The following is a 144179-nucleotide window of genomic DNA, read 5'->3' on the forward strand; positions in this document are numbered from 1 at the left end:
ATCTCCTCAGTCACTCTTCTTACGTCACCTCTGTTTCCAGGACCCCTAAAAAATGAGCTACTGCTGCCACTTCTCTCCCTCCCTTAGATGGTGGAAAACCAAAAGCTACCAATTCCATTGTCACAACTGGCAATGGCATATTTTCCTTTGAGTGGGGGCTGGAACATGGGAACAGGCTGCTCAGGGCCAGAAAGAAGCAAAAATTACTCTTTGGCTATATCCACTTTCGGTGTATAAAGTTGCATAATCTTGGGACATAGCTGAAGTCTTGGAATTGCTCTGCTTCTCCTGGTTTCCTGGTGGATAGACAATTCTCATGTTGTATGTGAGAGGTAAAGGTAGTCCCCTGACATTAAGTCCAGTCATGTCTGACTCTGGGGGTTGGTGCTCATCTCCATTTCTAAGCCGAAGAGCCGGCGTTGTGCGTAGACACCTCCAAGGTCATGTGGCCGGCATGACTGCATGGAGCGCCGTTACCTTTCCGCCAGAGTGGTACCTATTGATCTACTCACATTTGCATGTTTTCGAACTGCTAGGTTGGCAGAAGCTAGGACTGACAGCGGAAGCTCACGCCGCTCCACGGAATTGAACCTGCGACCTTTCGATCAACAAGCTCAGCAGCTCAGTGCTTTAATCCACTGCGCCACCGGGGGGCCCTGTATGTGAGAAGGATCCCCATATCTCCGCATTTTCAGCTAATTCTTAAGTAGACTGGTTCTCTAAGGACAATTTCACATATACTAAGAACTGGTAAAAGCAAAACATAGACAGGAGACCCATTTTCACATCTTTTCCTACTTCCAAGAGAGTAGATTCACATTATGAGGACTGGAGGGAAACAATTTGCCTTTTATATTTCACTTTGATGGAAAGGCTAGTAGGAGGAACTGTGCAGTAAACATTGTGATGAATTGTGCAATGTTGTTCAAATCACCACAGCCACAATAGTTAGACGAGCAGAACAGGATATCATTTTTCGTATTTACTTCCTGTCCTCTATGCAATTTTAGGAATTGTGGTATTATTTTCATTAGTTTGCTTAGGAACTTTGGGAGTTGTAAGCCAAAAAGTAATTTGTCCAAGTTCTAGTTCTGGTACTGGACAGCCCCCTGCTACTCATGTTCTGCTTCCTGAACTGGTCAATAACAAAATAGGGAGATTAATGTTTAAGCCTAACTTAAATACCCAAAAAGCACTGGATCCTGTCAGATCTTAGAAGTTAAGCAAGGTCAGTCCTTGTTTTGCACATGGATTGTAGACCAGCAATAAATACTGGATGCCCTGGGTTATTTTTCAGAAAAAAGGAACTGGCAAAACCACCTCTGGGGATTCCTTGCCTAAGAAAATTCTATGAAATGCACAGGCTGCCATATATCAACAGACAATTTGAAAGCACCTACAAGCAAAGAGCAATGTTTAAGGCCAGATTACAGTAAAATGTTTTAAATGTTGTTAACTTTATTTATAATCCACATTCCCCTCTCACAGAAAGCTGGAAGCTCTTTGAAAGGCAAGAACAGAAAGCACCTACTCTTTGGTGGATAAAAGGCAATCCACATTTGAGATTAAAATGGAATAGAATTAGGTGAGTTGCACAGAATGTCAAGATATTATAGAATAATATATAATGCTATCGTAAGTGTTATGCTGAGACACTGTTTAGTGCAGTTTGAAGAGAAGCAACTGAATTGACTAGTATACTATGTTGTTGTTACATGCTTTGAAATTGTTTCTGACTTATAGAGACCCTAAGGCAAACCTATCATCTGATGTTTTACAAGATTTGTTTGAAAGAGGTTTGCCTTTGTCGTCATTTGAGGCTGAGAAAGTGTGACCTCCCCTAGGGCACCCAGAGGATTTCCATGGCTTAGCACAGATTCAACCTCTGATTTCCAGATTCATTGCTCAAAATTAAAACTTTACACCACACCAACACCCACAAATTTAAACATTCATGTATTATTGCTCTGCTTACTCCTGTCTCTACTTACTTTTCTGTTTTCTCCTTCCCTTTTTCTGATATTTGATTTGAATGCTATTGGAAATTACATAACCTATTGGAAATAACCGCACCATAACATTATTGAAAAGGTAAAAATGATGTCATATCATGTTCGGCAAATGTGAATCTTCTTGAACATGTGGAGACCATCTTTTGAAAAACCACTAGTCAAGAAAAGCATGACCTTGTTAGAAGTCAACTCTTTCAACAAGTAATATTCATAGGCATTCATGTAAAGGCACACAGGTAACTCAGCTGTTAAACTGAAGAGCCATTGTGATGGCACGCTCAACCTTTGTGGAAAGCTATAGTGTCTGGCTTTACTCAGGGGCTATCTGTATACCTTCTGATAAGATTGAGATCCTTAACACACAGAGGCACTTTAGGCAAGGTGAAAAGATAACCAAATAAGTTTACTGAAAACAAGATGAATAAAGGGACTGATGGTATAAGAATAATGCTGACTGCAGGTGCTAAGGATGCCTTTTTTTAATTGCTTGGGCCTAGAGTGACCAGACAATACTCAAGCCTCTGTTCTGTAGCTCTGCTGCAGAAAAAGGAGAAATCCAGCAAAGGAGCTCTATACAGGCAAATGGAATAGACCAACTAAGGCCGGAATAAACCAATCAAGGCTGGCCTCTAGGGGGTATTTATGCCCCACCCAAAACTAATAGAAAGGAAGGTATCCACACTGTTGGGAAAACAGGAGGAACTGAAGCAGAGGAGAGGAAAAGGCAGAGCTAAGTCTTCACAACAATGTCTCTAAACTGCCAAGGATAAAGACATGGTACTACAAAAATACATTGGATTAACAGAGGATGGTAGTTTCTTTGAAGTTGCCCATCTACTCTCCCTTAAAAACCTCTTGTTTAACATATGCACCCAAGAGTCAAAACAAAGTAGTCTTCTTTAAAAATATTTCAGATTTATTAACAAACTTCTTGTATATATTCAACACACTAGTCCATAGTCCAGTGTCTTTAAGCATATAGATATAGTTCAAACAGTATAACTGTACTCACTGAAGTCTAAAAAGAGGCAAACTGCATTCACCTCCATTGAGGTCTAAGAGTGTACTGTATAACAAAAATGGAGACCTGTGTCTGAAACCACTCCGACAGCAAAAAGGTACAGTCAAACTGGAAACCAACATGTACAAACAATATAGGTTAACAATTATGCACTTTTACAAACAAACAGTGAAAGGCTTGGGGGGCTGCTATTTCCAACTCATGCACCTCAGAACTATTTAATTTACTGTGATGTCCACATTTATGACAGCAATCGTGGTGCTAATAGTATTCTTAATGGCAAGTCATTTCTGACTTATGGCAATTCTAAGACAAATCGGTTATGGGGTTTTCTTGTCCAGACTTATTCAGAAGTGGTTTATCTTTGCTTTCCTATAAGGTTGAGAGAATGTTACTTTCCCAAGGTTATCCACTGGGTTTACATGCCTCAACATGTCCTGGTAACCCTGAGATGTTGTCCAACACTCCAACCACTACACTATACTGACCAAGGGGGAAAAATGCAACTGAAATAATCTATCAGTTTGCCTGATTTAAGAAACAAGGCTGTTTATCACACTGCAATTAGTACTATTTCTGTTCAGTTAGAGTTCTCCAGCAACCCAGTTGCTGGAACCTTGTGGTGGATTCCCTGTGGAGAAGCCTGCTGGAAGCTCCTTGAACAGCAACAACAAAAGCAAGTTGCCTCCTATGTTCTTTGGTGCATAAAATATTTTCTATGCCCATGAGAAGAATTTGAAGCCTGATAATAAACCATTTTGTAAAAACCATAATGACAAAGAAATCAAAAGGGGGAAGAAAGGAGTTTTTGTATTCCTCCCACACTTATATGGCAAAATTAAACTAGCATTGAAGGAGAAAAGATGAAAAAAAGATTTACAACTTGTATCGTTACAAAAGAGGGAGCACCTAACCTTGAAAATAATGAGGGAATGCAAGATAGCTAAAGAAGGACAATCAAAGGTCAGCAGATGAGTGTTTAGTTTCAGAAGAGTTATCAGAGAAATTAATGATCACCATTTTCTCAAGTGTTTCAATATTTATTAATCTGAAACAGATTCCCCCAAAGTAGCAATTCCTACAAGTTTGGGAGACTTCCTAACAGTGCAGATCTCATATTGTTGATTAAAGTAAAATGAATGGAATTAAAACCCTCAAAATGACCTGAGCTGGACTTGTGAACTTTTACATTAAGGAATGTTAAGAAAGCTGAGAATGTGTTTGGAAAGCCGGAAGAGGAAAGAGAAAGAATTAGTCTGGTCCAGGAATATTGCCATGATGCCAGACCAAATAGATTTTACCTGAATGGTGCTACCTGTGCCCTTTTGCAACATTAGCCAATCCAGAATTGAAGTGTTAATTCAAAGAGAATTCAATCTAGTTCTCCCCCCCCCCCCCCCCCGCCCGCCCCCAACCAGTCACTCTACCCTATTCATCCATCTCACCCAGGGTTTTTATATTTTATTCTACCATTTGTAACTTGGCCCAGACCTCTGTGCACATTTTAATTTTCTTATTTCACTTCCTGTATTTGATTTTGTATTAACTTGTTTTGTTTACATTTCATTTGGTGTTATTATTTGCTGCATGTATTTTATTTTGAATTGTAATTGTTTGGGCTTGGCCTCATGTTAGCTGCTCTGAGTCCCCATTGGGTAGATGGTGGCAGGGTATAAATAAAAATTTTATTGTTGTTATTATTATTATTATTTATTCGAGGAACAACCACGTACGCCAAAATACACCCCATTTTTTTCTACAATGCATCCTATAGCAGGGGGAAAAATAGGAGCAAGAGTGTAGGAAATATCCATGTCACAGAGAAGTGGAAGTAACCTATGGGAAAATTGTGTTAATTGGAAGATTATTTTTAGAAATCATCTTTTGCTTTTAAACTCAGGTGTATAGTGGCACCATATGTGCCCATTCTTGTGCCTCAGTTTGAGTATCTTTTCTTGACCATTCAGTGTATTAATGAATCATACATGCACTAGTTACAAGATATTTTAACTTTTAAAAATAGGCATCAGACTTCCATTCACTCACAGAGAAAAATGTTCCTTGCATGGTCTTTCCAGTTATCTTCATGGGCATATCTGGGAGTCAGGACAATGTAAGATAGATGCATCCTAAAGTGCTATATGAGTCTGGACTTGTTTTCAAACAGAAAAAATATCACCCACATCATAAGCTTCAGTAGTTTTGAACAATTCCTCCCATGGAATGATATGCTTCACTTCTCTTCTGCTTGATATCAGTGTGAAAATATGAAAACTTAGGTAAGTAGCATCTTTTGTTTCCTGCCTGTCAGGCTTGAAAGGCAATAAAAATAGGGTTTGTGGAGAGTGTTTATTTGCAGGGGTGGGAAGGATAAGGAATTAGCTTTAGATCTGTAGTTTGTTGCATCTTTGAACAAGTTCCTTATGCAGGATCTTTCAAACCAAATTCAGGAGGGCTGCTATGATTTCTCTGAAGACAGAGGACTGTGGCATTTTGTAGAACAACTTCTGCCTTCCTGCTTGTCCTTCCCATTCCACCAGTGCTTTCTTCACAACTGAGGCCCTTTCCATACAGCTGTATAAAATCCACATTGAACTGGATTATATGACAGTGTGGACTCAGATAATCCAGTTCAAAGCAGATAGTGTGGATTGTTTCCCTTTATATTCTGGATTACACTGGCTTCAGGATTACACTGGTTTCAGTCCTAAAGATATACCTGGTTCATCCTGTGACTTTATGTTGACCATGGCAAATAACTATTTTTTTGTTGTTGTTGTGTCAGGAGTGACTTGAGAAACTGCAAGTCGCTTCTGGTGTGAGAGAACTGGCCGTCTGCAAGGATGTTGCCCAGGGGACACCCGGATGTTTTGATGTCTTACCATCCTTGTGGGAGGCTTCTCTCATGTCCCTGCATGAGGAGCTGGAGCTGATAGAGGGAGCTCATCCATGCTCTCGCTGGATTCGAACCTGTGACCTGTCGGTCTTCTATCCTTCCGGCACAGGGGTTTAACCAACTGCACCACTGGGGGCTCCAACTAAATGACACCCATTCTCTTTTCCATTTACAAAAGATGGGTGGACTTACTGTTACATGCTATGGGTCAGAAAAAAACAAGATATTACATGTTACTTAAATGAATAGCACAGTGAACAGATTTAAGGGCAATATTTAATAGATTGCCAGTGCAATTTTTCAGAAGAAAATGTGCTAAGCTCCATGCAAGGTGTAGCAAATTCCCTTCTGTTGCCTTCGTGGTATAGAGGGAAGCATCCTACACTCACTGACTTCAGCATCCAAAAGCAGCAGAGAGATTCTGCATGACCATGCTTGCCCGATTTTTGACAACTGGACAAAATAAATCTTACTGTAAACATACAGCGTGCTTTGTGTCTAACAACTAATTTGAAGGGTTTACATTGTGTATTGATAATAACAGTTTCCTCCCTGGTGCAGACGTGACAACAAGTTTCTAAAAAGCAGGAGTCATGTTCTTCTGGGTAGTGACTTTGAGTTTGAGCCTTCACTCTTCTACAGAACTGAAACTCTCAAGTGTCAAATTAGTATGCTGTACTAAAAGAGAAGAGACTGCCAAAGGCCGTTTGGCACCGAAAAACAGAAGGAAAACCAAGCTTACCACTAAATATGTGCTCCACAGGAAGCTGCCTGAACAATGATGGTTCCCTAATGAGCTCACTTGCATGAGACCTATGTTTGCAAACAAATGCTTGACAGGACTTCATATTTTCCTCTCATTCCTTGCATACCAGAATCCAACACACTTCCAACTAAGGCTCTATTTAAGAATCAGACTCACTTTCTCTGTGTCTCATAGTCTACTCCCCAAGCAAAAGCTTATCATCCGACTATAGAAGATTCTATATTAAGATCTTATTGATACAAAAGTTGTCTCCTGGCAACAAAGGGGTGTTTCCGGCGACTTGTCAGAAAAGGCACTTCAGGGAAGATGGAGCTGAAAAACAACTTTGCAACCACACTTGTGGTTTTTAATTTTGAATAGGTTTTAATGATTTTAACTGATTTTTAATACTGTTTATATTTAATTCTGTTTTAATGTTTGCCTATGTGTATATTTTAAATTGAATGTGTTTATGTTAAGCCACTTTGAGTCTCCTTCAATAGAGATAAAGCAGGGAATAATAATGATAATAAATAATAATAATAATCTATATAAATAAAAATGTAATGTTCGTTTGTGATACCATCAGAACTCAAAAACCACTGGTGGAATTGACACCAAATTTGGACACAAGAAACCTAACAACCCAATGTATGTCCTCCACTCAAAAATTGATTTTGTCATTTGGGAATTGTCATTGCTGGGATTTATAGTTTACCTACAATCAAAGAGCATTCTGAACTCCACCAATGATGGAATTGGGCCAAACTTAGCACACAGGGCTCCCATGACCAACAGAAAAAACTGGAAGGGTTTGGTGGACATTGACCTTGAGTTTGGGAATTGTAGTTCACCCACATCCAGAGAGCACTGTGGACTCAAACAATGATGGATCTGGACCAAACTTGGCACAAATATTCAATATGTCCAAATATGAACACAGATGGAGTTTAAGGGAAATAGACCTTGACATTTCAGAGTTGTAGTTGCTGGGATTTATAGTTCACCTACAATCAAAGAGCATTCTGAACTCCGCCAATGATGGAATTGAACCAAACATGGCATGCAGGACTTCCATGACCAACAGAACACACTGGAATGGTTTGGTGGGCATTGACCTTGAGTTTGGGAATTGTAGTTCATCTACATCCAGAGAGCACTGTGGAACACAGATGGAGTTTGGAGGAAATAGACCTTGACATTTATAGTTACTGGGATTTATAGTTCACTACAATTTAAGAGCATTCTGAAACCCACAAACAACAGAAATGGGGCAAACTGCCCACACAGAACCCCCATGACCAACAGAAAATACTTAAGGCCATCCAGTCCAACTCTCTTCACCAGGGCAAGAAAATGTAATCAGAGCCCTCCTGACAAAGAGCCGTCCAGTCATAAATATAGATAGATAGATATGATTCTCACACACACACACAGATATAGTATCATAGATTTGAAAGAGACCCTTAAAGAAGGACTGTGATATGTTGCATATTCCAGAGTAGGCAAACCAGACACTCTCCACATCAACACTGACAAAGAAACAACAAGAAATACTGTTTACTCACAAGCAGAAAGAAATTGCATATATTAGAAACCAACACTTTCTCATTACTTTATTTTCCAGATCACCATACTGGGCCACAGCAATGCGTGGCAGGGGACAGCTAGTAATAAATATAGCCCCCCCCCCTCCAATGGGGGTTCTCACAATGCTCAATTATAGTATTATGGTTCCACTTTAACTGACTTGTCTGCATCCTGGTGTTTGTAGTTTGGCACTAGAGCAGTTCTCTGTCTGAATACTGAAAATATTCCTCCCTAATCTGTCAATCCTAGAATTGCACAGGATTTTACCATGGCAGTTGAAATGGGATAATAGTGATACAATTGTATAGCCCCTTGAGTTCAATGTGTATCTAGTGGTGATGGTGGGAGGGGTGCTAAGTGGAGGAGTTGCTTCTGGCCTTCTTCTTTATTTCTATGTTAGGGGCTTTAAGTCATATTCTTACTAGATTTTAAAGAATGATTATAAATAAAAAATAAGAAGGCAAAATGAGGATGTAGATGTGTAGTATACAAACAAGGGACAGCATTAAAATGATAGACCCACAGGATAATAGAGTTGGAAGGACCTACCAGCTATTAGGACTTATGGAGTTGAAGTCCAAAACACCTGGAGAGCTGAAGTTTCCCCATGCCAGCTCTAGCCCACCCTCCTGCCATACAGCAATACACCACCAAAGCACTCTTGAAAGATACCCATCAACTTCTGTTTAAAGAAATCCAAAGAAGGAGGGTCTGTTGACCTATGATGAAATCATTTCCTTTGTTGAACAGCTCACAAAAAAGGGTCTTCCAAATGTTTCAATACGACTTAGATGAAGGGTTAGAAGGCAGGATCATCAAGCTTGCAGACGACACCAAATTGGGAGGGATAGCCAATACTCCAGAGGACAGGAGCAGGATTCAAAACAATCTTGACAGATTAGAGAGATGGGCCAAAACTAACAAAATGAAGTTCAACAGTGACAAATGCAAGATACTCCACTTAGATACTCCACTAAATAGGAAGTGAAAGAAATCTACCCCAGGAAGAGAAATTCACTCCTGAAAGTATTCTCATGGAGAAAAGGTGTCTCAGCTGAAGGTTTCTCTCCTATCCTTGTTTCCACAACAAGCCAAATGTTTCAAAATCTGATTATTGCAGAGACAGAAAGTTTCGTGAAATTTGGGCACAGGCAACAAAACAAACACCACATATATGTCTGGAGTTACACTGAAAAATGTATCTGCTCTGACATACATACAAATTCAAATTAGTAACAAACCTACAGAACCTATGTTGTTTGTAACTTGGGAACTGCCTGTATGCCATTTGGTCAGGCCTCTTGATGCTGCATAACAGTTTACAAGGAAGTAATTGTAAAACAAATGAATGACAAATTAATAAACGTACAGCCATAAAACCCTGTAATGTATGTTGACAGTTTGTCAGAATTTCCAGTGATGAGTGAATATATAAAAAAGGTGGACTGAGATAAAATACATTTATAATTGCAGAAATGCCAAACACTGTAAGCCTCTTGTGGTTCTTCTCAGCTGAAGGTAGCTGTCACTTCTGCAAATGAGGTAGAGAAAAGAATAGGACCATTTATTACAAGAATTACAAGTTCCTTTCCTTCTTACTTCATGTCATGCTGCATCCACCCTACTGGGAGCCTGCCTCCGCCCACAGGCTCCCAGTTACTTTGTATCCAACTTTTCCTTACCCAAGAGAAGCTCCTCAATGCAACGCCAACTGATTATATTACAATCATTATTGTGAGCACATGTGTGCATATATCATATATGTGTACATTTTGTGTGGACACAATGGGCTCTAGGGCTAAATGTATCCTTTCCAACCTTCAGCCCATCCAGACTTCTCAACTGTCCTTTTACTTGTCATTAAAAAGGGAATATTGCTTTTCCTAGAGGTTTCCAGGATTAGCAATTTACTTTTTAAATAGCTTATACTCCACCCTTCCCTGTTAAACTATTTAACTTTAATATGTATATTTATATCTAAACCAGAAGGAGCTCCAGCCACATTCAGATTTCTGAGTGAGGGCACTTTTATTGGTTCATGTGGCTCCAGAGGACCCTAGGGACAGAAGTTATAACATTATAACATTAATTAATTTAAAATGTTTATATTAGACCCTTCTCATCCCACAGCAGACTCAGGGTGGAGCACAATATACAGAAAAATTTAATGCTGGGACATAAACTATTAATATACATAAACATTAACATCAGTTATATCGACTTTAAAATCAACTGTTTAAAACCATCTCAGGACACGATTCTATTATTGCCTCATTGAACTGCCCAAAGGCTTGGTCACCATCCTTGTAAAGGACAGGAGGGAGGGGGCTTATCTAATATTGCCAGGAAGGGAGTTCCATAGCCGGGGGCAATCACTGAGAAGGCCCTGCCTCTCATCCCCACCAAAGGCACCTGTGACGGTGGCAGGACCGAAAGCAGGGACTCCCCAGAAGACTTTGTCTTTGTGGTAGTTCATAAAGGGGGATGTGTTTGGACAGGTAAACTGGGCCAGGGACGTTTAAGGCTTTATAGGCCAAAGCCAATACTTTGAATTGCGCCCAGTAGTAAACAGGCAGCCAGTGGAGCTGACATAACATGGGAGTTGTATGCTCCCTGTATACTGCCCCAGTTATTAACCTGGCTGCCTCCCATTGGACTATTTGAAGCTTCCGAATAATCTTCAAAGGCAACCCCACATAGAGTGCATTGTAGTAGTCTATCCTGGATGTAACGAGAGCATGGACCTCCGTGGCCACATCTGATTTCCCAAGGTACAGGCGCAGCTGGTGCACAAGTTTTAATTGTGCAAAAGCTCCCCTAGCCACCTCCGCAACCTGAGATTCCAGGCTCAGCAATGTGCCCTCCAGGAAGACTTCCAAGCTGTGAGCCTGTGTCTTCAAGGGGAGTGTTACCCCATCCAGCACATATACCCTGTTCAGCCTTGCAACTGACCAGGAGGACCTCTATCTTGTGTTCATTCAACTTCAATTTGTTCACCCTCATCCAGACCGTCACTGCAGCCAGGCACCGATTCACAACCTGGACAGCCTCCTTAGAAACCGGTGGAAAGGAGTATACCGCTGGCGTCGAATTCCAAAACTCCAAATGATCTCACCCAATGGCTTCATGTAGATGTTAAACAACATGGGAGACAATACTGAGCCCTGCGGAACCCCACAGGACAATGGCTGCGGGGCCGAGCAGGTTTCCCCCAAAAACACCTTCTGGATATGATCCTCCAGGTAGGACTGAAGCCACTGCAGAGGACTACCCCCAAGGCCCATCCTTGCAAGGTGACCCAGAAGGATACCATGGTCTATGATATTGAAGGCCGCTGAGAGGTCCAAGAGAAGCAACAGGGACACACTCCCCTGTCAAGCGCTCTGCAGAGATCATCCACTAAGGCGACCATGGCTGTCTCAATTCCATGACCCGGTCTGCGACGGATCCAGATAGTCAGTTTCGTCCAAGAACCCCTAGAGCTGCAAGGCAACCACACGTTCCAAGACTTTGCCCAAAAAGGGGAGGTTGGAGACTGGTCAAAAGTTGTTCAAAGCAGTGGAATCCAGTGAAGGTTTTTTCAACAGAGGTTTTATCACAGCTTCTTTTAAGTTCACTGGAATTTTGCCTTCCCAAAGGGAGGCATTAACCACCACCTTTACCCACTCTGCCAACCCCCACCCCCAGGCTTCCTTTATCAGCTAGGATAGACGGGTCCAGGATGCACGTGGTCACTCTCACCTCTCCAATAATCTTGTCAACATACACCTATACATATAGGCTGAGTGGACAGGGCAGGAGAAGTCCACTTCATCAAGATTTCAGTTGAAGGCAATGCTTTCCTAAAGTAGTTGTCCACAACAATAAAAACTGTCCCTTAGGGGAGCATTAAAAAAACTCCTATACCATCCTACTGGAATTCTAGATTATTAGAGAAGCCCACAAGTATCACCGAGGTATAATATGCTGGCTCTTTTACCAGTACTATGCTTGCCAATTTAGGCTCTTATTTTAGATTTCTCATGTTTTGTATTCTGCAGTGAAAATGTTGCAAAGAAACTTTTTAAACACTGTGACTTAATCCTATATAAACACAGCCATCCCACAAAAAGTCAATTACATCTCATGTTTTGCTCTGCCTTGGTACAGTACAGATCTGTATATATCTACTCAGAAGTAAGTCCCTTTGAATTTCAGTGGGGCTCACTCCCAGGGAAACCAGTACTGGACTACAATCTTAACCCCCCACAACTGCATTCCTTGTGTACTTCATGTTTTTCTTTGCCTTTGTGTGCAGACTCTCCATGGTTTTGTTTTCTCACCCTTCTACACACCTCCTCCTTGGTTCCTAAAACAGATTGGCTTCATAAAAAAAAGGCTGAGCCAATTTATTGATCAAAGTTGCACTGGTACAAAGCCAGATTAGCTCAAGCATTTTTTTTCCTCCAGGAGAAAAATGCACCAACGGTTTCCTCTTTCTTAGTTAATAATTCTGTTTCCCTGTTCTCACTTGCCTGAAGTATATGTAGGAGTCACAGGCTGGCAAGCTATGAGTTAACAAGGCAGCATGTGTTAAGTTGAGCTAAGTGAGTAATGCACCTAGTTAAAGTTTTCAATGCGGCTGCAATTTGGAGAGTGAGAAAAGGGGAAAGCAACACCAGGAGCAGTTATTCCGTGAGCTGAACTCGTTTTGAAGGGGTCATGAACACAAGGTCAGTGGTACTGCCAAAAATTAGTAGACTTTCTTCCTTTCTTCCTTTTCTTCACAGTTTCCTCCTTCAAATGGAAGCCATACTCTGCGAAAAGCTTTAGCACTTATAGCTTATGACTCTTCCCAGTAGTGTGTAACTTGTTCAGTGGCCGGCTAATGATTTGAAGTGTTATATAACGCAAGATTTTTCAAGGTTTAGGATATAGAAGGACAGGAGCACCATTTGGCAGAACTGATCTGAGTATGTTTTCCTGATTTTGAATACACAGGCACCTTGGTGTAATATGGGATGGTGCAGGTTTTCCGCAGGCCATGACTTGAATTCAGGATTAAGTATCTGTTTCACTTTAGCTTGCAAACTGTCGGAAAGGTGCTAAACAGGTTGAGTTGCTTTTAGGCAGTGGGAGGGTTTTCCCCCCTTCTTTTGGACGATCAAAGCAAGCTACAATACTGCCAGTCCCTGAAATCAAGAAATGCTGTCTGAACTTCCAGGTACGCCAAAGCAATGTTTGCCATCAAAGTGACTTGCAAATGAGAAAATATAGAAAATTCAGCAATGCTTTTTAAGATAATGCGAAACATTGTGGGTGGTTCTCAGAGAGTATGTGTAAGCGATGCCTGATTTAGAAAAGGAGAATAAAAAGGGTAGAGTGTGTTAAGCCATGTGTGTCAGTGGAACACCTTCTTTCTTTATCTGGTGTGCACATTTTACTGTTTTCACTGGATGTTTATTTTGGGGGGTGCATTGTTTTAAGGTAGAATGATCCTTCATCAGTACACCCATGGAAGATTGTATTGCTCTGGGAGAATCACATCATGGAAAAAATTAATTTCTCTTGTTTTTAATCTTTAGTCAATGAAACATGGGTCTTTCCTGACACTCATTAGGCAACAATTCTGCTCACTGGCATTTATTTGCAAATTATTATTTTTCTGCTAAATTTGGTTGTGTGGGGTTGTCAGGGAATACATGGTGCAAATTGGATCATGAAACATTGCTACAAAATGTAGGTGGCATACATTTCATAACACTGAAGTTGTCAGGTTCTGCAATTTCCCCCTCTCTCTTCTTTTTCTTCACACAGGATGTTGATTTTCAGATTCAAAAATTACATGAATCCACAAGGTTCATGGTGAAATATTCCTGAGCAACTGTCCTTTACTCCAATAAACATTATGTGGATTTTTCCAGCTCTCCATTTAACATTAAAATAATAGTGTAACAACTGCCCTAATATGGGCGATTTAGCTTTATTTGACATGTTGGAGTGCCCGTTGTGCTTGGGGAAGCTGGATATTTCAGCCAAGGTGCTCCCCTGCCAACACACTTTCTGCAAGCCTTGCCTCCAGAGAATCCTGAAATTACACAAGGAGTTGAGATGCCCAGAATGCCGAGCCCCTGTCCTCTGCAGAATCGAAGAGCTTCCTGCCAACTTGTTTTTGATCCGCTTATTGGATGAAATCAGACTTGGATCAAATGTCATGAAGTATGGCTCACTTCAAAGATATGGGACTCTCTCCTCTCCCTCTTCCCTCAGGAGAGTCCGGGGAGAGCCAAGAGCTTTGCAACTCCACCAATATGGGCTGACTTCCAATCCCAGGATCCCTATAGAAGGGGTAAGAATCTTCCCTTTCTCTTATCATTATCTCAGTTAGTAGATTTGTAGGCCATTTTTCATTGTAAGGGTGTTGGATAGATTCAGTTTATGCCAAAGCTGGTTGCCTTCCTTCTAAGCTACCGAGTTATCTTAACTGGATCTCTGCAGCAACTTCGTTTTTAGGTGTAAATTTATTCTGACTGGAACAATTTCAAGCTAAGAGCCTGGTTCCCATGTTTTCAAGGGATTGCTCTCTCCAGCTGAGCCTGAAATTGTACAGAGGCTTTTCAAAGTGACGTTAGAGTCCCTTCTATTTCCAGTCTTAGATTAAACCAGGGAATGGAAAAAATGTTTAGATGTGGGAGAGAAAAACAACTTTCACACCTGTCGAGGATACAGAAAGGTTTGATTTTTCACAGAACCTTTTTGAAAATAATGATTTATTCTGTCCTGTTACAACATGAGCATGGGGGAGGGGGAGTCTTTGATCCTTTTAAAGGGATGTGGCAGGATCTGAGTATGGATAAAAAGTAGGTCAGCTGTGCCCTAGATTCTCTTGTTCCTAGTCATACCAACACTTTTCTCTGGGGTCTTACACAGAAAGCTCCTAGCAAGTTCCACCCCCTCCACACATATTTGACTTTGCACATATTTTGGGGGATCAAGTGTGTTGATTTGGCTCTTGGCATAGGTGGAGGATTCAGTCTATAAGAGCGAAAGCCTCCGGGGTTTTATACCTTTGACTCTGAATGCTTCTTAATATGGTTTTGCAAAAGCATGACTTTGCAGGAAGCTCTTTGAAACTAATTATGCCTTATATAAGTATACTCCTAGGGAAAGCAGATGCATTTTTAGAGTTCTGATTCAGGTTTCCTTCATCGGTGGCTATTTGTTGTGAGACATCCCTGTAAAGAAAAAAGGCATTTGAAGGAAATCTCAGTTGTGAAAAAGACACCAGTAAGGATAGGTTTAGGCAAGCTTGTTCCTACTTAATTCTGTGTGGTATCATCTTTGATTGTAATTTGTTGGAGCAGCACCCTAGATAAACAGCCACAGCAAGTTGTAATTGGGGAAAACAACCCAGTGTCTTCCACACACACCCCATACTTGTCAAACTTGAAATTATCTGTAACCTAGATCAATCGCATACTAAGTGCCTATCACTAGAGTTTCACCCATCTTCTCATATCTACATTGGAATGATATCTGCAGCATTTGTTGTATAATTCTGTTTAATCATGATGTGTGGAATCTACCACATGGTGCTCCTGCACAAGTGCTAGTGATGTAATGTTCCAGTATTTGAAGGACAGGCTTTTCAAAAAAAAAAAGAAGTAGAGAAAAATGCAATATAACAAGTTTAACCTTCTATGTCATAGTTTCATTTTAACACACAAATATTTAGAACAGCTAAAGAACGTCATCACATAGTTGTTGTTGTTTGGTTACTAATCATTTTCGACTTATAGCACCCCTAAGGTGATCCTATCACAGGGTCTTCTTGGCAAAATTCATTCAAAGGAGGATAATATCATCCTGGTTCTCACCTTCATATTACCTGTAGAAACTTTTTAAAAAAATATTCCATTAACAGCTTTATTTGGGGTCAATTGTCTTAGGAGTAAATATAGCAATACAAAATGCCAGTCAGCAATGCAGGGCAGGAGTTGGTTCATCAGAACTCATGGTTTGCAAGATTTATTATTTATCTCTGATCAAAAATATGTGCCTGAAAATACCAGCAGTACACAAACCAAGATTAAAAAAGATGTTGCTGTTGTTGTTTTTGTGCTGGTGGTGGCGGCAATAGTGGTTTGGGAGTTTTGCTTGTACTAGCACTGGATGTGCAAGTACATTCCTGGGTGTTGGTCAAACCTCCTTAAAATAAACCAGGGCTTATTAAACTTTGCTACTCAGGGCCCCCTTTAGCCCACTAAATCTTACCCAACCATCGAGATATATCTGTATCTATATTTATATAATAAATATAAAAATCAAACATTTATTGATAATAAACTAGCATTTGCAAAGATTGATAAAGGTAAATGTAAAGGGTTCCCCTGACATTAAGTCCAGTCATGTTCAACTCTGGGAGGTGGTGCTTATCTCCATTTCTAAGCTGAAGAGCTGGCATTGTCCATAGACGCCTCTTAGTTCATGTGGCAGCATGACTGCATGGAGCACCGTTACCTTCGGATCTACTCACATTTGCACGTTTTCGAACTGCTAGGTTGGCAGAAGCTGGGCCTAACAGCAGGAACTCACCACACTCCCAGGAGCCAAACCACCAACCTTTTGGTCAGCAAGTTCAGCAGCTCAGCAGTTTAACCTGCTGCGGCATCAGGGGGTCCTTAGGTTTGATAAACAGGCTTATTTTTCTTTATATGAAGCTTAACTGAAGAATCTTCTGCAGAGTCCACTGCACAACAGTTTCTTGCAAATGTTTAAAACATCTATTAGGTGACATTCAGAAAACTTTTACTGTTGCCAAATTCTTGGGATCTCAACAATGAGCGTTATTTATTTCTCGTGTCAGGGCAGCCAGCCAATTATATTACATTTCTAACAGAACAAAGCAAACAAACAGAGAAAATACAAAATGTGTGAGTTTGGTAGTTGGTTAAATGTCCTTTGACCAGTATCTGGCCACTTGGAGTGCTTCTATTGTTGCTGCAAGAAGGTCCTCCATTGTGCGTGTGGCTGAGCTCAGGTTGCATTGCAGCAGGTGGTCAGTGGTTTGCTCCTCTCCATTTTTGGAGAGGAGCAACATTGAGCTAAGGAGACCCCATTTGAGGTTGGGACCCACAATTTAAGAAGCAGTTATATAAGCAGAAAAATAGTCTGCTCATTTGCAACTCTAGCTTTTTACACTCCTCTGTTAATGGCACAGGGTTCCAGCAGTGTTGGACTGCCTATAGGGTCTTCAGGTCACCAAAAAGGGTTGGTGCCACATGCTACCTATGGGCCACTTTCCCCACTCGTGGTATAATCTTCCAAGTACTACAATCCTTATGCACAGACAAAAAGGAGAGATGTGTAACTTCACCAGATGGGCTGATTTACCCTTCTCGCTCCACTTCTCTTTCACCATGGAGCCCTTCCCCAGACGCACACCAACATCCAGTGAGGCTCCATGGTGAAAGAGGAGAAGAAGCAGTGTGTGCAGTCACTGCGGCAACACGAGAAGCTTCCCGTGTTGCTTTAGGAGCAACGGGGGGAAGCCGGGAGGCAATGCTTTCCCCATGAGATGAGGGTTGGGGTAAGTCACATGATGCGGGGAGCAATGGGTTCTCCACGCCCCCGCCCCCATCAGCACCCCTCAGCCTATTGTGATAAGATCAGTAGAGTGAGAAGAGTAAAGTGAAGTATCATGAAATAGTAAGCACAACTTCTGTTGCTGTTTCTGGCAGGATTTGTAAGTGTCTGATATACTCTCAGGCAGTTTTAATGCAACGTTGATCATCATATTAGAGTACAGATTCAAACCAACCAAAAACATTTGTTTTACATTATATTTGGTCATAAACCATATCTTGCCAGAGTTTTGAGAGCTGAAAGAAACTTCTAAAAGCCAATTCACTAGTATCCCACAATTTTGGGGAGGGGGCTGTTCTTGTGAAATACTGAATCTGAATAAAATTCTCAAGTCTAATTTTGTAAAAGAATATAAACTCCCTTTACTTTTATGTTTATTTAAACTTATTTATGAGTAGCACCTGCAACTAATCTACAATTTTTTTGCACCGTACCAATGAGTGCAAAAGAAATTCAGGGACATTTTGTCAAGGTAGAATGGTTACACAGCTTGGGCATTTTAAAAGAGATATTGATTATGTGGGATTAATATGTGTTTTTGTTATGGAAAAGGCAGTGGAATATTGCTTGAAAATTACCTAGCCCAGTGTTTTCCCCACATTTTTATATATTTGATTTTTTTTTAAAAAAGACATTGACATGACAATTCTTTTAGTAATGACCAAAAATGCAGTAATATTTAGCAAACCTGGAAAACTGTCAGGTTGGGATTTATTATTAAACAAGAATAACTTATTTTTAAAATGTAGAAATGTAAGAATGATTTTCGAAATAAGACAAAATTCTATTTAGAGCTTATGAAACTGTATTTATGGATGAGGCATAATGGTATCAGTGTAAAAAGAGTTTAGATTACCACCACCACCCCATAATTTTCATAGTTACATCCTCCAACTGTACAAATGAAGAGGAGGAGGAGGAAAAAGAGGAGGAGATAATGACAGTATTCGAGGACTGCAGACTGGCTTTTAACTGTCTTCATTGTTTCTCTCCTGACACAGTGGAAAATGTGTGGCTTTCCAGATGTAATTGAATTGCAATCTCTATCAGCTTTAGTGAGGATAGTCAATAGTAAATGATGGGAGTCTAGCAGCATCTGGATGACCAGATGTTTTCCATCCTTGCTTTAATCCAGGCCTGCCCAACCCATGGCTCTCCAGGGGTTTTGGACTTCATCCCCCAGAATCCCTGACTATTGGACAAGCTGGCTAGGGAGCTGGAATTCCAAACATCTGGAGGCTCACAAGTTATCCAAACGTGCTTTAATCCCTCATTCAAATGCTGACTATCAGCAAGGGTTTGGGTAGCCCTCCTGCAGTCATTCTATGGATTACATGTTGGACAATTAAGCAGAGGTACTGAGCTGACAGCTGGAGGTCTCTTGGCTGGGTGGAAGGATGTATCGAAGTCAGAATTGAAGTTCTGAGAATAAACTCTACCTGGGTTGTGAGGTCCCAAAAAGCTACTGCCTTTGAACTGAAAGCAACTGGAGGACCAGGTCACTATATGTTGGTGGAAGGAAACTGAAAAGTCTGAGTACAGCTTATTTTGTGTTCCCAAAATGAAATGAAAAGCATTCGCGAAGCATCTCTCATTTTGAGAAGGGACACCCTAATAGGCAAAATAGGGTGACTTTCTGGGACAATTGCTGCACCCATTTTCTTTTCCCTATAGATTCCCCAAATATTTCTCTTTGGGTGAGAGATATATACACCACAAACCTGCCTTCTCTTTCCTCCCTAATTATGTTTCATTGCCAGTGCTGCAGGAAGATTTCAGTATCAAAGGTTATGTGTGTGCTTGAACCTTCAAGTTGTATGTTGATTTATGAATTTCATTGAATTTTCTTAGCAAGGAGTATTCAGAAGTAGCTTACCATTGCCTTCCTCTGAAATATAGCATAAAGCTATAGTAATGTGATCAATAGGTACCACTCCAGCAGGAAGGTAACAGTGCTGCATTCAATCATGCTAGCCACAAGACCTTGGAGGTGTCTATGGACAATGCTGGCTCTTTGGAGATGAGCACCAACCCCCAGAGTCAGATATGACTGGACTTAATGTCAAGGGAAAACCTTTACCTTTTTATAGTATTTCCTGGCAGTCTCACTTCAAGTACTAGCCAGGCCTGATCCTGCTTAGCTTCCCAGATTAGATGGGAAGATCTTTAGACTTGTGAAAAGTAATATGCCTTTTTATATCAATTGCTCGGGAAGACAAGATGGAAGGTACAATTACAATCAGGACTAGCCAACAGGCTTTTCATAGGCTACTGATTGCTCTTTGTTTTGTTTGATCTACCATGACTGTCCTTGTGTTCTTAGGATTCCAATGCTGGTCTAGCTAGCAGTGGCACAGGGAATGGGGAAGGGATGCCCTTTTGTCCTCGGGCAGCAACATGTCTCAAGCCACCTTAGCCTGTCTTCAGCTAATGGGATCATTGCCTCACCCTGCACTGTTCACTCAGAATCGAGCACGACAGTGCCACAGGGTTATTACTAACCCACAAATGGTAGTTATCTAATCCATTCTTTGCCCTCTCCCATAAAAACCTGTACAGACAACTTCCAAATGCTAAGATTATCTGATGAAAGTTCATCAAAGGTGTTCCACATGAAGGACATTTTAAAATCCTTTTTAGTCTGTTGGACTTTCTCAGTTTGTTTTAGACCACATCAAAGGTCATTACAGCCATCACTGCAGTTTTCAAGGAAACAGCTGTTAATCTGCTTCGGCATCTCAAGTCAAGGAGGAGGAATCTAGCAGTAAATTAAAACTACCAAATATATTCTAGTCCACTTCATCAAATGCAAGAGCTATCAGTGTTGTTTTGTATTTCTAAAAACAACTCCAAGACTTTGGCTGCTTAGAATGATTGTAGTATGTGTCTTCACTATATGGTTGGAAAGGTTTGATACTTTAACCATCATAGAGCCATTCCAAGGAATTCTGAGATCTGTAGTTTTTGCAAAGCATAGAGAATTCTCAACTGGAGATCTCCAGTGTAGCCTACTTCCCTGAACTTAGCACCCACAAGATTCTCATAATGCCCTTATGTTTAAATGATTAGATTGTTAAAAACTTAAAATTAAAAAATTACTATCAGAAAGTAATAATTCAAAATATATGTATTAATATTTGTGAATTCAAATAACCTGATCCAACAATTTAAAAAAAAAGGTATTATGACTCATGACAAAAGCATAATCTTTGTTCCAAGGAAACACTTTGCTGAAGTACTCTGCATGGTGCAAACTTAAATGGATCTCTACTACTAAGATGATGTTGTTTGAGGTTGCCACCTTGTTTTCTCTCCTTCCCTGATTCCCAGTCTTTAAAGGAGGCAGCTTCACCCAGCAAATCCTGCTTCCGTTCTGCCACGCCAAGATATATTTTATCAAGCACTTTCTTGGCACCATGTAGGGCCAACATATTCTTGCATCACTAAAACTGCTCCACACCCCAATCTGCAGATCCCAGCAGGCATCTCGCTTACAGGCTAGATCTGCAGGAATAGCTTTGCACAGAGCGATGCCAGGGAAATTGACCCTTTCACAGTTTTGGCAGTAGGGTGAAAAGTGAGGTACAATGGGACTGCATTCAATTTGCACATTCCTGATTTCTCAGAAAGACGCTCTCTGTGTAGAGTTCAGCTAACTGCTGTTTTGTTTTCAATATCAGGAAGTTTCCAAATTCTAGCAAACACCAGATTATTCCTGGTGAGCTAGAAAGCAATTGCTCTAATTCAAATCATATTATTGCAGTACATAAGTGCATTCTGAAATTCATTGTAAAAATAAAGCTGCAAAGGTACAAAGGGCAAGCAAGCAAATGGATGGCAATTTCCTGTTGCAGCAGTGGATAACTCAGAGATGTGTTCTTTCTTTTGCAAAGAACCATTTTTATGGACAAGGAACAGCAGAAAGTTATGGTCTGTTAAACCTAAATATAAAGTGCTGTACAATAAAATTATCTTATTTTAATTTCTGAATCAAAAGTAGCAACTGTGCTTCACCCCTTTCAGAGTTTATTTCTTCTTCTCAGATTTGTCACATAGGTGATTGTAACATTTGAGAGTCCAATGTAAATTAAATGACATTATATCGAACAGGTATTTTATAATGTCAGAGGGACAGGATAATATTATTCCAGATTATATGCAAATAAATGGGGCAGTGTTCTGGAAAAGGATGCTGAAAAATGGTTGCATACAAAGGCATTTTTCAGGGATACTAATAATTTTACTAAGAGAGAAGAGCAAAATGAGATGTATTTTGCACTTACAGATATAAAAGAGGAGTGACTTTCAAGATTAGTTATGGATCCATAACCTGTAACTGATTTGTATTCAGTAAGATTATGTAGGCTTACTCTAAGACTATTCAAATACTATCCCAGCCCACCTTAACAGCCAGGAGCTGGATCAGGTAAAAATTGTGGTGAAAAGAAGAGGATATTTTTACACACCCACACACACACACACACAGGCCCGTAGCCAGGATTTCGTTTCGGGGGGGGGGGGCTGAATTTTTTTCAGGGGGGGATTCTGGGGGGGGGGCTGAGTTTCGGGGGGGGGGGCTGAGTCTGAGTGAAAGAGGGTCTAGCCTAGCAAACCTTTTGTATCATTACCCCAATACCCTCGTGCATATGGGATATATTGAGTATGGTTATCAGATCATGATATGAATAAACATAACAGTTTAAATAATGCACCAGTAAGGCCTTTTTGTGAACCACCATGAGAATTTCAGAGGGGGGCTGAAGCCCCCCAAGCCCCCCCCCCCCCCCCCCCGGCTACATGCCTGCACACACATACTGATGAAAGAGGCTGCAACAATAGGAAGCAGAACCTCTGTGGTGAGTGGGAGTATGAGTAGAAAAGTCTTCTTTGCACTTTGATTTCCATCTGAACAGACCTGCCAGCTACCTGCCACCAGGGGGGAGTGTAGTCCATTGCTTGGCACACCATGCTACTTTGAAAGCCATATTTGAAAGCAATAACAGAGGTTTTATTCACTTGGCCAAATGGATGTCAGAACAGCACAATCATTAGAATAACTCACATAACATATAAAACAGTGCAAAACGTTTAATCCCCTTTGGTAGTCACTCAGACCTTATCCCTCCTCTGATTGGCTCAGGAATGGTGCCTCCTAGGATCTACCTTGTCATTGCTGAGACTTCTTCCTGATGTCCCAGATTGAGGCAGAGAGGAAAAGAGAACACCTGGGATTGCTGGGTTCAAAATTAAAGGTATGTTGTTGTGCCCACCTCTGAGGGGTGCAGGCTCCATTGTCCAGATTGGAACGAATGTGTATTTAGCACTAGTGGACTTTGGAAGCTTAGAATAATCTTTAATAAAGCTTGGGAAACCAGAAAGTGAATCAAGTGGAGAAACAAAATCCTTGATGAGTCCTGGGGGTTGCTAGCAATAAGTTTCTCAGCAAAAAGTCCACTGGAAGAATCTGTGTTGTTTCCCAAGACAGCCACATAGTCCAAAGTCACATAAGCACTACATAACATAAATTATGATATTTGATACCCCTGGGTTTAATGGATCTTGCACTGTTCCACTGTACAGTAGGGGTTCACTTGTAGAAACAGAATTGCAGCTGGCAGTTTGATTATGCAAAGTTTTGCAAGAGTGAAGAAGTTAGGAAAAAAGAAAGGAACACACACACACACAAATATTTATTTATTTATTTATTGCGGTTTCTTATACCCCGCTCTTCTCACCCGGGGGGACTCAGGGCGGCTTACACAAACAAGGCACAATTCGATGCCTGTATTACAAAAACATAACATCAAAAACATAACATCAATAACAACAATAATTATAACACTGATAACAATTAACGTAAACAATCAATATTATCGGCAGGAATAGCCATAAACCCGTAAAAACAATTAAAACAATAAAAGCAATACAAACCTCATTGCTGGTCAGCGTTTAACCGACTCATAGTTAGGTTCTACTTTCCACACATTGTTGGTCCTATCATTCTGGTTCCATGTCTAATTGTCAGGGTGCCCAAAGGCCTGGTCCCAGAGCCACGTCTTTACCTTCCTCCTGAAGGCAAGGAGGGAAGTTGAAGCCCTGATTTCCCCCGGGAATGAGTTCCACAGATGAGGGGCCACCACTGAGAAGGCCCTGCTCCTCGTCCCCACCAGCCTCACTTGTGATAGCGGTGGGGTCGTGAGCAGGGCCTCCCCAGATGATCTCAGATTCCGAGATGGGACGTAGAGGGAGATACATTCGGACAGATACGCTGGACCGGAACCGTAAAGGGTTTTGTAGGTCAAAACCAGCACCTTGAATTGTGCTCGGAACTGAATCGGAAGCCAGTGTAGCTGACATAACAGGGGGGTGGTGTGTTCCCTGTATGTCGCTCCAGTAAGCAGTCTAGCTGCCGCTCGTTGGACTACTTGGAGTTTCCGAACAGTCTTCAAGGGCAACCCCACGTAGAGTGCGTTGCAGTAGTCTATACGGGATGTGACAAGAGCGTGGACCACTGTGGCCAGATCAGACTTCCCGAGGTACGGGCGCAACTGGTGCACAAGTTTTAATTGCGCAAAAGCTCTCCCGGCCACCGCTGAGACCTGGGGTTCCAGGCTCAGCGATGAGTCCAGGATCACTCCCAAGCTGCGAACCTGCGACTTCAGGGGGAGTGTAACCCCATCCAGTACAGGCTGTAACCCTATACCCTGTTCGGCCTTACGACTGACCAGTAGGACCTCTGTCTTGTCTGGATTCAATTTCAATTTGTTAGCTCTCATCCAGTCCGACACAGCAGCTAAACACCGATTCAAGGTCTGGACAGCCTCCTTGGTGACAGGTGGAAAGGAGTGACAGATCTGAACATCATCCGCGTAGAGATAACATTTCAGTCCGAAACTCCGAATGATCTCCCCCAGCGGCTTCATGTAGATGTTAAACAACATTGGGGACAGAATTGATCCCTGAGGGACTCCACATGACAATGGCTGTGGAGCCGAACAGGTGTCACCCAGCAACACCTTCTGGGACCATCCCTCAAGAAAGGACCGGAGCCACTGCAAAGCAGTACCCCCAAGTCCCATCTCTGTGAGGCGTCCCAGAAGAATACCGTGATCGACGGTATCGAAGGCCGCTGAGAGGTCCAGCAGAACTAACAGGGACACACTCCCCCTGTCTAGCTCCCTGCGCAGATCATCTACCAAGGCGACCAAGGCTGTTTCCATTCCATGTCCCGGTCTAAAGCCAGACTGTGCCGGATCTAGATAATCAGTGTCTACCAGAAATCCCTGGAGTTGTGTTGCCACCACACGTTCCATGACTTTGCCCAAATAGGGGAGATTGGAAACTGGCCGATAGTTCTCTAATTGAGTGGGGTCCAGTGATGGTTTTTTCAACAGCGGTTTTATAACAGCCTGTTTTAGGCTCGCTGGAATTATGCCCTCCCGAAGGGAGGCATTAACCACCACTTTCACCCACTCTGCCAAACCCCCTCTGGCTTCCTTAATCAGCCAGGATGGACAGGGGTCTAGGATGCATGTGGTGGGTCGCACCTCCCCAAGGATCCTGTCCACATCCTCAAGCTGAACCAATTGAAATGAATCCAATAAAACCGGACAAGCAGATGCTCTCGTCACATCCTCAGAGACTGCATTTAAAGTGGCGTCGAATCCCGACCGAATCAGCGCAATTTTATCTGTGAAGAATCGAGCAAATGCTTCACAGCGAGCTCCCGAGCTGTCAGGGATCTCGCTTTCCGGCGGATTTAATAGACTCCTGACAACTCGAAAGAGCTCAGCTGGACGAATCTTCGCCGATGCAATACTGGCCGCATAGGATGTTTTTTGTGCTGCCACTATTGCCACACCATAGGACCTTGTGAAGGCATTCAGATGTGTTTGGGCTGATTTAGTGGGATTCTGGCGCCACACGCGCTCTAACCACCTCTTATTTCGCTTCATTGCTGCCAGCTCCTCAGTGAACCAAGGGGCATGGTTAGCCCGGCTACTCGAGAGGGGACGTTCCGGAGCGATTACATCGATTGCCCTGGTCATCCCAGAATTCCAGTGAGAGACCAAGGCGTCGATAGAATCACCAGTCAGGAAGGTGGGAAAATCCCCTAGAGCCGTCAGGAATCCATTAGGATCCATAAGTCTCCTGGGGCGGACCATTTTAATGGGTCCACCACCCCTGCGGAGGTTGGGTGGTACAGTAAGTCTAAACCTGATCAGGTAGTGGTCGGTCCATGGCAACGGAGCGATGGTTAGCTCCTCCACCCCAGCACTATCACCCCATCCCTGAGTAAAAACCAAATCCAATGTGTGACCGGCCGTATGGGTGGGACCAGATATTAATTGGGACAGGCCCATGGTTGCTATGGCGGCCATAAAGTCCTGAGCTGCACCTGAAAGGGTGGTCTCGGCATGGACGTTGAAATCCCCCAGGACTAAAAGTCGCTGGGAGTCCAACGCCATATCCGAGACCACATTTGCTAGCTCAGGTAGGGAGACTGTCGTGCAGCGGGGTGGTCGGTACACTAACAGAATCCCTATCCTGTCCCGGTCACCTAACCTAAAGCTGGCACATTCAAATGATGATGATTGTGGGATGGGGCGCCTGATCAAGGGGATAAAATCCTTATAGACCACTGCAACTCCTCCTCCCCGCCCTCCGGGTCTTGGCTGGTGCTGCACAGAATAGCCAGGTGGGCATAGTTGGGTGAGATTCACCCCTCCCCCCTCATCTAGCCAGGTCTCTGTTATACATGCTAGATCCGCTTGTTCTTCCTGAATTAGATCTCGAATAGTGGAGGTCTTTCCATTGACCGACCTGGCATTGAACAGCACCATCCTTAACCCAGAGGGACCACCTTCCAGGCATCTCAGCTGTATCTTGTCGGGAGAGTTTTTTGGGGTAGCCAATGCATTCTTATTATTTTCAGGCCAAATTGTTTTTTGAGTTGTACGTATAGGTGTTTCTTGGGGCAACAGGGTTAAAGGAATTTTATCTTTTTTATGTTATTTATCTTGAGGCTGTGGAGGTGGAGGTGAAGGAAAGATCAATCCTGAAGTGTTGGGAGTCACAGCCTAATCTTGGCTCCAGGGGTTTCCTCAGATTCAGACTAAGATATTAGAGATTCCTGGATGTTCAACCCTCCAACAGTTTCCCAAGCTCATATATTAAGTTTCTTTAGGTCTGGGTATATGTTTGTGGTCGCACTCCAGGTTTTGTGAATATATGTGAGCCTTCTTCCTTCTCTGTTTATTAATAAAGCATAAACCTGAATCAAGACATAGGAGAGGCTCTAAAATATTTTTTCCATGGAAACCTCTATAAGGGCTGTGGGGCCATTGTCTCCTTTGGATTGGCATTGTCTTTGACCTGAGGAGTTTCCTGACAAACCAATTTTAGGCTTTGTTAATGATAAGATTAATCCTCCCAGGAATGTTTGGGGCCAAGCTTGGCTTAGACCCAGCCAAGCTCTAAAAATATGTAACGTTATTATTAGGAAAATTGGGTCATTTTTTGATAACACTGAGAAGGAAGAGAGAAAGTTTCAGGAAACTTTACAGTGGCCTTACAAGTTCAGGAGGATTTGGTTCCAGATATGAAAAATTGCAAATGGTCATAACTCATGTTGTTAAATGGTGTCAACATAAACATGCTTCAGTGTGTCTGTGTTCACATCATTGCCGTGTAATAATAAGAGATGTGATGGTCTGTGGTCAGTTGAAATTGTAGATCAGGAGGGCCCACTGGACTTAGTTACACATACATATTTACATAAATATTTTACATAAATTTACATAAATATTTTACAATCTAAACAGAGTGCAACTGCACTTTCAGAGTTAATGCATTTTGACAGCAATTTAACTGCCATGGCACAATGCTGTACAATCCTGGTAATTGATAATTTGGTGAGGCACCAGAACTCTTTGGCAGAAAAGCCTAAAAACCCTCTACAACTCCCAAAAGCCCATAGTATTGAGCCATGGCAATCAAACAGCATTCATTCTACAATGTACAAGTACCCATAATCAGCATTTGAATTTAATCAAAAGTATTCCCAGTTAATTACTGTTGCTTCTATTCCCGCCCTCTTCCTTCTCCTCTTCCTTTTTTAGAATGGACCCAAGATTGACCAAAATATATGACAGAGAAAAAATTGCTCTTGGAATTCACCTTGCATACAAAACAATGTCGTAACTTGAAACCTCATTTTGATTGTTTTACCTGCACCATATGATCACGCACAGTCACTTATAGAGACACAGATTATTTATTAATTCATCATATTTTGCATGGGGATAGAAGGAGTTTTGTTGCACATAAAAATCAGGGCAAGTACCAAATGTTATCAATCTATTTGTCTATCGCTTAGACAGAGAAACAAAATCATTTAAAATAAGAAATTATTTTCCTGCAAATTGTAATGAACTTAGTTTCTTTAACCAAGATGAATAAGGTTTTTTGAAAGAGCAGAACACAGGAGAATTAAATAATTCAAAAAATTAAGCTTCCTGATCATTACATTCATTCTCCCTCCATGCAAAACACAGTAACATTTTAAGGAAGAACAGTGGTTTTGATCAAAAAGAAAGAAGGAGTATAGAAGGCAATACTAACACACTGTTTATTATAGGCATACGTAAATGTGATTAGATGTGAATCCCAGTTCTACACACAAATTGTTTCTGTGGATGTTGCAGTGTTCACTGTTAGTGAGATTTTTTTTTCTGGCCAGAATTCTACATCAGGAATTACAAAGAGTTATTTTGGGTTGTTAAAGAAGTGTTACATATATCAGGAAGTAGTGGATTAAACTGGGACAGTGCAAAAGTTTAAGCCTATTGGAATTCTAAAAGGATGTCAAAAAGTATTTGAGATACTGGAAATGCATCCTGTGCTGTACCTCTCACGTATGAATAAGGAAACAGCATCCCCTCATATGCTATCAGTGAGGCAGGTAACTCAAGATTAAAATACACTCGGTTCCAAAATTGCCAAATCCTTGTTTGTATGATTTTTTCTCTTCGAAGAACAGCTACTTGTTCTTTAAAAAAAAAAAAAGAATAAGGCACCAATGGGATTTGTCAATCTTGTTCTTCCAAAATTAGATTTCAGAACTGGTTGCCACAGATTCACTTGTGTTGGCATGTAACGCAGAGCACCAAGAGCTTTTGCGTATGAGAGAGAACATGCCATTCTTGACATGAGAGAGATTATACAGCCTCCCATCCTCTCACTCCTGGAAGCTGTGCATAGTACACAGTACATAGCTGATGCATACTGGGCCTTACTAATGCCCCCTTAATAAACCATTTTCTGTGACTTGACAAAAGCCAGAATATATTAAGCACCCAGAATGTATATGCAAGTAGGAAGTTATTTATATTTGTTACTTTTTATCCTTTTGGTTTATGATAACGTTTCAATCCCAACCAGTGTTGCATTAGTGTTGTTGCATTGGGGAGTCTCAGTGTTTTATTGAAGTCCTCCCCCATCCCCCAAAATTTATCAGTATTAGAAATGTGCATTTATTAAGTAAATCTGTCTCCTCATTTTGCTTAATGGTCTCCTTCCTATCCACCTTGTATCAATTTCTGCTCTCTGTCCTCCTGTATCCTTTATCTCCTACCTCAGATATTTCACAGATGAAAGCATAAAATGAGTCTTGCTGGGTCAGATCTAAGACCTATCTAGCCCAACATCCTGTTTTTCACAGTGGCAACCAAGATACCAAGAGATGGTCACAAGCAGATAAGAATAGTGATCAATGTTCAAGGAACACAAGCAGATAAGAATAGTGATCAATGTTCAAGGAACACTGTCTCTCTTCTTTTACCCCCAGTCCCTCCACACACAGTACATACAAAGCAGCCTTCCTTAGCCAGGGCTAGTGGGACCAGGTTAGGGAAGGATAATATATTAAGGTGTTGCCTATTTTCAAATGATTTAAAAGCCAAATACATGTGCCTTTGATTAAAGATATATCTTTAACTTTAGTAAATTTGACTGTATGATCAACTCCTGACAAAGATTTTTCACAGATTAATGTTTCACAATTCTCATTCCGATCACATTAAAGGCATCACTACACCTTGGTGTGTTAAATTCCAGTTAATGGATTCCTGCTGGTGAGAGAATACTGTTTTCACTGTCAGCCACATGTCAGAGTGATTCTTCTCCAAGTCTTACTTTAGTCTTTGAAGGGACTACTGAGTTGCTGGAGCTAGATTGTAGATAAGGTTCAGTACCTTGGATGGTTCCTTTAATGTCTGCAACTTTGAAGGGTTCTATACCTCAGATAACTCATTAAACAGCCCCTTACTATGCATGCAGATGCACACACAGGATATAGAACTCACCAGCCATCACTGTTTGGTCTGCCTGAGGACAACAGATTTATCTGAAGACAACCAAAGCAATTAAAGAAACATGCTTGTTCATTTCTTTGGCATGCTGTTAGGCATCCTAGGCACACACAGAGAGAGAGAAATGGAAGAACATTGCCAGAATGGGGACCAAAAACAACTTGCATAAGATTTGCAAGTTGCAAATTTATATGTATAGATGTTTATTTAGAACTATTTACTATAATTTAGAATCATTGAATCACTGAGTTGGAAGAAACCTCATGGACCATCTAGTCCAATCTCCTGCCAAGAAGCAGGAAAATCACCTTCAAAGCACCCCTGACAGATGGCCATCCAAGCTATGTTTAAAAACCTCCAAAGAAGGAGCCTCCACCACACTCCGGGGCAGAGATTGCCACTGTTGAACAGCTCTCAAGGTTAGGAAGTTCTTCCCAATGTTCAGGTGCAATCTCCTTTCCTGTAGTTTGGAGCCATTGTTCCACAACCTGGTCTTCTGGGGCAGCAGAAAACAAGTCTGCTCCCTCCTCCCTATGACTTCCACTCACATATTTACACATGGCCTTACTGAAATCCAGATACGCTATATCCATTGCATTTCCTGCATTTACCCAGCTTGTAACTTATCAAAAAAAGAGATCAGATTAGTCTGGCATTACTTGCTTTTGATAAATCCGTGTTGACTATTAGTGATCACTGCATTTGTTTCTAAGTGTTTGCAGACCACTTCCTTAACTATCTTTTCCAGATTCTTCCTAGTATCAACATGAGGCTGACTGGAAGGTAATTGTTTGGTTCGTCATTTTTTCTCTTCTGGAAGATAGGGACCACATTTGCCCTCCTTCAATCTGCTGGGGCTTGTCCCATTCTCCAAGAACTCTCAAAGATGATTGCCAGTGGTTCTGAAATAACTTCTGCTAGTTCCTTCAATACTCTTGGATGTAGTTGATCTGGCCCTGGGTACTTGAATTTGTGGCCAGGTATTCCTGGACGACTTGTTGCCCTACTTGGGGTTGGATTTCTCCTAATCCTTCGTTCACTCTATGTTGCTGAGGTTGAGGACGGCTTTCTTTTTGTGAGAAGACTGAGCCAAAGAAAGCATTAAGTAGTTCTGCCTTTTCCTTATCCCCTGTTAGCTTTACCCCATCTTCTCCTCATAGAGGCTCTATTGCCTCCTTGTTCTTTCTTTAAATAGAAATATAGTTGATCTCACCACAGTGGAGAAGACAGTCACCAGTTGATGTGTGCACTAGTAATTATTGGTGGGCAACCCTCCAGACTCCTACTGTTCCTTCTTTTGATTCTTTATCTGGAAAGTGGACTTAGACTGTACACACTTTCACAGTGATGATACCTCATAACAGGCATGTAACCGGGGGGGGGGGGCTTGAGGGGCTGGTGCATTATTTAAACTGTTATGTTTATTCATATCATGATCTGATCATCATACTTAATATATCCCATATGCATGGCGGTATTGGGGTAACGATACAAAAGGTTTGCTAGGGTAGACCCTCTTCCACTCAGACCTCCCCCAATCAAACTCAGCCCCCCCCCCCCAATTAAAATCCTGGCTACGGGCCTGCCTCATAAGGAGGGTTGTTCTTTGATAGCTCTTGAAGCAAAAGGGTGTCCTTTATAACTAACCTAAGCAACTCAATGGACAAAGATGGTATTGGGTTGTTGTAGGTTTTTTCGGGCTATATGGCTATGTTCTAGGGGCATTCTCTCCTGACGTTTCACCTGCATCTATGGCAAGCATCCTCAGAGGTAGTGAGGTCTGTTGGAACTAGGAAAATGGGTTTATATATCTGTGGAATGACCAGGGTGGGACAATGAACTCTTGTCTGCTGGAGCTATGTGTGAAGATGGTATTTCCTTCACCAGTCTTGAAGGAAAGTGAGAACAGCTTCTAGATTTTTGTCCTTCCTCTCTTATCTCTTTAGGAGACCTTATGCAACATTAAGTGCTGGGGAAATTCATGGACAAACAGGGCCCTGATCTCACTCCTCAGCAGGCTTTCTTTTAAAGAGACAGAGAACCAACCTATATGCATTTGCATGTGTTGTTCCTAATCAGACTGATCTCCACTGAATGTGTTACGTAGATATCAGAAGCAAGGCCGGTTCATGAGATGCTTCATGCTGATCCTTGCATGTTTCATGACACAAACAAGCATAATAATAGTTATTATTATTATTATTATTATTATTATTATTATTATTATTTTCAATTTTGCTAAAACACATAATCAAATAAAGGCATTCTGTGAAATACATATATTAAAAGGTATTTCTACAAAATACATATTAAAATACACAGAACAAGGATTAAATATAAGCTACAACTTTAAAATTTGTGATTACAACTGGCCTAGAGTGATGAATCTTATTTCCTTTCTGTCAAATGTATTTTTCTTAAGAACATCACTAGTAAATCTATACTCCTGATGGGGCAATGTCTCCATCATTTCCTTTGCCCTCCTTGCCATTATTTGCCAACCTTCATTGCCCCACTACTGCACATCCAATGGATAAATCCAATTGATATTTTGCCACATTATTGTACATATATATTGGTGACATACAACTAACTTGATAAATGCATTTCCCCCATTCTTCAGAATCAAATCAGTTGGTTTTTATTATGTGTCAATGTGCCTCCTAACATTTGTTTGTTTTTTCTATTTTCTCTGTAGCTGATTTAGCATGTTATTGCTGTGTACTGTAATTAAGCAGTAATTTGGTGAAATGTGAAGGTTTGACATGCTGGGGAGTAAAAAGTAATGTACTGAGGCACAATCATGCCATTAAGGAAGGCAATATCTGGTACTAAATTGTAGCACCAGCTTTGAACTGCACGTAAGAAGTCTGAGGGTTTTGTTTTGCTTTTTGAGCGAGGGGAAAAAATATCCTCTTCCTGGATCTCTAGAGAACCCCCAAGAGATTCACGGTGCCTTTCTCTTCCTGCTACTAGCTGCAGGAATAGAGCCAAATGCTTGGCTGGCTCCCCCTCATTGCTCTCCCATCCTTCCCTGGGCACAGCTATGAGGAAAGGCACTCAGCCAGGAAAGAACAAATTGGCTTAGGAAAGAAGACATAGCAGATGATAGTGCTAAATCCTTCTGTCCACCACGACTTAAAAAGTTGCATAAAATGTCAGTTACGCCTGTCTATGCCAATAACAGGTAACTAGCCAATTCGTTGTATGACACCTGCAACGTCTATTTAACTAACAACAGTATGTGCATGGCTAGAGGATGTGCCTTAGCCAAAGCTGAATTATAGGTTTCAGTTTCTTACAAGCAAGAATTCCACATTGCAGGAAGCCCTGAAAAGTTATCCAGCTCAATGCCTTATGCCATCATGTAGTAAAACAAATAATAAACAGATAGCCAATGTGGCAAAGAGCAGCAAAACTAATAATCGAATTCTATGAGTAATAATTCCAAGTAATAATTCAAAGTCAGACCTCCACATCCACTGGGGCTATGAGTGAAGGACCTGCATAAATTCGAGAGAACATTTCTCTGGGAATCTCTAAATCAGTGGTTCTCAACCTTGGGTCCCCAGATGTTTTTGGCCTTCAACTCTCAGAAATCCTAACAGCTGGTAAACTGGCTGGGATTTCTGGGAGTTGTAGGCCAAAAACATCTGGGCACCCCAGGTTGAGAACCACTGCTCTAGATCTTCTCCCATGACCCTGTGGTCAACTTCTTGTAGGTTGACTGTGGATTTCATTCAGTGGATAGAACCTAATGTTCTCTCTAATTTTCCAGTGTGACTCTATAGTCATAGAGTTGCACTTGAGGACCTAGGTATTCTTAGAACATTTTATCAAATTCACAAATAATCAAGTCCACAAAGGCAACCCCACAAATGTGGAGGGCCAACCGTAAAGAGAAAGGTTAAATGTATTGTCGAAGGCTTTCATGGTCGGAATCGCTGGGTTGTTGTAGGTTTTTTCGGGCTATGTGGCCATGGTCTAGAGGCATTCTGTCCTGACGTTTTGCCTGCATCTATGGCAAGCATCCTCAGAGGTAGTTAAAGTTCTGATTTAGGGGCTATTTATAAAATAATGTATTAATCCCTTTTTTTGACAAGACTCGCCAAAGCCTGAAACAACTACTGAAATGGTGCCCCTTCCCCATTTCAACAGAATAGCGGCGGTAGTTGAACCTGACCTCAACAATGATGACAGCATAACATTTTGAATTGGTCAACTAGAGCCCAGAGCTGATTTTCTAGCTCACACAGCCATATTTCCAATTAGAGAGTAAATGACAGGGGCTTGGAAAAAATAGTAGCTACTCTTCCCCATCCCCCCCCCCCCAAATAACCGCTACTCAAAATGGTCACATCATTCTGCTCAGTGACAGAACAATCCTGATAATAGTAGGCATTGACCTATAGTTATTTTTATATACATTTACTCTACCATGGGCATAGATTGGGGAACATCTTATTATACATATGGCTGGTCTTCTTATATGGGAATCAAGAATCAGATTTGTGAAGATAGCAGCTCCTTGGCTATGGCAATGATTAAATCAATTTCTAATATCTTTACAAAATAAAAGCCAAAAAAGTATTTTTCCACTAATATGTGCAACAAAGGTTGGGCTCACGTGACAGCCAGTATAAGCAGCAGAGCTGTGAGTTTTGGCCCAACAACATCTGGAGGGCTTTGTGAAAATATCTCCATGCTACAATCAGCTTTTCAAATGTAGATCTGCTCTCTGTGTAAGAGAGAGAATCACATTACAATGCAGTGTACCACAGTACAACAACTGTGCAATCACAAGGTACAGAAGGAGAACATGGGAGCACCATGTGTGGAAACAGTAAAATCTTAGGAGCAGGTTTCCCTGGTTTTACAATACAATATTATAACCCGCTTTATCTCCCCCCCCCCCCCCCACACGCACACACACACATGGGGACTCAAAGTGGCTTAACATAAAAGCATCAGCACAGGCATTTAAATATACCAATATACAAACATTAAAATAGTATTAATTATATATAGTATTTTTTAAATCCCAGTTAAAAATCATTAAAGCAAATTTAAAGTTAAAAACCACAGCATCTCCTGAACTGATCTTAAAAACCTTTATCTTTAAAAGCCTGTCTAAATAAAAAGGTTTATCCTGCTGCCGGAAGAACAGCATGGAGGGGGCCGCTCTGGCTTCCATGGGAAGAATGGAGTTCCAGAGTCGAGGGGCAACCACTGAGAAGGAAGGCCTGCTCTCTCATTCCCACCAATCAAGCTTGAGATGGAGGCAGGGCCTGAAGGTCTCTGGGCCCGGACAGGTCCATACAAGGGGATGCGGAGAGCCAAATAGCCTGGGCCTGAACTGTCTAGGACTTTAAAGGTAATAACTAGCACTTTGAATTGTGCCTAATAACAGACTGGGATCCAGTGGAGCTGCTGCAACAGGGGGGTTGTCTGCTCCCTGTAGCTAGCCCCCAATTAGCCACCTGAGGTTACAGATCTTTGGACCAGCTGAAGTTTTCATGCACTCTTCATAGGCAGCCGCACGTAGAGCGTGTTACACTAATCCAGACGGGATGTAACTAAGGCATGTATCACCATGGCCAGATTTGGTTCACTGTCTTTACTCTCATTCGTTCTTAAGGTAAAGCTCGGTGTGCATCACTGTGCTGTGGTGGCTAAAAAAAGCTCTGAATATAGAACTAGGTATAAAATTCAACTTTCAGAGAACCTGGGCCTTTCCTCTGGGTTTATACTTCTCTTAAAATGCTATATTTTCCATATTATCTCTCCCCTTGTCAACTACACCCAAGGAAACTATGTGATCCAGTGGGCTGCTTCATATGATCTCCTGAAAAATTGCACTTCACGTACACTGCTGAGGAAGCCTCAGTCAATCAGTTGCAATGTGTGCACTTATCAAGACACATTTCAAAACATCTACATTCAAACAAAAGTCAAGTTACACGCATACTTAAAATAAATTGAACAGAGACATTAGAGCACTTCCAGTAATAGCAAACTAATATTTCAAGTGTGGAACTCCCTTATGCCAGTATCTCTTCAAACAATGTCAATATGCTGTGTTTGAGTGTTTCTGGCACATGGGATCTGCATCAAAATATTGCAATGAGAAGTTCTTCTGCTCAAGATACTTTTTGTATGTGAAGGACAAGGCTTATATCCATGCATTGACAGTTTTTGTACAAGATTCTAATGCTTTTGAAGTATCTGGGAACCTTTTTACACTACAGTATTATAACATTCTGATATTTGTTGGAAAACAAACTCTGTCAAGTCCAACAAATCCCTCACTTGCCTTTTATTTTTATTGTCCAGAAGGTGGAAGACACAACAAAGTTATTTTGAATCTGATCCTAACCAACACAGAGGACCTGGTAAATGGAGTAGAAGTGGTGGGATCCTTAGGGTGACTGTGTTCTCCTGAAGTTGTGATACTGATTTTAGAAGCTTAGAGAAGTCAGACATGCATTCTAGCTTTTAGGAGAGCTGACTTCAGGAAACTTGGGGAAATACTGAGTGTGATCCCAAGGATATGAATGCTTAAAAAGAAGGGGTTAATGATGGATGGGAGTTACTGAGGGCACAAATGCAAAGAGTGCCAACAAGGAAAAAATGTAAGTCTAAATTAGGCATCCTCAAACTGCGGCCCTCCAGCTGTTTGGGTCTCCAACTCGCAGAAGCCCTAATGAGCTTGTTCAATTGTCAGGAATTCTGGGAGTTGAAGGCCCAAACAGCTGGAGGGCTGCAGTTTGAGGACGCCTGGTCTAAAGAAAACCCCTGCCCTCCCCTCACGCACCAATTTTAGTTTTCCCCCTCAAGATCAGATCAGGAGTAATTTCCTCTCATACAACATTGGATGTAAACTTTTCACTTTTAGCACCTGTATAAACTGGACCTAGGTATAGGCTGGTTGACACTAACATATCACTACCCATATATTCATGTTTATGTCTAGAAATATTAGTTAAAAATCAACCCAAAATACCCAAATTGACTTATTGATTAATTATACTTAAGTCTTTTCAGAAAGGAACCATCCCCTTCTCTGAGTAGAGTGGTGAATGGTAAGAGCCTAGTCCACCCTGGAGAACCTAAAAGAAGCACTAACTGCCTCTACTCTCTCTTTCATGGATTCTGCTTCCAGCCTTTTTCAGTGCCCAGGCAGGGAAATGAGGACAGTGCTCAGGGTTAGCTGACCCTGAGGCAGCATTGCTGCTTTCCTCTCTATGTTAGAATCCACAGTTTTGGCCCCCAAACCTACCCTTGACTTTTACATGAGTAAATACAATGCTTTGTATATCTCATTAACTATCCCATCAATGTCTGTAGCTTTTGCATTTAGTGTGAGATAAATCCAAGAAACACTAAAAACATTAATTAAGCCATGGGAAGATACAAATGCAAGGACTGGGCTTTATTCCCTACCTTCTGCCATAAGTGAAACTCTGCATTTCTCTTTTTCTTATGGAAAAAGAGCAAAGTTAAAGAAACTCCAAATGTCTACAGTTCTCAGAATATAATTATAAGAAGAGATTGAAATGATAAATTCACTTTTTGACAGTATTGTTCTGTCTGACAAGACTAAAGTTATCTTAACTGATAAAAAGCAACAAAAAATGAAATTACAATGAAACACTTCTCTACCCTAGAGATGTGGGCGTTTTGCAAGATGAACACACAAACCATGTAAATAATAACTTGCTTTCTCTGTCATCAGGGAATTGCAATATATGGGGGAATTTTCACTGGTGCTCGTGGCATCTCAAAGTGTAACAAATATATTACTGCAGAAGCCATTAGTCCACTTTATAAGATGCACAAAGTCATATCCTGGTGTATAGATGAAGGAGTGTTTATACGCCACTGACAGTAAAGAAGCATCCTTGCAAATTAGTTAACATGTAATTTTAAAAACAAATAGTCTGTGTGCCTATTCAAGTTGCAGGAAACAAACTGGCTATATCTTTGCTTCTTTTTTGTTAGATAGTTTCAGGGGAATACACATTAGTTTTCATGTCAATGCACACATCTGATGGACTTTGGCACAAAAACAAGAAAAAGCTGGAAATCCCATCCAGATCATGTTTTGAGCACTAGAGAGGGCTGGTAACCTCAAGCAACACATTAGTTTTAGATTTTTTTTTTAGGCTATCAGCTCCAGCTCCTCATGTGGGGACATGAGAGAAGCCTCCCACAAGGATGATAAAAACATCAAAATCATCCGGGCGTCTCCTGGGCAACGTCCTTGCAGACGGCCCATTCTCTCACACCAGAAGCTACTTGCAGTTTCTCAAGTCACTCCTGACACGACCAAAAAATATATATCTAATAACCATTATGCCTTAGTAATTGAATAAAATAAATTGATTATAATTAATTTTGGATTTGTAATTCCAAGTTCTGGTGAAACAATGATAATTGATAGAAGAGAATGGAGAACAAAATGAGACACTAGATTCACCTGAGTTCTGTTTGAAGAAGGACTTGACTTTACCATAATGTTTTGCATGCATAAGGCCACAGGTTCAATCCATAATATTCTGGCCAAAAAGTAACTAGATAAGAGGTCATAGGGACAACCTTTGCATGAAAACCTTCTGAGTTGTTTCCAGTTAGAATACTGGACTGAATAGAGTGACAAATGGTCTAACAGCCCAAAAAATTCGCCGCAACCGAGTCTATACTTAAATTGTATTGAAATGCTGTTCATGTAGGCTCCATTAAGTCTCCTTTTGGAGAGAAAAAGCAGGGTTTAAATAAACATAATAACAACAACAACCAGAAAACTTCTTTCTGTGTTTCTAATACAGTACAATCACCATGGATAGAAAATATGTACCCATGATTTCATTTATTCATGTTTAACAAAATATGACCTCTTTGAGTATATTTTATTTTTATTTTAGATCCTTCAGCTGCCCTCTATGCCATCCTTGAGCCAGAAGGCCATTGTACATATTATCCACTCTCTGTAAGATTCAGAACTTGGACTGGGGGGGTCTTCCCAGTTCAAACAAATCACAGGTCAACCCCTCTTGTAAAAGGGGCATGGTTTTTCAGTGAAGGTATGGGACATACCTACCAAACCCCCCTCATGAATTTCAAACCATACATAGTTACTCCAGTTTCTTCACCCTTATGGCCTCATCAGATGGGCTCCTTGGCCCATCCTATACCGCTTGTTCTCTCCTTTCAGGACAGAGCCCATTACACAATGGAGGATGATGAGCAATGTTTTTAGTGTGACGACTGACCATTATAGTTATTGATTGTAATTGCTGTTTGAATGTTTTACTGTAATATGTATTATGATGTTTTATTGATTGTATGTGATATTATGGTTGGAAACCGGTCTGAGTCCCTCAAGAGAGGTGAGAAGGCCGGTATACAAAACTTTTAAATAAATAAATAAATGCTTCTGGTTGGGTTCCATCCAGAAAAGGGAGAGCAAGTGGCGTATGCAACCACAGCAACATGGGAGCCCTTCCTGTGTTGCCTTACCAGCAATGGGGGGAAACACATGGCAACACTTCCCCCCATGTGATGGGTTCCCAGGTAAGTAGCGTGATGTAGGGCATGAAGCAACAGCTTCTCCATGCCTTCTGCCGGGAGCCCATGGATTTGCATGGTGAATCCATGGACCTTTGTGATGAGGTCCCTCAAGCCCATTCATACTACACAGCTATAGCACTATGATTTCCCTTTAACTTCTGTAGCAACATCCTGTAAAATCCGGGGGGGGGGGGTAGAATCCTCACCAAGTGTCCCACTGATGCTTCTGAACAATATGCAAATCCCAGGATTCCATAGAATATTGCCATGGCAGATAAAGGGCAATTATATTGTTGTAACTTTGTAGTGTGAAGGTGCCCCAAAGGTCTGCCCAACAACCACCCCAAACTATTTATTGTCCTAAAAGTCTTCACGGTCTTTTATAACAGGCACCATGCAAGCCTTTCAAGTATGTCCACTATGCAAAGTTCAGAGGAAGTGCCCTTTCCTTCCATCTATGTTCCTTGCATTCTTACTTGTGGAGAAGAATTTCACCTCTGTTTCGGTTTTGTAACAAAAAAAAATCAGCTTCAGATTAACTGCTGTTGTTGGAAAAATTGCTAGTTTTTCTGAGTAACAGACTTAGGGCCAAACAACACATTATGTGAAAGAATTCTGATTGCCTCCTGCAGCATTTTTCTGTTACCAAATCATAGAGTTCTACAGATTTGCCCATAGCGGAGTTGCCAATAGAATAGATGTTTTCCTTGTTTAAATCAGATAAAGAAGGCAGCTGCTGCTTGTATGGCAATAAAGGGAAAAATATGTACAACATATACTTATGTATAAGTTCATATTAGGTATAAGCCAAGAGGAGGTATCGGGGCCAAAATTATGGATATTGATTTGACCAGTGGATAAGAGGAAAGCCAGCTGCCTCTGGCTGCCATTGCTATTTTTCCACCTAGGCATTCAAAAAGGCCAGAAGCAGTGCCATGGTGGAGAGAGTAATTGGCGTGATAGTTTTTTACAGGTTTTCCAAGGAGTGCTTGCCTTTTGCCACTCTATGCAGGGAAAGAAATGTTGTTGGGTTTTTTTTGGTAAGAGTTAATGTACATTATTCAAACTGACCCATGGATTAATTTTTAATTAAATTTCTAGACTTATGTATAAGTCTGTAGTAGTTATATGGGAGAGCCCCCTGCTGGTGCAGTGAGCTAAACCACTGAGCTGCAGAACTTGCTGACCGAAAGGTCAGCGGTTCAGATCCAGAGAGCAGTGTGAGCTCCTGCTGTTAGCCCCAGCTTCTGCCAACCTAGCTGTTCGGAAACATGCAAATGTGTGTAAATCAATAGGTACCACTCCAGTAGGAAAGTAACAGCGCTACATGCAGTCATGCAGGCCACATGACCTTGGATGTGTCTATGGACAACACTGGCTCTTTGGCTTAGAAATGCAGACGAGCAAAATTCCCCAGAGTTGTACACGACTAGACGTAATGTCAGGGGAAACCTTTACCTTTACTTTTTTAGTTATATGGAGTAGGCTATATAAGCCTCCTCATCCTGGGACTAACAAACTTGAGAGGAGAATATTATCCAGTGGGAAATGTTAGACCCACTCCTCTAAAGCTACTGTTCCAATAAATCTGGACATTCTCCACCCCACAGGGAAATTCTACTTTATTCTGAAAAAGGCCCACCCTACAATTAGATGAGGAGGGTCTTTTCACTCTGTTTGATGGTTTCATATCCCACCAGGTGGGCCACAACAAGTTAAATCAACCATGCAGCTCATAACTCTTGATTCAAAATTTAAAAAGAACAATTCTCGTTAGAAAACATGTTTTAAACATAAGAGACAGGCACAATAAACCCATTTAAAGCTCCATCCGTGCTGTGATTACAATTCAGCTTCCATGGCAACATCGTCTAGAATGATGGGATTGGCCATTTAGAGAAAGGCCTAGAATTCCCATTCACAGAGATTCCCTGCTGACTCAGGACTTTATCACATGAAGCCAATATAGTGGAATTACAGCAGGATAAAAGCACCTTTGGGCAGAGAACTCAAATTTTTCATCTATTTGTCAGTAACAGAACCACTGAAAACTGTAGCCCAGCACACAGTAAACTCTCACTAGATTTAATTTCACATTTCTCTTGTTTCAGCTCCAGAAGTTCTTGGTAAATTAACCATCTTTCATTTTCTGTTGCTTCCTTCTATAAAAAAGCTTCTTGCATTGAGAACTATAAAGATAACGTAGGGCACAACTTCGCTTTATGTCTATTCCATATTCTTAACAAGACCCATTGCACAACATGATTATTAAAATCTACATTTGCTGTAATTTTATTGTATCATAAAATCCATGCCACCCAAACCTCAGGTCATGCCCTTCTACTTCCAATAATCTCTTATTATTCAGCCTGATCCAGTCTTTCAACCAAACCAAACAATGTGCAATCCCCCTTTGTGTTGTTATCCTGTAAAATGTTGACTCTTGGTTTCTTCCATTGCCATATACACTTTGGGAAATCCTTTTGCCATTTCTTAAATGGCATATCTTTAATCAAACACAGTATTGTCTGGGATAAAAACAACATTTTAGAGATATTTCTTTAGTTCATCTTCTCATCCAAAATCACGTCCAATTTTTTTGCCTCTTTTTTCATTTATTTGCTTTAATTCTGCTGTCATTTGAATTAGTGATTCTTCACATCAGGTCGCTTCTGAATTCCTACATCAAGTCCAGTTTTCTGTCAACTTTCATTGTTGACCTTTGCAATTTGATTTCAAGTCTTTCGATGCTTTTTGTTGACATGCCTGATTTTGAGGGCAACTTAAGTGATGCTTTTTCTCACTCACTCGCGTCTTGGATTTCATCCCAGTGTTCTTTATAAAAACAAAGCTCAGCAAATTCATTGTTGTTGTTGCTATTATTATTATTATTATTATTATTATTATTATTATTATTATGTGATTGCAATTATTTTTACCACCAGATGGCAATCTCATATCATAAATCTCCATGAAGCCCCTGGCTGAATCTACACTGCCATATAATGCAGTTTCATTGCACTTAACTAAATGGGTCTACACTGGTTATATAATGCAGTTCCAAATCCAGCCTCTGTTTCCAGCACTCAGATACAGACAGAGGTGATCTGAATGAAAGAGCTTTCCATGGTTTCTAGTTCACAACAGCATAACATTGTTCTTATTGGTCAAGTCCAATATGTTCTCACCCTGTCCAAAGAAATTTTTCTTGTCTGTTATGATGAATGTCCATTTCAATTTTCATTAAAAAGTCAAAATTTATTTAATTTTTGTGCTCAGTCTAAGATTCCTTTTTGAAGCTCAAATTCTGTAATTACTCTCTTTTAGTCATACACAGAACACCTGCTTCAAGTATTAATATCACCCATGGTCCAGAAAGTTTATCTTTTTTAATAATCCAATATTTATAATTCATGCATCTAATGTCTGTTAAAAGGAAATTGCTATTATGTCCCATTGATTTTATACTTTGTCCCATTGATTTTATACTTTGTTATGGTGTTGATTGTAATTTGGTGTACATTGGTAAGGTATTGAATTTTGCTACTATTTCTGTGTAGACCACTTTGCATTCCCCCAGGGGTGAGAAATGCAGTATATAAATACTGTAAATAAATTAATATTAATTATCAAGGTTGGGCAGGCTCTACCCCATGGTTTCTCCCTCCCCTTCTTTCCACTTGCCACCAAAATGACAATATTAATACCAGGTACTGTAGTTTCAGGCACTTGTGGGTGATCCCTAGGTTTTTCTTTAATGCAGAGAAATATTCCCACTGGTCAGCCTGTTCTGAAAGATCAGGTCTATATGCTAGAGGTATTCTTAGACCCAGCGCTGCTACTGGAAAGTGCTGTAACTACATCAAATGCTATTTGATCATTCTACTTACAGCAATACTTACTGAAAAACAAACACATACAAGCATATGACAAGATTTTTTTGTCAGTTACTAAGAGGCAGAAGGGAGAGAATGTTGCATATGTAGGTATGGAAAAATCTCTTGCCCAAGCATAATCTCATGAATTCAGATCATTAACAACGCTGTGGTGAATTATCAGCGAAGAAACTAGGGAAATCATCACTTGTTTGCTTCATTTGTGAGTTACCTTATAACTGAAGCAATCACAATGATTTACATGCTAAGACAAAGTAATAAAACCATAGGCATATCAATTCAATGGTTTCTTTCATTCAAAAAGAACCCCACTGTGAAAAAAAAAGATTGTAAATATTAGCCCTAGTGCATTCTGCTGGGTCCAAAAGTGGTAAATGCACAAACAAAATCCAAGCTGGGGTAGCCTTTTCTAGCTTGAAGAAAAACACATGTACGATAATTAAGTCTCTATTGCTCCTCAGTAAGATCCAAGCAAACATTGGAAACATTTTCTTTTCTCAGTTAGTAATGGCTGAACTCTCTCCATCACAAATCAGAATTGTCCCAATGTTTTTTAATCCACATTTTCTTTCATTTGGATTCCTCTTGGCATCATTCTGTTAAAGTTCAACAAGTACTTGGACATTTTGTTTCTCATTTTGAATTTCAAACTAATTAAAATGTAGTTCATTAGAAATTGTAAGAGACTGCCACCTTGCCCATCCAAACAGCTCTCTTTGTGTGAAGAACTAAGAGACAAACAAATATTTCTTTCTTTATGTGTGAAAAATAGGTGGGGAATAAAAATGTACTATTGATACCGCCCAGTTTCGGTTACCCAGGACCAAGAGCCCTGTTGTTGTTCATTCGTTCAGTCATTTCCGATCTTCGTGACTTCATGGACCAGCCCACGCCAGAGCTCCCTGTCAGTCGTCACCACCCCCAGCTCCTTCAAGGTCAATCCAGTCACTTCAAGGATACCATCCATCCATCTTGCCCTTGGTTGGCCCCTCTTCCTTTTTCCTTCTATTTTCCCCAGCATAATTGTCTTCTCTCAGCTTTCCTTTCTTCTCATGATGTGGCCAAAGTACTTCATCTTGGCCTCTACTATTCTTCCCTCCAATGAGCAGTCAAGCTTTATTTCTTGAAGTATGGACTGGTTGGATCTTCTCGCTGTCTAAGGCACTCTCAGCACTTTCCTCCAACACCACAGTTCAAAAGCATCTATCTTCCTTCGCTCAGCCTTCCCTAAGGTCCAGCTCTCACATCCGTAGGTGACTATGGGGAATACCATTGCTTTAACTATGCGGATCTTCTTTGCCAGTGTGATGTCTCGACTCTTCACTATTTTATCAAGATTGGAGCCCCCGGTGGCGGAGTGGGTAAAACCCCTGTGCCGGTAGGACTGAAGACCGACAGGTTGCAGGTTCAAATCCGGGGAGAGGTGGATGAGCTCCCTCTATCAGCTCCAGCTCCTCATGCAAGGACATGAGAGAAGCCTCCCACAAAGATGATGAAAACATCAAAAATCATCCGGGAGTCCCCTGGGCAATGTCCTTGCAGACAGCAAATTCTCTCACATCAGAAGCGATTTGCAGTTTCTCAAGTCACTCCTGATACGACCAAAAAAATAATAATCAAGATTGGTCATTGCTCTTCTCCCAAGAAGTAAGTGTCTCCTGATTTCCTGGCTGCAGTCTGCGTCTGCAGTAATCTTTGCACCTAGAAGTACAAAGTCTATCACTGCCTCCACGTTTTCTCCCTCTATTTCCCAGTTGTCAATCATTCTTGTTGCCATAATCTTGTTTTGTTTTTTTATGTTTAACTGCAACCCAGCTTTTGCGCTTTCTTCTTTCACCTTCATTAAAAGGCTCCTCAGCTCCTCCTTGCTTTTGGCCATCAAAGTGGTGTCATCTGCATATCTAAGGTTGTTAATGTTTCTTCCAGCAATTTTCACCCCAGCCTTGCATTCCTCAAGCCCCCCGCATCGCATGATGTGTTCTGCATACAAGTTGAATAGGTTGGGGAAGAGTATACAATCCTACCGCACGCCTTTCCCAATCTTGAACCAGTCTGTTGTTCCATGGTCAGTTCTTACTGTTGCTACTTGGTCCTTATACAGATTACTCAGGAGAGAGATAAGGTGATTTGGTATGCCCATACCAACAAGAACTTGCCACAATTTATTATGATCTACACAGTCAAAGGCTTTAGAATAGTCAATAAAACAGAAATAGATGTTTTTCTGAAACTCCCTGGCTTTCTCCATTATCCAGCGGATATTGGCAATTTGGTCTCTTGTTCCTCTGCCTTTTCTAAACCCAGCTTGAACATCTGGCAACTCTCGCTCCATGTATTGCTGGAGTCTTCCTTGCAGGATCTTGAGCATTACCTTACTGGCATGAGAAATAAGGGCCACTGTACGGAAGTTTGAGCAGTCTTTAGGATTTCCCTTTTTTGGTATGGGGATATAAGTTGATTTTTTCCAGTCTGATGGCCATTCTTGTATATTCTATATTTGCTGACATATGGCATGCATCACCTTGACAGCATCTTCTTTCAAGATTTTGAACAGTTCAACTGGGATCCCGTTGTCTCCTGCTGCCTTGTTGTTAGCAATGCTTCTTAAGGCCCATTCAACCTCACTCCTCAGGATGTCTGGTTCTAATTCACTCACCACACCGTCAAAACTATCTTCGATATTATTATCCTTCCTATACAGATCCTCTGTATAGTCTCGCCACCTTCTCTTGATCTCTTCAGCTTCTGTTAGGTCCCTGCCATCTTTGTTTCTTATCGTGCCAATTTTTGCCTGAAATTTACCTCCAATGTTTCTAATTTTCTGGAAGAGGTCTCTTGTCCTTCCTATTCTGTTGTCTTCTTCCACTTCCATGCACTGCTTGTTTAAAAATAGTTCCTTATTTCTTCTGGCTAACCTCTGGAATTGCATTTAATTGGGCATATCTCCCCTTATCACTGTTTCCTTTTGCTTTCCTCCTTTCTTGGGCTACTTCCAGCGTCTCAGCAGACAACCATTTTGCCTTCTTGGTTTTCTTTTTCTTTGGGACATACTTTGTTGCCGCCTCCTGAACAATGTCGCGAACTTCTGTCCATAGTTCTTCAGGGACTCTATTTATTAAATCTAGTGCTTTAAATCTGTTCTTCACTTCCACTGCATATTCGTTAGGAATGTTAGTGAGATCATATCGAACTGGTCTGTGTGTTTCTCCTGATTTCTTTTGTTTTATTCTAAATTGAGCAATAAGAAGTTTGTGATCTGAACTACAGTCAGCCCCAGGTCTTGTTTTCACCGACTGGATGGATGTCTGCCACTTTTGGCTGCAAAGGATATAGTCAATCTGATTTCGGTGCTGACCATCTGGTGAAGTCCATGTATAAAGCCGTCTTTTAGGCTGTTGGAAGACAGTGTTTGTTATACACAGGGAGTTTTCCTGGCAAAATTCTATCAGCCTGCGCCCTGCTTCATTTTGTTGTCCCAGACCATGCTTGCCTGTGATCCCAGTTGTCATTTGACTTCCCACCTTGGCATTCCAGTCTCCTGTAATGAAAATGATGTCTCTTTTTGGTGTATTATCCAGTAGGTGCTGCAGATCCTCATAGAACTGATCTACTTCTGTTTCTTCAGCAGCTGTGGTTGGGGCGCATATTTCGATTACTGTGATGTTGAAAGGCTTGCCTGTGATCCCAGTTGTCATTTGACTTCCCACTTTGGTATTCCAGTCTCCTGTAATGAAAATAATGTCTCTTTTTGGTGTATTATCCAGTAGGTGCTGCAGATCCTCATAGAACTGATCTACTTCTGTTTCTTCAGCAGCTGTGGTTGGGGCGTATATTTGGATTACCGTGATGTTGAAAGGCTTTCCTTGCACTCGAATAGAGATCATTCTGTCATTTTTGGGTTGTATCCAAGCATGGCTTTAGCAACTTTCTTATTAATTATGAAGGCTGCTCCATTTCTTCGGTGTTCCTCTTGTCCGCAGTAGTAGATCTGGTGGTCATCTGATGTGAAGTGGCCCATTCCGGTCCATTTCAGTTCTCTGACCCCCATAATGTCTATCTTTAGTCTTGACATCTCACCAATAACAACATCCAGTTGGCTCATAGATCTTACATTCCAGGTTCCTATGGTGTGCTGATCTTTAGAGCATTGGATTCGTCGTTCACCTCCAGCACCGTCAGCCGCTAGCCTTCCTTTCGGCTTTGAGCTAGCTGTGTCATCACATCTGGGGCTAGTTGAACTTATCCTCTGCTCCTCCCCAGTAGCATTTTTGCCATCTTCTGACCTGGGTGTCCTATCTTCCAATGGCATACCGACATCTCTCTGGTTGTACCAAGAGCCCTATCACACTACATTTTGTGTTCTGGGTGGCTCTCATCCAATAACCTTGGCAGAGTTCAATCAAACAAACATGGGATGAATCAAGACCAGATTCAGTTAAAAAGAGAATTAAAACTTTGAGAATGGCTAACAAAAGGGAAATACAGCACACAGCTAGGTAAACCCAAATCAAGGTCAATAAGTCCACTTAATGCTGAGAATACTACAAGGCCAGTTCAGAAGCAAGAACAAACCATAGCTAAGTTTGCAGTACAAATGTCAGATGCCATGAGTTCACTTAGAACAACATTTCAGAATTCACTAGTACAAACCATAGTCAGAATTCTAAAGTCAGACCAGGTAGACAGTGGTCAAAGCAAAGTCCAACTTGACTGAGTCAGATTAAGCCTTTCCAACTACCCAGCAGCAGCCAAGCTAAGCCAAACAATGCTGGCAATGACTCTTCATGCCCCAGACTTCCACAGGATAGCACCATGTCTAGAGAGTAAAGCCATTGATCTGTAATTGTCTAGTGTGAAAGGTATTTAAGGTGTTTTAAATTGGAACTTACAGTTTCAAGTAAATATTTTGCAGCACATTGAACAATTATTAATTATGTCCAGTTAGATCCTCACATTGCACCATGAGAATCAATACATATTTAGCAAGAGATTTTGATCTGGTCTATGGTATCACAGGTGTGTCCTTCTTAAAAAAAGTTTCTGCTTCAAGGATGTTTTGGGGTGTGTTGCAAAGATTGTCTCTCTTGGATCCTCAGGTGACAAGGAATTAGGAGATCAAAGAGTTTCTCCACATTTTAATATGCTTGAAAGTCAGAATTCAACAGCTGGAGAACCAGGATGGGCTGCTACTGCTTTTTGAGTGTGTAGTTAATGCAAAATTGAGGGTTGCTCAGCAGTCTGTACTGGCATAGAACTTGTTTTAAAATTAAGCAAATTCTACTTGGAGGTGTCCAAGTACAGTAGGAGAACAAGCATTTTAATTTGCATTGGGTTAGGGGTGTATGAAAAAGAGTGAAACAGAAAGTACAATGTTACAATGTCATCTAAAATGTAGAAAGAAAGACAGGAGGCATGTAAACAGCAAGTAAGATGCCTGCAAAATAAAAGGAACAAGTACTAAAGAACAAGTCAGCATAATTAATACTTGTCTACTTCACTGCCACAACAAGAGAGGATTTGCCCAAATTATAACGTGTCACAAAGAGGGAGCATCAATGACAAAGGGATGAGAAAGTCAAAGAAGCTTAGAATGCAGTTTACTTAGTAGGATTGATAGCCTTGCCTTCCCCAGGGATAAGTCAAGGTGGCAGGCTGAAGTTGAACAGATACAAGTTGTAGAAAGGCAAAGAGAAAAGCAAAAGACAGGAAAACAAAGTGAAACAATAATATAGGATTGGGAAATGTGCTGCCTGAAGATCAAATGTGGCCATCAAGTCTTCATTTGCAGCCTTCCAGTGCTCCTCAGTCTCCAACAACACACACATACTTCAGTTTTCTTTCATCGTCATAGCTTGCCACCAAATTAAGATAGCAAAACTCTAATGGACATAATAAATTGAAACCATGCCTCCAGTTGCAACCTTCCAGTGCTACTCAGTCTCCAACAATACACACACACACTTCAAATAGTTTCCTTTCATCATCATAGCTTGCCACAAATTAATATAGCAAAACCATAGTGGACACGATACACTGAAACCAAACCTCCATTTGCAGCCCCTCTGCTCCCACCTTTTCTCCCTGCATTTTTCTCCCTGTTTTCACACCAATGTGGTATCCTGATGAATTTTTGTGACACGTCAGCACTTCTGCAACAGCCAATTCCAGTGACCCAGTGAACTACTGAAAATGAAAGTAAAGTAAATTAGTCATTTTCTACCCCCAAGACTTCTTCAACCATGACAGCCAAAAAAACACCATCACATATTGCTTTTTTAAAAAACCCACAAAGAGTGTTTGACAGGGAAAATCAAACCATACTCACTCAACCCCAGCCTATTTCTCACCTTAAAGTAGTAAGTGCAAGGAATGGGTAAGAATTTTATGTGCTTTGTTTTTAAAACGAGGTTACCAAGATTTCAGAGTTTCATTCTTTCTTGTTAGAAACGTATTAATCTCCCACAGAGTCCTGCTGAGCATACATTTCATGATAAATCCAGATTTACTTGTGAGTAATCTATGAACTGATAGCCTCCAACAAACTAAGCAGCTGACACAAAATGTTTTATATAGGTGACAGCATAGGTTAAATGATCAAACCCTAATTCACAATATTTTTTGATGGAACACTATACAAAAATTCATAAACTGATAGGAGAACACTGCAATTTTCCTCAACTTGTCTGATGCTGATCTCAAAGGCATGATGATCTCAAAAAAGTCTTCAGAAGATGATTCAGTATTTCATTTGCTAAATTCATTGGCTAAATTCATTGGCTAAAGTACTTACAGGCAGCCAGATTTAGCACTGCATTTCCTGCTTAGTGGTTTTTGTTTCAAAAAGATAGGAACATGGCAGGAAATACAAGACATTTTTACCAGTGACATTAGGACACCTCCTCAAATTTGTTGAATAAGTCAGGATGATTGCCCAATAAAAACTAATCTGGAAGATACTTTGTGTTGAGATTCTTCTTTACCTTTCATAATGCTAGAAGTTGTAAGAAAGAAGACCCTACCATTTGCAGTGTAAGTTGTTTGTGGTAGAAGTAATGGATTTCTGCTTGCTACTCCTAAACTCCTTGATAATTCTTTTTTGGAGGATACACAGCACATCTTCAACACTCTAAATGGCCTACTATGTTGAGTTTGGTGGAAGACACTATTTTATTGCCAGTTCTGAAGCAAGATTCACTTGCCACTCCAACCAATCTCTACACATGGAATAAAAAGCAGAGGGACAACAATCTTAAAAGAAATTAAAGAAAGTATTATTTCACTTTGCATGGCATTTTTTTCATGTCAGGAGCGACTTGAGAAACTGCATGGCATGTAGTTAATGTATAGGGTTCAGTCAATGCACAGGAACTGGTATGGCCACTAATTTAAAATACACCAGATTCAACAACTCCTTGGATGAGAAGCACTGATATTTTTTGTACTAAATTCAGGGAACATACCATGGGGGAGGTTATGGGTCCTAGAAGCATCTTGTCTGCATCAGGAAACAAGATGACAGAAAAACTGAGTGAAAGATGCCTAACCTTTTCCCTGCTCATTGTTTCCTTTTAACTCTCACCATCATCAGCCAGCCTTCCTCTCCTATCTTCTTTCTGTGCCCAGCTATTTAAACTTGTTTTTAAAATCCAAGGATGGTAGCTTGTCTGCTCCAACTTATACTTATCCTGATGCCACTTTTCTTTAAAGAACCCACTACAAGAGTTTTGATACACACAATTTATTTATTTAAAACATTTATATACCACCCTTCTCACCCCGAAGGGGACTCAGGGCAGAGCATAGCATATATACGGCAAACATTCAATACTGGGACAAGAATTCATTATATGCAAACATAAACATTAAAAACATTTATCTCAATATTAAAATACACTGTTAAAACCATCTTGGTCATCTGAATCCAATCTAATTGGCCTGATAAAGTTTCTTAATGTTGCTTTATTAACGCACAATGCAGCAGCAAATTGCAAAACTTTTGTTGACATTGAAGAGGATAAGGTGCCAGTGTACTAACAAAGAAAATTGAATTCAGACTTCCCAAGAAGTTGAAACCTTTCTTTTCTTCCATCCATCATTTGCTCAGTTTCTGCTGCATAGTTTTTACATAACTTTCCATACTAGAACTGTACGAAGAAATGAAATGGAACAACTATTCCACGGAAAACAGCAGAAAACACTAGCAAGAATTTGTCAAAATAAGATCTGAGAGAAGATGATTGACTGAAACAAAGGTGCAAAAGAAGCTGTCCTTGACCTACAACTGTCCCTCTGATGCTCCCTTATGGTCAAAACTGAATGAATCCCACACACCTATATCCACAGCCCAACTAGTTAGCTGGACTAACCATGTCATTCTTGGGCACTAAGATATGTTTGAATATACATATGTGTGTGACCTCAACATCCCAACAGAAATGAGATATGGCTTAATATGATTTAATACAGCTAAGGATTTGACAACTGGGATAAGTTGTTTGGCACAATCTTCCATAATAGTTAAAATAGAAATACATTTCTAGTTGTTTCATGTAAGAAATAGCATTTTGTTATCCTATGGAGTTTTATATGATGCTTGAATAGAATTTTAAAGATCTGTCTTTTTTGTAAAAAAAAAAAAAAAGCAGTTGTCATTTAACCTGTCTCAAACACTATCAGTATCATTCTCTTCATTCCTGAGGTTTAGTCTGTGAATGCTGTTGCATATATGGTTAATAGTTTATGTAGCACTCACCACACACAAACAAAAGGTGTCTGTAGATTTGGGGAAAGCTCCAAAGTTATACAATACAAATATTGCTTAGGGAGCAAAAACTATTGGAGAGGAAGTAATCCTAGAAAAATCCCTGTTAGGGCCTTACATACTCAGCAGGAATTTAAATCTTTGTCTCTTTTTTGCACATGAAACTGAGAGATCACAAATTTTGTTTCTTTGCCTACAAGATGTGTTGGTGAAGTGTTTTGAGTGTTACACTAATACTTTGGAGACGAGTGTTTGGATTCTTGCTCAGTCATGGAAACGCAATTGATGGCCTTGTGTCAATCACATTCTTTTAGCCAGAGGAAAGCAAAGACAAACCTCCTCCAAACAAATCTTGCCAAGAAAAATCCATGTTAGGTTCACCTAAGAGTTCCCATAATTCAGAAACAACTTGAAGGCACAAAACAACAACACATGTTGACAAAAGCAATTTTTGTACCATTTTGTACAAATCTACAATAGCCAGCCACCATAGCTGATTGTGCAAAACAGCATTTTACAGCAGTCATCCCATTTTTTTCTGTGCTTGCTATGGTTTTTTATGCTTTGTTTTGGAAAGTGGTAAGGTAGGTGTTTTATGCAGATACACTTTGTGAAGCAATGACAGAAACCTCTAGAAAAGCCTCATTCATGCTATATAGTTATAGCACTTTGATCTGACTTTAACAGCCAGAATCCTGGATATTTATAATTTTAGAAAGTTCTTAAAATTGCCTGGCAGAGAATTCTAAATATTCCTCAAATTACAAACCCCAGATTCCATAGAAGCCATAGTAGTTAAAGTCATATTGAAGCAGTATAATTGCATAAAAGACTCTAGCTTGCTCTCATGCTGGTGGCAAGAATTCTTGTGGAGACTGATTATTTCCCAGCAGGCTCTTGATGGAGGCTGGCAGACTATTGGCAGCCTCTCTTGCTGTGAAATGACAACTTTTATGAATATTCTTCATGTTCCTTGTGCTCAGTGGTCAGTGCTTAGGGGTGCTGAGGGAGACAGGAAATGAGTTAAGGGGGAATGGGATATAGTGGATCCAACCCTGACTAGAAACACTCCACAACTTGTTTCAGGTCCTTTGTGATGTCTCATAACTCTTGTGATGTCTCATAACCCTCATAAGCCAGGTCTGATGATTGCATAGAAGTGACCCAAAGGACCTTTGTTCAGGTTCACCTGACAGTAGTCCAGATCAAATGCACTACAGAGACTTCTTTCTTGGCCTCTCAGAATTATTTACATTTCCAGCTTCTTGTAGTCCAAGTGCTGGATCCAATGTTTTAAGGTTTTTCTATGTCTTCTTTCCTATTGGGAGGAAACTGAAAGTGGCTTTGGAAAAAGTGAGGGAAGTCAGTTAAAACAGAAGCACAAACACAGCAAAAGCCAAGGTAATCAACATAGATTAAGGCATGCAGAAGCACAGACTGCCCACTGCAATCTCTGAGAATAAGGATGTTTTTACATACAATCTAATGAAGCATAACATTGGTTCCTCTTCTGAACAAATCTTGCAAAGAAACCCCTGTGAAATGTTCATCTTATGATCGCTATAGGTCAGAAATGGCTTGGCACAAAACCACAAAAACTATAATACTTTACAGGTGGAACACCAACATTAATGAGCCCTTCTCTGTGCTTCCATCTCAGTTGTCAGGGGGGAAGTTGAATGCTCTGTGATGTATAATACATACAAAACACAATGAAGCTTCAAAGGACCTTGTGCTGACCTTGCTGCAGAGCTCCTCCATGGGCAACAGCAAGGTGACCACACCTGCAGCTGTGCCAGCTCTTTCCTGTCAAGGAGACTCATTTTCTGCCATGTGTTGCCAGGTTTTCCAAACAGAAATATAAAAGCAATCAAAATTCATGAAGTACAAGTTTGACAATCAGGAAGTAGCTATTAGCAAGTTTGTGTTCTATCTAAATATCAAATTAAAACATTAATTTTACTTAACCTAACCACCTATTTCTATGCAAAACAATATTGTTCACATTCATAAATTTCAGTCTTAACAAAGGACTCCCAAAATGCAGGCTTTTTGACATCCTGTTCAATCTACAAAAAGGACAAGCTTTCCCATTTCCAATAAGGCATTCTAGCCCTCAAATAAGAGATATCTTGTCTTCAGTGTCATCAGTTGGGAGCCCCTTCCCCCACCACCAACTGTTGCTCTGGGACCAGAGTAAAGAGAGGGGTCCAGGAAGGTATTGTATTTATTTTATTTATTGTATTGTTTATTACTTTCAAGCTTCTCTGAGCCCCATTTGGGGTGAGAAGGGCGGCATATAAATGTCATAAATAAATAAATAAATAAATAAATAAATAAATAAATAAATAAAATATCTTTTTATAATAAGGGCTTGCTTATTACAAAGTGTTAGCCTATAAACATTTCCGGGGGGGGGGGGGGTAAAATGACAATGTAGTGAGATTCTCTCACTGCTTAGATTCACAGGAACATATACAATATATGAAACAAGTTGGAAAATATGCAATAACACAAGAGTACCTAACTGTAGTGGAGTGCATTGACATTTCCAAGGAATCTTAAAGGGTCACACATACATACCCGAAATTAGCATTGTTTACTTCCAACATCCTTTACTTCACTTTGATCACTTTAGGCTTCACTTTGATCACTTTAGGCTTGGAGCCCCCGGTGGCGCAGTGGGTTAAACCACTGTACCGGCAGGACTTAAGACCGACAGGTCGCAGGTTCGAATGCGGGGAGAGGCAGATGAGCTCTCCTCCTATTAGCTCCAGCTCCTCATGCGGGGACATGAGAGAAGCCTCCCACAAGGATGATAAAACATCAAAAAATCATCCAGGCGTCCCCTGGGCAACGTCCTTGCAGATGGCCAATTCTCTCACAACAGGAGCGGTTGCTCCTGACATGACAAAAAAACCCCAAAAACTTTAGGCTCAGGAGAGCCCCCTTTTTAGGAAATGCCCTAGAAATTAATTTCTATGGCATGTGCTATTGGGGAAAGGTTCTGGGAAATATTTGGGTGCAATTTTTTTTCTCCATCACCACCTAATATTTGATTCCAAGGAACGCTGGTAGCCAAAAGCAGGGTGGTAGGAGTAGCCTATAACTCTCAGACTGTACTTCCCCCAGCACAATATATTCAATACATTCCATATTAGCCCAGGGATTTGTCACCAGTAACTCTACTATGAACAAACCATAATGTCACAGTGAGATACTAGCCATAAAATAGTTATTTTATACTTAGAACCCTGGAGCTAGGTCTTATTAAAATATTTACCTGGGCATGGCATTCCAAAACATAAAATGAAATCACAGGTTTCCCTCTGAGAATCTAATCACCTAGCCATTAAAGACAAGGACAAGTGAGGCAAGGCTTGTTCTTGTTCAATGGTTTTTTCTCATTCTCAAAGTTTCTAAAAAAGAGGGGAATGGAGTAAGCTGTACTTGTGCAATAATGATTTATTTCCTTACATTTTTTGGGTTTCCCCCAAACCTATGCTAAACCTTTAGTGTCATCATGTGTTGAAGAGTATGTGCACACACCCCAAAGTCATGATAAACTCCAAGTGTGACCCTTTAATGCAGAGGTCCCCAAACTAAGGCCCAAGGGCTGGATACGGCCCTCCAAGGTAATTCACCCAACCCTCACTCAGGGTCAACCTAAGTCTGAAATGACTTGAAAGCACACAACAACAACAATCCTATCTCATCAGCCAAAAGCAGGCCTACATTTCCCATTGAAATACTAGTAAGTTTATATTTGTTAAAATTGTTCTTCATTTTAATTATTGTATTGTTTTAAAGTGTTTTTGCACTACAAATAAAATATGTGCAGTTTGCATAGGAATTTATTCATGTTCTTTTCAAATTATAATCCGGCCCTCCAACAATTTGAGGGACTGTTACCTGGCCCTCTGTTTTAAAAAATTGAGGACCCCTGGTTTAATGGGTGATAGTAGCTCAGCACAACCATGAAATAAAGAGATGGGTTTTCTTCTCAATAGCACACTTGCTGAATTCATGAAACTTTTGTAACGATAGCTTCATCTCAAATTGGACATTCTGGATCTATTTGTAATGGCTCAGATCTAGTCTTCAAACAACATGTGTGCACAAGTCTTCTTTCGGATCAGTCTGTAAATTTGCACTACACATAATTTGAAGACTGGGTGAATACAGATTAACATGCTCCATATTCCCTGGGGTTAGGAACGCAGGACCACCGTAAAAATAGAAACATTGTGAATAAAAAAGATTGTGTTTTTATCTGAGAAACACCTCTCTGGGAATCTCTAGGCCCTCCAGCACAGATCTATGATTGCAATGGAGAACTCAAAGATTCCTAGACAGAACATTTTAATCAAATCTGCAAATAATCACATCCACAAAAGTCAAATCAACAAATGTGGAAAGCCAACTGTGCACAAGTAAACTATACTGAACTGAAGAGGCAAATGGTGCAACTTCATATGAGAGCTTGCCATGAATAGAGTAATAGCGCAACTTGATATAAAAGATCTTAGTATTGGCACTGGAGTTGTAGTACAAGTTGAATGTCCTGTCTCTAAAATGCATGTGACCAGAAGTGTCCATAATTCAGATTCTCTCAGATTAGAAATACTTGCATAATGAGTTATCTTGTAGTTGGGTTCCAAGTCTAAACACAAAATTAATCCATGTTTCATGTATATCTTATACACAAAGCCTGAAAATAATGTTATACACAATATTTTAATAATTTAGTGCCTGAAATAAAAGTTTGTGTATATTAAACTGTCAGAAAGCAAAGGTTTTACTATTTCAGCCACTCACATGGACAATTTTCAATTCTGGATTCAAGACAACAAAAACAATAATGTCCTCCCATCACAGCTGAAGAAGGCTAGTTTGGGGAGGCTCAAAAGCTGTATGGTGCAGTCTCCGACACAGGGAAGAGCAAGAAGTCCAGAAGCATCACCCACGCTAGTCCCTGCCGCTTCACAACACCTCCCACTTTATCCAATAACCTTTATTTGCCAAACAAATAGTAGAGATGACCCTCAAGCACATCTCGTTTCTGAAGCCATTGCCGTATTTATCCTTGCCAGATCTGGATAAATTTCAATAAGCTTATATTTATCCATCTCCAGAGGCACTCAAGGAGATACCAATGCTCATTGTTAAAAATGATAGTAAATCAGTCTGGGTATTTTTTATTTAAAAAATTAATATATTCTTTACTGTTTTTCTCTCACAATCCAGCACCAATATAGCTAGAAAAAAACAACCCTTAAAAAAAGCAATTTCTTGACAATATTTGTATTGTACAGAACCAAGCCTTGCACTACTTTTCATTTTTCAAGGCACCCAACAATACTTGATGTTTCTGCTAATAACACTTAACAATCCTTGCTAGACTAGACCCATTGAATCAATGGAAAGGGCAGTGACAGTATCAGCTGACACCTTTGTTCCGGGAGAGTGGGGGAGGCTAAGCAGAGCACAATTCCTTTGTTTCGATAACCAGTAGGATTCAAGCCTTGAAAATAAAGTTCACTGAATTCAGTAGGGCTTAATTCTGGCAAAGTAAGCATCTGTAGGCGCAGCATGAATTTTAGTTTCTGCCTATCTGAGTTTCTTTTGTTACAAAGCAGAGGTGGGAATTGGCTTCACTGATGGTGAAGAACAATGGGAGAGACAATCCACTGATATCTGCAGGGCTACGTAATTGCTGCCACGTGTTCCAGTTTGTTTGTGATGTTCGTGAACCACTGAAAACTGAAAATAGGCTTTTTTTCTCACTTGATGTAAAACCAAAAAGATATAGGTTGTAGGCCTGGGTAACAACGCAAAAATTTGTTTCTAAAATCGATTTGTAATTGGGTTTTTTTTTGTTTCGATATTTAAAATAATTACAAAATTTTCCAAAAAAAAAGTTCGGTATTTACGAAATTTCGTAAATATTTACAAAACATTTTGTAAAGATGGCGCCCTTTTTTTTTCAATATTTTAAAAATATTTTTTAAATTTAATTATTAATTTAGTAGAATAGGGAGGAGAAATTAAAATTATTATTAAGGAGGGAAGGCAGGCACTCACTCTGGCGGGCCCTCTCGCTCGCCCCTCTCGCTCGCCGCTCGCTCGCCCCTCTCGCTCGCCCTCTCGCTCGCTTGCTCAGCCGGCGCCGAGAGAGGAGAGCTCCCAGCAAGCATCGGCAGGCGGCCATCTTACGTATTTCCGAAATGGACGGAAATACAAAATTTTTTGGCGCCTGCCGTTTCGATATTTAAAAACACTTCCAGGTTAAAAAAAAGTTTTGTAATCGTTTCGTAATTCAAAAATTAACAAATTTTTTAACTAATTACGAATTAATGAAACGAATTGCCCAGCCCTAATAGGTTGTGTTTCCAGGGTTTAGAGAGAAAATTTGAACTATAAAAACCACAAGCTGCCTGGCTATGGTCTGTGGTATCTGAGTTGGAAGGTGGGAAACTTTACATTTAAAAAAGAGGACTACATATTTTTGATTCTCCTTTGTGAGAGAAAAATATGCAGGATATCAATTCTACTTCTATGACTACTACTGCTACTAATAATAATAGTTCTGGGCAAAGTGTGGCCCACGGACTTCATGTGGGCCATCTTGCTGGGTTTTGTGGCCCTTAGGCCTCCAGGGATTATGTGACTTTGTCCAATCATGAACTGCTGTAAACATATAAATGTGTCAAACTATTTTTATAGCCACCATGGATGGACTGTCAGTGTGTTGTACCTAGCAATTCAAGACTTCCAACTTTGTAACTGGCTTGCATTTCAGTTTTCCAGGTTACCCTTCAAACTTCTTACCTATGATGACACTAATGTAAATGAAGCTGCAGTGTGCCTATTTAACTTTCATGAGGTATACCAGGACTTCCATGCTGCCCAGTATTTCCTTCTGTCTGTATCATTCTAGTCCCTTTCTGGCACTAGCAACCTTTTTTTCTGTATGAATGCAGCGCCTTATCCTCTCTGCTTGGTGCACCAAGAGAGGCCTAGGCATACAGCCTCTGGGTACACAGGAAGCAGCTCCTGCTTATCTCGGCTACGCCTCTACAGGGGGTGGGATGGAAAGGAAAGGAAAGGATGCACACTGCTCTCAGGTTTCCAATGCAACAGTGAATACAGCAAAGGCTCTCTGTGTTTGCTCCAGCAGTCTAAATGCTCTGGTCTATCTGATATTAAATTGAAAACTTTCTAGTGGATAAAATAGGATACAGTTCAGTACGATAACCTGGCAGTCATTTTACTATGGAAACTGGCAAAAATAAGTTTGAATTCTCCTCCCTCCCCCTACCAAAAGAAGCAGATTCCACAACACTCCCAGTTTCAATAATTAGAGTCTCTCACTCTGAATTTACAACAATGCCCTTGGCAAAGTATAACATGTACATAATCTAGACTCCGGAACTGAAAAACAGGGGTTCAGAGCTATACTTCAAAGGATGTTGTTAGTAAGCATACAACTCCTTCTTATGGTTATGTTATTTGCTACTGCCTCAGTTTTATGCAATTAACATAATCATACAAAGACAAAGACAAGCACTCATGTCTGGAGGCCTTTCCTGGAAGGGAAGGCAGATCTGGTCACTCTGAGAAATCTGCAGTTTTTACAAGGCAACTACATTACTTCTAGAACTACTAGAAGACACCCCATTAGTTTCAAATTATTGGTCCTGGTTGCTCATAAAGTAATCCAAGTTATTTTTGCTCCATTTTGGAAAGTGGCAATTGGTGGCATATATTTCACTATAATTGTAAATTTGATTTGGGTTTTAGCTATTCATTGTGCTGAACCCTTTCCCCAAGCTGATTTCAACACTTTGGATAGCTTCTTTAAGGTCCTGACTACATTCTGAAGAAGGCTCATCACCCCATAGACAGAGAAACCCTCAGCTCCCACCATTTTCAAAGCTATGTTGCAACAAAAGGTCTTGACTTTCCCTCTCATTCCCACCATAGTTGGCCCATCTCTATCAATGAGGAAGAAAACTCTGGAATTAGTGTAAGAGATTCTTCTTCCTGGATGAAAAAGAAGAATGGATGGTATCTCCTTCCAGCTAGTACTTGGGGAAACCTATGTGTTTTAGAACAGAGTGGAGATTGCATGTTCCACAAAGAAGTTGATGAATTCACAATTTCCAAATATTTAGCCAGCACAGCTAGTGGGAAGTGCACCCCAACTTTACCTGGAGTGCCACAAATGCAGAGTAGCATTCATAGGCTATGAATCAGGAAGTACACCAAAACAAGAATGATGTATAGGCTCTAATTAAAGCTATTGAATATCTCAACCTTTAGTGTCAGTACAAAACATTTCTAAGTTATTCTAAGTTGGGAGAATGAGACAGAATGTTCTGATGCCTGGGGACTGGGGTAGAAAGTTGAAGGGGCCATGTTTTCTGAACCTTACACAACCTGATCCTCCCATTCTCCCAATAGTTGTCGTAGTTACTCTAGAGGCCTCTGCCTATAAACTCACTAGCTTTCTCTCCCTGTATTTGCCCTTCATCACTAAGGCACTTGTTAACAACCTGATGGGAAATCAAATACTAAAAACAGAAAGCATTTCATTTTCAAGACAGAAAAATACAGAGATGAATCCTGGACCTAAATCCCACTAGATACCAAGGGTCTACTGTGTCTCTAATATTACATCATGGAGAAACGCAATGACAAACCACCTCTGAGTACTTTTAACCTAAGTAATCCCTATCAATTACATGGAGTTTCCATAATTTGAAAGAGAACTTGAAGGCACCTACACATATTTACAATTTAAACAAAGGAATTGTGTAAAACCTGAAACTAGAGACCTCATCACATGGAGGTCCCCAATTCAGGTAATAGAGGGCAACATGAGCAACATGGGAAGCCACCTATGTTGCTGATGCTGCCTCTTACAACATTTTGACTTCACCTCAGGATGGAGCCCCACCAGAAGCAGATCAACATCTTGTGATGGGACCTCATGGGATTTGTGCCTCAAGTGAGGTTAAAGTGTCATAGGTCAGGTAATTTTGCCCATCTGATGAAGTCATATTATTAAACTTGGTGGCAGTTTACAACCAGATCACTTGAGAAGAATATAAGTTAATGGTTGGTAACAGATGCTGAGAAAAATCCAGAGTTACCACTTTAAGCTCTGTAATTTTAAAGACAACAAGGTTTTGGTTTGCTACCACAATTCCTTAAAGTCAATATAAATAGCCCCAAATCATGCACAGTGCAACACTATGCCAGCTGGGCATAAATTTACTCACCTACCTGTTTTTTTTTTCCCCTGGAAGGTTCCCCGTGCTAAAGCCTTGTACAGCTTCAGAGGACACAACCCTGGAGAACTAAAGTTCAACAAAGGGGACATCATCATTTTGCACCGACAGCTGGATGAAAACTGGTATCTGGGAGAGATCAACAGAGTCAGTGGAGTTTTCCCAACAAACTCTGTACAAGTTATCAAACAGCTTCCCCAACCACTTCCCCTTTGTAGAGCACTTTATAATTTTGATCTGAAGTCCAGGAAGACAAATGAAAAAACAGAATGCCTGCCTTTCCATAAGGTAAGTCTAGCTTTGGCCAGTTCAGACAATAATACTCAATGCCTAGAAATATAGGAAACTGCCTAATACAAAATGAAATCACTGTCTCACTTAATGCTGTCATGTTGACACTGACTAGCAGCAGATCTCCAGCCTTTCAAGTAGCATTTTTTTTCCAGCTCTGTCTAGAGATACAAATAATTAAACCTCGGAATCTCTGCATACGAAGCACGGGCTCTTCTACTGGACGATAGTCCTTCCCCAATATATTCATTAGTTCTGTGGTCTCAGCATTATAGTGAAAGAATGCAAAGTGCAATAGGATAATTCAACAATGGTTTAAATCATTGCCTTCCAAAATAGTTGTTGTTGCTGCTGCTGCTACTACTATCATTTCCTCTGAGATAAAGTCCCAAAAAAAACACCATTCTGCTAGAATTATTTACAGTTTGGGATTTATTCTGCTATGTTATTTTCTGTGCAGAAAATTATGTGCATATTGAAGTAAAATTCACATTTTTTTTATAGAATAAGGACCTCATCACATGGGTATTTTGCCCCATCGTAGAATGTTTTCAACATGGAGCCAATACAGAGCCTGCCAGAACCCATCACATGATGCAGGGCTACTTTTGGCAGGGCTCCATGTTTGCTCCATGTTGAAAGCATGCTGGGAGGAAGAATTCAGAACATGGGTGATTAACTGTGTTCTGATTCAGTAAGCCAGGGACAGTATGGGGGGAAGCTTCCCCTGTGTGATGGGGAAGGGGACAATATGAGTGATGTGGAGTGCAGAGTGACAGTTTCCTCTGATACCCCACGGATTTGCCCCACTGCCCCACGGATTCCCCCACTGTCTCCTGGCTTCAGGACCTCAATGTGATGAGGGCCATAATCTTAAAATTATGAAGATTCCATCTGTTCAGGATTCTTCTCATTAGGGTTTCTTAACACTTGGGAAATGAAGTATCTGAAAATAACTCAGACATTTGGCATTTGTGAGCCAAAAAGTAAGTTTCCCAAAATTTGTCTTTGAAATGATTTTGGATTTGATGCACTGACCTGCGAAAGAAGTATTAGTGCATCAGAAAGACTAAGTCAAACCAGTTGCTAAAGTATTAGTGAACTGTAGATAACTGGCAGTTCTATCACTTGCTAAATCTATAGTCTTGTTTAGTCAAGCAAGGTTTAGATACATTTTTATTTGTAATAAATAATAATACATCCTGAACATCCATTATTTGCCCACAAACACCACTGTTTCTAGAGTTACTTTTATCACTCTTTGTTCCCATTGATATGGGTATCTGTTTAAAAGCTTTCATGTAGGGATTTGAGAGAGACAAAGAGGCATGCTAGCTCAGCAGAGGCAACCAGTTCACTCTCTGAAGCACTCAGCAAATATCCCTCTGGATATTTTCCATTTTTTCCATTCTTCGTGCAAAGCATAATTAATAGGGTTGCCATGTGTTCTTCCCAAGCATATGCCCTCCAGCATCCAAAGGATGACAAGAGGCACACTTTGCATGGGAAATGAGCAACGGCTTCCTTAGTTAATAATCAGCCAGCCTCATATTGCAGGTATGTGCCGGTGGTGTAGTGTGTCCAATTGAACAATCAGGCCAGATTACACTTATGCAGGCTGTTGCCGCACAGCACTGAGATTAGGTTTTGTTTGGAGGAGGGCTGCAGGCAGACAGAGTTCTGATAGCCAAGCACCACTTGTTATCTCAGTCTGGGATGAGGAGGAAAACATCTGCAAGTGCTAGTTTACACTGTAGCAACTGCTGCTGTTCTTTTTGACAGTATCAACACTCCTAAAAGTAGCTTTCCACATCACTGCAAACAAGACAGGGGGCATGTGAGAGGGACAATTTTTCTTGGTTGTGGCAGACCTTGCCTTTTTATTTTTTTCATGCAATCTGCTTTTGTTTTGTTTTGTTTCTTCTGTTTTATTTTCTTTATCTTTTTAAAAATTCCCTTTTTTGCATCTGTTTCAATTGTTACTCATTCTGTTTATTTGCTGCTGAAGATAAAGCTCATCTCCACTTCTGCAGCACAATTAAGATGCTGTGGTTTACTGTTTCACATAAGAAATACAGTCATCATTTCAGTGAGAAAAGAGGATTATATTATGGTATACTATATTTATAACACGAAATTAGCTCTGTGGTTTTGAATGGAGAAATCCAACTATTTCCACATAGATTTTCTAGAAAACACAAAAGAAGTTTTCCCACAACTGAAGAGTCACAAAAGGCATCCAACAACATACATTAAGGCAGGACCCTTGAATTGTTAGTTTTGTGAGCTGACTAACCTGCTACTGGTAGCAATGAATAATTCTGTTCTTCTTTTCCAAGCACTATACATGATAGTCTTCCTACAATTGAGCCCAAGGACAGGTTTGTGAAGATGACAGCTATTTCTTCATTGTGGCTACAAAAGCACTTCCAAACATCTTCACAAAACAAAACCCAAACAAAATGGTTTTTTTCCACCCAATATGTACAGCATGGTTGGGAATCATGCAGTCCTCCAGAGGTTGTTAAACGTCAAGTCCCAACATCCCTTGTCAGCATAGCCAATAGGGAGCCACATAAAACAAACTCATATACTATATAATCATATTAGTCACCTGCTCCTTCAAGAGAGTGCAAATCTGCCAAGGACAGGTAATCAATGTAATTCCCAGACTCAAGAATCACCACTCTATGCAACCTCTGACTTACCAGAATTCAGCCTCTTTATTTGCCCACACCCAGCCCGTTGCTTTCACAGCCTCAGTCAATATGATGACAAGACTTAGTAGAAATGCTTGTCACCAGCTAATAATGACCTCTAAACCTTAAAACTCCTAATAACTTGTCCCATATGGTCATATAGATGTAGAACATCAAGTGAAGTAAGATTGAACCCTGTGACACCTCACAGCACAATGGTCATGGGGCTGAGCAGGAGTCCCCCAATGCTACTCTGCAGAGGGTAACCTCTATAAAATGGTTCCTTCTCCTCCCATCCTCCATAGCCAGTTCAATAGGATACCATGATCATTTGTATAAAAAGCCCAAGAGAGATCCAGGAGGATCTACAGGGTATCATTTTGTCCACAACATCAGACTTCAACAACTGAAGCAAACTTGAAGAAAATTTACGAGATGGTGCAATGTATCATCTTTGGAATACTCTACCTAGACTCTACAATACCTCTACAAGTCTCTGGCAAATTTATCACAATAGGCAACTTGTCATTTCTAATCCTGGTATCTCCGAGTCTGACCCCAATAGGATTTTTGTACCACAGAAAAGCTCTTCTGGGTGGTATTCTGAAAATAGAATAGAGGAGGCATAGTAAGTTCTCCTTGCTTCCTTCACCTCTGAGACCACCTTGACCAGTTCAAGCAAAAAGGATGCTGAGCAACATAGTGAGTGATACATCAGCAAAGTCCTTATTCTGTTTCTTTGCCCCACACAAGATATAAACCCTCACTCCGTGCTAGAATGATGGGCTCTCTTGTAAGAGTGATAGAATCCTTATAGATCAGGCATGGACAAATTTTGGCCCTCCAGGTGTTTTGGACTTCAACTCCCAGAAATCCCAGCCAGATGGACTTAAGGCTAACCTTAAAAACTGTGGCATAGAGACCAAGAACTGGGAAGCCCTGGCCCTCAAGCATTCTAACTGAAGGTCATCTGTTACCAACAGTGCTGTGGAAGTTGAAGAGGCACAAATGGAGGATGAAATGTGTCAAGAAGAAGGCGAGTCAAGCCAATCCTTGTTGAGACTGCCTTCCATCTGGAAATCGGTGCCCTCACTGCAAAAGAACATGCGGATCCAGAATAGGTCTCTACAGTCACCTATGGACCCACCACTAAGACCCTACACTTAGGCAATCATACTCTGCCACGAGTGATAGCCTATGATAATGATAGATTATAGGAACTCCTGCCCCTAGTCCCCCAGCCTGGGCTTATGATGCACTGGGTACCCAGATAGACAAAACTGAAACACCACCAAGCCCATCTACCCAAGACTCTGTAATACATACCAGATTAGCCTGCTTATCCACAACTAGGTCTTGGGTGGTGGTTTATTTATTACAGACTAAGCAGAAAACGAAGATGGGGTGTCTATGTGCTTATTGATGGTATACCTTCATTCTTTAAAATGTGTAAACTACTAATAAGCACATGGAGACCAGACTCCTTTTTTCTACTGATCCACAAAATATGCTTTTCAGAATTTATTCTTGCTCTTGTTTTGTTATAGACTGACCTGACATTCGGCAGCACCAGCAGAGCAGAGGGCAGGATGACAAACCAAACTGGAACTTGAGAGATAGAAGATTGATGAAAACACAGGATAGATTTAAAGTATCTGTCCCATATTTCTATTACTCAGCCTATCCAACACACATCCCTCTGCCTGTGATCACAACAGTAGGGGGAACCCTGTTCCTCCCCTCATCTCAGAGATTTACTGCTGTACATGTAGGGACAAACAAACTCACAAATATATAAAAAAAATTGAAGCAAAATGTCAATGCAGCAGGTCAGATACAACAGACATAATACTCAGTTGTCACATGGGTGATCCCAGTTTTTTCTCCAACAATCTCTGCCTTTCACTCGGGGATTTAGAGTTGGACAACACAGAGCCAACCCCACCCTTACTATGGGTGGCACTATATTATCAGAGTGGCCTCTTGCCCATGGTTTGTTGTCCATTCTTCATCCCAAAAGGGGTGGTGCTCTTGCTTCTGTATCTTCCCAAAGTGTGACCCAATGTAGGATCCATTTTGTGCCTGTTGATACAGTGAATGCGATTATAAAACTGTGTTGGGTGCTGGTGATCTGCTGAGAAATTCAACAGCTACTAAGGTAACTTTTTAAATTCAAATGTTTGCTCCCTATGAAACTGAAGGGGAAATGTAAGTAATAAAAGGTGCACAGAAAAAGTGAGCAGGTTCCTTATTAGATTTATTAATATCATAGCACACTGCATTCCCGCCTATGTTAGTCATGTAAGCATATCTCAAGGTAAGTATAGTTTATGTCTCAGGATAGTACAGAGACAAACCTATCTGTTATCTGTCAAGTACAGGCAAGTGAATTGAAAACCCTCTATGATTATTATCTTTCAGGGAGACATAATCACTGTAATCAGTCGAGTGGATGAGAACTGGGCAGAGGGCAAAATAGGTGACAGAACTGGAATTTTCCCCATCTTGTTTGTTGAGGTAAGAATAATGCCTTGAATATACTGAAAGGAATGGCTGTCAGTGTCAATATTTAAAATATTTGCAATTAATGGCCTCATGGATGATCTTTTTAACCATGGTTCTGCAGCACCAATGCACTGGAAGGAGCAATCCTCTCTGTTTATTGGCTTTAAGAATACTAAGTTTTGAAAAGTAACTTTTGAATAAGTTTCCTCTTGAAGGGAAGAGAAAATAATTTTAATCATGTTCTCCCTGCTGCAAGAAAATCTTCAAAAGTTTTTTTAATGTATTCACAATTCAGAACTCGTTGATGACTGTTTTGCAAGGAACACAGTATTCTCTGTGTGGGAAGCAGCCTTTTCAAAGTAATATTTCTGTGTAGAAAGTTACCTTCAGACAATGCTGTTTTCTGTGCAAAACAATCACTTCAACTTTTTTTATGGGAGTCACTCTACTGCAATGATTCTTATTAGTATAGCATTCTTCTCAGTGCTTGAAAAACATGTTTTTTGACCATTTCATGAATGATTTTCCCCCATCCTTATTGGATTATAGCTCCCAAACTTCCCTGGCCAAGAAGACCACTTAGAGTCTGGCTATTATTACACCAGATAAAGATGAGTTTTCCCTTGCTCTGTTTTGCAACTCTCAACATAATCAGCTTTGGAGCAGGAAATATTACAGCAGCCGTATTTGTCAAGCGGCAATAAAATAATGCTTTTTTGGATCAGCTAAAAAACACTGAATGCAGAAGCAGAGGGTGAGAATTGTACAGCATGGCAAAGTCTTTAGTCCACTTTTGACCCAAGGAGAACAAGCAGTGAAGAAGAGATCTGTGGGACTGTAACTTGCTTTGGTCATGGTTATCTGAAGGACCATATCTCTTTCTATGAACCTGGTAGACATCTATGATCAATTGGGGAGGGCTTTCTCTGTTTCATCACCTACTCAAGTGCATTTGGTGGGAACACAGTAGAGGGCCTTTTCGGTGGCGGTTCCTAGACCAGTGATTCTCAACTTGTGGGTCCTTGGGTGTTCTGGCCTACAACTTCCAGAAATTCCAGCCAGTTTACCAGCTGTTAGGATTTCTGGGAGCTGAAGGCCAAAATATCTGGGGACCCACAGGTTGAGAACCACTGGTTGAAAACTGTGGAACTCCCTCCCAAGAGACACCAGGATGGCCCCATCCCTGCTGGTCTTCTGCAAGCAGGGCAAGACCTTCTTCTGCCAGCAGGCTTTTGAGGAGGGGAGATTAAGGGCATGCTGCTGGGGAAGTAGTGAGTGGGATTCTGTGTGGAATGTGAGCTTTTAATGTAATTGCAATTGTTATTTTTTAAAATTTTAGCCTTGATTTCACACAGTACTGTTTTATTGTATATTTTATGTTATTTTTGTATTCACTTTGTTTTAAATTGTGACCAGATTGTTCACTGCCTTGGGTCTCCATGGGGAAAAAGGTGAGGCATAAATAAAGTATATAACAACAACCACAACAAATTTGATTTGTTACCTGCCTCTCCTTACAGCTCTAGACATGATACAACATGGCAAAGCACATATACAAAAAAAACATAGTGCAAAGTTTAAAACATACAAATTGAATACAAATTTAAAATCACAGTTGCACACTGACTGAGTATGCCTGCTGGAAGAAATAGGTCATTGTTTGTGTCTTGAATTTTAACAGTTCATTTAGTTGTTGGATCTTTTTTAGCATGTCATTCCACAGTATCAGGGCAGTCAATGAAATGGTCCTCTGGGGGACTGTGGCCAGTTGGGTTCTGGCTGCTTGAAGAGAACACCCACCCCCCAGTGTCCAGAATAGGGGAACATCAGAAAAGAACCTGGTGATGTCCCTACAGCCAGACTCACACTGATCTTGGCATCCTCTAGGACAGCTGAAGAATCCACAGGATATTTAGGAATATTCATTCTTCAACTGGCTATAGCCACTTAGCCAGATGCTACATTTCTGCTGCCTTCTCTTCTCCAGCTATTAAAAGCCTGAAGGGTTGGCTGGCAGGAGAGAAGTGAGTATTGAAGGTGGTTAGGTCATTGTGTGAGAAAAATATGACATTCCTCCCTGCACAGTGACCAAAGAGGTTCAATAGACAGGTGCAGTATTCCTTCATCTAACACTAACAGGAAGCTAGGCTTATCAGGTGGACTTGAATTTCTAAGTATGCTTTGTCCCATTTTAGCAATTTGCTTTTTAAAGGCTGAAACAAAATGTGTATTGTTTGTATTCTTTTCTCTTAACATATTCATTTTGCACACTTTTAAATGTATGCATTGTCCTACAGTACAGTGATTTTGTAGATACTCTGTATTTTGTGAGCACTTACTTATTTACTTATTAATGGTGTTTGTTTATTGCCATATGATCAATAAGTATACATAGAAGCCACAGTGGTGCAATGGGTTAAACGCTTGTGCCAGCTGAACTGCTGACCTGAAGGTCGGCGGTTTGAATCATGAGTTAGGGTGAGATCCTATCTGTCAGCCCCAGATTCCCATGTGAGGACATGAGAGAAGCCTCCCACAGGATGGTAAAACATCCGGACATCCTCTGGGCAATGTCTCTGCAGGAGAACAATTCTCTCACACCAAAAGTGACTTTCAGTTTCTCAAGTCACTTCTGACACAATAAAAAAGTTATTAAACATGAGCAGTTCTGTGCTATCAGATGCAACCCCAGCAATTTTTATGTCTGCACTACTGAAAAGAAAAATTGAAAAGAAAAATGTCTGCACTACAGTCTGTGCATTCTACAAAATTTACATACAACATCTACCTTATTTTAGCAAAGACCATACAGTTGAAGTACCACCTCTGCTAAGAGGTCATGCTGAGAATTTCCTGGTGTAATGCACCCTAAGGCAATAAATACAATTGCAGAATGAAATGTAATGCTGGCTACATAACATTTAGAAGATTTAAAGCATACAGTTCTCCACCAAATGTCTACATACGGAATATCTCAATGATTATTATCAATATAATGCTACACAGCAGGTTGCTAGACCATTTGGATGTTAAGATTAGCAGCTATGGTAGAAATGGAGCACTACTCTCAAATGTTATGGTCTGAATCCCTCATTGGTCATAGGCATCTAGTCACACATAACAATTCGTTTCTCTTGACTTGGATGCACAGCTCCATTTGGATCAAAATATCTGTCAAACAAGGGTTAAAACGTGTTGGACAAGGAGGTGGGAGCATACATCCAGATAAGCCTTGGTGTCCTCAGTGTGTTCACTGTTACCATATGGGAGTGTTGTCGCTCAATTTCTCTATGAAATCCAGGTTATTATTTCTATCACTGGATGAACTCTTGGCCTCAGGAATACCATCTCCCTCCCTCACATTCCAGTTTTGGAGTACTAGAATCTCATAGCCACTCAGAATGGCACTCCAAAAGCAGCATCACCATGTTCTGGGAGGTCTTGGAAAATCACAATGTAATGGACTCTTTTAAAGTTCAATTTACCCAATCAAACTCATGCTCCTCTTTATGCACCTAAAGATTTGTTAGCATGTTAACTTATAGCCCTTTCACACTATACAATTGCATGGGCAATTGTATAGTGACTAAAGCCTCCCGCCAGCAAACCCAAGTATGAGACACACAGAGTTGGGATAATAAATAGTCACAACTTGTTTATTGCTCACAGAAGAGACTTGGTGTTGGCAGCCATGCATGAGTCCTGGATCCAGGGATTGGGCAGCCCACTGCTGTCCAATACTACTTGGGTGCTGCTGTTATCAACTGGCACAATACCGGGGGCCCGACACCATCGCACTCCTGGAGAACTACCAGACCCTCCCCCTCCAATGGGGGGATATGCAAGCCAGATCCAGGGCCCAGCATGCAAGGCACGCTGCTTGACATGGTCTTGCGCAGCTTACTTAGACTGCCCGAAGCTTGCTGGGGCAGCCAGCCCAGCCAATCAGGAGGTGAGCAGGAGCCACCTCCGATTGGCTGGCCGCCCAGCTAGCAAGAACTACTCCCGCCACTGAGGGGGCTTCTGGGAAGAAGAAGCCCCCTCCAATGCCATGGCGGGTGGGAGGATGCCCTGCCACCACAACATTTCTGCCTGGTGAGTCGGGAAGAGCCTTAGTGCTATAGTCCTATGTTCCATTTTAACTGTGATTGTTACATCCTATAGAATTCTAGGGTTCATATTTTGTTCAGAGGTGTTAAAGGACTCTTTGGCTTATGATTGTTTCTTCCTAACCTGCAAATTACAAAATTCCATTGCTGATAAAGTGACAGTTGAATAATTGTGGTATAACTGTTTAGTCTGGAAAAGTTCCAGCAAAAGAACAATGCTGTGATAAACACATAAAACAAAACTTCTTGATGGAGCACTTTGGTGCTTTATCATTAAATGGTGTGAAAAAACCCAAAAATATCAAACTCAGCAACTGCTGGAGTTTGTCTGGATTGACAGGGGGCTAGAGATATTTGGGATATTATGGCAACATAATCTCATCATGCTTTTTAAACATCTTCCAGCCAAATACAACAGCACGGCAGCTCCTTCAGAAGAGTTACCAATCCTCCCAGCTGAAATGTGCCTCTCCTTTACGGAAATCCCTGCCCAGAGCCAAAGGCATGGAATCCGAATCAAGAAGAAAACATATGAAGCAATTCTCTATCACAAGTGCCTTAAATACACTCAACAGAATGGTCCATTCGCCCACAAGACGACAGAGCCTGGATATCAGCTCCCCTGTTCTGATCAGTTCTAGCAACCCTTCAGTGGCTACCCAGAACTACGAGAAAATAGAATTCCCCTACAGCATGCCTGTTCAGGTAAAACTCAAATTCTGCTTTCCCCTTTTGGCATTGCTTTTATGGGATGCACTGGGGGCATTGAACAAACAATAAGCTTAAGAGCAGTGCCCTATATGGATATATTTTTGTTTGATAGGCAGCAACTTGAAAAACCAACCTTATCTGCCACAGAACCATTCGTCTAGAAAGGATTAATGCTGGTATCTAAACATTTCTCTCTCTTGCAGTTGAAAAATGTTGTGCTTTAAAAGCTGCTGTGGCAAACTTACTGGGATGCTTCAAAACAGTCCCAGAGTACAGTTGTTAGCTTCTTACAGATTTGCTTGCCCCTCATAGAATTGTTTTTATGCATGTTTTTGTTGATAAAAAGTGCCCTTTCCAACTTAAGCATTTGAGGCAGTGAACCAAAAGGACACCAATTCAGAGTCACACATTGAAAGCTAAAGAAAATCAAGACTGGATGCAAAAAAAAATAGCAAAGGCTAACAAACCCTTGGGGGAAAATAAAAGAGCTTTGGGTATTGGTGAAATGTATAGAGAGGTAACATCCCAGAGAAGAGTTCTACAGAAGAGAATTGATAAGACCTTGCTAAATAAAGGATATACTGTACTCCAAAACTCAGGGTCCTTCCATACAGCTATATAACCCAGAATATCAAGGCAGAAAGTTCCACAATATCTGCTTTGAACTGGGTTATCTGAGTCCACACTGCCATATATTCCGGTTCAAAGCAAATAATGTGGGATTTTATTCAGTTGTGTGGAATTATCTCACTTGATAATTGAAGAAAGGGGCGGGAATGGGTTGTTACTCTCAAGAAAGCCCTTCCAAGCATGGCTAATACTTAACAATGCTGGAAGCTACAATCATTGCTGGATTTAGGACAAATGAGGGAGGCCTTGTGTTTGTTCAGTTATAAGGCCCCTTACATACATGAGCCCAGAAGGAGGTCTGCCTAGTAAGCCTACACTGCCTGCTTTGTGGCACACTCCCATAGACTAGTATCACTATCAACTCTATCATTATGTCTGGAATCGCTCTGAAACAGAATGTTTTCAAATTTAGAATTGCACCACATAAACAAAATCTATCATTAAAAAATCTTGGACAAGAAGATGGGGCCCCCAGGCAACGGGGCCCTGTGCTTAAGCACACCTAAGCACAATAGTAAATCTGACACTGGCTGCAGTCCAATAGAAAGAAGTCTGTATGATTCCCATCCTAAATGCATAGGAAAAATTGTATGCCCTGTGTCTGATATGCCAGTGAATAAAGACCTTACCACATTGAGAAATTTCCCAGTCATAGGACACTTCAGCCTCTGTTCAAATGTGGGGAAGCACCGAGCTTATCACATGAGTCAAACTACTTCTGGCAGTCATGCATAGTCCTCCATGGTTGAAAAGAGGCAGAAGTGTGCTGAAAGGAGGGGACTCTGGCAATCGACTTCATCACATTGAGACATTTCCCCTTGGTAGGACACTTCAGCCTCTTTTCAAGCATGGAGAGGCATTGAGCTCATCACATGAGTTATGCTACTTCTCGCTGTCATGCATAACCCTCCATGGTTGAAAAGAAGCAGGGGTGTGCTGAAAGGAGGGAACTCTGGAAATCGACCTAATCACATTGAGAAATTTTTCCCTGGTAGGAGACTTCTGTCTTTTTCAAGCAGGGAGAGACATGGAGCTCATCACATGTTCCAGAATTGAAAAAAGGCTGAAATGTCCTGAAAAGAGGGAACTCTGAACATGGGCCAGCAATCGTGTTCAGAGCTCCTATCTCTTATCACACTTTACTCACATCTTTACAACTGAAAAGCAGGTGTGATGGGAATCATCAAAGTTTCCCATCCTGTTTCATTGCCCAACTGTTAGCAGTCTCTTGTATCCTATGCTGTTCAATGCAGATCAATAGGATCTCATGGAAAGCAATGGTTTTAACCTGGATCACTGCCTCCTGTATCCTCTGAGGTTTGGGGCAGAACTATTTTTTCCCATTGGAAGATGAGGTTTTAAACTGCTGTCAGTCTCCTTTAATGTAAGGGGCTTTGGGCAGGGCAAAGTATCTCTTGGTTTTTGGATATTGTTGTTTCTCCTAATTAAAAACAAAAAAAGTAATACTGACCTTGTGATGAATGTATTGCCAACTCTCAAGTTTCCACATGTGACTGTGATGGGGAAGCAGAACCCATAATGGGACTGCTGACAATATAAGAGGGGTGATTCTCTATGCTAAAAGGACAGTCACCCATGCTTTCCCCTCGTAATAGTAATCAAGTGTGCACATACTGTCTGTTATACCCTTCAATATATGTTCCAGAAAGTAGTCACTAGAAGATTCTTTATCTTCTTCTCTACATTGTACCTTTGCTTTGGCTGCAACAAAGGCAGTTTACTAACCACCAGAACATCATTTTCTCATCTTGAATCCATTTGGTATTAGGCCACCAGAATATCCTTTCTGTCACTGAATTGCCAGTGCCATTATATTAATAATGGTCTTTGTAATTCTTAGTATATATAAAAGGATTGGCATGCTGGCTGTGAAACCCCTAGTTGCCTCTTCAGGGAGTGATGGTTCCTAGATACAATTTTCCAAACAAGTGATTGGCTCAATCAGAGTAAATGTCACAGTGACATAGTAGGAGCGACAGTCCAACATCATCTCCAGGGTTAAAGGTTCCCCATTATTGTACAAAGACATTCATGGCTGGATACATCAATGAAAAGACTTAATGCTATATTGATGCCACTGAATGTAATGTGCAGGGTCAGTATTAGACAAAAATTTTAACATTTTCTTCCTGAAGCAGATGCTCAGGAATGACATCTGTTTGTTGAGTTTCCATTCTTGGACATCTGTAAATGAAATGCTACATAAGTTGCAATCTCATGCCCATGTTGTAAAAGGGTGAATCATACGTCTCCAATAGTATCCTGTATTTGTTTTCCCTAAGTGATCCATTTGAATTGTTTCAACTCTGCAAAATTTCCATGAACCATTCAAATCAATATTATTTCAAGAGTTGAAGTCCTGTAGAACCTGATCATCCTGTTATGTGGCTTCATTTACCTTAGAATGAAGGTTAGCTGACTAAGAGCAGAAACATTAGCCAACACAAGGATCTAGTCTTTCTTCTGTATCAGTGCTGATTTTGCTTATTTAAACCACTAGGCAAAAAATAATAAAGATTAAAGACTCCACTTAAGACAACTGTGTCACACAAAGCAGGGGAGGGGCAGGAGATAAAACACTAACTTTAACAATGCTGACAAAGCAACATATCATTTTAAAAGTAAAGGTTTTTTATTTTGCATTTTTCTGCTTGAACTGAAACTGAATGTTCTATTTCATGAGTCACCCAAGTCATCGATGATTCGTGAATGAGGGGCTTAAATTAAGGGCTTCATACATTACGTTTCTATTTGTTATTTTTACTGGACCAAGAAAACTAAATGGGGAAAGAAGGTTAAAACTAAGTGAAATTAAGATTTGGTCCATATATGAGATCTATCTGCATAGCTTCCAACTATCTCCATTTGACAGGGACAGTCCCTTTTCCCCAAAGGAGCAAGGAGCATTAATTTAACTTCTAGCCAGAAACTGGATGCAGACAGACTGGAGGGCGAGTCCTGATACCATAATGACTGGGAGGGAAAGAGGAAGTAAAATAAATAAATCCTTGGAAATTGTAGCATGCTACTGCTCTAATAGATAAGCTGAAGATTTACACCCAGCCCTTTCTCTTGTTTGGAGCTGAGTCCACCAAAGCAGGAGAATTTGCACCTCATCTTGTCCATAGAACTGACCCATGCAAACTAGAGACTCAATGTCGGATTCTGAAGTCAGGCATTCCTACTCTTTGGTGGCTGCAAACATGCAACCATACTTTGGCCTCTGGCAAACCTGATGATGGTGGTGGTGGTGATTATGCTTGTTGTTGTGGCTGCTGCTGGCCGAAATCCTATTTGGGATTTCTATACCTGCACACAAACATCCTAGTTACAGTGGCGTGCAGTAAATCCTGTCCAATCCCTCCATACTCCACTTTCTGGGAAGAATCCACCATGATCACCAGTATTCTAAACCTTTGGTTCTCAGACTAACAATCCCTTCTCCTCCTGAGTATAATTTCTACTGCAATAGGCAGAAGTAGAACCCATATCATGATACTATTTTGCGATAGAGATTGCTCTTGCAAGTGACACTGTCAACTAGCTGCTTCCTGATCAATAGGGAAACAGATCCTATCAATCTTCGTTTTTAGTTTCTTAGTTTTTAGAACATCTTAGTAAGTAACCCAGGGAGCAACATTATCAGGGTGTTTCACTCTGCACCATCTTTTCCAGGGACTCAGATCCTATCAATCACAGCAGCTGTTGCTAAGTAAGCAAGGATGGGCAACTTCCATGGTCCCTATGTACCCCCTAAACTAGGGGATACATAGGCATTGTGATTACAAAACAGTGGGTGTGTCACTTTAGGTTAGGGATTCTCAAACTTTTTCACACATTGAATCCTTTTTGAAGCAAAGGTTTCTTGTGGAGCCCCATGAAATGTTATTATATTATATAATGTATATTATATTTTTGACACATTGTGTTTTAAAATTTGACAGATGGGCCAGGTCAATGGCAGATAGATGGACAGTGTTTGTGTGAACTAATTTTTAAAAATGAACAAATGTCTATGCACACTGCATATATCTCATTTATAGTTCAAAAAAGAAAGAAAGAAAGAAAGAAAGAAAGAAAGAAAGAAAGAGAAACACAATATCTAAAATGAAGAACAATTTTGACCAACATAAACAGTATTTCAGTGGAAGATCCCGGGGGCCATCCACGCCAACCCCTTCTGAAATGCAGGAAAAACACTATCAAAGTACCTCCAATCAATGTCCAGCCAGCCTTTGCAAAAATAACAACAACAACAACAATAGGAGCAACCCCAGTGGCCACTCAGTCCAACCCCTTTCTGCCATGTAGGAAAATTACAGATGGCTATCCAGCCTTGTGCGATGTGCGGGGCTTGATGAATGCAAAGCTGGGATGAAAATTGCTGGAAGAAACATTAACAACCTCAGATATGCAGATGACACCACTCTGATGGCCGAAAGCAAGGAGGAGCTGAGGAGCCTTCTAATCAAGGTGAAAGAAGAAAGCGCAAAAGTCGGGTTGCAGCTAAACATCAAAAAAACCAAGATTATGGCAACAAGAATGATTGACAACTGGGAAATAGAGGGAGAAAATGTGGAGGCCATGACAGACTTTGTATTTCTAGGTGCAAAGATTACTGCAGATGCAGACTGTGGCCAGGAAATCAATAGACGCTTACTTCTTGAGAGGAGAGCAATGTCCAGTCTCGATAAAATAGTAAAGAGTAGAGACATCACACTGGCAACAAAGATCCGCCTAGTCAAAGCCATGGTATTCCCTGTAGTAACCTACGGATGTGAGAGCTGGACCTTAGGGAAGGCTGAGTGAAGGAAGATTGACTGCGAGAAGATCCAACCAGTCCATCCTCCAGGAAATAAAGCCCGGCTGCTCATTGGAGGGAAGGATACTAGAAACAAAGTTGAAGTACTTTGGCCACATCATGAGGAGACAGCAAAGCCTAGAGAAGACAATTATGCTGGGGAAAGTGGAAGGGAAAAGGAAGAGGGGCCGACCAAGGGCAAGATGGATGGATGGCATCCTTGAAGTGACTGGACTGACCTTGAAGGAGCTGGGGGTGGTGACGGCCGACAGGGAGCTCTGGCGTGGGCTGGTCCATGAGGTCACGAAGAGTCGGAGACGACTGAACGAATGAACAACAACAACATCCAGCCTTTGTAATAATAATAATAATAATAATAATAATAATAATAATAATAATAATGGGAGCACTCATCCATGGAAACCTACTGGGTGACTTTAGGCAAGTCACACTCTCTCAGGTTCAAAGAGAGACAAATTCAAGGCCCTCTGAACAAGTCTGACCAAGAAAACTCTGTGACAGGTCTGCCTTAGGGATGTTGTAAATCAGAAATGACTTGAAGGCACATTACAATAACAGGTTTCTGCATTTATACTTAGACTTATTTCAAATCCATTCCAGGTGACTGCAGGGCTAGCTGGAAATATGTAAAATTACCCCCTTATGCACATACATATACCCACACAAGCTTCACCCACATTCCATATGCAGAAGCCTACACTAGAGTAAAAAGCCTTGTATATTTGTTGTTGTTGTCGTCATCATCATTGTTTCTTTTTCACCATAGAGACTCAAGGGAGTTAACAATTACATGACGAAACCCAATAAAGCAAGAGCCAGGAAAATATTTCAGCTGCAAAATGGCAACGCTGCCTGGGAGCCAGAGGCTAAGTGGCTGAAATGTGCAGTGTGGAAAGCATGTGTCCTTGCTTCAGATGTATAACAGGATTGTGTTGTGTGGAAATGTATTCTGCTTATGCTTGGAATAATTTTGGTCATTGTTTTCTTTCACTACTAGTATTAGCAATAGGTTAGCCAATTATAGAAAACACTCTCTCTTTTTGATATGCTACTTGTAGCAAAGCTTCATCTTCTCAAGCAATTCAGATCATGTTCATTTTTTCACAAAAAAATCACAGACTTAATGGGTTGATGATAGATGAATAGGGCGGAAAATCAACTATTTCCAAAAGAGACACAAGTTGCAGTGAACCAGAATCTGGTTTACACATCACTAGTTTGGTTTAGAGCTGAGTTTATGTATTATTTCTTACAGGTGCAATAGAAGTGCTTGAACAGTGGGAGGAAAGAACTTGAGTATTATTTTTAGCTGTTATGGATGTTGTTGTTCTTTTTGATGATGAATAATTTAACATATTTTAACTCAACAAAGCAACTTACATAATTAATTATTGAGTTTGGTGAAATAAAACCATAAGCTTTATCCATAGGACTTGATCATACAAACCAGCTATTTCACTACAGCTGTGTTATCGTTGATGGTGGATCCATAACCTATTGAGCACCATAGTATTGCATCTCTCTTTAGAAGCACAATCATGCCCATGGTCTGTGAATCATACTTCTGCACACATGCATGATAATACCTTCCTGTACTACTGGTATGATAACAATTTTTAAAATGTGGTGGTATTATTATTATTATTATTATTATTATTATGTTTAACACAATTGCACAATTTTAATACAGAAATGCCAAAAATGTGTATAAATTTAAAAGAAAACAGTTGTCTTCAGGATAGCAAGTTGGAGGGAAGAGATGAGGAGAATCTCATCTCCTGACATTATTTGTTGCTGGCATGCTTGCGCAAAAGCAGATGATGCTCTATCAATACCTAAAGATGGGGCGAGGCCAAGCGGCAGTGGGATACATATGGTGGGGTGTGCCACTGTGGTCATGGTGATGGTCCATCTGCAATGTCAGCTTGCCTAACTTGATTGAAAAGGTTTTTAGGGTCTTTCAGCCTAATGGCACTTCTTGTTCAACTTGAGAATAAATCTTCTAAAGCTGATATTAATGCTTGGTTTTGGTTGGCTCATCCATGTGAAGTGATTCCAAACTTTTGGGGGTTTTAAGTCCGATGTCATCCCCCCAAATTGTGCATGGATATTACCATATTTACTTGAGTATAAATTGCACCTTTTCGGCTAAATTACATTGCCAAAATTGAGGTAGGCATTAGATTTGATTGCATGTTATAGAACTGTGCATATAAACCCAGCTATGTGAAAAGGCCTGGAGGGACCCAGAGCCCCAGAGACCAGATGGGTAGTAAGGGGGCAAAGAGGCTGTTGCTGGGTAGCAGCTTCAGGGCTCCATGGTACCTGAAGAAGGAATGCTAATCAGGCAACACAGTCATTCCTGCGACATAGCCCAGATGGGATGCAGGGCTTTCAGGCCTCTCTGACCCAAGGAACAGGAAATGTTGCCCTCTCCACTTCCCTCTGGGCCAGGGCTTGGCCATGCATCCTGCTTCCCATGTACATTCAGGGTCTCCTGCCACCCCCGCCCCCTGGAGGCTCAGTCCTCCACAGTTCATAAGGCTTTCAAAACTGGGGGGAGGGGGGTTGAAGGCTCATGAATGCAGTCAGTTGGGAACCATGCAAAGGTGGCAAGTTCATCAGGTTTGGTTTGGTGTGACAGAAGAACGTGGCTTCCCAAGTGGTATCATTCATGCTACCTGCCTCCCTGACACATTATTCCTGTACCATTGCACTGAAAATACTTATTTTAAAATATACACCTCCAAATTGAGTTGCACATTACAGGGTTTTTTTCATGTCGGAAGCAACTTGAGAAACTGCAAGTCACTTCTGGTGTGAGAGAATTGGCCATCTGCAAGGATGTTGCCCAGGGGACGCCCAGATGTTTTGATGTTTTACCATCCTTGTGGGAGGTTTAACTCTTTAACTGCTTTGGCTACAACCTGTGGAATCTTGGGTTTTGTAGTTTGGTCAGAGGCACCAGGGGATTCAAAAAGCCCCTCACAATCATGGAAGGGCTCACTGGATAACCTTGGGTGAGTCACACATTCTCAGGCCCAGAAAACCCCATGATAGTTTACCCATGATAGTTTACCTTGGGGTTGTTATAAACTGGAGACAACTTGAAGGCACACAACAACAATGACAGGAAACTACAAGTCCCGGGAGGAAGGGAGGAGTCACAAGCCACATGTGCCATTTGACTTACCCTGCAGGTCCCTGCTCCTTTTCCTCTTCCTGCATGCCACATGTGTCCGTTTCACACAGGCAAAGGAAGGCGGTACTAAGTGAAACAGAAACAGACAACAAAGAGGAATAGAATGTGGAACCAACCTGCCCCACCAGCAACATCACTTATTGTCGAAGGCTTTCATGGCCGGAATCACTCAGTTCTTGTGGGTTTTTTCGGGCTATATGGCCATGTTCTAGAGGCATTTCTCCTGACGTTTCGCCTGCATCTATGGCAGGCTTCCTCAGAGGTCTGCTGGAGCTGGGAAAAAAGGGGTTTATATATCTGTGGACTGACCAGGGTGAGACAAAAGGCTTTTGTAAGTTGGGCTAGGTGTGAATCTTTTCAACTGACCACCTTGATTAGCATACAATGGGCTGACTGTGCCTGGAGCAAACTCTTAATGAAAGGTGCTTAGATGTCCCTGCCTGTTTTTCTCTCTGCTGTTTTAATTTTAGAATTTTTTAATACTGGTAGCCAGATTTTGTTCATTTTCATGGTTTCTTCCTTTCTGTTGAAATTGTCCACATGTTTGTGGATTTCAATGGCTTCTCTGTGTAGTCTGACATGGTGGTTGTGAGAGTAGTCCAGCATTTTTGTGTTCTCAAATAAAATGCTGTGTCCAGGTTGGTTCATCAGGTGCTCTGCTATGGCTGATTTCTCTGGTTGGAGTAGTCTGCAGTGCCTTTCATGTTCCTGGATTCTTGTTTGGGCGCTGCGTTTGGTGGTCCCTATGTAGACTTGTCCACAGCTGCATGGTATACGGTAGACTCCTGCAGAGGTGAGAGGATCCCTCTTGTCCTTTGCTGAACGTAGCATTTGTTGGATGGTGAGGAAGGGGAGAGGGTATTATGCTAAGTAGAAACATGGAACACGCCCAACTCCTGAACAGCTCCCTGCTCTTCTCACCTCCCGAGATCTTCGGGAGCCCTCACTGCCTGAGTATGGGGCTGCCATATGAATGTTCCCAGATTGGCCTCAACTTTGAGAGGCAGGGGTGAATAATTAAAACCACAAGGATGAAACCAGGATGAAAGTGGTGGAATGACTGTATAATCATAAGATTAAAACTATATTAGTCCTTTCCTTAAACTGAATTCATGGAAGTAATTGACATTTTTATTGCACACAATACCTATATAGGAAAATCCACAACTGATCTCTACATCTGACAGAAGAAAGGAATGCTTGAGATAATAAAAAGAAAACATAGCAACATGTTATGTTAGTACCCAGACTGTTGATGATGATACTGCTGACCTCTCACAACTGGCACATGCAGCATGACAGTGCATTTCATAAGTCAGTAATTATATAGCAAGCCATGCATATTTACCTGAAGCTGTGGCTAGCATTTTTTCCTCATTTAGATAATTCATCATAATTAAAAATATATTTCCTTATTTCAGCAGTTTAGAACATTAGTGAGGAACTTGTATTGCCCTGCAGGTGCTGCTGGACTCCAGTTCAACCAACTTTCAAACCTGACGAGCACACAGAATAATGGAAGGGTTTATTAATTAACCTTTGAAGAACTCAAGTTCCCCACCTCTGTTGCAGAAGAAAGAGGAAGGTTGGTAGAAGAAGATGGTACTTAAGTTGCTACAGGGTTACTTCTGGGCATGCAGACAGAAAATGCAGTAATAATCATAGTAGTTCTAGCAGATTCATAAAAATGTTTTAAAAAACCAGCAGCATGTCTTTTCTAAAGGCCAGACTTCTGAGGTACATAGCAGTTCTACCTGAATGCATCTTCTAAGGGGAAAAGAAAATAAATGAATGCAGGTCCTGCCTTTCCACCTACATAATTCTCAGTTGGATACCATTGCCCTTTCCTAGCAGATCCATTTGAAAGGCCTTGTTATTTCTTCTGTGCCTGGATAAGAGAGCTCTAGGCACCAATTAGCCCAGATATAATACAAAGGAAATTAATGGTAGTTGATTCTTTTTAACCAATACATTTGTGGGTTGGGATAGCCTGAGGCACTCATGTTAAAAAGAAAGCAGATCAAGGAGCAGAGTTCGGTAACTTGATGGAATTTGGAGTGGGTTATAAAATTCTGGGTGAGTTGTAAAATAGGACCTCAGCCCTAGCAGGGGTTGCCAGTGATTTTCTGGCTCCTGACCTTTTAACATAAAGCTGCATAAAGTTCAATAGGCAAGGTCCTATGTAAGAAAGAGCTTCAACTAATAAACACCTGCACCTCATGTCGATCTTAAATATACAAGAGTTCTGCCAGGAAAAGGCCACAAGGCTACTCTTTAGGGTAAGATGAAACCTCTGATGCTTCTACATCACAGATGGGCAACTTGTGGCTCTCTAGATGTTACTGGACTGAAACCTCCACCAATCCTACTTTGTGAAGTGGTGGTGAGGCATAATGAGCATTGCAGTCCAGCAACATCCAGAAACTGCCTGACCCTGTTCTGGTTGCTTGCTCAGAATTCCTGCTGCCTGAGAGATAAATGAGGAAGCTCACCTCCTGGAGGCACCCAAGAGGTGTTTGGCCTTAAGTGCATTCCTTAGATTGGGGTGTGGACCAGGTAAATTGTTTTCTGTTCTTGGATGAGCAGGGAGCTTCCAGTTTTCCCAACAGCATAGCCTGAGAGTGACCATGTTGGTGCCAGCTTCGTGGAATGGGCTATTTTGAAAGGTTGGTTTTTTTCTTTAATAATTGGCTGTTGATTTGAAACACCAAAACTTTGCTTTTTGGTTTTTAAAAGGGTGTGGTGGCATAGATGCTGCTTCTGCTAGTGTTTCAGCAGGGGGAGGGATTGTACAGTCAGAAATGGTTTCAAGTTAAAGAAGGAAACCAGTTTCAAAGTTCTGGACTAGCCTTGATGAAAATACACCTGGACATCTCTTTAGATAACATTCTTCGTTTCCCCTAGCCTGGCCAGGTTGTTTAGAACTACTTTTGGTTTTGGATGGTGGAAATATGGTGAAAACTGGAAAGGAATTTAATTGGGTATTTCTTGTCACGCAATCAGTACTAAAATTTCCTCCTCTGTGTGTTTATACCTTTCATGTCACTTGACCTGTAACAATGTCATGAATTTGAAAGGTGTTTCTTTTTCAAGGAATACTCAGTTGTGGTTTTGCCAGTCCCTTTGTCTGAAATACAGTCTACTGCACTTGATATTCATTGGTGGTCTCTCAACTTAGTTCTTACCAGGGCTGACTGTGCTTAGCCCTCTGTGATAAAATAGAATCTGGTGCTTTCAGGATATATAGGCTCTTTTCTACACAATCACTAAAAGGCAGAGGGTCCCTATCCGTTTTTTAAACTGGTAGCCTTCGTCTAGTCTGTTGCCTTGTAAGCTACTGCATACATTGAGTTGCAAAACAGTACAGAGAAGTTCACTGTGAAGAGGCACAATGGAAACACAACATTGTTTGCCTCATCAAAGTTGTCTTGTTGGTATAAGAGTTGCCGAGGGCTATGGCAAAGCCTTGCAAATGTGCCATAACCCAACAACAGTCTGAAATGGGAGCCACGGTGGCATAATGGGTTAAATGAGTCACCAACAGGCTGAGAAAGGCAGTATACAAGTATAGTAAATAAATAAATAAAACCTTTGTGCCAGCTGAACGGCTGACCTGAGGACCTGGAGGTTGGCAATTCAAATCTGTGAGATGAGATGAACTCCCGTTTGTCAGCCCCAGCTTCCCATGTGGGGAGAAGCCTCCCACAGGATGGTAAAACATCCAAACATCACCTGGGTAATGTCCTTGCAATTCTCCCACACCAGAACCGACTTGCAGTATATTCTCAATTTGCTTTTGACACAATAAAAAGTGGTCTTGCAACGGAAGATAAGGTCATGCAGATAGACAAGTATGTGAAATCAAATCCCACCTTGCTATAAGCAAGTATTTGTGGATCATTCCCAGGCTAATCAGTGAAGCTAAAGTTGTTAAGATGTTATTGGAGCTTTCAATTCCATATTTCTATTACAAACAAGGATCCACTTGGAGGGGAGAAGTAGCACGCTGAAGGTGATATTTAACCCTTTGTTAAACCATGAGTTCCAAGCCTCCCTTTTGCAGTTGGTGATATTCCTCTCTTGATCTGAGTAGGAAGGAACACAGTCATTAGCGAGCGGGGGGATGACTGCAATGGAGCTGCAAAGTATGTCTGTTTCCTGCCTAACCGCACACACGCACACATATACCTTGGCCATTAACCATGGGATTTAGGTACCAAATAAAACCTTGGCTGAACACTAAAGCTTCTGAAACTCATTAATCCACCCCAAATTCTATCTATCTATCTATCTATCTATCTATCTATCTATCTATCTATCTATCTAATTGTCCCTCCAAATTTGCAGTTTTGACTTATGCAGATTTGGTTATTCACCAATTTGATTTTTAAAATTCTAGGAATCTCTAGATCCTCCAGTGAATGTGAAAGGTTGGCTATAGTTTTTTAATATTTTCAATCTGTGCATAGCTTATTAATATGTTTTAGCATATGTACATTATCTTACTATTTTAACCTATTTGTAAGCCTCTCCATGATCTCTTGATATCTGGCACAGTATAAATATTTTAACAAATAAATGTGTCTATACCAGAGACGCAGATCATGTGGCCTTCCCATTGCTGTTGGAAATCAGCTCCCAATAGTCCTGGCCAGCATAGTGAATGGTGAGGAATGCTGGGACTTACAATCCAACATATAGGGGAGGTGCATATGATTCCCAGCTGTTGTCTACTCATTTATCAAGATAGCTTCTGGTTTGGCTTTCAGGACGCATGCACAGCATCCAGGGCAATTTGTAGAACTGGATGCAGCATCTCTTTCCAACCTTTGGGGCAAGGCTCACATAAACAACCACCATTTGCTTACACCCTATGATTCCAGAATAATTCAAGAGACAGTATGTCTTTGCAATTTCATTTGCCTGTGGTTGACCTGCAGACTTGTAAGCAATTGCTGGAATCATATTTATGTATGTTTGTTTCTAACCTACTATCTTCCAGTTGTATGTTTGTAAGCATTTATTCATGTATCAAATGAACATGAATAAACATTGATAAAACATGAGTGAAAGTTGGATGTGACATACTAAAAGAATAAGAAGCCCTCTCGCTGGGGTTTCTTTTCACCTATATTGTTCGTGTGAGTCTTTGTTAAAATGGGGGTTCCTTTGCCTTCCTTGGAGACAGAAATAATATGACCAAGAACACTCAGTGAGTGTCCATGGCCTAGTGATTCAAACCAGAGTTTCCAAAGCTGTTGTCCAATACTGAAACCACCGTGCCATACTGACTCTCTCTACCTATATTACAGAATGTGATTTCTGTGTACTTCCACTCTATCCCATATCCTCCAAGATCTCACACATAAAAGCTGGGACAGATGTAGCCAAGTAATGTCAGACTATGGTAAGATGTAATTATTAATGAGGAAGAGCGCACAAGCTAGAGTACAGCAGTTTGCTTTTACCTGATCATACTGGGCAGGCCAAGATTCTTCTTTTCCTCTCCTTTCTGCTGAGTTAATTGTGCAAACCTCATTTACCCTTCGAATGCAATATTTTGCAATTGATGTAAGCTAAGAAGAATAAAGGGGGATGAGATTGTAGGATATTTTAAAAGCAACCAAAATAGTGGGACAAGCGTATTGGCAGTCCCAGTGAAAGTGGGACAGTTGGAAAATATGCCATCCCATCCCAATATCTTCCAATTTTTTTGAAGTATACTCAAGCCTAAACAAAAACTCCATGTTCAGAGGTAGAACAATGAGGACATCGTTCAGATCTGTGTTTGTGCATGCAGAGCAGCCTCTGCAAGCAAAACAAATGGCTAGCAAACTTAAGAGAGTTGCATGCACTCTTTCAAATGTGTATGAATCTGAACGTCTTGGCAGAGCTGGGAAGCTTTGTGTTGTTGTTACATATTTTCAAATTGACACTGAGTTTCCTTTGCAAGTGTGTTCCTATAAGGCTGAGAGAGTATGATTTGCCCAAGGTCAACCAGCAGCTATCCATGATTGAGTGGGAATTTGAATCCTGGTTTCTTGGAGTCCGAGTTCAGTACTTCAACCAGTAAACCAAAGGCCTAATTCAGAGGCACACATGCCTCAGCTTTTATTACTGACATCTTTCACCAGCTGCTCTACAAGCTTAAGGATGTAGTTTACATGAAGCCCCAATTCCTTTTTGTTTATGAAACCTTCCCTGAACTCTTTTCCCAATTACAAAATTATAAAAAAAAAGTTTCTAAAAGTCTCAAACATTAGCTAGGTTGATAAAATATGTAAAATACCTCAAAACTCCTTGCCTGGATTCAAATCAGTTGAAAACCATGGAAGCATAAACTGAAATTGAATATTTGGTCACTTCTGAAGCTGATTTTCAAAAGGTGCAGCCTGCTCTAAGAACCCAGAGGGAAAGTCAATCTCTGCCTTAGTTTAAAATGGATTAGATTCAGGGCTTGTTTGGGAAAGAAGAGCCATTAAGGGCCAGGAAATGTATTAGTATTATGTAAGGTGAAGTCTATGTCATCATCTTCAAGGTACTGATGTATATGTATGTCTGACAGGCATATTGACTGGGATCTGCTGTACTTGCCACACAGAAAGGGACATTTTCAAAAGCATAATGCACACCCCCAGTGATGGTTATTGTAACATGATTACACTATCAAAACACTATTGCTACATTTCAGCTTTTATTTTAAATTGGAGCTCCATTTTCTAGTCCTCTCAGTTTCAGAAAAAATGCATGTCAAGCCAGTCAGCACGTTTGGTTTAATCTCATCCTTGCTGTCGGAAGCTCCTGCTTTCAAGAGGATGGGTGATAACTCGTAATTTCTTAATCTTTGGCCTTGGCAGGCCTTGTGCTTAATTAACACCAGCTGTGCCGCCATTATCTCTGCCTTTGGCTCAAGGATCCCAAGGGTGGTCTCTTGAAAACAACCATTTGTTTCCTGATTAGAATTCTTTGTGCCACTCTGCCATCTGTCACATTGCTTCTCCCATCTGTACTAAGCAAAAGAGACAGATGAAGATGCTGAGAAATGGTGGTTTGATACCCAAGTTGCAAAGCACCAACTGTCTCAAAGGGACTTTCAAGCTTTCTCTCAACATCCCGGCAAAGGCCAAGTTGTGTGTGTGTGTTTTCCATTGCTTAGAGCCAAGATCATCTATGGAGATAATCTACATAACTTAGAAATCTGCAGTAATTCCACTTCTGAACTGCAGGATACCTGCTCGCTGCCTCCTTACATGGTAACAACAAAAAAGAGAGAATTGTAAGCAGTACAAATTTAAAACATATACATTGGGCCACTCCAGATCCATGGACTGCAGATTTCCACCAATCATGGATTGTCATGCCCATGTTATTGAATGTTATCAGTATTAGCATGGACACCCTGAAGCATGCATGTTTACATTGTTGCAATTTAATAATATGGAACATGATCATCCAAGTTTTATCCTATCTGCAAACGGTCACAGAACTAAACTCCTGTGGATATAATCGGCCCGTGATACTCAGGTGCCCACAAATTGTACCTTCTTTGCAGCTATGGCAAACTAAGGGCCACTTTATGAGACACAAGGAAAACAAGTCTGTTGTATACTGATGTCACTGTCTTAAATGAATAAATTGCTAATGATAATGAGGTATAAAATGTCCTCATAAGCATTACGAAGGGCAAGCATGCAAAACTGGCCTCATTAAAAAAACCACCACTCCTTTACACATCTCGTAAGAAGTAAAATGTACTGGACGAAAGTCTCCTTAAGCAGACATTATGAGCCTCCAGTTGCACAGAAATGAGGCCCAATCCACCTCTATTTAATTGTGTATTGTTGTTATTATGCCCAATACTTCTTCACTGGGGTCCAATATGGTGTGCATATAGTTATTCTGCATTTATATTCCATCTTTTGTGCAAAAATGAATGTTCACAGGCTGTCTCTCATTCCTGTGTGGATCTGAATTTAGAGCTGGAGTTCTTTCCCACAACACAACAATAGTGCCATTATTCCAGTTTGACTGCCATGGGAACATCCCATGGAACCTTGAGATTCAAAGTTTAAGGAAGAGCCTTAAAAAAATTCTCATCCAGAGAGTTCCTCTCATGCCTCTGATTGGACTATAAATTCCAGGATTCCATGAGATGCAGCCATGGCAGTTAAAATGGCATCAGAGGCTATGCATGAGTCAAATAAAAGGACTCTTGCTTAGCCTCAACATGGTAGCACATCACGTGCATCTAGAACATGCCTGAGTCATCCACAAGGACTTTAAAAGGAAAAAGTCCAAATGTTGCCAGACTGCAACCTCCATCATAGCAAATGTTGTACCCATCAACATCTAAAGAACACCATGATTCCCACACATGCAATGAAGCCTGAAGCAGGGCCAGAAGAAGCTTTGACTATGCAGCTACCTACCAGGACTCTTACACTAGAGTCTTGGTAGGTTGGCGGGGGGAGGGAGAACAGAATAGCTCTTCAAATTGATTGTCTGATCCATAACAACCATTCAGGACCTGCTGAATGGTTGTAAAGACTTTCTGTATATATTTCAGATTTCAATATTAATGTCAAAAATACGTAGTATGATTTTACATAGAATTTGTGCTATCAGGATTGTAAATGCTATCAGTTTTGCATATCCATCCACTTATTCCACCATATGTAGCTTGAAAATATCATCAAAAAAGCAGACCTTTTTTACCATTTTATGTAAGCGACACCATTTTACTACACCATTGTATGTAATGGGACTTGAGCATCGACAGACTCTGGTATCCACGGGTAGTCCTGTAACAAAGCTCAGCAGACACTAAAATGAATACCCATTAAAAAATAAGAGTAGATATGCACTAAATTTTCCAGGAGCTGATTTATATGAATATGTGCAAATTTAGAATTAATTACTAACATTTACATTACAGAGATGATAAGCCAATTAATTTTCCAAGCTAATAAATGCTTCAATTACATTGTACCCCACCCTCAGAGTGCCTAATTCAACTCTCGAATTAATTTACTACCAAACGTTTTACTAACCAGATAATTGAGATCCTGCTCCAGCAATATTTCTCCATCATTTAGTTGCCATATTCATCAACTATCAAATCATTAACCCCCCCCCCCCAAATCAAATTCAGAAGGGGGGGTGCATGGTTCCTGTCAAATCACAAAGGGAAATGTTTATACTTTGAGGCAAATTGGATAATAGAGTGGCCTTTATAGGTAATACTAAGCCAAAGGCAAGATTGCTGTTCAGCTTTTTCTGCTGATTCCCTATATTAATTGAAATCTCAGTTGCCGTTGAAAAAGGATCCAAGGATGGGAAGGGGAGAAACAATACCCCAAAATAAGTTTGCCTTTGGCTTAATGAAACAAAAGAAAAGACAAGGCAAATCAAACAAACAGCTGGACCATATGGAACATAAGAGTCTATTTTGGATAATTTATGAAATGCTAGATGTCTAACATGAGAGAAGATATAGTCCTCCTGTTGTGTACCTTTATTTATATTTTTATCCAGTATATATATACACACATATATACCACTATTTATGTAAGGATCTCAAGGTGGTATGTGGCATTATTTTCTAAAAGTTCAAGTAATTTAAAATGTAAAACAATACCATTTAGAAATATATTAATTTATGTAACAAAAGAAAACATGTACAAATTGGGTAAAATCTTTCGATTTCCACTAATGCTTTAATAAAAAGCCATATTATTCATTGCTGCTGAAATAAAACTTCAAAAGAGAAAAAGCATTCTTTCACACTACAGAATAATAACAACAACAACTTTATTCTTATATCCCACCTCCATCTCCCCTAAAGGATTCGCGGAGGCTTACATGGGGACCAAGCCCAATATAAACAAGTATTATTTATGTATTTATTTCAAACATTTGTATCCCATCCTTCTCAACCCCCAGAGGACTCAGGGCAGCTTACAACCAGCAACAATTTGATGCCAACACATACAAGCAAAACAATATAACACATATTAAATATTAGTTAAAATGTTAAGTTATAAAATATCAATTTAAAACATTATTAACAACAATATAGCCACATCCAAGTCCAATTTGGCATCCAGACAGCCAGTCCAAAACCTGTCCATTATCGGTTCTCATGAAGCAGTGTGATTACTGTTAAGCCTGCTACCCGAACGCCTGGTCCCAAAACCATGAATTGAGTTTTTTTCCTAAAGGAAAGAGATGTAACTGACCTAATTTCACTGGGGAGGATGATCCACAGATGGGGGGTGGGGGTGGTATCCTTCTACTTTAACTATTCTGCCTCTTATGGAATCCTGGGGTTTGTTGTTTGCTCAGATCCATCAGAGGCTGAGGATTTTAAAGGCTCCTCTCCTTAAACTTAAACAGAACCATAGATCTCTAGAATCCTAGAACTGGAAGATATTACGAGGGCCATCCAGTCCAACTCTATTCTGCCATGCGAGAAGACGCATTCAAAGCACTCCCAACAGTTGCCCACCCAGCCTCTATTCAAAGACTTATACAGAAGATACACACTCCGAGGCAGCAAATTCCACTGTTGATCATTCCTTACCATCAAAAAGTTCTTTCTAATATTTAGATTGAATTTCTTCCTATGGAATCCAGGACACCTAGTTCTAATCTTTTCAGGAAATTAATCTGCTCCATCTTCAATATGACATCCTTTCAAATTCTGTATTTAAAGCATGGCTATTGTGTCCCTTCTTGGGCCCCTTCCACACAGCTGAATAAAATCCCACATTATCTGCTTTGATCAGATAATGTGGGATTTGACAATAACCCAGTTCCAAGCAGTTATTGTGAGATTTCCTGCCTTGATATTCTGGGATATAGAGCTGTGGGGAAGGGCCCTCTGCCTTCTCTTCTCCAGTTTAAACATACCCATCTCCTGAAGAGCATGGCTTCCAAGTTCTTAACCATTTTGGTTGAACATTTCTGGACATGTTCCAGCTTATTAAAGCAATAATGGCATAATGGAGAAAGAACCCACAACCAGGGTGTCATAAGAGAGAACGCCCTTTTGAACATCCTCACAAAAAGATCATACCCAAGGTTGGGATGCAGAGGATATTAATAAATGGGAATAACTGGTCAGTTGTTCTATGAAATGTATGTATTATATTACTGATAGCTTGACTTTATCCTAAATGGGATCTATGGTGTGTCAACATCAAGATACCTTGATGTAAGGCTATACCTTTTTAAAAAAACATTTAAACAATATTTTTCCTGGGAAATGCATACATACATTATTACAGTGCTCCCCCATAGTGTAGTAGGAATATGTTCACTTTCTATCTGGTTTGTTTCCAACTTCCATAACCCCTTACTATTGACAGATTCTGGCCATCTCTGATGGGATTTGAAAATCAAAATATCTGTGAGTAAGAGTTTCCCCACTTCTAGTCTATATTAGTGATCAAAATTTATTTTATTTATTGCGTCAAAAGTGAATTGAGAATACAATTATCATGTATAGAAAAACCACAAACAAAGTAAGAAACTGGGTTGTTGTAGGTTTTTTCGGGCTATATGGCCATGTTCTAGAGGCATTCTCTCCTGGAACTAGGAAAATTGGGTTTATATATCTATGGAATGACCAGGGTGGGAGAAAGAACTCTTGTCTGTTGGAGCTAGGTGTGAATGTTTCAACTGACCACCTTGATTAGCATTTGATGGCCTAGCAGGGTTTTTTGGGTGTGGCTTGTTAGTGCCTGGGGGAATCTTTTGTTGAGAGGTGATTAGCTGTCCCTGATGGTTTCCTCTCTGTTGTTTGCTGTTGTAATTTTAGAGTTTTTTTTAATACTGATAGCCAGATTTTGTGCATTTTCATGGCTTCCTCCTTTCTGTTGAAATTGTCTACATGCTTATGGATTTCAATAGCTTCTCTGTGTAGTCTGACATGGTGGTTGTTTGAGTGGTCCATGGTCCAGCATTTCTGTGTTCTCAAATAATATTCTGTGTCCAGGCTGGTTCATCAGGTGCTCTGCTATGGCTGACTTCTCTGGTTGAAGTAGTCTGCAGTGCCTTTCATGTTTCTTGATTCGTGTTTGGGCAATGCTGCGTTTGGTGGTCCCTATGTAGACTTGTCTAAAATTACAACAGCAAAACAACAGAAAGGAAACCATCAGGGACAGCTAATCACCTCTCAACAAAAGATTCCCCCAGGCACTAACAAGTCACACCAAAAAACTGCCAGGCCATCAAATGCTAATCAAGGTGGTCAGTTGAAACATTCACATCTAGCTCCAACAGACAAGAGTTCTTTCTCCCACGCTGGTCATTCCACAGATATATAAACCCAATTTTCCTATTTCCAACAGACCCCTTGGAGAGATGGTGGCGGGGTATAAAAATAAAGTTACTTACTTAGATACTAAGGTCCTCCATTGTGCATGTGGTAGGGCTCATAGTGATCAAATGAATCATATAATTCCCTTCCCCCACCATTGAGTATTCCATTTATTTTACTTAGTTGATGAATTTTCAGGTTGTCCTTTTTTGTTTTTGTTTTTTGTTTTTGTTGTTTTGTAAAGGGAATGGGGGTCTCCCTGATATGTCATTCAGATTCTAGAGTATCTTTCCCTTGAAAGAAAAAAGCAAAAGGCCAATAGACCCTAGCAAGGTTACCTTTCTTTTGCACAATTACCTTGCCATTTAGTCCCAAAATGTAATTTTTGAAAGAATGGAAGATATAAATTAGGCAGAATGTGTGGCTGGGACATCCATTAATAATGCAAAACACTTCCAAAGCCGTTTGCTTTTGATGTCTTGCTCAGACCTTGTTCTTGAGTGTTCATGGATACATTGTGTAGGGCAGGCTGGTTGTGCCCCAGTTGAAATATGAAATTGGATTCACCGTTTTATATTTTGCCACTCTATTCAAAAAGCAGGTAGGGAAGTAGTAAAAATTTGTTACTGAATAATAAGCACTTGTTTCAAATGCCAGCAAGCAATAAATGCACCCGCATGTTAATTAAGGCACTTTTTCAGTGGATGAAGGGCAAAGGGCCAGCCTCCAACTGCCTTAGCATTAGAAGAAAGAATGGCAGGAGAGAGAAAGGAGAGAGACCTGCGTGCAAGATATTCATTCTGGCATCCTTGCTAAATTCCACTATAATTGCTTCTTCCACCTTACCACCCTCTTCTTTTTTGCTGATCAGAAATTCCTACATATTTTTCATTGCTGGCAATCCCTCTTCATTCCCCTCACATCTTCAGAAAAACCCATCTTCTGCTAGTACAATGTGACTCTGGCATTTTCCTTCATTGCTGCTAGAGATGGTGTCATAGTAATCAAAATGTAAGGTTAGAGCATACTGCTATGGCATTACCAATGGTGTGACACAGTGGGTTGTAAATGAATGGGAAATTATTAACTTTGTGAGAGCAAGAAAGGCCTAAGGGCGAAGAAAAGGATGTTGGGAGAAATAAAGGGATGACAGAGGAAACAATACTGCCCCTTCTGAAACATGCCTGTTTCAAGCATTGCAGTCTTTCTTCCTGAAAATGTGCCCCAAACATCTACCAAAATACCATCAAAAGAAGAACAGCAACCATCCTTTGTCAGATATGCTTACAAGTCCTTTTCAGGAACATTACAGTTTCCATAATGGGATTGACTTGTATGTGCATGCGCTACGAACATTGATGTCAGATGTAACCCATAAATATATTGTGTGTAAGAATGACTAAAATATCCATGGAATTAATCGATAGGGCAATATCAGAGGCAGAATGTCTTTGCATTTTCAATTGTTTTGGAAGTGCAATGTGATGAGTAGAGTTGATGTTTGGTCCTCTTGTGATCTTCCCAAAGGCACTGAGTTGTCTAATGAATAAATGCTGGACTAGGTAGACTTTTGGTCTAAACCAGCATATATTGTAATGACAGGTAAGTTCCTGTTGGTACAGATGCTTTGGCATCCATATTCATTCACTAAGTATCCCTCATCTGAAATGACTGGGTCCAGAAGTGTTTTGGATTTCAGATTTTGGAATATCTGTATTAGACTATACCGTATTTCTTCAATTCCAAGACTCATTTTTCCTAGATAAACATCTTTAAAAATGGACTGTGTCTTAAAATAGCAGATGTGTCTTAATGTATTTTTGTTGGTGGTGGTTGTACTGAAATTAGGTTGTCTTACAATCAACAGTGTATGACAATTCAAGAAATATGGTATGTACACAATGAGATATCATGGAGATGGGATCCAAGCCTAAGCACACAATATATTAATATTTCATAGGCATCTTATACACATAGCCTGAAGGTAATTTTAGATAATATTTTAAATAATTCTACATGAAACAAGGATGGTATGTTGAACCATCAGCAAGCAAAAGTGTCACGATTTCACCCATGCATATGGACACAGATTTTGGAATTCTAGATAAGGGATGCTAACCCTGTATTTTGTATGAAGTTGGCTTTGTCGCTTTGAAAGGTACATAATTGCTCACAAAAGTGTAGGATTGTTGACATAGCTAATGTTCACTGTCACATGTTTCGCATTCAGTGCACTCCGTCACAACAGGTTGTTACAAAGTGCATTTTGTAGAGACCCGATGAGATGTGTCACTTACATACCACTTCCTTACTCATATAGTACTTTCAGATGGTCTACTAACTGTGGAGCACTTTGGCTATACTTCCAATGCTCTTTCTTGCCAAACATTTGAACAGTACCATGTAGCTCTATCTGTTCCTCAAGACTGATTTGGTATCATTTTAAACACATTTAGTATTATCTGACAACTTGAAATGTGCTTAAACATTCCGCAAAATCTCAGAAGCTGTATCTAGTGGCAAACTACTCAGTAGATACAATAAAAAGCATTACATGGCCCTGACCTTTGTTTCTGTTTTGTTTAGGCAGGGGAGGTTGAAAAACATTTTTAAAATGAAAAGCAGCTGGGAGATGTTGAGTAAAAAATGCCAGAAAAAGTATTAAGTTCATATTTTTCTTGCCTTTCCTGCTTCCAAGACTTGCTTTCCATCAGGACTTTGTTCCTTTTAGTTGTGTGCAACATATAATTTAGCTCTGAGCCTGTTGGAGGAGTTCTGGCATCCTTGTCAGTTAAGTCAGTTAAAGCCATATCACTTAAATCCAAATTGTTGGGTAGTTGTTATTGAGTTTATCTGGTCTGAAAGATTAGGTGGTAAAAATATTGGAATTTTTTGCAAATCTTTTCTCTCCATCATGTACAGATTGCGCTTTCAGATGAAGGAGGGTAAGGTTGTAGGTCACTTATTCAGTTGATAACAGCCTGATGCATGAACAACTACAAGCTCTGCTCATGCAGTTGATAATCCTGTAAAAGATCCCACCTTTCCATTATGTTTATTGTATTTTATTCATTACCTTTATATCACATCTTTCCTCCTAGCAAGATGCTATGTGCCGAGATACCAAGATCTCTATGTTTATCAAGTGCATGAAAATTAATTTGCTATTTACGTTGGCTCAGTTTTGTTATACAGAGATTATTCAAAGCACACTTTTCCTTGGCAAGGGATTACATCAAAAGTAATGTGTAACTGTTCAACTGTTATGTGTTAAGTATAGTTACTATGCAAAGTAATTTATGTTTTACCAGTATGTCTCCCCAGCTACACACTTCCCAGCCTCAGTAAGAGGACAGTGTCAAAGAATGCATCTCCACTGCAGACTGAATGCAGTTTGATACCACTTTACCTACCATGGCTCAGTGCTATGGAATAATGAGAGTTGTAGCTTTACAGGGCCTTTCGCTTTGATTGCCAATGTATAGTGTGCCTCACCAAACTACAAATTATAGGGTTCGATAGCATTGAGCCATGGCAGTTAAAGTGGTGTGAAACTACATAATTGTACAGTGTAGATTCATCTTCTGACACTGTTCTCACATCTTCCTAACAAACAAATTGTACATTTTCTCTGATGATTCACTTCAGTCTCTATAGAGAATTTATTGTAACTATCTCAGTTTTGAGTAGGTGTTACTTTTCTTCATCATTTATACAGCTTAGGCTTTCCTAAAACGTATGTTCACAAAACAAATATCTGCTGTTTGTGGGTTGAGTAATCGCTCGGGTGCTCAGGTTATCTGCTAAAGGGCAACCTAGGTGGTATATTTTATGGTTTTATACAACTTGTTTTTCAGTGGCACTTCCTAGGAAATTTATGTTTTATTTAATTCATCTCAGAGTCCTGAACCTGCCTGTTCCTCTTCTGATAAGTTAACTGTATTGTTCAGTGACCATTCTTCAGGCAGCCAACAGCCGTTATCGTACTAATAAAAGTACGGGCTAGTTTAGCAGACTTTGCTAGCACTGGACTAAAAATAGATAAGAAAATGAGTTACTTGACCTCTTGTGTTGATTATTCTTATCAGCAGCTTCTGCAGAAATGAAGAGTAGAACAGGACTATCCTTTCTTTATTTCCCTGCAATTCCTCATTTCTCAAGACACATAAGGTAGATACAAACCCATTGCCTCTGTTGAGAACAGGAAAATGTTGTTGTTTAGTAGTAGTAGCAACATGGGAACAAGTTGACATATTGGCTGGAATTCAGCATCCCTTCAGCATAGGCTAAATATCCGCACATGGAGATATGCTGCACTAGCAGCATAAAAACCGAAAGCAAACTGGCAACATTACACAATGCTTGCCAATGGCTGGGGCTGTTGTGAAATGCACAGGGTACAATATTTAGGGCACAGCATTGTGCAACATTCCTGTATTTGCATCTCAAGTTTCACCACTGTCAGCACAAAACGTCTGTTGCAACATGGCAAATAGCAAGATTTATGCATGCGTATGTCATTAACAGAATGTCAGCCATGATGTTCAAAATACTTATTTCACTCTTGCGGGTGATATACATATAAACAGTACAAAGTGGAACCTCACAAATCTTAAGTATGGTCATTTCTAGAATCACAGATAAATACCATATAGACTACAAGACCAAATATTATTCATTTAACAAAGAGTTGTCTCTCAGGACTCATGATTAGAGTAGCATTCTCCAAAAGAGAATCACTGCTTACTTTTTTTCCTATTGAGGTTAGTGTGGCCTATTGAGAAGAACTGAATCCTATGAGCATGAGTTTATTTTTATAATCACACCACAGAATGTGTCCTTTGGCCATACTGAAGTGTGAGAAGGCTTGGCTTTTAAATCTATTATTCTTTTGCAATAGGTTGTTAATCATAACTCCAATGTCTTCCTTCATGCCTGTTCCCAGATCATTCTTAGAAAGCACAAACTTTCTTTCCAGATATAATTAAAGTGGAAGTGAGGGGAAGTATTTATCCTGAAGAGGAATGTACCAAGATGTTTTATAATGAGTTGAACTACTAGACCCAAGTGGCTTAGTATCTTTTCATTTGACAGCGACTCTATAAGGGCCTTTGAGATATGCTTGCTACCTGTAATCCTTTTAACTAGACATACTAAGGATTGAAATGATAACCTTCTATCTCCACTGCCCTAAATATTCAACCACCGCATGATGGGCTTTGTCAGAGTTTGGCTCTGCAGGTGCGGATTTTGGAGAGTCTTTCCAAAATCTATCTGTACTCCAGTAGGAGTACTTCATCAAAGATTTAAAAAGAGATAATAGCTTCTAAGCACATTGCACATATTAGTGTGCTGGTTTTCATTGCTGTTGTGTCTCAACAAATCTCCTTAAAAATATCCACAAGTTTTATGGCAACTGGATAGCTTTTCCCTCTCTTTTTTTACACCCAGTACCAAAGCCACATGCCTACAAAACAAAGACTTTTATCTACCATATATGTGATTACCTGGTTAGCTATGTTTTACAAGACAGTGACCTTTATATGCGATTATGTGCCTATCCATTCTTATGTGCAAAACCTGTTCAAACATGTTTGGCATTGAGACGATACTTTTCACCTGATTGCCATGTCAACAAGTTTTGCACATCTATTACATTTTTACACTCCCCTCCCTGGCTTTGTATAATAGCTCTGCCTACTGGAACTTCATGCATCTGAAGAAATGGATTGAAGTCCATGGAACTTTTATGTAGAAATTCTTAAAAGGGCCACAAAACTCCTTCATCTTTTCAGTACTTGAATACAAATTTGTGTACTTTAATAAAATAAGTCTACAGTTTTATTAATCATTTAAAAGATCTGCAGAGGACAACTAAACTATGGTGTTCAAAGAAAGCAGAGGTCTTTCCAACCCCACCTACCCCATGCAATAAAGGAGAAACTATAATCTTACAATTTGAGACTAGCTTGTTATTTTGGTGATGGTGGTAGTGTACCTTCAAGTCATTTTTGTCTAATGGCAATCCTAAAGTGAACCTATCACAATTTGTTTCTTGGCTAGATTTGTTGAGAAGAGGTTTGCCATTTCCTTCAACTGGTTATACTATCTAGGGTGTTTCTGCTTGTGATGCCTTAATTATGCACTCCTTTCCGGAGTCTTATCCAAACCTCAAACCACTACACCACACTGTTTGGCAATCTCTTACTATTTGCGGTTCTCCCAGTTCATAGGACTTTAGTAGTATGACCTGGTGTGACCTGCCAGCTGCAAGGCTCAGAAGCAGAAGGGGCCCATTAAGAGAAACTGCCTTTAGAGCCTCATCACAAGGCCAGGTGATGCCTTTAGGGCCTCATCGCAAAGGTTTCACTTGGCATTGAGGCGAAAGGAGAGGGGCAACGGGGCCGATCTGTTACCCTGCTTGCAGCTCCCTTTCGGCAACACTTTCCCATCACATGGGGAAAGCATTGCCCTCCCAGTGAGGCTCCATGCTGACTCCACTGGAGCAAGCACAGCATGAGAAGCCTACCGTGTAGTGGGGAAAGCATCCAGCGATGCTTTCACCCCAGTTGAGGGCAAGGCCTCAGCTGGAAGTCACATGATGTTGTGATGTCCAGCATTGAGCTCCATCCATTAGATGGGATGAAAGGATCCTAGGACGCAAAATTTCCTTCAGCTGATGAGCTCTAGAGGTTTGCCTTTTGGTGCTTGCCAGTGATGCTCATTGTTTCCTCATCCTCTCTGACTCTCCTTTGTCTTATTAAATAGCACCACCCCAGTGTTAAATTTCCCTTTTTCCTTGTAACAACTCAGGAGAGGGTAGGTCAAAGGGGAGAAAACATTGGTAGTTAGTTCTTAGCCCCCAAACAGCAGGTTGAAAATTGCAATGAATATCAAGGTGGGAGGATAGCCCAAACAGTAAATAGAGAGGCAGACTGGATGTTGGGTCATTTAAGCCTCAATTCTACAGAACTAATATCAGCTTATAGACAACACTGTATCTTCCCTTTGGTGTCTTCATCTATATTGTTTTTGTATTTTATTTTATTTTTATTATATTCTACTATCTGTATTTTATGTTGTATATTTGTTCTGATGTACTGTTGGGCTTGGCCTCATGTAAGCCACCCCAAGTCCCCTTGAGGAGATGGTGGCGGGGTATAAATAAAGTTGTTGTTGTTGTTGTTGTTGTTGTTATTGTTATTATTATTATTATTATTATTATATTCTCCTGTGCTGGAGAACACAAAACATTTCCATTTTTAATCCTTCTTGATGGCAAACAGCACTGAGGTGAGTGAGCAGGTGAATTTCATTTCCTGACCACTATCAGTAAGTAAACACAGGAAGCGGCACAGTTGTTGTGTAGCAAAATTTGCAAAGATGGGCGAGGAGAATCTGTGACAATGATAACATGGAATACTGTAATCCTGACATTGTAATACAACTTTGTTTGCCTCTGTAAATAAGTTCATTATTAACTAGCACTCAAGCAGGATCCTGTCACCATAACACAGGATTGACATTTATATGTTTTCAGTGTCTGAACTCCTCCTCTCTCTCTGTTTCGCAATGGATTGGTTTTCCTAAAGATCATTCTTCTCTATTAAAAAAACAACTATGCAGTGAAAATTGCCTCTTCTTTTTAGCAGCCATATAACGGAATGTTATAAGCATTAGAAGCTGGATAATTTGATATAAGGATTGCATGAGAATGTTGTTGCCTTAACTCCTGTTACTTTCAAAGTGATTTGCAGTATAGGAAGAGGTGGGCTGCTGCCTCTTGGGAGCTACCTTGCTGAGTCCCACAATATGTCTCATAGCAAGAGGGTCAGCACTTCCTAAACAAGTGGAATGGGGAATTGGAAGTCCTTTAATAACATGGGTAGAGGGTGGACACAACAGTCATTTTCCATAGTCTGTTTTGCAGCAAACTATCAGTGGCCCTCTGAATGCCTTCTCTGAATTCAACATAAAAGGGTAGTTTACTATAAGCAAGATGGAAAGCTATTATCAGTGGAAAATTGGTGTGTTGGATGAGAATATATAGCATGCCAGCTAAATCAGAGTAATACAGTGTTCCCTCCATATTCACTAGGGTTAGGAACACAAGACCCCTGTGGAAATGGAAAAACTGTTAATAAAAAACTTTTTTTTCCTCAGATAACACTTGTCTAGGAATCTCTAGGTCCTCCAGAATGACTCTGGGGTCTACCTCCAATAAAACCATTCTGGAAGACATACATATAAATGCCTGGAGAAGTGTTCTCTCTGGGAATCTCAGGTCCTCCAGTTTGGCTCTATCGTTGACCATAAGGTTTTGCTGGAGGACTCAGAGATACTTAAAGAAAACAGCTCACCACATTTGCAGATTTCACATTTGCAAAATAATCAAATTTGCAAAAGTGAAATCTGCAAATGTGGTGAGCTGTATTATTGATTACACTATGCAACACATTTTTGGTTTCTGGGTTTAAATGCCATTTCCTAATTGGTTTTATCATGAAAACATGAAAAAGTTTATTAAACTTTATTTTTGCGATCTGCACAAATGTTTTAAAATGACACATTGAAAGGTTAAACATGGCAGCTACAAAAACAAAAAAAAAGTTTCTGGAGTATAACAACTTCTTTCAAAGTAAGAACCCCACAATTAAACAGGAAATAACATTTTCAAACCAGGAACATTTTTTTTTCAAAGTTTGTTACATAGTGTTATTGATTGATAACATATTTAAATCCTCTTCGGTATAAATATATCTATGGGCAGATGACAAGTAACATCAGAATCTTAAAGGAGCCCCCGGTGGCACAGTGGGTTAAAGCACTGTGCTGGCAGGACTGAAGACCAACAGGTCACAGGTTCGAATCCGGGGAGAGGCGGATGAGCTCCCTCTATTAGCTCCAACTCCTCATGCGGGGACATGAGAGAAGCCTCCCACAAGGATGGTAAAACATCAAAAATAATCCAGGCGTACCCTGGGCAACGTCCTTGCAGGTGGCCAATTCTCTCACAACAGGAGTGGTTGCTCCTGACACGACAAAAAAAAAGAATCTTAAACAATTTAAAGCAGAGTTTGGAATTGTTTGGCTCTCCAGATATTATTTGACTGCAATTCACAACATTCCTTGACCTTGACTGTGCTAGATAGGGCTCCTAGGAACGGCAGCCAAGTAACATCTGATGTTCTGCATGATTCTTAGCCCTGAGCTAAAGGAGCTTTTCTTGAAAATGCCTCTAGGAATTTGGGGAATGTCTTCCTGTCTTTCAAACTAGGGGTAGTAATCATCTATCCAGGTGTTGTTGGATTGCATCTCCATTGGCAATGCTGACTCCTGGGAGCTGCAGTTCAACAACATATGGAACACTTCACAATTCCCACCTATTTTTAAGTGTTACATTTCTAGCTCCCACTGTTCTTCATATGACAAAGGTTTACAATTTACTGTTTTTAAAAGAAATCATAAATTATGTCTGGGAACTCCTTATCAGCATCATTGTGATTTTGAGAATCCAGCATTTGTCTGTTGATATTTTGTACAGGGAGCATTGAAACCATTGGTCACAGCAGTTGGATAAATACCACTGGAGATAAGGAATTTATTTATTTATTTACTTACTTACTTACAATATTTATACCCCGCTCTTTTCACCCAAAGGGGACTTAGAGCAGCTTTACAAAACACATATATGGCAAACATTCAATGCCAATTACACAATTAACAAGAACAGATAACACAGAAGAGACAAAGGCAGTTCTTCCCATCTTATTTCTGGCATCTTTGGAGGCTGTGCTCAACTCCAGCTATGAGCGGGGGAGGGGGGAGCTGCTGTCGCTCCATATCTATGTCGAGGAGCTTCCTTCTGATTGTTGTCTTAAAGGCATCTTTAAACCTCCCCACTAAAGTGGTAACTATTTTTATCTACTTGCATTTGTGCTTTGGACCCTGCTAGGTGGGCAAGTGAACTGGGGCTAACGGTGGGTACTCATCCCCAACCCGGGCTTGAACTGTTGACAAAAAGAGTATCTGAATTAGAATACATTTTCCTTACCCACCTAAGTATTTGAAAACCTTCCCTATTTCTAAGTCTGAAACAACCAAACTAGACATTATAAAGGCTTCTCTTTCCTATGAGATACGGCAAAAAGTATGCATTAGCAACACTTCAAAATGTAGAGTCCTGAGGAAAGGGGCCTGTTTATTTTGTTTGTGTGTTATTATACCAAGAGCCTTGTATACTGATGATACTGTATATAATTATAGCCCTATAATAGGAAAACACCTATTAGGAGCAGTTGAGCCAGGAGAAATAAGCAGACCATGGCAGATAGTCCAGATCCAGCCTATTAGAAAGGTGTAGGATTCGAATTGTCCTCATGTCCAATACAGCCTAGCAGGTGGAAGTTATCCTGAGGAATCCTTGTCCTCAGTCCCGCTCAAACTCCCAAAACATTTAAAAATTATTTTCCAGCTGAAAACACACCATTTCCAGTGAAAACGACACATTTTCCAGCTGAAAACATACTTTTTCAATCCAAAATAATATTTTGAGGGCACTGTAATTTGATCACACCAAAAGAGCAAAAGAAAATTAACATACAAAACCGACGGGTTACTCAAAATGCCCCTTCATTGCAAGCAACCATGCCAATGCATCCTGTCAAGTGCTGAGGGTGACAAAAATGGGTTCTGAGCCTTGGTGTTCATCCAAACCTAAAGCTTTATATTAACATATGCTGAATAATCATTTGTAGAAGCTGTTTTCAGAATTGTATACTGATTGTATTTAAATAAGTAAAAACAATTAGCTATGTAAATATAAAAATAGTCCTTTCAGCAAGGGCTAAATATACTGGGGAATGGATTTGAGGAAGAATCACAACAGCAAAGAACCCCGTGACATCAAGGAAGAACCTGACATATTATCCAAGTGCACATTCAGGTCAAATTATGCACCATAATGGGCATTTATGAATGCATCCCAGTAGCTCACATTATATTTTTGGAAGTGATAGTTGAGACAACAATCCAACTAGGACTATGCATAGCAGTCAGTGGGATTTTCTCAGGGTTTTTTTTAATCAAAGCTATTATTTGCCATGATAAAGAGAAGGTAATGAGAACAATCAGTACATATGCCCTCCTACAAGTCACCTATAAAAGCAGAGACATGAGTGTATGTGTCAGACTGGTGAAAGAACATAAAGACATGGCCAAGGGGGTATGGTTAAGGATGTGACTAGACAACCCAAAGGCATGTCCAAATGCAAAAGGATTTTCTTTTAACAAGGAAGTACAGATAAAGAAAATGACATTCAAAAATGTATCCTTCCAAAAATTCAAGACTCAATCACTCTTTAAAAAACTTGGCTTCTATCCCCTGCTTTACCTCAGAGGTATAGAAAAGGCTTTGTCAACCTTTTTAAAGGCCATCCCAGAGATATGCACCTTGAAAAATTCAGAAACAGCCACATTTAATATCTATCATAGTCATGACTAGAGAAGTTCACTTCAGTTCTCTCTCTGTAAAAAAAAATCAGCAAAACCCACAGTAAAAGCTAGCCATTAAAAAAACCCTGAGATCTAGATGGCCAGCTGAAATTTAAAAGCGAGAGAATGACAGCACTCATTTTCTTGCCCTAGTAAAATTCTACAATCTTACTGCCTACCTATGGGGAACATTTAGTTGTTTATTTATTTATTTTACTTTCTTTACACCATGCCTTTCTCCCCATGGGGTCTCGAGGCAGCTACAACCCCACACTTTGATCATATTTTTTAAAAATGCAATACAATAAAAAACAATTAAATAATACAGTGTGGATTAAGGTAAAAACAGATTAAATATAATAAATACACTTTAAATAGCTTTTAAAACTCACAATATCTAGTCATGAATAAAAAGGGTTTTGATAGCACAAATAATGGGATTAAAGAGTATTCTACATTGAAGATGGGAAACCTGTGGCTCTCCAGGTGTTACGTTGCAATTCCTCATCAGTCCTGGCCATGATAACCAGTGGTTTTGCCCTCCTTAGCCCTTTTACCCTTTCACAAGGGCAATATATTGTACCAATACTTGGTTTGGTAGCAAATATCACACCCTTTTGATCTACTGAATACAGATCAAAGGAACAGAGCTTGCCACTGCACCCTACATAGATATGTTGAAATGAACCTTGAAAAGTACTTTCAGCACATATAAGTCTAACAAATAACAAGAAAACAGAAAGGCTTAGTTTTAATGGCATTAAGAAGCAGTTTGTTTTTGTTGCACTACTTCCTTAGACTTGCAAGTCATAAAAAATACCAGGGATCTTGTACATAATAATTCCAACATAACCGGTGGATGTACATAATCTAACCAGTGTGGTTGAAGTATAAAACTTTAATGATCAACATTTCAGGTCCTTCAGAGAGAACCAATAATCATCCTTCATCCTTATCACTGACAAATAAACCAGTCCAGCACTTATCACTGACAAGCAAACCAGTCTTATCCGGATGACTAAAAACGTAAAGTCTATTTCCATATTTGGCCAATGGCCACACATACAGCAGAGTGAATCAGTTCAACTAATGAGGTAAATGTGATATTCATTTAACAGGATATTCTGCTTTGCCTTGATGTCACCTGCTTATATGGGTTATCATTCAGACATATTTCCTTTGAAGGTACAATATAATGACATCCCATGTGAATTCTTTTCTTCTCACTTCCAGGTCAGCACTGCCTATTACTCTCCACCTGAACCCATGGGCCACTCTACAACCATTTTCACACTTCCCAATTTGCAGAAGCATCTTTCGATGAATATGTACGTAAGCGTAGAATTCAAAGCCACAGCCTTGTTAGTTTGGAATATAAGTATGCAAAATAATTAGAGTGTTAACTAATGTTATAATGTGTGTAATATGCCTAGAAACCATTGTTGCTGTTCAATCCACTATTGATGGGGTGGAGTTTGTGGACCTCTGGTTCATTGACAGTGAGTTGAATAAATTGTTTCCTGGCACACTATGCATATTATAACTTTTGTTAATACCACCAGCCTCATGGGGTCCACTTGGACAGTTTATCACATCCCCCTTCTGTTTCCCAGCCATCACTGATTTGATTAACATGTCAATAATTCACTTCATCATGCATATGGTTCCCAACTTGCCCTAACTTTAGGCAACATCTTTACTCCTGGCTTTGGTTAATCTTTAAAAATGACCTTATCACCTCATCTCCATACCTACAGTATGGCTATAGACACTTAAAGGAATGTTCCTAGGCATATCACTCCATGCATCTGATTGAGAAGACCTGGGGCTCATCAGCAGCCAATCTGGAGCAGTAGTGCTCTGTACTGGCCCTGGAGGGGCCTCATACTCCATCCTCTACCCAATGGGGGTGGCTGGGTGGAATCCAGCTGGTCTGGCAGAGCCAAGACTGCTTTGGCCATCACCTTACCATCCCTGCCACTGTCACCACTATCTGTTACCACAGAACTGCAGGCGAGCTCTAGCCATCATGGATGCCCCTGGTTGACATCAACAGAGGTGCCCTTGTGACCATGAAGGAGGCTAGGGATGGTCCCTCTCACAATGGCCAAGAGCTCACACAGAGCTCTGCAGCCACCTGACATTGATGACACAGACCTAATCTATCCCCTTTTCCTTGTGCTGATGAAGTCAGAGAAAAGGCAGTGGCAGCAAAAGGCTGTGTTGACAATAGACCACTCCACATCAGACCCAGTCCTGCTGCCCACATTGTGCCTCCATTGTGAGGGTGTGCCAAAGTTTCACCCAAACTCCAGAGCATCACTCAACTTCCCTTAAAGTAGGGCTAAACCAGATTAACTGGTAGTCTTTGTCCACCATGAAGATAGCCAGAAGTGACTACATGGTGAGTGCAGGGTATTAAGTCCATGAACATTTATTTTACCACCTTTTTCAGTTAGTTTCTAATGTGCAACAAGTTCCCTTTGCACACATAAGCACATAAGTGAAATACTTATTAATTGGATGGGGAGGGCATTTTGCTGGGGTTGGAGAAGCTGTTTCCTAGCAACCATAGCCCATGCTGCTATTTTTCTCTAGACTGGAATAAAAATGGGGCCAAAAATTCCCAGATGTATATTGAAAAAAAGGTGATGAAACTCCTGGTGTTTATCTAAATATGTCTTTTTGAGTTTCACATATTTGTGTTCTGAAATAGTCCCTGTCATAGAAATGCTTCATCTAGTTAATCTGCAGTATAAACTGGCTTCAGACAATGGGAATGGATTGTGTGACAGGAAGAAACAGATCTATTTGTATTCAGTGACCAGCTTACTGGACATAATTATAAATCCGATAATTTTCAAACTGTAAGATCTGTGTAACATTGCTTACATTTGTAAGGGAGTAGTTTGAAGGTAAGGAAAAACTTAGTTATCAAAATTACTAGAACTAGATCTCTTACAGGTTTTTGAGAGGAATACTAAAGTATCAAGCAACTATATAAAACTAGCATAATCCCTTTTTGTTGTTATAACTATTCTTGGTTTAGGTAGGATTTTCCTCTCTCCCATCCCAGAGCTTTAAGGCATTTCTGACTTTGAAGTTTCTTTTTAACTGTTGTGCGCATTAAAGCAGCTCAACTGGGAGTGCCCTTTATATCGTCATCGCCCATTTGTTCAACCTTCTTGATGAGTTGTCTGTTTATTAATCTGATTCAATCCCCTGACACTGGAGTATTCCCACACTGTGTGACAAATGTGTTGTTAGAAGAGTCCTCAGAGACTATTGGTTTAGCACAAATCACAACAACACTTCTGAGTGTGTTTATAATGATCGTTGTGTCATAGCCTCATTAGGTTTCATAAATGGATCTGCCTCTTCAGAGAGTCTCACGTCGCCGTTTCATTCTTTATGATTCATCAGGTATGTGGCTCTGCGCTCCTACACAGCTCACAGTCCGGAGGAGCTAGAATTGGAAAAGGGAGACGGCATTCGTGTTTTGGGGAAACACCAGGAAGGCTGGCTGAAAGGGATGTCCTTGGTGACAGGAAAAAGTGGAATCTTCCCAAGCAATTACGTTGCTCCGCTTTTCAGGTTTGATTTACTTTCTTTTTTAAAAAAAGAGAGAGAAAGTGAGATGGCATATATCTGCAGGTGACACAAAAGTTCCCACAACCCAAAGTAGATTTGAGTTGGATCTAAACTCTTTAGTTCCTGCCAATATATTTTTCCTCTGGAGTAAGGGAAAGCATTACATTTCATGGCTTCACCTCCAACTATGTTCATTCCCCTTTTGAGTTGTAGGTTTCCCAAGGGCACAAAAAATTCTAAGCAAAGTTCATTTAGCTAAAATAAAAATTAAATTAAATCAGAAATTATGACAGAGGATGCCTCTTTCTAGATACCACACTTCAGGCATTTAAAGGGGCAGAAGAAATATTGCCCATATAGCTTTGTTTCTCAAGAGAATCAACATTTCCAATAAGTACTGTAATAGTTAAAGATTCTTCTCATTTTCAACAGGTTAAACTACTGAAAAGTCAATTATGGGTTGTTGTAATATATAGCACTCATTATAGCTTAGATGCAGGATGGATAAGGACCAGCTTGGCTTGCGTACAATGCCTTGAGAAACAGTTAAAGGCCTTTGGAGATAAGTCTTCACATCAATTAAACTTGCTTTCCTATATACCAGTGGTTCTCAACCTGTGAGTCCCCAGATGTTTTGGCCTTCAACTCCCAGAAATCCTAACAGCTGGTAAACTGGCTGGGATTTCTGGGAGTTGTAGCCAAAAACACCTGGGGATCCACATGTTGGGAAACCCATAATCAGCACAAAATTATATCCCTCTACTTTGCCAAACAGAACGGACAGTGGCAGCAGTAGGGAGTAGTATACCACTTGGCAAGTGGATCTCATCCCAAATAGTCAAATAGACAGCCAGTATGGATGTGTCTCTTCATATATGTCATACTTTGATTTATTTTGAGGAAATACATAATTTGTCTTCTTGAGATAGTTTTCCCTGTCACAAGAAAAAAATACTTTCAAAAATTGTGTAATTTAATACAAAGCCCTTCTCCAAAGTAGCATGTTGTAGGGTTGTTTTAAATTCGGGCAATGAAAGTCATTCTTTTGCTTACTGTATTATTTGTTGTTCTTTTAAGAAAATCCTAGGACAGGTAGAAGCAGGTGTAAAATTCTGCTTAAAATGCTGAATATCCCTTTTTTAAGTACCATGAAATTATTATTCCTTGCACTTCCCCTTCCAAAATTTGCCATTGTTTCTACTAATTATATTAACTTTTCAATGCAACTTCATTATGCCCTCATAATCATTCCTAGATATTTATACAAAACATTTATGGAAATACATACATACATATATATATATATATATATATATATATATATATATATATGTGTGTGTGTGTGTGTGTGTGTGTGTGTGTATATATATATATATATATATATATATATATATATATATATATATATATGGGTAAATATATTTCTCTTAATTTATCACTTCCAAGTTTTGCCATAAACACAATGTTGGACATTTCTGAAATGACTGTAATTCTTGATAGCATAAATTGCAGAAAAAGCTGAGTGCAACATCCCTGAAATGAAACACTCTAGCAGAAACCCAACTATCCATGTTATTGCTTTTACCGGAGATACACATTTACTCATTTCTTCCCCTGCATATATTTTTCCATGCTAAATCATGCCATTTACATTTGAGGCTTTGCAGCTACTTTCATCCCAGAGTTATTCCTTCTGATATATATATACTAGAATCCCTTGCATTAAGGAGAGTCAGTCATTACTCTTCGTTTCTCTATCTCATTTCTTTGCTGCAGCTCCATCTCAACAATAAACAGAATCAACAAACAATCAAAAGCAGAGGCCAGAGACAGAAGTAACTTCCTAAAGTAGCTCAGTTATGAACACCAATTTTTGAAGCCAGGTACTTGTGGCTTTCTTTGTAGATCACCTCATAATAAATTGATGCCTTGGTGATTTTGATAAATCTCTGCCCCATTATTAAATCATAAATCATTTTTTTCAAAACAGTCACCAAAAGATAACAAAAAATGAGCAGAAGTTGCTGTTTCCCCTCCTCTCTTGGAGGAGTCGGTACAGACGCTGTTATTTCTCTGCAGCTCAGGTTCCAAGGAAATTAGGAGCACTTAAGGAAGGTTATTTAACCACCCTGTTCATGTGGAAGATGGATGGCCTTCTCAGCAGTTTAACGGATTGAGGTGAAAGAGCTACATGGCCTTGTCAGCCTCATCAGAGAAAGCAGATGAGGAAAGTAATAATCAGATGTGACAGCAAGCACACTTCAGGGAAGAGGGGAGCACTGCTGGGGAAATGGATGTAGAAATAAGCAAAAAGTATGAAATCTCATTCCTGTTTTTCCTTCAGGATCCTCCACCTCCTCAGAGACCCATCCAGCAATCTCCTTGAGTCCAAAAGCATCCTTTGCTGCTCAGGCAATTCCAGAGAAATGGAAGCCTTTTGGTTTTGGCTTTTGAGCAGCACAGTGCTTGGGGGCGAGTAGATGTTTGCACTACTGGGACAGGTTAACAGTGAAAGCTAAGAGCAGCAGTGTTGTAAAAGCGAAGAAAAATAATGTAAGACTAAGGGTCCTTCCACACAGCCATATAATCCAGAATATCAAGGCAGAAAATCCCACAATATCTGCTTTGAATATCTGGGTTATCTAAGTCCACACTGCCACATATTCCAGTTCAAAGCAGATAATGTGGGATTTTATTCAGCTGTGTGGAAAGTCTAATTTGATCCTTCGGGTGTTCCTTCCTTGGAGAAAAAAAGACCTTTAGCCCAAATCCACTCTTTAAAAAGCCTATGTTTATGGCACCATTTAAGAAGCAAGTGCCTCTGAACTGAACTACTGTCACATTGATATTGCATACAACTACATAAACTACATAGGGGCTAGCTAAAATAAGGAGGGGACCAATTCCTCTTCCTGGTACCCAGACAACTGGCTGTGCTTCTCAGGTGCTGGCTCCTATGTGAGCCTAACTACCTGCAGAGCCTTGAGCCATGTGTGATAGCCTTTGAGCAATTAACATATCTAGTTAGCCATCCAAGTCAGATGCTTGCAGATCCAGATTAAGACCTTTAGAGGTCCTAAGCTCTTAAAAATGGCACCCACATGTGCATCTAATTCAAAATATAAACAACAGTAACCCGAGAAATTCAACTTTACTTTTTGAAATGAAACAAAACTTAGAGTGAAATGGAAAATAATGTTAATTTTTATACTTCCACTTTATATTTGTAAAGTTTTATCCTACCTTTTTTAATTGCAAAGTCTTTATTGTAATAGCACCTTTTTGTTGTACCTGATTTACTTGCACCATTTTGTACCATATAGTCCATGGTAAACCCAGCAATGGAAATTCTCTGTGGTGCCCCCCATCCCTTGGTGTCCTAGAGATATCTTATTTTTGCTTAATTTTAATCTAGCTCTGGCTGCTTGGTCTTGTTCCATCTCCTAATTGAGAAGGAGCTTTTCCCACTGCCAGGGTAGGAGTACATTTCCTGCTTTGCGACTATATTTCTCCTTGTAGCTTACTGTCCCTCGTTGCCATAGCAAGTGACAAGTCTACATGGCTCTTTTCATAGCCTCACCTGCTGCAGTCAGGAAAACTGCAATTGCATATGCCAAACTATTTAAGTAGTCTCAAGTTATGCCTCTTTCATGAGGTTTAATTACACTGCTCTTCTGCCTTATTGGCAACTCTTCAATACTGATAAGGACCACACATGCACACATCCCAAACACACTCTTCCTGCTAGACTGGCATGCATGATAGTAGAAGCACCAAGGTTGTGCAAGAAGAGAAGTAGGTGGTTGCAGCATCCTTGCCAAAAGGAGGTGGCACTGTAGGAGTTTTCATTGTAGAGGCCAGTTGGCGCTTTTGCCTGAAATCAAAGTTCTATATTGGGACAGGTGATTTTTCTGATCAGCCCTCTCACAACAACCTAGTTTTTAGCAAGACATTCAAAAAGACAGTATCGGCTGGCCTTGGTGTGACAACTTGTCACACCAAGGTGTCACGCCAAGGAGGGGTGGGGGTGAGGAGGCAGAGGTGTTACAGCAGCCGTCATCCTCTTGCCTTACTCTTTCTCCTACAGTGCAAAGGGTGCAGGTATCAACACTGCTGCCATCCTCTTCCTGTGGAAATGGGAGTCTACCACCTTCAACTTTGGGGTGCCAAGTCTTAGCTAACTATACTGCTGTATGCTGGTGGATGTCAATAGTATTTTGCTTCCTGCCACAGGCAGGAGGAGGGCTTGAGATACCCTCAGCCAGGCCTCATCAGCATGCAGCCCTCCAGGTATTTTGCACTTCAACTCCCAGAATTCCCAATTGTCGAACAAGCTGGCTAGGGCTTCTGAGAGCTGGAGTCACAAACACCTGGAGGACCACAGGTTGAAGAGGCCTGCCCAAGACTGTTTCAATGTCTTTCCTTCCCAAGCCAAGCCAGATCCCTGCTGGGAACTCTGTTTATGCCTTCTGCCTTTACAAGGAACAATTTGTTTATTTCATGAAATAGGCATTGAAGAGCAACATGTACGATGTAAGTGGTTATCATTTGCAGTTTAGTAAGTCAGAGCCCCAGGGTTTTAGTCTGAACTTAAAAGGAGTTTTGTTAAAATCAGGACTTGATGCACCATTTAGTGTATTTGCTATCTTAGCAGTGCAGCCATCTGCCAGTCAGCTCTTGAACCCTGCTTGCTACTAGGATGACAGCTAATAGAAACAAGGAATTGTGCATAGTTTAAAAGGATGGTTATGACAGCACAGCAACAACAGCAGAATAAATACAGATTAGAAAACTTGATTTTTAATGCTTTAAGAAGTCTGGTTACCTTTTCTCCCATCCTAACCTTTCTCTACAGATGTTGCAGTTGGTGACTAGTTTTTCCTAGTTTTCTGCTGTATTATATTCTGATAAAGAATATCCTACAGCTCTCCTCTCTGTAAACTAGAAAGCATGCAATTAGCTTTAGAGGTGTTTGCACATACTTATTATCTTCACTGCATTCCCCCTTTTCCTGACTTTTTACTTCCAAGTTATTTACTTTGCTTCTGAATCATTTGAACATAAAAATGCCTCTCTATATAATTACTTCTCATCTACTCCCCCCCCCCCAGTTCGTTTAATCTAATATTTCTTGTTCTCAGGTAAATACCTGCCAACATTAGAAACAATGGTAGTGGAGAAAACAAGCTGCACCTGTCTCCTCAACCTAAAATTATCACCCCATATTCCATACTTGTGAGATAATCTCAGATATAAATATGTTACAAATAAGGAACATTGCACCTGCTTAGAGGATTATCAGGTGTAAGACCACTCATTTGGAGTGGTTGGACATCAACAATGACCAAATCACTTACCGACCTATGGCAACCTGATACATTTCATAGGGCTTTCTTAGGTAAGCCATGCTCAGTGATGGTTTTGCAGTTCCTCCCTCTGAAATACAGCCTGCAGTACCTGATCATTTGCAGTCTCCCATTCAACTCCTAACCAGGGCTGACTCTGCTTAGATTCCAAGATCACATGGGATCTAGTACATTTGGGGAGCTATTCAGCAACAACATACCCATCAATATTTCACATATGAAAAACAGGACAAATGTGGCTTTGCAACATCAGAATGAGACCAAGGTAGCAAAAGTTATTAATGAAATAAGAAAGGTTGCAGCACTTTTATTACGCCTGAACTTATAAAAAAGGGCAAAATCATAACCCCTCCTCTCTCCCCACTCACAGCTAAGCTGTGCACAAATTACTTTTGCACATTGATTTTGATTTTCAGCAAGTGAAGCAAGCTGGGGACAAAAAAAAAAGGTGAAGGAGGAGAAAGTGAGGCATTTTAAAGGCAACTGAAAAAAATTGAGTTACACAGGATTAATTGGGATTGTCACTGCGAAATTGGATCAATTGGAGAGTTTACAACAACAGACTAAAAGCAGTAGCTGTAAATCACTTTTTAAAATTTCTTTGATTCCTTGAAAATAGCACAGCTATCTACATTCACTGAATATTTTAATAAGTACACTACTTTTGTTCAACCTGCAACAATGTTTGTGCTTTTGATTTGAAACAAAGCAATAAGTAATTGTGAGATGCATTCTAGAACTCTCACATACTAATTTGTAATACAAATAACCACTTATTTTATAAAATAATAATAAGTTGGCAATGTTGTATAACCCTATCATTAAAATAAAATTCAAGTATTCTGTTTCGTGAGAAAATAACTTTTTCATTATTATTTTTTACTGTGGGTGTCTGGCACAGCAGTGGTGAAAATAATTCTGGAGTTTGATTACAGAAAAAGACTAGCACTACTGAAATAAAGGATTTTGAAATCTCAGAAGTTAGAAAATGATTGCATTCCACATTCTGCACTTTTTTCTTGATAGATAACAAAATTCCTGAGTCTGAATTGTGCAGCTTTATTTGTTCTCTTAACAATCTGAATTTGGACTTTCTCTTGTTTCCCTCCCTTTTATTTGCCTCTCTCCTAAACAACCAGGAAGTCTTCGAACTTCCCTGATTCAAGAATGCCTTCCCTCTGTGCGACGTGGACGTTATCCACTGCCTCCCTTTCATCCCAGGGAAGTATCTCAGAGAATGGCTCCAGGCAAAGCAGGCCTTTGAAATTTGCCTTCATGCCCACACCTTTGGCCTCGCCTGTGAGGGATCTCTCAGAGCCAAATGCCTCAGGGCAAACAGCCTTGCAGAGAAGAGGACGTGGCAGCATTCGGAAGAGTAAGTCCTGGTGAGAGAGGGATGTTCCCAAGTGGCAAAGAGACTGCGAGAAGACTTTAATTAGTGCACTGAAACTCAAGGTTGAAGCAATAGACATAAATGCCAGGCTAAGCCTCCTAAAGAGTTGTGATCCTGACTGTATGTTCAGGGTTAGCTTGAAAGGCTGCCCTGCCCAAGGCACGGATGTACTCACTGCAGCCTGAGACAACCCAGAAATGTGTGATGGGATCAATTGTTCAGACTCTTACCAGGAGGTATACTTTTATGAGTGGAGAAATACAAGTTAAAATTCAGTGTCTCAGTTGACTTTTCAGCTTCTTTGATTTGCTCCTCATACTTCTGAGTATGTATCTGAGATTATGGGGATTTTAAACAAAAACAAAAAGGATAAGAAAGAGGAACTTTGGCAAGAACATTGCAAATGTTATGTGGCATAGTAATTTGTCATTCACCACGGTCTCAACAGAGCAGGACTCATTGTGGAGAGATCTCCCAACAGAACATATTTCTATAGAATGGCAACTTAGAAGGAGTTGATAGCACACAAATGGACTTAGATGGCATTAATAGCTAAAAAAAGAAAATATAACATTTATATTGTGTGGGGTATTTTACAAATGACCAGAGCTATAGATCCAGTTCAGAATCAATTAAAACTGGACTGAAAGGACTTAATTGGTTCAATCTGCACTCATTCCCAAACAAATGTGCAAATGCGTAGGTGGGTAAAAATGAAAATCCCATTCAGGACTCCTGTTCATAGAATGCAGTTGTCACTTTTGTGTGATGAGTTTAGGGTCTCTACAGGGCTGATGGCAGTGCAGGTGGCCACAAGAGCCATCCTTAGAACCTTCTTTTCCCATATTGGATTATGTGCTGTATCATTCTAGAGTTGTCCCAATGTAGGGGTATATTTTTCTATTAACCACCATTCCCTCCTACGCAGTGCCCAAAGTAATGTTACACATTACGTAGCAACCCTAGAGCCAGAAATATTGAGTTCCTGGGTGGCCAAAATATAATTAAAATGGTCAGCATAACTTAATGAAAAGTAGGTGAGGTGCAAAATTGGTAAATAGCTTATTAGAGATTGCATCCTCCTTGAGGAAATATATGTACACATATAGGCAGAGCAAGCAGAATCATCATTGACCAGTGTTATTTCTGCTCTGAGAAGAGGCCACAGGCAGGTTTGGAGTGGCTTCATGCTCCCCGTTGAAGTAGCAATGATGTTGTGAGGCTCTGTCAGCAAATGAACTGGCCACTAATAAGAGCAGCCGTGTACAAAAACAAAAATAAAAAGCAGTCGTTAAAAACACCTACAAATGGGTGTAACATAATGTCTGCAAATGAATAACGAAATGAATATCATTTCTGTGAATGCATAATGAGAGAATTTGTATCCTTAATAACCGGGGGGGGGGGGGGTGATTATGCAAAACAAAACATTGTACATCCCCCTAAAAAGTATACATTTCAACCATGGGAGACAACATAAAGCACTAGCCATAATGGCTGTGTCTTCTAAAAGTTGAAATATCCAGCAACATTACGTTTCCCCAGCTCTGTGTTTAACTGTTTTGTAGCTGTCAGCCCACTTTCTGCCAACCCTCCATATCCTAAACTTATATGATGTGCTGCCACTAACCATAAGTTAAGTATTACAATTCAGCATTCTTCCATTATTTAATATGAATCTTCAGCAGTTAGTGGGTTTATTTGCAGCTTGGTCTTCATCTCTTCCTAAATTCTGTCTCCACAGATGGTTCTTTACAGAAGCCATTGCAACCAGGAGCTCTTGTTCCATTTGTCAACTCTATCAGACGAACTCCTGCCACCCAAACACGGGTTCAGCAGTCTCCCATATATCAGCCGATCTCCATGCTTCCCCGAGGAGTTAGCACAATTGACACAGGAGTCAGGCTCAACAACAACTCCTATGATTCTTCATTAGTGACCATGCCTCGAAATGGAAGCAGCAGAGCTCCTTCGGTGTGCAGCTCGTTATTAGACACCAAAGAACTGCCAACAAAAAATGAGCTGATTCCAAAGCCATCTCCATCTGCTCCGCCTTCCATTTTGGTGAAACCAGACACTTCCAGAAACACTGAGAAGGTAGCAATACAGTCTCTTCATTAAGCAGACCTAGCTTCATGAGTGCTGGATTGGGAGGTGTACAGACACCTTCTAATCTCATTTGTCTGATTGCAAGTCCAACCATTTTGCCTTTGAGAAGCTTCCAAGGGCCTTTCCAGACAGGCCCTATATCTTAGGATCTGATCCCAAGTTTTCTGTTTATCCCAGATTATCTGGCAGTGCTGACTCATATAATCCAGTTTAGAGGAGAAACCCTGGGATCAGATCCTGGGATATAGGGACTGTCTGGATGGAAGGGCTCTAACATGGGGTTTCCAATTCCTTGATAATATCAGTGACATTGAAGATAGACATGGTGTGCATGTCCTTATAGCCCTTTCATGTAGTAAGGTGCTCTATACAGGTATAATGCTCCAATAAGCTGATGATTTGACTTCTTACATTCACCTATGCAAACAAATGAAGAATTTCAGAAGTTTCTTTTACATATTGCATGAGATTGCAAGAGCTTTTCTTCATTTTTCATATACCAGGACAATTTTGTTTGTAAAAAACATTTTTGTCCAAAATACAAATAATTTTTTCCAAATGTCCCAAAATATGAAAAAATTATTGATGATGATTTTAAAAACTATGTTAGACTGGAATTTTATAAGCAACACACATACACACAGATATACCTTATCCACGTGGAGTCAGTATTCCTTTCTTCTCTCTGCAGCCACCCATCACCACTACCAATTATTTTAAAATACCTGAACCCACCTCCAGCCATGTTGTGCTTTACAACAAATGAGCAGGATCATAGAAATGCCTGGCTCCAACCTCATATCGAGGCACAAAATGATGGCATTAGCACTGAGATCTACCAGGACCCTCCAGGAATTTCAGCAATGCTATAATCATTGTGCATCTGGTTATGGGAATATAAATTATTGCTTTTCTGATCTTGCCTGTGTGTAGTGAAGCTCAGAATGGCTATGTGGGGTGATTCCAAGAGCATTTATTAAATAAGCATAGCATAAGCACACCTGCAGATATTTGGAAGAGCGTGTTGGACCCTGGCATTAACATACTAAAACATCCCCTATTTCTTTGGTCAAGGATGAGACCATCTATGAATATTAACATCTCTAATTCATTGTTCAAGACAACAGAAAGTCTCATGCCCACTACTGATACTTCAAAGTCTCAAATGGAGTAGAGCCATTAGGAAAAGTGGTTAGGGACACTCTCTCTTATCACCCTCTAAAAATTCTAAACTAAAATGTATGTTACTCTGCTTTAGTAGAGTAAATGTGCAACTTTAAATGCGCAGGGAATCTCTTGCAATTGTGAGGATGGCAATGGTGACCGAAGACATTTCTGACCATAAACACTAAATTTCTTATATAATACACATCACAGAAATGAGTGATCAATTCACGCCAGTAACATTTTATATATTCATCCAGAAAGAGTGTTCCAATAAATTCCCTTTCAAAGCTTTAATAAAGTGGTACCCCCTCACCCCACAGCTTTACAGATTAAGTTTGATAGGATGAAAGCAGAAAAGAGGTAGCGTATTGCCAAAGAAGTTCTAAATTAAGCATGTTTTGTCAGCACATGACAAGTATAGCATTACTGGCAGCCTTCTGGGAATAATGTAACTCCTGGTTTCTGTTCTATTTCAGCAAGTGAAAACAGTGAGGTTTCAGAACTACAGCCCACCACCATCCAAGAGACACAACTCTCTGTCATCACTCAGTGGCAAACCAGAGCAAGGAGGAGCTACAGAAGCAATGCCGGCAGATGTAAACAAAGGCCCTGAAACATCAGCTCTCTATTCTCATCGTATCAGCTCCAGCCCAGTTCATCAAAGAAGGATGCCACGTCCCAAAACCTCTTCACTGGACCTTTCTGGTCTCGCAGGCCACATGACCTTTCCTACAAAAAAAAATTATAATGGTCTCTCAGAAAACTGAAATGTTTAATCCTGCATAAACTACAACCCTTTGGACAGTACCTGTCACTATTTCTTTGTAAGCAAACAATAACTACATATTCTCTATATCTCAGGTAGAATCTGGCACCGTTTAAAATTCACAGAATTTCTAGGACTCTAAATGGACTCTCTACAACTCTGGCCTGTTCATGGACATTGCTTATTCCATATTTTAGGAAAGGTCTTATTTTGTGCAGATTTGACCTATGACACAAACTGCAGGTACGTACCATGGACATGCATTTACCACCATATGCAAAGACAATTACAGTGGTGGTGTGAAATTAATTTGATTGCATAAGCAAATACAAAATACATTATTTTGCATTCAGAAGGTAATTCAAATGCCACATTACTCTATGTTAAGTTTCAATGCTGTGGAATGGAAATAGAAACACTGTCAAAAAAACTTCTTTAGTCTTCTCTGTACTGCTCAGTTTTATAATAGATAAAATGAAATCTTTGCTTCCCCACTTCTCTGGTTGAGTTATCAGATTCTGTTCAGTCTCTATTTACATTTAAGTGCTTTGGAGTTGATTTTTGTTAGGATCTGAAATGCATTTTTTTAAAAAATATGAAGCATCTCCCAGCTTCGAAAACAATGAGAGGAGATTAGAAAATACAGTCAATTTACCATGTCTCCCTAGCAATTTATTTTGAATTCTGCTTCTATGGGATGGACAACCTATCAAGCATTTTTAGTAGCTCTATGATTCAAGAGTGGCATGTCATTAAATTACAAATATATTTTAAGAATTTAGAACAGACCTGCACAACATACAATCCATGGGCTGCATATGGCCCACACAAGACCTTGGTGCAGTGGAAAGGAAAACCAGAATCGGGGCCAAACAAATATTTACACTTTTCCCCCCTAAGTCTGTTGTCCCCTGGTTAGAAACCCAATACAGACCAGACTAGCATCTGTTATTTATTATTTTCATTTCTCTTTTTTTTCCCATTTTTTCTTTTTTTGTGAAGAGGAGGAGGGGGAATATATATGGAATTGTTTACGACATGACAGGTGCCATCTTCAGTTTGGCCTAAAGACTGAAAGAGAAACACATCTACATCAACCTCATCTTTATACATGTATACACTCACACTGAAAAAAATTCCTGTTCCAAGGATAATCAGGCAAGGATAATCATCCTTCCTTCAGTGCCCACAACAGGATGTAATCACGCAAGTGAACCCTTCTGAAACCAAATCTTTGTGGTGTGTAAGAAGTATGAGTTCTTGACTATTTATACCTTGCTCATCTCCATGTGCATAAACATTCATGAAAGCCAAAAATATCCTTAGCTCAAGAATAAACTAGGCAGATGGAATAACTGGCAAATATGATGTTCACGAAAAATAAAAGTGGGCAGATGCCAGCAGGAAAAAAAGCAGACCAAAAATGGGTCTGGAGCTTTAGAACTGTTGAAACCACTTCTTTCATCTATTTGCATTAACATGTCTGCTTGGAAAGCCAAAGCTGTCAGTCTGGCTACCTGTATGGTGGGAGGGTTAGGATGGGTTTTGCCAAGCCAGATGGATCATTTTGCTGCATCAGAGATGGCCTACAAGCCAAGGAACTGACAGCCCTGAGGTGAAACCATGACAATCTTAGGATCAGTTACATTGAAGCAGCAAGAGTTTTGTCACTAAAGTGTCTTCATTTACTGCCTACTACTATAATTACTCACCAGGAGGAGTTCCTGAAAACAAGAAAACCCTTCCCAATCCAACAGAAGCAGCTGTTCAGTTCTGGTGCTGTGACGGATATAAAAGCAAAATCTCCTGCTTTCCTAAAGAGAGTGTTCCCCTGTGGATCGACAATACATTAAGTGAATAAATGAAGGAGCAGTGGAGAACAGCTCAATCTCTGTTATTTGCCATTTGCACAACACTTGTCATTTGTATGGTACTTCACATCTGTTACTGTGTAACCTCACAGCCTGAGAGAGAGAGAGATTGCTCATAGGTTTTCCCATTTTACAGAAAGTAGCTGAGAGTGACCTCCCCCAGGACAAGAGTAGTAATCCATTGATGTTATTGACTGCAGCTGCACAGCAGTCCTCACTGTACTGATGTGGGAGGAAATCTAACATGTTATGACTGCATGAGTCCCACCACCACCCTAGACATACCATTTCGTATGCCGAGGAAGAGCTAGGCTTAGAAAGGGGTTTCCTAGGTCTCATGCCCATTTCTAGGAAGTGCACCCATTTGATTTCCAGAGCTGTGCCCTGAATTTTTCCCCCCTGCTTCCTCAAAATTGTTTATCTGACTTAAAAAAACAAAAAACAAACATAAAACAGTAGTGATAACTCTATAAAAATAAGCTGAATCTCACTGCTCTATTCCTCAAACGTGGAAACTTTCAAAATTTCAGTATGTAGGACCAGATTCCAACAAAGTTGGTCTGCTTGTGATATTGTTTCTATCAGCAGAATTGGGAGAGAAGATCCATCCCCATAGTCTCCATGGGCTCCTTTAAAATCTGCTCTGCAGCTGCGAAAATATCCAAAGTAGATTTTCTTATGTGAAAGGTGGATGGAAAAAGAGAAGAGAAAAAAATTAATTGTACAAATGGTCAGATGCTAGCACAACATTGGATATTTAGGGCATAGGTATGTATGATTGAGATTAAAACCCAAACAACTGATTATAAGTCAGGAATACAACAGGGATGTAGCTAAGAGGAGGGGTCCGAGGGTCTTACCCTCAGTATAATAATTTTTCTCACCATTTAATTTTCTATTCTCTACTTTTTTAGCTTTGCAGAGAGGAAGGTTTTTAATGCAGAACTCTTATTTATGTTGTGCTCACATTTCCATGGTAACGTTGCTTCTCACTTTTCTTTGCATATCTAAATTGTTTTTAATAAAGGCTCAACTGAAGTTTTAAATTATGCAATTCTAGGAATTTAGGAAATAAAGTAAAATTTTATAACAGGCAGTAACAATTATATTTCATAGGATCATAGACTCATAGACTTGGAAGAGACCTCGTGGGCCATCCAGTCCAACCCCCTGCCAAGAAGCAGGAAAATTGCATTCAAAGCATCCCCAACAGATGGCCACACAGCCTCTGTTTAAAAGCCTCCACCACACTCCGGGGCAGAGAGTTCCACTACTGAACAACTTTCACAGTTAGGAAGTTCTGTGAGCATTGGGAAGTATTGTCTTCATTTTGCCCCTAACCAGTACCTACACCACTAGATTTCAAGTGGGTGGGGATAGGCATATCGCTCAGTAGGCAGAGTTAACAACAGATGCTAGTCAATTTCAAACTGTCCCCAAACTCAAATAATCTGGATAGCCTTAGTAGCAATCCCCCTGGACTGAAAATGCTGCTGCTTAATGCAAGGTCAGTAAATGGCAAAACAGCTGGTATTCAGGACTTGATCCTGGATGAGCATGCCAACTTGGCATGTATAACAGAGACCTAGCTGGATGAGACTGGGGGAGTCAATCTCTCTCAGCTCTGCCCACCAGGATTCTCTGTGTAGCAGCAGGCGAGGCCTGGGGAGCGGGGAGGTGGAGTTGCAGTGATCTATCAGGAAAATATTCCCCTGACCAGATGCCACCCATTTACACAAATCTGTTAGCAACTATGTGCAATGCTTACAGAGGATTCTGCAAAAGATGTTTCAGCTGTACTCCACGAAAAGGAAAATCAGCCTGTTCAGCAAGTCTTGCAGATGCTGATTTATATACCTGTATACCTGGGGTCAAAAATTTATAGGTCAGAAACAGATCATGAGTGGAAAAATATAAGAAGCCCTGCTCTCTAACAAAACCTTCAGCCCAACTAAACTGAGGCTGTTATGATAAGACATCATTCACTAGACAGAACAACAGTGCTCAACAGGAAAGAAGATAGTAGGAAAAGAAGAAGTCTGCATTCCAGATGGATAGGCTCAATTGAGGAAGCCATGGTCCTGAGTCTGGAATACCTGAGCAGGGCTGTTGAGGATACTGAAACTTGAGGGTCTCTCATTCATGGGGTTAACCACAAATGAAAGTCAACTTGACATAAAGTTCTACTTCCTAGTGGAGCAAGGATTTCTTTTTTCTGCCACAAAAGAAAGAAGGGAATATAAGCAACAAAAGGAGGATTGAAAAGACCATTTTTAAGACGTTCAACTAAAAAAAAAATCATGTCTAACTCCTTCAGGGAAACAAAGATAATTATTGATGAAAAATATTTGCAGTTGAAATAAAAAATATTGACCAGAGATAGCAGGCAAAAAAAAAAGATTCTGGACACTACTTGTTTAACAAGATGATCATTTTGAAGGGTTAACATAAGATATCTAAATGGAAACACACTAATCTTTATGTGTGTCCTCTTGCTGAGAAATTTCAAAGAATTCTTGGAGGACTCAGTTTTCACAAGTGTTGATCATTTTTAAGGTCCCAAGCTCCCTGTAAAAATTACAGGAAATCAAAACTCCTAAAATAAAAATCAAGATATAAAAACAAAATAAAGCTAGCAAATATTATTATTATTATTACTATTATTAATTTTATTTATATCCTGCCTTTCTCCCTGTGGGGGCTCAAGGCAGCTAACAATTCCACACTTAGTTAATTGTTTTAAGTGCACAATACAAAAATGAAAAAACAACAACAATTAAATAGTACAGTGTGGATTAAGATAAAAAACAGAGTGAAATATAATTAATGTATTTAAAATAGCCTTTAAAACTCACAGCACTTCCCCAAATCACACCCACGCTTCCCCAGCAACATGCCCCTTATTCTTCCCCAAATGCCTTCTGGCAGAAGAAGATCTTAACCTGCTTGTGGAAGGCCAGCAGGGATGGGGCCATCCTGGTCTCCCTTAGGAGAGAGTTCTGCAGTTTGGATGCAGCCACCGAAAAGTCCCTCTTCCGTGTTCCCACCAAACATGCTTGAGTGGGTGGTGGGACAGAGAGAAGGCCTTCTCCAGTAGATTGTAGATGTCTACCAGGTTCATAGAATGAGATAAGGTACATCAGATAGCCTGAACCAGAGCCATTATGGGGTTTTGTAGGTCAAAAACAGCACTTTAAATTGTGCCTGGAAACATGTTGGCAGCCAGTGGAGCTGTTGCAACAGAAGAGTTGTACACTGTCTGTGTGCAACTCCTTTGTACGCTCCCTGCATACAACTCTACTTTATTTCAAACTTCAAAAAATTCCACATTCAGTATATTTTCTATTTTGTAATTGTACTAAATATTAGGTAGCTTTGGAGCCAAATGTCTAGGTTCCATGTTTTCTGAGTATTTGCCAAAGATGGAGAGCATGTGGCCCTCCTCATGTTCCTAGACTGCAGTTCTCCATGGTTCTGGCCTAGCTATGATTAATATCATCATTCTTCTTAACATTACTTTTCCAAAATATGAAATAGATTTCATGCGAAGTATATAATAAATATCCATTTTCACAAAGATGCTCAAACTGATGTCAAAACGTTGATGAGTTAATTTCAGTCACTGTCAGTCTTAAAATGAAAACATGCTCTCCTTTGCTGCCTTGTGACAACTTGCAGTAGTGGCAGGATTGGGTCGAAAAAGAAATGTGAAGATTGATGGGAGTATAAGAGTAGCAAGAGAAGAAGGAGAAAGTGTTTTTTGTAGAACAGCATAGAGCTATTTTTGAGCCAGGGCAGGATATATCTAAAGCAGGCTGCTTGTGGAGGCTGCTTCAGTGCTCTGATGCCATGGTGATGGGCTCCTCAGAAAGACTGAAATAGAGCAAGATGGATGAGAACGGTTCAGGGTGGGGGTGGACATGTGTTATAGTGATGGATCTTTTTTGGGAGATTGCAAAACACGCCCACTTCCCTGTTTAATAATGGGCTTGGTCCTTTAGTGGGAATAAGGAGAAAAAAAGGCAAAGTGACGAGCTGCTGGTGCACCTATGGTGGAAAGAACCAGCAATATGGTGAGAGATGACCAACTCTTTGGGAGGAACAAATTCTTAAGTAAGACCCTAGCCTCTTCTGCTTTCCTACATGAATGCTCCTCAGTCACTAAAGCACAGAAAGTCAACCAAAACAGATTTGTACAAAATAAGTCCAGTTCTGTCTATTCAGAGAGTGAAGGCAGTAGGTTTTAGGAATCAGGGAAAAACAATAAATCATAATTTTCCTGCTTACATTTTCCTACATTTTCCCCCACCAAAGATGGAATACTCATGGATTTTCTGCCTCTGATGCCAGAATAACCTAGTGGCTTTTGATGTTATATATAAACAAGGGTAGGAATGTGGATCATTTACTCTGTTGCCTCCAGCAACAAACTAGCTTGGTCCAGCTTTCCTCCTTACTTATGTTTTCTTGATTAATATAATCTCCTTTGACTCATCTGGAAGTATTCCCAAGTTTCCCCCCTGTTACAAAGCAGGTGGATCTGGTACATTGTTGTTATGTATGTTTATTTGTTTTCATATTTAATTAAGATAAATTATCTGCATTTAATTTAATATGTATTTGTATTTTCACTGTGTGTTGTATGGCGTCCAATAGCTGCCATTTATGTTGTAAGCCTCTCTGAGTCCCCACAGGGAGATGGGATGGGGTATAAATACAGTTAACTTGATTTGACTACATTGTGATACAACATGATACAGTAGGTCCTCGGTATACATTTTGGTTTGGTTCCAGGACGCTCCATGGCTACCAAAAAACCATGGATGCTCAAGTCTCATTATATAAAAGAGATAATGAAATTGTGTCCTTTATATAAAATGTCAAGCCACTCACAGTGGGTGCTAAAGAGAGACTTAGGGTCTGTGAAAGAGCAGGAAGCTGCCGCAGAGTATGCTTGCATATCAGCATAGTGCTTGGTGTGAGGCAAAATCAAGGTTCGTCTTTTGAAAGTTTTTCCAAATATTTTAAAGCTGCAGTTGCTTGAATCAATAAATGTAGGAAGGACTAACTATTGTTACATACAACTCAGGAATACCCAGCTCCCCTTGCAATAAAATATTAAGGTTCCTTGACAGCTATAGTTAGTTCCCTTTTCAAATAACAAAGTCATGGCTACATACCAGAATTGGACCTGAACTAAAGATAATGTGAGGTCTTTTTGAGGCATAATTGTTACTTGTTAGTTTCTCATATCAGATGGCTCCAAGTGATGGCTTGTGTTGCGGGGGAGGGGGGGTTGGGGTGACAATAAGGAAGAATGTATTTTGTAGCGTAAGGCAGCAGTTGTTTCATTGCATTCAAGAAACGGGAAAATAAAGATATTTTTAAAATCTGTAACTATGACGATGTTATAGTAGTAACTATCTACCTTTAGGGATTTAAACTATAATTGCTTTTATAAAATGCTTTCCAGACTTCGGCCTACAAAATAACAGGCTGCCCAATTTAGTAGTGGCAGAATTCACATTCTTCCATGCAGGAAAGTAGAGGAAAGAAAATGTTTATTTTGTACACATCCCCAAATCATCTAGCCACCAGTAGCCATGGAGGACAAGAAGTAACTTTCCCAAATTCACAAGGAATAAAATGTTTTTACAGAAAATGCAGAGAAATTGATAGATAATGGAGGATATCTAGGTACTGTTTTACATGAATCAAAAGTATGTTGTAAAGCAATGCTTTTCAGTTGGAAAGATCAGCCATTTACAAGAAATGTTGCCCAGGGGATGCTCGACTGCATCTTCGAGGAGGCTGCCTCTCCTGATATGTGACAAGAAGTTTCTGCCAATTGCAATTATTTATTATTATTATTATTAATATTATTTCAAACATTTGTACCCCGTCCTTCTCAACCCTCGAGGGGGGACTCAGGGTGGCTTACAATGGAAACAATTCAATGCCAAACACATACAAAAACACAATACAACATGACATAACAGAGTAGATAAAAACATTAGGTTAGAATCCATTTAAAACATTATTATCAACCATATTGCAAGAGAAAGAATGTTGAACACTGTGAAAGCCACCCACTGTGTGGCTATCAGCCTCCTCCCAATAGACTTAAATCAAGGAATAGTATCAGGAGTACCAACACTCCTCTAAACGTGCCTCCAGTAACAGCAAGAATATCCCTGTGGGTAGCAAAATCAGGCAATTCCAACTGGTTGGACCCCACGAGGGTCTTTGTCCAAAGGCAAACAAAGAATGGGCAACTTGAAAGTTCTTGAACAGTCTCAGAAGTGATGTTGGGAGATCAAAAGGCAATCTGGAAAAATTGCACTACCAAGAAGTATTTTCCACCTTGTGTGACTGTGGAGCAGAACAAACAACTCAGCATCTGTATGCTTGCCAACAATGCCCTGCTTCATGCACAGAGGAAGAACTGTTGTTCCTTTTTGGTCTAAAACTGTTTAGTTGCTTGTGATTCCTTTATTTTATCAGTTTTAAATTCATATATTATGCAATGCTTTTGACACAAAATAAATAAATAAAATCAAAAGTATGAAAGCATTGGAGGGTCACAGAAGCCTAGAGCAGGAAGATTACAAAATAAACCAATTAGCATACATATGGCTGGAGAACTTCCCAATGCAGATTATTTGCTCACCTCTTTTAGAATCTTGTCCTATCATAAAATATGGATAACATCATAACAGAAAAGGAAAACAAGAATGAAGTCACACACACAAACCAGCAAGCCACCATCTTCCTTCAAGCAAACTACTTCAGTTTTCACTACAATAAGAAATGTTGTTTATCTGGCAATTAATTACTCTGAATTATTGCTTTATTTTATTTTTAATTTCAGTTTATAATAAAAGGAAATCAAAAGAGCAAAAGGGGCATTATTACATTAGGTTGGTCTCAAAGAACAAGCCATTCTTTTCTATTAAATTTACCATTTGGTTACGAATCTTAGTTATACGTTAGGGATTGTTTGACCTGTAATTTGCGTCAACGTAACATCCCTTCCAGAATCAAACACCTTGGAATTTTCTGCTTTTTTCATGGCAATAGTATAGTATGGCCCCTGTAACTGTGGGAAATATACTCCTGAACTTTGGGGGAGTATATGAAGCCATGGATGACGTGAACCCTACTGAAATTAAGAGCTCCTGGCCCAAGAATACCACAAAGTCACACTGGAGAACTGAGAAAATGACTAGAGAGGACAGATTTTGTTGGATCTGGATAAATGAAACCACAGGTAATGGTTCTGTAGATACTGGAGTTGTACTGTAGTAAGAGGGAAAGGTTATACTTCATCATTGTCTTTCCCTGCATTGCTTGTATGGGTCTCTTCAAGTCATTTCTGATGTATGACAGCGCACAGTGAACCTTTCATGGGTTCACAATTTCTTGCAGATATTGTAACCCCAGTCTTCAGAATCATAGTCCAACACTCAAACCAATGCATATGTTCTAGTAATCCTAGGGAAAGGGTACTTCAAATACTATACCACACATAATTTTACATGTCCAATTTGTAGGCCTGTGCATTAGGTTTCCAAGTCTAAAATACCTGGAAAAACCAAAGGCCCTCTTCTCCTAGTTCAGAATTTAGAATCCCACTTATTTAGTGGAGATGCCAATGGCAGGAAAGAGGCCTTTTCCATCATATTGCATCTGCTCAGTGTTGGACAGCAAAGCTGATGTTCCATGTAGTGAACCTGTTACATTTTTCCCTCAGAAAGAAATAGAAAATTGCTCAGAAGCCAACTCTGATTTCTTTGTGATCATCTGAAGACACAGTTACTTGGGTCTGCTCTGGCACTGAAATGCACATGCTCAGTTGTCACCTCATGCTGACAAGCTACTTCTTATACATTTTTCTTTTCTTGGGCACCTTCACATTTTTTGTTATGTAAAAGGGCTTTCTAGGTACGAAACACAAAGCAAAACTGAATTGTTTTTTAGGAGTAATGTGGGACTGGAGGGGGTAAGCCTTGCAGAAGTGCACCAAATGTAGCAAATTACAGCAAATGGCCCAGTACAATGAGCAGTAGCATGCGTTCATGATGAGCAGAATTTAAACTCATCTTATACATTGAGGTAATGAATTGCCACAGAGCTAGAGAGTTTGCATCAAATCATTTGTCAGGGGTAATTGCTTGTATAACAGCTGAAAGACCTAGGAATCCTTAAGTAGTTTAACCCTGTGAGCTTTAAACCATAGGCATGCTTCCTAGTTTTTGTTAAATAAGGTGAAAAGAAGAAACAAATAGCTCATTTCCTCTGAAAATTGCTTTGGTTTTTCTAGAAAAAAATATATCAAAACTATCCATTTGTGGAAGGAGAACATAAGAGAAAATGTGTGGTGTAATGCTTTGAGAAGTTCACTATAATTCCAGAGACCAGGATTAAATTCCTTGCTCAGCCATGGAAACCCACTGGGAGGTCTTGGTCAAGTCACACATTCTCAGCCCCAGAAAATTCATGTGTCACATTAGTAAATGTGCCACATAACTTGAAGAAGGGAGGGGGGAAGGAGGAGTGATCCCTCTCCTTTCTCAATCTCCTCTACAAGTCCCACAGTACCTTTGCTAACATCAGCAAAGGCAATTAGCAATGACTAGGAACTCTCTGCAGCACTGTGGTGACAAATGGCAACAGAGGTAAGTGCCACCCTCTTGTACCCATGATGGAAAGCAGGATGAGCATGTGGGCAGCAGGGCCAATTTAAATTCAGAACTGACTCTCATGTTCACATAGACCCTGAAGTCCAGTGCTGCTCTGGAGCTTCGAGAAAGCTTTAGAGCATCCCCTGACAAGATGGCTTCATGTGTCATGTGGATGTCATAAAGCAATTCTCATTCACTCCCATGGTATTTTCCATATGTAAATGTGTTCTATGTCTTTGAAAACCAATGGCAGCAACTTAATTTTCTCACTATACCTTATCACATTGAGAAGGGAAGGCATGGGTGACCGTCCCTTTAAAAGTAAAGATTCACCCCTCTTATATCATCAGCAGTCCCATTTTGAGTTCTGCCTCCCCATCACACTCACATGTGGAAACTTAAGAGCTGCCAATAAATTTACATTCATCACACGGTAAGTATTATCTTTTTTTAAAACCAGGAGATACAACAATATCCAAAAACCAAGAGCTCCCTTGCCCTGCCCAAAGTCCCTTACATTAAAGGTGGCTGGCACCAGTTTAAAACCACTTCTTTCAATGAAATCCTATTGTTCTGCCCTGAACTCCATAGGATAAAAGAAACAGTGATCCGGGTTTAAACCATTGCTTTCCACGAGAGCCTATTGTTCTGCATTGAACCCCATAGGATACAAGAGACTGCTGACAGCATCACACCTGTTTTTTCAATTGTCAAGATGTGAGTAAAGTGTGGTAAGAGGTAGGAGCTCTGGGCACGATTGCTGGCCCATGTTCAGAGTTCCCTCCTTTCAGGACATTTCAGCCTCTTTTCAATCCTGGAACATGTGATGAGCTCCGTGCCCCTCCATGCTCAAAAAGAGGCTGAAGTGTACTACGAGGGGAAAATTTCTCAACGTGATGAGGTCAGATTGCCAAAGTTCCCTCCTTTCAGCACACTTCCCCCTAGTTTAACTCATGTGATGAGCTCTCCATGCTTGAAAAGAAGCTAAAGTGTGCTACACCTGCGAAATTTCTCAATGTAATAAGGTGATAAAAGTCTCCAAAGAGTTACAAAGTCCCTTTGCATACTGTAGGCTAAGATGTTTGCTGTCTAATGATTACTGATGAAATGTGAGGTTGGAATAAAGTGCATTGCCTAATTAACTTGTAGTGAAGCTGAGACTTTTGGGGTTACAGTTCCTTCCTAGCCGTTGTGCTGTACAAGCTCTTCAATAAATCAACTTGTTATCTGAAATGCAGAAAATAAACTCCACTGGGCATCTATCCTTAGTCTATGTCAGTCTCCATATGTTCGCGTCAGAATGAACTGCACCTATTGCCATATAATTATCTTATTTCTTAAAAGTAATATTATTGGACAATTAAAATGATGCCTTTAATTTTATTCTGAGAAGCTAGAAAGCTGCACACCATTAGCCTCAGTAGATGCCTGGCAGTGTCAATCCTGAAGGCAGCTCTGCTCTGACTGGCATTCTAATCTACTAAATAGCCTACTCCTTTTGGAATTAGGCTGTTACTTAACACCCTTCCCTGGAAAAGAAAAAGGTGCATGGTGGAGGGAGTGAAAGAAATCTTACCCTGAGAAAAATATAAATAAAGAAATGTATTACATTAAAAAATCAACATTCTGGGGGAAAACATTATATGACTTATGCTCTTTGGGAAGTTTTTAAACAAGGGCACTTCTGAATGGAGGCGGCATAGAAGATTGGTGCACTTTGTAGAGCTGGAATATAGGTCTCCTCTTCATTTCTCGGGCCATTTGGCAGACTGCAAAAGGCCAGCAGCAATGAACTGCCATCCAGTCTTCACAGAGTGTTCCCTGGGGAAAAACAGGAAGAGAAAGTATCTCCATTAGGATGCCTGAGAAAACATTTTTCCATGTCACTAAGTGCTGATCTAATTAGAATCCCTCTATGTGAGTTCGTTGCCACATTCAAACCTTAAAAATAAAGAGAGAAGCTACAGATAATTCCCCACATTAACCAGGTTGTCTTGATCAGATATGGTGTCCATAGTTTTTCAATGTTTTAGTATGCATGGAGGAGAGCTTCCACAGATAGCCAAAGCTCTTCACATTCATGTGAAGGCAATGACTGAAACTGTGAAAGGGGAGAACTAACATATCCCACCACCCCAAATTTGGATAGCAAATGTCTGAATGCATTTACATCTATATAGAAACAATGTATCTACAGCAGTGTTTTCTGAGATTTGCCATTTTTAAAAAGGAAATGGTAAACAAAATTGCAGTGTTACTCTTTCAGCATGGCCCAGCAAAGTGCTGCTGACCCATTTATTAGGGATCATGAGGTTCCCAAGGTCCGGGGACTTCTAGGGGCTTCCACAGGCCTTACTTAGGGGTCCTAAGGGCTGGATGCAATCTGTGGGCTGTGTCTTCCCCACTCTTGCTTTAAAGTATACTTCAACACAGAATTTTCTGTAATTGTGATTTCTTGCTCTATGGTTGATTATGTATGTAAATAATTGTTTGTTTGAATACTTTTTATCCAAAGATAACATGGCAGTTTATCACACAATAAACTTCAATAAATAATTACAAATGTTTAAAAGCAAACAATATATTAAGCAGTTTCTCATTAAAAACAGACACTATAAAACTGCTTAAAACATTATTGAGTAATATAACACAAAACACTCAGTTTGGCTTGAAGGCTTGATTAAAAGCCATGTTTTAATTTGGCACCAAATTAATTAAATTGTTGGCACCAATCAGGCCTCTGAGGGAGGGAATTCAATGCCTAGGGTGCCACTGCAGAAAAGACCCTCTCTCATGACCTTCCACAATGTATTTCCCCTACTGAGATGACATAGAGGAATGTCCCTTCAATAGATTTCAGTTCTCAGGCAGGGATATATAGAGGCAAGTGCTCTCAGAAGTATTGAAGTCTCAAGTCATTTATGTTTTAAAATATTATTGCTAGCATACAATGGAAAAATATTGGGAGCCAATATAATTCCTTCAAATCAGGTGTTATATGATATCTGAATACTATATTCCAGTGATCAGTCTAGGTCACACATGTCGAACGCAAGGCCCACAGGCTGACCCTAGCTTGCCACTTCATTTTATGTGGCCTGCAAAGCTTCCAATGCCAGGACAACATAGTTATATTTATACAGCCTTTGACACGCCTGATCTAGGTGCCTAGCACATTTATCACAGCAACATCCACAGGTTTTGTTCCTGGCCTCTCTGATCTTAATCCCAGCAGGCTCTTCACTACTTAGAAAAGTTTTGCTGGATAGTGTGCCAAAGAAAGAATGGGAAAGCATAGTATATTTACATGATTTCATGGCAAATGTGTTTTTTCCCCTTCCTACGGACTTGTGGGCAATGCAATTTTGCAACTAAAGTGAAGAAAAATAAAGGTACTTTTCCTCAATGTTGTAAAAACATGGAATTTGTTTGGCAATTATAAACAAATGCTGGGCTACAGGAACAGCTGTTTTAAGAGCTTAATGTATTTGCTCTCATTTTGGCAGGCATAGTGCTAGCAGTAAAAAAGATGAGCCCCACACAGAGCGAAGATGGGGGACATTCAGAAAGATGAGAATAATGGCAAATATTTGTACTGGTATGAAGCTCTGAGATTTTTTTTATGCTCTGCCTCAACTGAACTTTTCACCTTTGCAAAGATTTCAAGTCACCAGTATTCATTAGCGAGCTTTACCCACCTTGCTCTCTACCATGTCAAGACATTTTAAACTAAGTCTGCAGACTGTATCATGCATGAGTTAAGGTGGAATTGATAAGACCTGTCATTGTGGGAGTGGGATAGAATACTTACATAGACTTACATGTATTTTATATCTCTCTCTGGTGCCAGCTCTTAATGCCATGGTGGAGCCCAGCAACAGTGGAAAACAAAGGCACTCTCCATGGCGGCTTGCAAGACTGCATTCTAAGAACGGGAAGCACAATGAACCGCACAAACCTAACATTAAGCACAACCACAAAAATGCTGTTAATGGATGATGATATCTAGATTCACACTGAATATCCACAAAATTATATGTCTGGGGGACCCACATAAATCACTACAGCATGGGTATATCTGCATGGGTGGAAATTAATTGTTTCATCTTGTTTACTGCAAATGAAAAAAGAAGCAGGAGCAAATTTTGAAGTCCTCAATTTAGTATTTGGGTGATTGTTCAGTTTATCACAATTAAGGTTGCAATCCTATACTGACTTACCCAGGAGAAAACCTCTTAATGAACCCAGGAGACTTGTTTCTGAGGATAAATTATTTTGGATGTGTCCAAAATGAGATTTAGCACAGTGGACTCTTTAAGAGAACAAGCCATCTGCCTCTTGAGTGGTATTACAATGTGGGGTAGTTGAGGACACAAACCAACCTATCCCAGATGGGGATGCTAGTTCTAGTCTAACACAGTCCGTCGTGATATGGGGAACTAGCAGTTGTTGTGTTTTTTTCCCCCATGTGCCAGGGACAAGCACCATATTTTTGACAGTTAACTGCAGTTATTTTTTTTCTTTCCTAGAATCTCTTAGGATGATTAGCCCATGGCTCAAGGACCTTCACCTTAATAGCAGAGCTCTAACCCATCTGGTAGGCATCAGCCAGTACCTGGGACATGGAATCAAGGCCTGCTTTTTATTTTCACTCCAACATAGCATCTCAGTTTCATTGTTTTGCCAACAGCAGGTTCTTCAGTTAGCAGTCTCGTAAAACATCTATAAAAATACCTTATTCTTCCCAAGTCTCAAGGGAATGCAGCCTTGAAAAAATATTGAAAAGGAACAAATCAACTCTTACAAACTTTCTTGTCACTGCACACATCAAACAAGCCAGTAGACCAGTTGCCTCCAGTATGTATGATGGTAGTGATACTGGATGTAGCTGCACCTGTAGGACTGGGTTGAGTTGTCACAGGCTCTGTAGAGATTTGGCTCCTGATGAAAAAGAAACACACACTAAAATCAAAGGTAACCTATGGTGTCTCAGCAAGGTAGCTCATAAACCTAGCAATCTTTAGTCTACATAAGACAAAAAAAGAAATTAAGTATTCTAATGCTTTGTTTCTTAGTAACTGTTGCCCTTCTTTCTGGCACGTCTCCTCATTTGTATTGTAAAGAACTTGTGAAATAGAAAGAGACCCCTCAAAAATCTGCTTTGGTCTTCAATAAAGAAAGAAAAGATCAGTGATTAAAGCACTCCAGGTTAGTATGCAGTATCTCCATAGATTTTTCTGCATGAGAAATCCCATGGGTTTGTCTGTGAATGCATGCAGACAATCAGTAGTAGCATTTACTTGCTCATATTCAATGGGGTATTCCCAACATTAAAAAAAAACTTGGTGTGGGAGCATCTCAAACAGGAACTCAGAAAATTATGTTGAAATGTGAGTACGAGCATTCCCCAAGTTACAAACAAGAGAGGTTCTGCAGGTTTGCTCTTAAGTTGAATTTGTAAGTCAGAACAGGTACATTTTTTCAGTGTAACTGTAACTATATTTGGTGAACTACAATTCTCAAAATCATGACTCAATCACCCCCAAACCTCACCAATATTTATATATTAGGCCTGGGTAACAACGGAAAAATTTGTTTCTAAAATCGATTTGTATTTGGGGGGTTTTTTTGTTTCGATATTTAAAATAATTACAAAATTTTCCTTTTAAAAAGTTCGATATTTACGAAATTTCGTAAATGGTAAAAAATTAACAAATCGATTTCCGAAACAATAACGAATCAATTTGTTAATGGCGGACGCGACCGCGAAATACGCTAAAAAACCTCCAAAACATTCTGAAGCTTCCCTCTCCCTCTGTTGTTGACTGTTGGTGTGATATTATAATTTTTTTTCACTAATTAAACCATAAAACTGGCCCAGACATGCGGAAATAATAACGAAACGACCTCAAAACAATAACGAAACGAATACAATATCAAAATACGAAGCATTTACAAAACGTTTTTGAAAATTCGTTTTTTTAAATAATTGCTCCAGAATGGTTCGTTATCGTTTTGTAATTGAAAAAATTAACAAATTATTAACGAATTACGAATTAACGAAACAAAACCGCCCAGCCCTATTATATATGGTAAGGAAAGAACAGAGAAGTGTTAACACTCCTGTGGCATTTGTTTTGCTGTCTGTGCCCCTGTTCAGAAGATTTCACTTCATAGAATCACAGAGTTGGAAGAGACTTCAGGGCCATCCAGTCCAATCCCCTGTTAAGAAGCAGGAAAATCGCATTCATTTTCTGTCCCTTTGATAATTGGATTTTGAAAAAAAATCAGTGGAGACACCTTTTTTCCCATGATAACTCTTCCAAATGTGAATTTCATTTCCTGATGTCTCACCTCTGTTCTTAATTATGTGTTCTTTGTAAGCCGGATGTTTGTAACTCAGGGACTGCCTATATATCAAAAGCATTTTGAAATACATCATACAACTTAGTTTTTAAGATTTATGTGTGACTTTTTATTGTAAGTTGTCCTGGGAATTTATTTGAACACTGGGCTGTAAATAAATATAATACAACATATTGTAAAATATGAAATACAGCACAGCACAGCACTGCTCTAAGGTTTGGGGGTTCTTTAATATTTTGGTCAGTGGGAAACTTGACAGGGAAATTGCATGTAAATGGCCCGGAAAAGTTAGAGAAGATTACTCATCTTTATTATTTTCATCCTATCCCAAAAAGAAAGATGGTTGTCTTTAAATATAAAATAACAAAGACATTTGAGAGACAGAGAGAGATAACATGAGGTTTATAAATACTGTGATGATCTGACTGATAGGCGCCATCTACACGGTCACATAAAATCCAGATTATCTGCTTTGAACTGGATTATAATAGTATACACTATCATATAATCCAGTTCAAAGCAGATAATCTGGATTATATATGGTAGTGTAGAAGGGGCCTCAGTTGCTGGAGATCTGGGCAAGAACTCCAGATCCCCAATGTGCAGATCCCTTGATGTAGATTTGGTGAGGGGGTCACTTCACAGCTCCCATGTGACCTCTAGAGGTCTTTCACCACCTTATCTCTCATCTTCATCTGTCCACACTGCCCTAAAGACCATTGGAATTCAAACTGGTGCATAATACTTTCAAGCAGGTTCTCAACCTGTGGGTCCCCAGATGTTTTGGCCTTCAACTCCCAGAAATCCTATCAGCTAGTAAACAGGATGAGATTTCTGGGAGTTGTAGGCCAAAACACCTGGGGACCCACAGGTTGAGAATCACTGCTAGAGCAAGATAAAATAAAATAAAATATCAGCTACAGGAAGAGCTCACATTCCAATTCCCTCCTACACAGAGTCTTCTGGAACATTAAAATAAAAAATGGGGAAAGTTCTCACCTCTAAACCATGAAAACCCCAAAACAGATGCAAAACCCTCTCATGCCTTTCAGAACTCTTGTGCCTTTGCATTTAGTAACACCAACCAAAATAAAGATCATAAATGACATTGCATCATTTCCAACTGACCTTCTGGACCAATGTACAACCAATACACAGAAGTATTGTGGCCAATGAAGCACAGAGAAAGAACTGAGAGTGAAAAGTGCCCCATATCCTCCTACGCTATAAGGAAATTAGAAGAATTCAACTCCAAAAAAAGAATGTTATAGTATTTATTTTATTTGTGGAATGTGACACCAACCTTTCTTTCTAATAAGAAATACCAAAATAGGTAACAATCATTTGTGGATTAGGGCCACTTTGTTCAAACCTGGTGGCTGTGAACAACGCAAGAAAATGTTCTCCCTCCTTTTACTAAGCTTTTTAAATTAACACTTGAACTTGTCTTGTTGCTGCCAACCTAGCAGTTCGAAAACATGCGAAAATGTGAGTAGATCAATAGGTACCGCTCTGGCGGGAAGGTAATGGAGCTCCATGCAGTCATGCTGGCCACATGACCTTGGAGGTGTCTACAGACAATGCCGGCTGTTTGGCTTAGAAATGGAGATGTGCACCAACTCCCAGAGTCGGACACGACTTGACTTAATGTCAGGGGAAAACCTTTACCTTTACCTAATGTTTTTATAAACAAAGTTCAAATTAATTCTTACTGAGTAGAAAAAAGAAATATTGCCATCATCCACCATGTTTTAAAATCAAGTTCAGCACAGAAAGGCTTTCTGCAATGTATCTGTGACAAAATAAGATGCTGGACTATTAAACATAGTGCCAACATTTGAAAAAGTTACTTCTCTGGTCTAAAACTTCTAGAATTCCCGAGTCGGGATGAGTGTGTGACACACTCGTGGAGAAACACAGCAAGATTGTTTAGACATATTTCTTTCGGTTCCTGAAATATCATCTCTCTTTTTCTGTCTCAATCTCTCTTCTTCCCCAGAATTGTCTTTTTTATACATCTGCAGGATCTCAGTAAATCACAACAGTTAAACTGACACTGAACTACCCTGCAGGGACTATTTCCCTCCCATCCTTTCATGGCAATGGAAGAACATAGCCATTCCCAAAGCAACCCTAAATCAAGCTAGTAGCTGACTTATATGCCGATACCAATAGCTTTTGGTCTTCAGCCATAATACTCTGGGGAAAAATCCTGTATGCAGCCCTCAGTGTTTTTTAACATGAGTGTTGTGCAAAACACAAGGCTGTCTGATAATGGCTTGAATGATACTTTAGGCATTTGTGGGTGAAATATGTCTTAACAAAAGTGGAGCCTGCTGGATGCAGAATTTGAAAGAAAGTACACCAAGGGAGAAAAAGCCAGCATTGTGACCCAGCTTGAATGCTGAACTAGAATTCTGGGAGGAAAAAATTCAAATTGTTCTTTAGCCGTGGAGATAATATTGGGTGACCTTGGGCTAGTCACCCTCTCCCAGCCTTAGAAAGCAGCAACAGCCAACTTCCTTTAACTAAGTCTTTCCAATAAAACCCTATGAAACTGTCACTGTAAGCCAACACTTAGGGAAACAGGACAGATCGACAAAACAGATAATAGTGTATATTCATGAATGTTATTTTGTCATTTAGCTGATGGCTGTGAGAAGAATGCCAAGCCAAATTCTGTGTTTTAAATATTTATTCCACCATCAAGTTCACTCAGGGCCCTTCCACATAACCATATAACCCAAGGTGCTTCCACAGAGCCCTTTATCCCAGGAGCATCTGCATTTAAAAAACATGGATGTTCCTGGGTCTCTATCCACACACACCCCAAAAAGCACTGCGTATGAGGTGGGTGTCCAGATGTTCTTCCAGGACTGGCCCAGGAGAACGCCTGGAGACTCAACCCCCCCCCCCCCCCCCCCAAGCTCTAAAACCCCTTTTAAAAGTAAGGAAAACTTACCGGCCTCCAAGTAGAGTGTTGCTGGAGCTCTCCCGGAGTGTAGAAATGATCTGCCAGGAAGGGGGGGGAGAGCAATTTTCCTTCTCCTCCCCCCCCCCCCCCCATCCTGGTGTATCATTTTTACTCATCAGGAGAGCTCCAGCAACACTCTACTTGGAGGCTGGGTAAGTTTTCCTTACTTTTAAAAGGGGGTTGGAGCTTTGGGAGAGGGATTGGGGTTCCCCAGTTTTCTATACTAATTTAGTCCAGAAAACTGTGGTAATGGTGTCCGGACTGCAGTCCAGACACCAGAAGTAGTGGGTTTATCCTGCACCTTCCAAGAAGGCATGGAATAAATCCATTATCTAATTAATTCACCACAAACCAGGGTTTTTCTGGTTTGTGGCAAATTAATTGTGGGTTGCCCAGAATATCATCTTTTTATTACAGAAGTCTCCACAATAAAGGGGCTGTCTGGATGCAAACCCAGAATATCAAGGCAGAAAATCCAACAATAACTGCTTTGAACTGGGTTATCTGAGTCCACACACAGATAATGTGGGATTTCCTGCCTTGATATTCTGGAATATAGGACTGTGTGGAAGGTCCCTTAGGAGGCTCGTTAAAATGAATTAGATCCAGTTTAGTCATGTTTAACTTAAAGTCCATAGATTTCTCCTCCAAACATGAATGAATCTGAACTGAACCCACTATAAACAATCAATTAGAAGTTTAAGAATTATTTACATAACATAGTAATAATTTGTATTATATGTTTCATGTAACTAAAGAGCACCTTTTGACACAGAATGTGGCATTTGTAAAGAAAATCTGGGTTCCGCCGAAATATATCTAATACAGTTGACCACCAGGTAACTGACAAAATCTTGGTAATAAGGGCCTTCCAAACCAAAACATAATATCTAGACAATAACATATAACTATAAATTAAAACTATTAATCATTGTGCTGGTACAGCTGTACCAGAAGCTCCCAATTTATTTGCCTTGTATTAAGTGTTTGCTTGCAGCCCAAGGCTTGGGATTCTGCAGAAGGGTAGCTTCCTGCTAAAGTTTGCAGTTATAGGGCAGGCCCCCTGTTCAGGACAATTGAGAAGGGAAGGGAGCCATTTTTAGTCAGTCTCAACAAGGAAAGTCAATGTACAGGATGTGTACACTTTCTCCTGTACAAAAGCTTCAACCTTTAAGATCTCCTGGGGGAAAACAGTCTTAAGAGCATCTAAAGATTCCCAAAGGTTCCCAGGGAAACAGCCTTACAGCCCCGAGGAATTTCGGAGGGAATAACAACTTTGAACATCAAGAACTCCAGCTAAGTGACTACAGGCCTACTGGTAGGTCCACTCGGTTTTGAGACTCGGTTCAGCCCGGTAGTGGATCCACATCAGTTAGGTTTAGGATCACAGTTAGCCTGGGAGAAGTTTAGAAAGGGATTTTCCTTGAGAGTAAAAGTAAGAGAAGTCACCAGTTACACAAAGCCTGGAAGCATTTGTTTATCCTTTTGAAGACAAAAGAAGTTTCTGTTGATTGTTCACCAGTAAAAGAATTTGTTATATTTTACAAGCCCTCCAGAGACTGTTTATGGTGAAAATCCTTACGAATTTCTCTTTGGGCCCCCTGGCTTCCCGCTGGGCTAAAGTTGCACGTCCTGTTTTAAAAGCAATTCATTTCAAGCCCAGCACGCGACAGAACAATCATATTAAAACATGAAACATAAACAAACAATTAGACATTAAAACATAGAATTAAAACATCTTAGTATAAACATTAAAATCACATAATCCAAATGGCTCAAATAACTCAAAACAAGGCTCTTTAGAAGGCCTTTGTGATACACTAATAGTATCTTGCCACCAAACATGTAAATGTACAGGCAAAACACTCTGCACTTTGTTGAACATATTTATTTATATTGGCATATAGTATTTTATATCATTCTTAGATTATCTTTTGTTAACCAATTTAGGAACCCATAATAATAAGAGGAACAACTACAATAATGTTATGGACTTTCGGTATATATTTCAGATTTCAATATTAATGTCAAAAATACGTAGTATGATTTTACATAGGATTTGTGCTACATTAGAACAGTCAAGACAAATATCACTTAAGTAAAATAAACATTAAATATTAAATAACCAGAAAAATAAAATAAGGTGTAAACACTAAACTAATCTGGGAATCTGCTATTGCAACACATCCAATGAAGTGGTTTAAAACCAGTATAAAAAAAAGATTAGGACTAAGTACGTTCCAGTCTACTTGGAATACACGAAGCTCATTCCGGCAGGAAGCAACAATAGGTTTAAATACAGCATCAATTAAAATAAATACAAGTTAAAAGAGCACATAAAACCAATACATATTAAAAAGCAATCAGGTCATACTTTAACATCTATAATTTAAAAATCATTTGGATAGGCCTGCCAGAAGAGAATAATCTTCAATACTGTTTTAAATTCAGAGATCGTATTCAGCTGTTAAAACCTCTTCCAGTCAGATTACCCCACAATTTGGGGGTGGCTGAAGAAAGTCATCTGGCTGACAATTGTCAGTCTGGTCTTGGTTAGCTAAAGGAAATGTCTCCCGCAGGATCTGAGTGCATGAGGCAGATTATATAGGAGAAGGTGCAGGTACAATCCTTCAAGTAATTTGAACCAAATTGTATAGGACCTTAAAGGCAATGACCAACACTTTGCCTGGAAACTAATTGGCAGCCAGTATAGTGATTTTAATATTTGTGTAATATGGCCTTGTTTAGATCTACCTGTGACAAATCTGGCTGCCAAATACAAACATAAAAACCAATACAATACAAGAACAAGCTAATCAAAATATATAAGTCTATCTAACTAAATACAACTATAACTCCAAAAGTTTTGGAAAACCAGAACGTTTTTAATTGAGATGTAAGATAATGAGGGAAGAATTTCTAGGAATATGAAGCAGCAAATGAAAAATGATGAAGCTGAACTAAAAAAGAGGAATCTCTTGGTTGGATTGAGAAGCCTAGAGATCATAGAGTGAAGATGCCAATCAGGCTAGTCAGTATTCCAAAATGTGAAGTAATCAAGAAACCAACCAATTTTTAGACCTCAACATTTTGGATAAGGAATACTTGACCTGTATTATTATTTTTTTTCATGAGTGTGTTGTTCTCAGTCTGAGGCTGGTCTAGAATAACAATACTCCAAACTGGTCCTGGGGGACTTGCTACTTTGCCCATTTCCATCTCGCAGCAGTGGTGGATCAGAGTCAGACCATCCAGTGGGGCAGAAATTGGTTTGGCCCTGCTGAATTGTCACCTTATCTTGGTGATCCCTTGTGTCAACAGACAATCAGGAGAGTGGTGTGGCCCCGATCTGTCCCCCATTCCCTGTGTTGTTGTGTCTGGCCATATGGGCAGTGGTCTAGTTCTAATTAGCACCGGTCCAGCAATCCACTCTAAGCCAGAGTGTGAAACTCCAGAGTAGCCCCACATTCCTAATGCTGGGTAAAACTGGATTAACTGTTTTGCCCATGAAACCATCCAGACATTTCTGGATGTTGTCTGGACATCAAGGAGGAACATCTGGCTTGATGAGATTATAGGGTCAGTACAGACAAGCCCTAGGATGATCTAATGCAAGAATAGTAAAAAAAAAGGATTATAAAAATTAAGATAGGCAATGACCAAGACATGAACTAAAGTCTTTGCAGAGGAAGCAGATTTTAAAAAGGTCTGATTCTGACAATACTATAAAGAAAGAAAGCAATGTGACTTAGTTGGGAGGGGGAAAACAACAAGGAGTCACATAAATAATATGCATCTTTTAAAGGATGAAGGGGAAGGTTATTGCCCTTCTGAGGTAAAAACTGCAAGGCATGAAATAATGTAAATCAATCAATAAGTAGGTTGCCTGTTCAGTATTGTGCATAACTTCATAAATCAGGATCACCAGGTTTGCATCATCAAAAAGAAAAACAGACATATTTGCATAAATTTTACATTGGCTAATTAATTTTATATATACTAATTAATAAGAAAGAAAGATGATGCTGATTTGCATGCTAATTTATAATATTACATACACAAATTAATGATGTGGACAAATGCGGTTGTTGTGGTGTGCCTTCCAGTCATTTCAAACAAATGGCAAACTTAAGCTGAACAGATCAAGGATTTTTAGTTTGCAAGATAGTTTCACAGGCCTTTGCCTTCCCATGGGGCCAAGGAAATATGACTTGGCCAAGATCACTCAGTGGGTTTCCATGGCCAATGGGGAGTCAAACCCTGGTCTCCAGTCATGGTTCAACAGTCAAATGACTATACCATGCTAATTCTCAAGGACAAATGCAAACTTTGAGATAATTGTTTTAATTTAAATATAAATAAACTGATAGTGAAGATAGCTGGGACTAGCTGACCTGTGTGTCTGATTAGTTCCTATCCAGGTATCAGGTGTTAATGGACTGCTGATAAGACCCTGTTCTTCCTTTTTAGGATCTGAATGTCTGGACCACACAGCCCAACAAACAGAGAAATCATTTTTAAAGGATGGTTCAGTGCTATATTGACCCATAGATAACAGATCTGTTGCCATGTTCAATTCACTGTTGAATTTATGACCACTGCAAGCTGGTCTGAATTGTCTTCGATCTTATTCATGAAAGATGTTTGACACTGGGGAGACTTTAATACTTGGGAAAAGCAACTGTGAAAACTGCTACCCCTTGTAGCATCAAGACCCACCAGTGGTCCCTGAATCAGGCACATGTCGCTGAACACCATGAGAGCTTCCCATACAGTGGATGGCTTCTTATTATCTTAGTAAAGATAAAGGTTTTCCCCTGACATTAAGTCCAGTCATGTCCAACTCTGGATGTTGGTGCTCATCTCCATTTCTAAGCCAAAGAGCCAGGTTTTGTCCATAGACACTTCCAAGGTCATGTGGCTGGCATAACTGCATGGAACGCTGTTACCTTCCTGCTGGAGCGGTGCCTATTGATCTACTCACATCTGCATGTTTTCAAACTGCTAGGTTGGCAGAAGCTGGGGCTAACAGCGGGAGCTCACCCTGCTCCCCGGAGTCAAACTTGGTCAGCAAGTTCAGCAGCTCAGCAGTTTAACCCACTGTGCCACTGGGGGTACCCCTCTTATCATCTTACCTCTGTGTAAATAAGAAATCATTCCAGTCTTCAGAACCTGACAGAGGAAAGATCAATGGAGACTGTATAGTATCAGATAGATGTTTTTTCTGAGGTGCAACAAAGCAACAACTCATGAGTTTATCCATTTGGAATAAGGAATTGGGTTGAAGATCCTTCATGTAAGACCC

General features: G+C 40.2%; 2 protein-coding genes across 3 annotated transcripts; one reads left to right on the forward strand and one right to left on the reverse strand.

Moving 5' to 3' along the window:
- Positions 1–12753: 12753 nt before the first annotated feature.
- SH3RF2 (SH3 domain containing ring finger 2) lies at positions 12754–119473 on the forward strand. 2 transcript variants are annotated; one of them, XM_060765166.2, is made up of 10 exons: positions 12754–12976; positions 14061–14592; positions 61801–62070; positions 67194–67289; positions 71792–72091; positions 105821–105915; positions 108011–108181; positions 114684–114919; positions 116682–117034; positions 118690–119473. In XM_060765166.2, exons 2-10 carry the CDS (start codon positions 14212–14214, stop codon positions 118978–118980), a joined length of 2193 nt encoding a protein of 730 aa, XP_060621149.2. In that variant the 5' UTR covers positions 12754–12976; positions 14061–14211; the 3' UTR covers positions 118981–119473. The 2 variants fall into 2 exon arrangements, with proteins under 2 accessions (XP_060621149.2, XP_060621150.2); XM_060765167.2 differs by lacking the exon at positions 12754–12976 and adding an exon at positions 13361–13467.
- An 11427-nt stretch (positions 119474–130900) lies between these two features.
- On the reverse strand, positions 130901–144165 carry PLAC8L1 (PLAC8 like 1). Its single transcript, XM_067463706.1, has 4 exons — positions 144010–144165; positions 134339–134475; positions 133356–133492; positions 130901–131355 (listed from the first exon to the last, which is right to left on the reverse strand). The coding sequence occupies exons 1-4, from the start codon at positions 144135–144137 to the stop codon at positions 131203–131205; spliced, it is 555 nt and encodes a 184-aa protein (XP_067319807.1). The 5' UTR covers positions 144138–144165; the 3' UTR covers positions 130901–131202.
- Between the last annotated feature and the right edge of the window lie 14 nt (positions 144166–144179).

The sequence above is a fragment of the Anolis sagrei genome, chromosome 2 (genome assembly GCF_037176765.1).
Source record: "Anolis sagrei isolate rAnoSag1 chromosome 2, rAnoSag1.mat, whole genome shotgun sequence".
In the NCBI taxonomy this organism is placed as follows: domain Eukaryota; kingdom Metazoa; phylum Chordata; class Lepidosauria; order Squamata; family Dactyloidae; genus Anolis; species Anolis sagrei.

Excerpts from the sequence above, each read along its gene's own strand:
- SH3RF2 (XM_060765166.2), top strand. The coding sequence starts at position 14,212 with ATGGGCGATTTAGCTTTATTTGACATGTTGGAGTGCCCGTTGTGCTTG. Across the intron at positions 67,290-71,791 it reads TCCCCATCTTGTTTGTTGAG|CCAAATACAACAGCACGGCA; the intron begins GTAAGAATAATG and ends AACATCTTCCAG. Across the intron at positions 114,920-116,681 it reads ACGTGGCAGCATTCGGAAGA|ATGGTTCTTTACAGAAGCCA; the intron begins GTAAGTCCTGGT and ends CTGTCTCCACAG.
- PLAC8L1 (XM_067463706.1), bottom strand. The coding sequence starts at position 144,137 with ATGGATAAACTCATGAGTTGTTGCTTTGTTGCACCTCAGAAAAAACAT. Across the intron at positions 134,476-144,009 it reads GATTTCTTATTTACACAGAG|GAGCCAAATCTCTACAGAGC; the intron begins GTAAGATGATAA and ends CTTTTTCATCAG. Across the intron at positions 131,356-133,355 it reads GAGAGAGATATAAAATACAT|GGAACACTCTGTGAAGACTG; the intron begins GTAAGTCTATGT and ends GTTTTTCCCCAG.